A 143209-nucleotide genomic window follows, 5' to 3' on the forward strand; every position below is an offset into this window, starting at 1 on the left:
TTGGTTGGAATCACAAAAGACCACGGATAGCCAAAGCTATCCTGAAAAATAGAAATCAAGCTGGAGGAATCACAATTCCAGACCTCAGGACATAGTACAGAGCAGTGGTCATCAAAACAGTCTGGTACTGGTACAGAAACAGAGAAGACGATCAATGGAAAAAGAATAGAAACACCAGAAGGGAGTCCACACATGTATAGTCAACTCATCTTTGACAAGAAAACTGAAAACATTATGGCTGCCCAGATTCACCCTGAAGTAGGGGGAAAAAAAATAGACCTGTTTGTAGGAGGACCATGAGCTGGCTAGATACTCCAACAGGTTATCATTGATTAATCATTTGTGTCATGGTAGCATCTCTTGTGAGAGATAATAAGCTCTTAGGACAGAGGACTGTTGCTTGCTCATCTTTGTAAAGTCCCAGAAACCAGCACTGTTTGTTACATAAAGAAAATGCTGAACCTGTTGTGATGTTGACAATACTTGCCAATGTCTTTTTGGTCTCAAGAATTTCCCCTGAAAATTTCTCAAAATGAAATGTGGACATCTGAGAGTGGTGTTAGTGTATCTCAAATCTAGATTTACCCATATGCTAGCAGAAATTTTTGTGTAAAAAAGAGTCATTTTTCTCTTTTTTCTAGAAAAAGAGCCTCATTTGTAGAAAAAAAATTTTTTTTTCATTTTTGTCATTCCTAAAGGGTTTTGAAATCAGCAATAAATATAAATCCTGGAACCAGGACATGGCAAAGAGTGCATAAATGGATTCCTTTGCCGTTATGTTCAAAATACAGCTACAATGGAAGTACTTCTGTCTACAGTTTTTTCATTAAAGATATTTATTTTTATTGTAAAGTCAGATTTACAGAGTGGAACAGAGTGAAAATCTTCTGTCCACTGGTTCACTCCCCAAGTAGTCACTGATTCCAAAGCCAGGAGCCAGGACTTTCTTCTGAGTTTCCCATGTGGGTGCAGAGTCCTAAGGCTTTGGGTCATCCTCGACTGCTTTCCCAGGCCACAAGCAGGGAGCTGGATGGGAAGTGGATCAGCCAGGACACCAACCAGCCCCTATATGGGATCCCAGTACATGTAAGATGAGGGCTTTAGCCACTAGCTACTGTACCAGGCCCTGCACATTTTTTATCCTAACCCAAGCTACCTACTTCTTGATTGAATTCCATGATAATCTCTGAATTCACCTCCCAATGTATTGTTCACTGGCTACTATAGCACTCAGCTTTTGAACCTGACCAGCCAAGTTCCTATTTAATCTAGCACCTAGCCACTTGCCAGCATCAACTTTCAGCTTTCCATCCAGGTCCCTGCTTGTGGCCTGGGAAAGCAGTTGAGGATGGCCCAAATCTTTGGGACCCTGCACCTGCGTGGGAAACCCGGAAGAAGTTCCTGGCACCTGGTTTTGGATTGGCTTAGGTCTGGCCCTTGAGGGCACTTGGGGAGTAAATCATCATACAAAAGATGTTCTTCTCTGTCTCTTCTCCTCTCTGTGTATCTGATTTTGCAACAAAAATAAATAAATCTTTTTTTTGAAATAGGTATTACTTTGGAGGCACAAGAAAAAAAAGTCAGGATGGCCCTTTAGCTTAGTGGTTAGGATGCCCTGAACCACACTAGAGTGGCTGGATTTGGCGCTGGGCCCTGGCTGCTGCCTCCTGTTGCTGCTAGTACAGACCTGGAAGGCAGGGGCAATGGTTCAAGGAGCTAAGTTCCTGTTAGGAATGTGCAGACCTTGAATGAGTTCTTGAATCCTGTGTTTGGTCTGACCCAGGCTAGCTGTTACAAACATTTGAAAGGCCACTTTGTCTTTCTTAAAAAATAAATGTTACTTTGTATACTTATAAAATTTAAAGTGTTTATCTGTCAAAATTAATGATAAAAAAAAAAAAAAGAATTCACTCCAAAGCAAGGTCTTTATTCAGGAGCAGACTATCCTCAATGTTGGAAGAATATTATACATTACTTGTTTATTTACTCATTTTATGTCTAACCCACTAAAATGTTAATTCTGTGAGGACCATGGTGTTGTTTCAATTGTCTTAAATTACTTATTTATTTGGGGGTTTGTACTTTAACCCAACTGGCTAATCTTTCATCTCCAAGTGCCAGCATCCCATATGGGCATTGGTTGAATCCTGGCTGCCCCTCTTCCCATTCAGCTCCCTGCTTGTGGCTTGGAAAAGCAGTTGAGCACAGCCCAAAGCCTTGGGACCCTGCACCTGCATGGGAGAACTGGAGGAGGTTCCTGGCTCCTGGCTTTGGATATGCTCAGCTCTGGCTGTTGCAGCTGTTTGGGGAGTGAACCAGCTTACAGTAGAGCTTTCTCTCTGTTTCTCCCTCTCTCTATAAAACTGCTTTTCCAATGAAAAAAAAAACTAAAAAAAAAAAAAAAAAAGATTTGTTTATTTGAAAGGCCAAGTTACATAGAGAGAAGGGGACAGAGAGAAAGATCTTCCCTCCACTAGTTCTTTCCCCAAATGAACACAGCAGCAGGGCTGAGCCAGGCTAACCTGGAATTCCAATCAGCTCTCCTATGTGCGTATAGGAACCCAAGCATGTGGGCCATCTTTTGCTGCCTTTCCATATACATTAGCAGGGAGCTGGACCATAAATGGAGCAATAGAACACAAATTAGTATCTACATGTAGTGCTGGCATTGCACTACATTGGAGAACAATACCTGGTATACACAGACATATTAAGTAAATATGAGTGAACATAAAAATTTTAAATAGTAAAAAATAACACTGTGTTTTATTTGGAAAAACAAAAGCATTATTAATTGCTAGTTATGTTTAACATATGACAATAAACATAAGGAAAAATAGAAAAATAGTATGGTAATTATTGGAAGGTTGTAATTGTAGGTAGAGTTTCTAATAAAATTTTCAATTTTTGCAAATGTTCCATTATTTTAATTTAGAAAATAACTTCATCAAGGACAGCATAATGGCCTGGAAGTCCAAGGTCTGGATTCTAGTCCTGCTTGCTGAGCTGTTATTCAATAAGACTCTATCCCTGTGTCTGTTTCTCCCTTGGTAAATAGATGGTCAAAGGATTTAACAGCTTCAGAATTAGGATTCTACTTCCTGCCAATATTGCCCAGTCCTTCTCTCTGTGATTTCAATTCTTATATTCTGCACCAAAGCGTAAATACTTCTAGAATGTCAGTAGCTCAATAGAGATAGGTGGAATTGTCATATCCCTTTATGACAATCATGTTCTATAGAGATTCTTCTGCCCTTGCAGTGACTGCTTTGTTTCCTGGCATAGGTAGTGGGCCCCATGTCTCTGATTTCCTGTGCTCTGGGTTCCAGGAACACAGCAGAATGCCATGAGTCGAGCTGGTGGGAAGAAGAGACGCAACACATTCCACGGCATGAGGTCCCTGCTCTTCTGGTTTGGGTGGGGTGATGGGCTGGCCCTTTGCTTTCTCTTCTGTATGGCTTTTGTTTCCTTGGATACACAAGAGAGAACCTCTGACAGGCTAGGTAGCTTACACTGCCCACTTGATGGGAAACTTTACAAGTCTAGAAGGTCAACATTGAAAAAACCTTGTGTTACTGGCTGTTTTTTATTTTAAATAAAGCCATCTCAGGAGCATGTGTGATCGCTTTGCGCTTTTCAAGCTGTGCATGAGCTAAGCGAGGTGGTGTCTGTGGATTTCCCACACAGTGGGAGAGTTTGTTTCATGACACACTGCAAGTGATGCAGGACCAGGACACTCACAAGTTTCAAAATCTCTAACTGTAAGAAGTAATTTCCTTAGTTCATGTAAACCTCTACTATGATACATACAAATCTGAATTTCACGATAAAGGTACCACACCTATGTGCCAAGATAATAGCCAGTCCCTTATAGCTATTCAAATGGATGTACAACTGTGACTGCTGCCTGGTGACCTAAATCCTAGAGCAAATATGTCAACTTGCCTTGTAAAATCAGGAAATGACCCAGATTTTGACAACAGGATGACTTTCTCAAGATAATGTTGAGATGTCTGCAATTACGGGAGTCACTTAAGGATTAGATGAGCTAAGACGTGCCAAGCACTGAAGCAGTCCCTGTCATAGGGTGAGTGCTCAATAAAGTTAGCCTTTGCTCTTGTATAAATCATTATTTGAATGTACCTATGCCCTCATCATCTTATGGGAGGGAAAAGTGGTGTTTAAGGCAAGGATTCTAGCCTACCCCAAACCTAAAACATGTAGATAAACAAAAAGAGAAAGACCCTACCCAGGATTTTATGATGAATATTTCTCAGTATTTTTGGGCATCTGTGCATGTCATCATTGTACACAACTTGTGCTGAATGTCTGCTATGAGTAAGATCTGGAATCAAGACTAAGCTTTTTTTTTTTTTTGCCATCTATTTTTAAGGTTTGTTATTGATTTTTAACTGAAAAGACAGATTTTTAAAAAGGTTTATTTATTTTAGTCAGAAACATAGATTTACAGAGAGAAGGAGGGAAAGAAAGATCTTCTATTTACTGGTTCACTCCTCAAGGGCCATAATGGCCAGTACTGAGCCAATGTGAAGCCAGGAGCAAGGAGCCAGGAGCCAGGAGCTTCTTCTGGGTCTTTCACACAGTTACAGGGTCCCAAGGTCTTGGGCCATCCTCTGCTGCTCTCCTAGGCCACAAACAGAGAATTGGATGGAGAGTGGTGCAGCCAGGACACAAACTGGTACCCATATAGATGCTGGTGGGTACAAGGTGAAGATTTAGCCACTGAGCTATCACACTGGGGCTGGAAAGGCAGATTTGTAGAGAGAGCAAGATCTTCTCCCAAATCTCCCACATGAGTACAGGGTCTCAAGGTTTTGTGCCATGCTCCAGTGCTTTCCCAGGGCAAAAGGAGGTAGCTGGATGGGAAACATGAAACAGCACCCATATGGAATGCGAATACTTGCAGATGGAAAATTAGCCAAATGAGCTATCATGCCAGCTCCAGGGCTAAAGACTAAATAAGAATCATGTGACGGTATTCTTATGATATTCTATTGTAGTTGTGAAGATGGAATTTGAGAGAAAGGAAAAAAAATCTGCAATAGCAGAAAATCATCCACAAGAACAACTGAGGCTTCGTATATTTTGAGTTAATACATACATGGAGCTCTAGCATGGCTGTTTCTCATATTATATAACCAAAAATAGATGTAGAATAGTTGAAATTGTTTACCAATCTAATACCCTAGTCTTATGGAGAATTCCTTTGTGAAGATGCCTATCTTAAAGCAGATACTCATTCTTCAACTCATGTGTCACTGTCACTAGATTTCTGTATTTCTGGTTTAAGATGGAAAAGTAACTTTTGTCTTTCCAAAACAAAACTAGGTGGGCATTTGGTGCAGTGGGTAAGCCGACACTTGGGATACTAACAGCCCACGTTGCATTTGGAGAGTAAATACGCAGACAGAAGATTTTTTGTGCCTCTATTTCTCTGTATCTCCCTGCATGCAAATTCATTAAAATCAAAATGAAATAGAAACAGACGAAAGCACAAAGGAAAATGAGTCGATGGAAACTCCTGTTGAGTGTAGAGGGCATATCGCATCAAGAAACACTGTATAGGAAGCATTATTATAGTACCTGAAAGGGGAAGAATACCTGGCCGCGTGCGTCACAGCCTCAGCCCTCTCCATTCCAATGTGCTGGCCATACTTTATTTTGTTGTGTGATAACATATTGCTGCTCCTAGATAATGGTTAAACACCAAGGTCATGAGGAACTGGGGTCCTCCCTTGGGCGTTATCCTGCTCCCCAATGAAGTCAGAGGAAATTAACACCAGGAACTTGGTGCTTTTAGCATTCTTTTGGGGAATTTCCCTGCCCACTTGCTGTTATGGTATGTCAACTTTCTGTTTTTTTATTATTTGTTCCTTATGATATTTGAATAAAACCAGTTCATCTGGCTCCTGTTGAATAGCTATGGACTGCTTTTCAGAAGGTTATGAAGTTCTATTTAGTTGCAAACTTACAAGATGGGTCTAGAGGTAGTAAAGAACTAATGAACACTAATAAATTCATGCACTTTTTACATTTCTTACCTGCGAATGTGTGCTTCCCTTGGCCATAGGTTAGTCTGACAATAAAATACTGTAACTTTATTGTGAAGAAAGAATCTCATAATCTAGACGTGTAGACGAGAGCTCTTTCCTTCAGGGTATTTGCCTTGCTCGGCTGTATTTTTGTCTAGTACGTAAAGTAACTTCAAGAACTTTCCCAGGATTAGCTTTACCACCTGGATGGAGTTGCCAGAACAAAATAGGGTTGCTCAGCTAAATCACAGTTTAGTATATAAGCATAAGACATATTTATGGTAAAAAAAAATGATGAGTTTGTTTTCTGAAATTCAAATTTAACTGGATTTCCAGCATTTTTTGTTCGATTGAGGTTTGTTTGTTTTGTTTTGTTAAGGCTGGCAATATAGGGCCTGAACATTTCTGTGTAAACAACTTTACTGATCCAAGCCTTCCTTGGAAAGCGGCTAGAATTGTGGACACAGTCTCAAGTCTTTCAAAATGATGTCTGATGCCAAGAAGAGTAAACCACTTCAGCAGACACGTTTTCTAGTAGTTCTTCTATAACGGCTTTCACAAAAGAGCTCAAAGAGTGGGCACTAAGAAAAAACAGAGCCATGCGTTTGAGCATAGTATGAAATACTGTGCCACATCGAAGATTTTAGTTAAAATACTGAACCTTTCATGCGTTTGACTCTGTGGGTCCGGGCTTGGATTGAGCATTGCATGTGACCTTATAAAACCTTCTGTAGCTCAACCCTGTTGCTTAACATCTTGCGGCAGACTGAGGTTGGGAGGGGTTCGGGACTTGGGGTTGGGGCAAAAGTAGCTCCCTGCAGTGTGGCGGCTGTGAGGAGTCCCCAGCCAGGCCAGACCCAATGCTGGGGACTCAGGCCAAAGTCATTGCCAAAAGGAGATCTCGTCCCTCAGGGTAAGTACACCATGAGGGAAACATGGAACTGGATTAAGGCGGGGGCAAGTCTGGTGAGGGTTATGGGGAGTTGCCCCAAATAGGCTGCAGCTCCCACTGGTTTGCATGAGGGCCAAGTATGAAGTGGGAAGAATCGGGCTGGACTACAACACCCACTGGTTCACATGAAAGACAGGGCTGGAAACTGAATTGACCCAGCAATTGCAATGACCAGCATGTGCACAAGCTGATTGGTGCAATGGATGGTGCTGGACCCTATCAGTATAGCAAGCACACACAAGAATCAGGTCTGGGATCACCTCAGACAAAGTTTCTTTGGAGATCCCTCCAACTGAACTGCTAATCTCGGAACCCCAACCATGAAGAGACTATGTATGCTGGTGGGTACCAGCCTCTGACCTGGTCTGGGCTGCTCCCTATCATGGTTCTTGGGCTCATCTGCAAGGTGTGTGTCCTGCAAAGGAGTTCCCCAGGCTCCTTCATCAGAACCTCTCCCAATGGCAGACCTCTCTCCCATCAGTAGGTCCATATTGCTATTGTTTTCATAGCACAGCATCATAGCATCTGGGCAGAAATTCTCCAGCTTCTGAAGATGTTACTTGATTTGGAAAATGTGAATGATTTGCAGACTAAAGCATATCGTACTAAATGGATCCCTTTTTTCCCCTTGTTCCAATTTTCATTTTATTTATTTATTTGAAGATTTATTTTTATTACAAAGTCAGATATACAGAGATGAGGAGAGACAGAATTTCATTTGTTTTATTATTAAAAGTTTTTTCTGGCAATTACTGCACATATTTATTGGATGCAATTCAATATTTCAACACAAGTATATTGATCAAATCAAATTGTGAGGTTGAAGCAAAGTATCTTGGGAAAAAAACAAGCTGTGGAGAGAACAATTAAGTTTCCTTTTGAAATTGGGGTTAAGAGATGACTCCAAAAAATAAGTAAGATGAAAGCAGAATTTTACTGAATTGTGGTGGCACCCCAGGACATATTTGTTGGCTACCAAGATCTAGCAAAAATTCTACAAAGTAAGGCTTTTTCAAAAGTGAATGAAATATCAACCTGATTTTAGAGCTTTTACTGATAATTCAATGAACATATGGTACCTAAAATATACCTGAGATATGATTAAAAAAAATAACATTGAAAATATTTCTTTTTCTTTATTTTTTTGAAAAAGGTTTCTTAATACACACACAACCCACTAAGCATGAGAGGAAAATTGATTTTTACTGAATTGTGTTAATTTTAGACTTCTGCTCATCCACAAACATCACCAACAGTGAAAAAGCAGACAGAATGTTGGGAATGATATTTGTAAGAATCATATTAGACGAATAATTTATATCCATAATACATACACACAGAAATAATTTCTACAACGGTAAGAATTCAATGGAGAAGACAGCATTGTGGCACAGCATGTCAGTAACTCCTTGTAATACTGGTATCCCTGGTTCGAGTCGCAGTTGCTCCACTTTCCATCCAGTTCCCTATTAAGTTCCTGAAAAGGTAATGGAATATGGCTTAAAGTAACTGGATCCGTGCCTCCTGGTTTTGACCTGGCCCGCCCTGTGCCATTTTCTTGTGCTTTGTAAACATTTGAGTTTTTCTTGGATAGCTATTCCCCGGAGTGCTCAGTTCACACAGTGTAGAAGCAGGTAGGCCAAGCACAAGCGAGTGAGGCTGGACAGACAAGTGGTACAGGTCTAACAAACCAGAGTCAAGGCAACTCTGCGGGTAGGCAGGACACGGAATCTGGAACAATGAGAAACAGCCCTGGATTTGGGCAAGCAAAAATCAAAGGAAGTATTCATTTCCGGACTTGCAAAGATGGTTGAGTCTGCCTGAGAGCCAAGCTTTTCTGGGCAAAGTTGAAACATTTGAGTGACAAATTCTAATGTTGGATCAAATGCGTGTCAACTTTTGTCATTTTGATACAAGCCCGTCTTACTGAGGAGACACTGCTCTGTGGTTTTGATTTGTGTTTCCCCAATGATGAGTGATACTGGGTATTTTTTCGTGCACTTTTTAGCCACTTGTATGTCTTCCTTTAAAAATTTCTGCTGGAAGTTACTCCCTAATTGAAACCAGGCTGTTTTAATTATGGTGTCTTCAGACTGTATTTTTAAGTCAATCAATAAAATGTCTTCTGCTCTCTTCGTGCTTAAGATTGCTTTGGGCCCTGCACCGTGGCCTAGAGGTTAAAATCCTCACCTTGAATTATCCAGGATCCCATATGGGCACTGGTTCTAATCCCAGCTGCTCCGCTTCGCATCCAGCTCCCTGCTTGTGACCTGGGAAAGCAGTCAAGGACGGCTCAAAGCCTTGGGATCCTGCACCCATGTGGGAGACCTGGAGGAGGTTCCTGGCTCCTGGCTTCAGATTAGCGCAGTACCGGCCGTTGTGGTCACTTGGGGAGTGAATCATTGGATGGAAGATTGCTTTTGACTATTCGGGATCTTTTATGGTTTTACACTCATTTCAGTACTTTTCCCCCTAATTCTGTGAGAAATGGTATCAGTATTCACATGTGTATTTTATTGAATCTGTAAATTGCACTGGGTAGTGTGCACTTTTAAGACTACTGGTTCTTTCAATCCATAAAAATGGGATATCTTTTTGCTTCTTCATTCTTCTTTAATGCTTTTCAGCAGTGTTTCATGGTTTTCATTGTAAAGGTGTTTTATGCCCTTGTATTATCTTTCTAGAGCATAGGCCATGGTCCCAAAAACCATGTCCAACTACTAATCACTGTTTGCCTTAGTTTGAATACAAAGGGATAAACTTGTTTCTGATTTTGGTAAAACTGTCACAAAAAAGAGGAGATTTGAAGATGTTACCTATTCTTATTGCTTTTCTCCTGGAAAGGGGCAACAATGAGAGCCCAGTGCGATAGCCTAGCAGCTAAAATGCTCATCTTGAACACACGGAAATCCCATATGGGTGCCAGTTCTAATCCCAGTGGCTCTGTTTCCCATCCAGCTTCCTGCTTGTGGCCTGGGAAAGCCTTGGGACCCTGCACCCGTGTGGGAGACCTGGAAGGGGCTCCCGGTTCCTGGCTTTGGATTGGTTTTGCTCCAACCATTGTGGCCGCTTGGGGAGTGAAGCATCAGATGGAAAATCTTCCTCTCTGTCTCTCTTTCTCTCTGTGTATCTGCCTTTCCAATAAAAATAAATAAATCTTTAAGAAAAATAAGAACAATGAAGAATTATTTTTGATGTGTCCATCTTAACTACTTCCCATGACAAGGACGATTGTTACTAGATTTTATCATTTAACAGGTTTTTTTCCCAAGGTTTCCCCATAATAATATTGTACTATATTTTTTTCTTAGGTTATAAAACCATGTGACATATATTTATATTTTAATAGCATGTATAGGCATAAAAATGTTCTGGAATGATATCTCCAAGATTTCTAACAGAAGTTATAACTACATATTTGAATTAGGCATAATTTTAACAAATTTTTCTTTTACTTAAATCAGCATTACAATTCTTGTTGATAAAGATCATACTGATTTTGGAGTAAGAATAGTTCAACTGCTAAAATTAGGCATGATTCAGAATTAGTTTGTGAGCGTAACAAAGGTGCACTCCTAACACTTACCTAGACAAGGTTAGGAAAGTTGACATCTATTAGGTAGTTGCTAGGGTTCAGAAACTATGCCTTTTTTCTTTTTATTTAATTCTCACTGTGATCCTGTAAGGTAAGAGGTATTATTCCTGTTTTATAGACAAGGCAACAATATTTAGGAAGGTCGTGTAAACAGTCCAAAGCATGTATCCAGTACAGAACTGATCCTGGTTAACCTAGATTCATCTTACCCAAAGGTTACAGTCTCTTCACAACAACAACCAACACAGCACAATAGAAAGCATGGGTTCATGTTTTTATCCATCCTATGAATTGCTCCTGTGCACAATAGGCTTTAAGTAATGACAGTGTCCGAGTGAATCTAATTCAAGTTCCTGAGACAAGGCACACAGACACTCCACTCAGCCCTTGGACTCGTCCTCAGTCCAGACAAAGGGCCCTGCAATGCAGAGTGCTGTGTCTTTTCAGACTAAGTATGGGTTGTATTCTGTCTGCCTGTGGCCAAGGCCCATTATTAGGGCGACTTACAGCCCTTGGGTAATTCCGAGATACACATGCTCTTAAGGGAGACATCTCTACGTCATGGTCATTGACAATTGGCCTTTTATATTAACAACTGGCAAAACATCACAGCTTTACCTCAGTGGCCCTTGGTTTGCTGCCTTGCTGGATATTTTGCCAAGAATTAGCAGGATCTTGGGTCTCCAAGGAGCTTCAGACAATTTATTTACATGCTCTCTTTGCTGTCACATCATTTCTACGAAGAGCACACTCATTAGACATTATTTGCTCATCATTATGGGGGATGCAGTGAGGCATAGGACAAGAGCGGCAGAATGGCAAGCGGTGACAGATTGGTAAAGAGCCAAAACTATTAAAAAAAAAGAAGAAGAAGAAGAAGAAGAAGAAGAAAGAAAAAGCAAATTGTGAACTGATCTGGGCAAGCAGTAGGCACTGGCAGATGTGGAACGTTTATATGGAAGTGTGGTAATGGAGAGGAAGTGCCTTCACTAACTACAAGCACTGTTGATGAAACTCTCGCAATGAGCAGACCTGGGTCTAAGTGCTTTACACACACTTTCCTCGTTCATCCTCCCAAGCAGCCGTTCATTCAAGACTCCAATGACGACACAGTGGGCACTTGAGAGATCCTCTAGTACAAAGCTGTAAACACAACAGGCCTAGTTCCTTCTGTGAGGGGACAGTACAAGCAAGAGATGTTGACGTTAAGCTCCTTGAGCTTCATAACACACCTAGAAACGCTTTGAAAGATATATTACTCATTCTTCACACAAGAGAGCTCAATGAGGCTGTTTCTTGTTCAGTCAAAAAAGTGCTATCTGATGGAGCAAGGATTCTAAGCAGGCACCTAAAATTCAGCCAGTTCCCCAAACTCTTGGAAAGGCCAACATCTGCTGGTTAGGAGAGCAAACTGGAGACACAGAAACACAAACACCTTGATGTGGTTCTGTGAGTTTCCTGGCAGGACATCCCTGTCAGAACCTGCAAAGCCTATGGGCATGGAAGCGTGCCAAGAGTGCTGAAGCAACCCACATCACCGAGCGTCAAGAACCTATAAATCAAGCCACTGTTGAATGAGAGACACAGGAGAAAGTCAGGTTTCAATGACTCTACTCTTTGTGGGCACAACCCAAAAGCAGAGGAGAAAAACAAATTTAAGACACCGTGAAAGCAGAATCAAGATGGGTCAGTTTTGTCAAACCCCTACAATGAAAAAGTAAAGGCAGATTATAATGGAGGGGGCATCATGCACGTAGATCTGATTAAAAAAAAAAAAAAAAAGCTATCACAGACTCTGCCAGAACCGGAAGTTTGCACAAAGGAAAAGACTCCTGAAAAGACATCTGCCTCAAACTGTCTAACCCTGGTCTGATGGTACCCTGGTTAGTGATTTTTGTTGATCACGGTAACACAGCAAAATAATTAATGTAACCCTCTCATTTTGCCTTTAACAACTTTCCTCAGGCTTTTGAAATACACCCATGGCTTCCTCCAGCAGGCCTGCTCACCATGCAGTGCTACCTGCCTGTTCCCAGATAGATATTATCATTCTTTATAGTGTCTCTCTCTCTCTCTCTTTGTTGTTTAGATTGACAAGATGCCAGCCCTTTCACACTGGTATGTTTGCATATGTGAAAGTCTAAATATATATATTTTTTAGGCATCCAAATAAGTGGTAAGAGCAACCTCAGGGCAGAACACAATTCAGCGAGGCTGAGACAAGGTTATGTTGATTCATTCTTCTGGCAGGTGGGTGCTGCAGCAAGGGCTGGGGAGAAGGCAGGGTGAGGATGTGAGGCTGAACGTAAGAAGCATCTGCTTGAAGCCTATGCTGAAAGTCTTGACCCCTAAACTGACAGCAGTTCAGTATCAAGTGACCTTCTGGGACCCAGGACAGGGTAATTGTTAAGATTTTTATGCAAGCATCTGGAATGATGACTCAATGGCTAAATCCTCACCTTGCAGGAGCTGGGATCCCATGTGGGCACCAGTTAGTGTCCTGGTTGCTCCACTTCCCATCCAGCTCCCTGCTTGTGGCTTGAGAAAGCAGCAGAGGATGGCCCAAAGCTTTAGGACCCTACATTGCTGTGGGAGACCCAGAGGAAGCTCCTAGCTCCTGGCTTTGGATTGGCTCAATTCTGACCATTGAAATCACGTGGGGAGTGATTCAGTGGATGGAAGATCTTTCTCTCTGTGAATCTTACTTTCAAATAAAATTAAATAAGCTGAACCACACACACACACACAAATTCCACCAAGGTTTATGGCATTAAGGTTTAAGGTTATAGTCACAGACTATAAGCTATCCTTCACTAAAACCCATTTTCTCTTCTTTCTGTGCACACAGCTAGACTACATTCCCTAGCATTGCTTGAAATTAGGTCTAGTTGTGTGACTCGTCACCACCTGCATTTTCCAGGTGACTAATAGCTGGCACTGATGGCTCTTACCGTAAAGCAGATATTATTCTAAGTGCTTTGCATGTAATAGCTCATTTAGTCTTCTGCTGATACAAATTCTATCATCCCACTTAGTAGTAAGCAAGCTGAGGTATAAGAAGACCAAGTTACTTGCCCAAGGATGCATAGCATCATAAAGAAGACCAGCCTGGGACTCAAAGTCATGCATGCTCAAGAATCTGTGCTTCTGGCCATTACACAGTGCTATCTCTCCAACTAGGAGGATTTGGAAGTCCTTTTATGACTCATGTAGGTCATTGCAGTGACGAGTCTCTTGGGAGTAAGAAAGTCTGGCACCATTAAGCAAAGGTGCATGACTTTGAGTCATTGTCCCTGGGACTACTTGTTCCCTTCTCTATAATATGACGGAAATTGTATCTACCCTGCTTACCTCATAGGGTTGTCATGAAGATGAGAGATGTGGACATTTAGTCCTTTGAAAACTACAAATCTTTTCTAAATAAGGAGCCTTATTAATACAAATGATCTCCATTCAAATTATCTGATTTGCGTAAAACATCCCACACTATTGTAAGCAAAGAATTTTTAGGAAAGAAAATCTGCTGCTGATGTAAAATAATGGACTCCCAGCCAAATCTAGTTTAGAAGTCATGGCCTTGTTTTGTGATTTAAAATATCCACTGATGCTTATGCATGTAGCGTGAATTAAGCTCAATTGTGATGAAAAGAATATTAATTTGGGAGTCAATAACCCAGATTCTAGTCCCAAGTTCTGCCATTCTTTTCCTGTGCCATTTTGGGGATGTTCCTCTGTTTCTCTGGATTTCCTAAGTCTGTAAAATGACATCATTATAGTTTTTGGCTCCTGTGGCAGAGATATATGAGCAGAAAAAGAACTGGTTGCTTTTTAATGGGCAATATTCATTGCCATGGTTAAATTTCCACAGAATCTGTGTAAATCACATACTCTCAGACAGCCTTTGAACATAATTATACCATTGGGTTACAAGGAGATGTTCAAAAGCAATTGGGGCCCGGCACGGTGGCGCAAGTGGTTAAGGTCCTCACCTTGCACGCCCAGGATCCCATATGGGCACCGGTTCTAATCCCGGCGGCCCCGCTTCCCATCCAGCTCCCTGCCTGTGGCCTGGGAAAGCAGTCGAGGACGGCCCAAAGCTTTGGGAACCTGCACCCGCGTGGGAGACCTGGAAGAGGCTCCTGGCTTTGGATTGGCATAGTATCGGCCGTTGTGCTCACTTGGGGAGTGAATCATCAGACGGAAGATCTTCCTCTCTGTCTCTCCTCTCTGTGTATCCGCCTTTCCAATAAAAAAATAATAATAAAAATAAATCTTAAAAAAAAAGCAATTGTTGCACTGCTAGTCCTTTCTCCACTACCATTGAAAACATTGAGTATATGTAAGAAGTTCTGGGAGCAATTTTAATAATTTTTTGATCTCCTATAAGGCAACATTTGAAGCATGTATGTGTGCTTTTCATATCTGGAAGGATTGATCTTATGTATTTCATAGGCTTGACTTTACAGAGCCACACAGTTGAGGGAGCATCCTATACAGAAGTCACATGCCCTGACTCCTTGTGTTAAATACTTTCCAATCCACCACATTGATGGTTATCATCAAAATTTTATAGGTCAGGGCCGGTGTTGTGGTACAATATGTTCAGCTGCCACTTGGGACACCTACATCCCATACAAGTATGCCAGTGGGTACTGTAACCTAGCTTGGTCTGGGCTGCTCCCAACCTTGATTATTGCACTCACCTGCAGAGGCTGCATCCTGACAGAGGAGTTCTCCAAGCTCCTCTCTTAAGTCACCTCCTAGTGGCAGATCTCATGCATATCAGTGGGTTCTTGACCCAGCCTGACTTGGCAGCAAATGGTGGCTCAAACAATTGAATCACCCACAGTGTATTACAGGCCATTGGGGACATTTCTGGGGGCGAATACGTCGGCTTTACATGCAATAGCATTCAGTGAACTTTAGGATGGAAATAGGTAAGAACTTTGCTAGGGCTTAGGATACGTATTTACGAGCAGTTAAGTACCAATGGTGACAGACACGTTTGATTTAAAAACGAAAACACACCCTTTGCTTCTCCCGCAGTCTTGAAAGGAAACCGGCGCAGACACACCCGCTCCACCCTACCGCTCCCAGCTGCCGGCTAATGGGCCGAGTGCGCCTGCTCCGTGCGCTTCTTCCGCCCACGTGACCCTCCGCTCCGGCTCCTCCTCCCATCAACATGGCGGCGTCCTAGGGTCCTATCCGCACGTGAGCCAAGTCTGGGCATCTGGGGATCCAAGAGGACGGCGTGTGAGCTGCTTGCCTGTTCCTGCTGTCGTTTACAACTCTTCCGCATTCCGAGGCTTCGCGGGCTGTTGCCGTTCCGCAGCCATGAAGCCAAAGCCTGTGTCCCACAAGACCGAGAACACTTACCGGGTAAGCGCGAGAGGCTGGGCCGGGGGCCACATGGGACACTGATTTCCAGGGCGACTCCCGGGGCTGCAGGGTGCTGCACCGAGCTGGAGCCGCTTGCCCGGGGCTCTGGCCGAAGTGAGAGTCCGGCTGTAGTGAACCCGGGTTGGGGCAGAAGTGCCAAGCGCAGGTTTCGCTGTAGCCTGTAGTGTCGGAGCCCTGCTAGGGGAAAAACCTGAGGTCCAGAGTTACTGTGAGTAACCCTGGACCTTGCTTAGGACCTATCTCTGCTATTTCATCTTCTAGCACCGATAGGGGAGGGGGCGGGGGAGGTGCGGTCTGGCGAGAGGGCGGGCGGAACTTGCAAGCTTCCCCAGCACTCTGCTCCTTGATAAGTTTCTTTTCAGATCTTCCTTAGGATACAGCCGCCGGTCTCTGTTTAAAAACACTTTGTTGGAGCGATTTAGCTGGATCTCTGCCTGCAGGATGAAAGCTAGTAGATCCAGAGAGGCCAATTGCTCCTGTTCACCTGGCCAATTGCTCCAGTCTCACATGATACAACTGAAAGTTTTTGCAAACACAGTACATTGCACACCTTAAGCTTTTAAAGCCCGTATTTGTGCCTTTTGTGATTCATCGGTGATACCTTCTTTTCATTTAAAAACTAAGTGGTGTATTTTGTGACTGAAAGAATACCCAAATTTAAAATGACAGAAAAACATCGCTTCTGTTGGGACTAATTGAAGATTTAAACTTAGGAAACTACCAGCGTGTGAGGATTACACCAGGCTCCAGGCAAACTGTTCCTTACGTTAATATGTCTTTCTATGCTTCCCTTCCAAGTTTCTAACCTTCGCGGAACGGCTGGGGAATGTGAATATCGATATAATCCACCGCATCGATAGAACTGCAAGCTATGAGGAGGTGAGAGTGTGCCGCTAGCCACTTTTCAGATATTTGTAGTTTATGGTTTCCAGTATTAGTAGAAGTGAATTACTTTTTCTTGTGAGCATGAAATGGTTTAGGTCTGTGCTGTTTGATACTGTAGCCACGCATTAAGTATCAGTTAAGTTCACAGTAAATTAAAAATTCAAGTACCTAATTGCCATGTGGGCCATCACTACCCCCCTGGACAGTGCAAATGTGAGTCCATGAGCATGGAAGGTCCTCTGATTTTCCTCTGTGAGCGAGTTCCCTTGTTCCTCAGGTGGCTTTGGGGTCACAGCCCTCCCTTGCCCATAGTGGTCTGTGCTGCTACGGATCTCACAGGTGCAGCTATCATTTAAACTGATTGGGAACACGTCTCCTTCCTGGGGAACCGTATCCTCCTCTGTAAAAAGAAATGGATGAAACTACGCATTTTTTTTTTTGTTCTAACCAAAATCTAGCTGTATCATTTGCTCTGCAGAAATACTTTGGGTTTTTAAATTTACATACACGTCTTTAATTATACAACAATATAATGTGATATAATGTAATATACTATTTCATAAAGTAAGGAATGTATGCTGTGTTAATGAACTAAACAGTATGGTAGTGAACTTAGAAAAAGCTGTTGTCTAACTCATCCCACACCTTGTTGTCAAGGAAACTGTGGTTGATGATTCAGTGTATCTGTGTTTTTATGTACTTTTTCTCTTGTGTCCATGCAGTTATGTGCAAATGCCAATGGAAACGTGTTCTAAATAAATTTGGATTCTACCATACCCTACACTATGTAACTTTTATCATCAGTATCCTTCTAGTTCAGTAGATACAAGTATAATACTACTTTTTAATGGCTACATAGTATACCATTATATGTCTAAACTTTTAGTGACTCTTGTCATTTTCCAACTGTATATTTGGGCTGTTTTGTATTTTTCCTGTTATGGTGTAGGAAAACTGAATAGACGTCATTGCATTGACACAATTACATACTTTTATAATATCTCCCAAAGGAGAACTGAGGATCAAAGGATAGAAACTTTAATTTTTAATAGAAGTGCTGATTTACGTCTCCATAAAGTTGTATGAATTTGTATTTATAAAGCAGAATAAAGAACTGCAAATTCTGTGCTTAAAATAATAAAAAAAGAAAAATAGGAAATTTCTGTAGCGTGACTAATGTATGGGCTTGAGATTGTCATTTGCTGCAGCCAGATTGACAGAAAATTGGTTTAATCATTTCTCGATGTAGTTCTGGTTGCTTTTTAGCTGTACTAGTTACTGTCTTTAAAAAAAATAGAAGTTTTCAAACTGTGTATCCTCTTTGCCTTAAGATACTAATGTATCATTATTGTTTACTTTGATCAAAATTTTCTTGGACTTGCCTGATTAATGGACTGCTTCATTTTTCTCAGGAGGTTGAAACCTACTTTTTTGAGGGTCTGCTGAAATGGAGAGAACTAAACCTTACCGAACACTTTGGTATTTTCAAATTTATTTATTTCATTCATAATTTTCGTGTTATATATTCCAAACAACTGCAGTTGTGGTATGCTGGAAAAGCAGCGCATGTTTGTTCTTTTGCCTAGGGAAATTTTACAAGGAGGTCATTGACAAATGCCAGTCGTTCAATCAGCTGGTGTATCATCAGCATGAGATCGTCCAAAGTCTAAAATCTCACCTACAAATCAAGAACAGTTTTGCCTACCAACCCCTATTGGAGTAAGTAGCACTGAAAGATTTCTTTATTGGGAAGGGAGATGTAGAAAAAAAAAAAGGAAAGACAAAGATCTTGCATCTGCTAGTTCACTCCCTAAGTGGCCAAAATGGCCAAAGCTGAGTTGATCCAGTCAGGAGCCCGAAGCTTCTTCTGGATCTCTCATGTGGATGCAGGGTCCCAAGGCTATCCTCTACTGCTTTCCCAGACCCAACAGAACAGTGCTCTGATGGAATCCTGGCAATTACAAGGGCAGGATTAGCTAATCGAGCCATTGTGCCAGGCCCCATAAACGTTACGTTGTTTGTGCCAGGCCCCATAAACGTTACGTTGTATATGTACGGATGCCTTGGTTTGGACTTCGTAATTTAGAATCAAGAAGTCACCTTTTTCTGTTAGAACAAGACAATAGGAAAAGCTACATCACCGTAAAGCAGGATGTTAGAGGTACAGTTTTACTCTGCTGATATTTTCCTCAAGGCTCCCTGTTTTTCTGGCACTGTGCGGACGGTTGACCACGACCCATGATGCAGTGCACTTTCTTCCTCAGTTTCTTTACTGAACTTTGAAGACTAGAAGAACTTGATATCTTTTGAAACGTGATAGTTTTTTAAGATGTTAGGTTATTTTTCTGTTGTTAAATGCATTTGTAGAGTCATTTGTGATCCCTAACCAGTCGCTTCCCGTGAAATCCAGTCTGGTTGTACAGTTGGCACGAGACCTGCAGACGGATTTCTACCCACACTTTGGAGATTTTTTCCTCACCATCACCTCAATCCTGGAGACTCAGGACACAGACCTGCTAGAATGGGCTTTCACCTCGCTGTCTTATCTTTACAAGTACCTGTGGCGCCTGATGGTGAAGGACATGTCCCGGATATACAGGTGACCCTTTCTCTTCCTAACCTTTAAAAAAAGCATCAATTTTATATATTTATTTCATTTTTGCTGATGTTTATATAGTTGTGAGGTATGCATGCCCATGTGGGTCACCGATTAGGGATGGGAAAGTGGATGAGACAATTACTTCAACTTCCTTCTTTTTCTTCCTATATCTGGGGCAGGAAGGGAGAATGTCACTCATAGAAACCTAACCGCATCAGTATCCTGGGATGGGGGGGATGGCCACTTAATCTCATCCTGAGACCCCCAGTGTGGAGGACTGGGTTATGGTTTTGATAGCTCTGAGATGCTTTGGTACTTTCTAATTTATTTATTTTATTTATAATCTGCATGTTATATATTCTAAACAATTACAGTAGTGGTATGCAACAAAAGCAGCCTAGCCTTGCCTGGTCTACCCTGCTAGTCAATCCACAAACCTTCTGACAAGTGAGTGGAGCAGCCCTTCCTGGTCTGTCTCACACCCAGCCCCAGCTCTCGTGCTTACCAGTGGTAGGTATAGCCTAGTAGGGAAGTTCTGCAAACTCCCCCACCATCCTGCAACCAGGCCCAGTTCTCACATGTGACAGCAGGTGCTTAGACCATGTCCCACGTAGTCCACCCCCGGTCTCCGCCTTTGTGAGTGCTGTTGGATGCTGCGTCCTGGACCTTCCCACACCTACCTCTAGGCTGTGCCTGGAGGTGCTGCAGTTTTGGCCAACATTGGATACTCAGAGCCCCAGTTCTTGTGAGTGTTGGTGAGTTCCATGGTCATGTCTAGCTTGGTGGTCACCACCCCTAACTGTCGTGCAAACCAGCATGAGCAGTGTAGTCCCAGGAGGATGAGTCTACAAATACCCCTCAGACCCAATTCTCTCACTTGCCAGTTAGTGTCATGGCCCACCCCTGTCCCGACATTAACTGATGGGTACTGTGGCCTCGTTCTGCCAGGCAGGGCTCACCCCTCCCCAGCCTCCCTTTCATGTGTGCCAGTGAGCTGTGGTCCAGGCCAGATAGCCCAGTCCAGGTTTCCCATGTGGGCACAGACATGTGCTCTGGCTTTCTCCCTTGGAAACACCTGGTCTCAGCCCCTTGTTTATTTACAGTTGTAGTGCCCTGGTCTGCGGACGCCCCCCAGAAGTCATTCCTCATCTGTAATGTACTTTCTCAGTAGTCTCCCCCACGTCCTGGGACAATTCACAGTCACCATGTCTGCTGCCAAGTCGGCAGTGGTCCCCCTCTCTAATTTTTTAAAATTGCTTTTTGCTCTGGCTTCTGTCTGACTTCAAAGTGCCTTTCCAGCCCAGTGCATAATTGTTTTCCTATAAGAAGTTGATTATCCATCCAAAGTGGTCCACAGTCTGACCCAGATCTGTTCTGACCTTATGGTTGTCATCACCAGCTTTTGGTATTGTATCCACCCACCAAAGTCCAATTCCCTAACTTCCCCCAGTCTGCCCAGGCAGCTTAGCTGAAGTGTAACTTTTGTATTCTGTTCTATTGCCTTTAACATCATATATCTCTGATGCTTCCTAATTTTCTCTCTCTTTTTTTTTTTTTTAACTTTCTGCCATTTATTTGTCAAAAATGCGCCATATTCTTGATCCTCTCAGTCAGAAGTTCTTTGAAAGAATGCCATCAGATTTAGCCAATTGGAGAGTATATCCCAACTTTGATTGTACTTGTATGTTTAGAAAGTAATTCTGTCTTCTATAAACCTGTCAACTTCTTGAGAATCTTATCTTCAACACTTGCATTTCCTAGCTGTTAATTTATTAGGTCAAAAGAGACGTTCAAAAGTTATAAAACTTCAAAGAAAGTAACAATAATCAGGTGTATATGAGTAAATGTAGACAAGGAAATAGAATGAATTCTGCAGTGGCTTGTCATTTAAAGTAGAAAACAGATTATTATCTGTTTATTATCTGTTTAAATTAGGGATTTGATGGAATTTTCCACTTTGTCCTCAGTGTATTGTAATTAGCCAACAAAAGAATAAATAAATGTTATTGTTTGTTTAGGGAGTAATGACAAGGAGTAAGTCAGTACATGTTGCATGCAGATTGAATCTGCCCCTGCCTCACCTCCGCCTGGCCCATATTTTCACTTTCGTTTGGTCGAATCCAAGGATGTGAAACCCTGCAGATACCAAGTTCTGCCAGTAGCTCAATTCATTTTGTGATTTAATCTGTTAAAAATGTTGTCATCTCTTAAGTCATGTTCTTACAATTCTACATTTGTTTGCTTTGAGCAGGACCGGCCTTGAATGACCTGGATAGTTTCACATTAGAGAAACCAAACTCAACGTATTGCTCTTCCAACACATTGCTCTTAGCTTTTCATTGACCTGGTGTTGAGTGAGTTTGTACTGAGCACCTGTTCTAGACCGGCCCTGTTTGGGTGCCAGAGTTCTATCAGTGGTAGCAGTGTTAGCGTACCTGTCAGGGTACCTTTGATTCTTTTGTCTCCCAGGATTCAGCTATCTTGATTCTGTCAGGCACGCATTCACTCCACACATTTGTTGAACACTGTGTCAGCCATGAATCACAAATCAGACAGAGAATTCCTTTGCCTCCAAAGTTGACAGCGTCTTGGGCACAGGCCTGGCAGGTTCAAGGACGAGCAGGAGTGTTGCAGAGGTGAAGCAGCATGTGTGAAGGTCAAGTGCAGATTCAGCGATGCAGAAATGGGAGTTGGCCAGCTGCTCAGGTTCCGGGGGACAGAAGCTCTCTAACTGTGTTGCAAGGACTGCATTGTGGAGTGTATCTCTGGTTCACCTTTTGTTAGCTCCCTTAACTACCATTCTTCTTCAGGCCTTGTTAGCCTAAGCTGTGCAGCTTGAGCTGTTTTATAATTGCATTACCAACTTCTTTTCTGAATTTCATCTTGTATATGTTCCCAGATGGATCTTTGTGATAATTTTCATTATCATCATGCACTGTTTTTTAATACCTGCTGTGAGGAAGGAGCAGTTAGGTACTAGGGATGTCGCAAAAATTGGAGGGGGTGTTTCGTATCCTGTCATTGAAGCCACATAATTCTACTGCCCTGAACAGTTTGTGCTGCTTTTCTGTGTCAGTTTTACAATAATGGAACGCATCCCCTAGAACTGTTGTGCTGAGTACCTGTGCACGTGTCGACTAGTTCCCAAGTTCTTCTGTTCAGAGCTACCCGTCTACCGGAACAGCTTTCTGCTCAGCCGCCCTCAGCTGCTGCATCATCGCTCTTTCTGATGAACTCACTCCTGGTCATCCATTGTCCGTGGTCATCTCAGTCTGCCCATCTTTTGTCTTGATATGCAGGGCAGTTCTGATCTGATTCATCCTGGCATTCAGAGCTCCCTGCACGATTGGCTGTACATGGAATCTTTCCTGTAGGATGGGTGTCAGCAGTCCTGGGACTCGGATTGCCTGTGGCCTTTAGCTTGCTAAGTGTCTCTGGCTTCAGCCTGCTTTCTCCCTGCTGCATATTTTTGCATACGCTGCATGTTGTTGGATGTATATTTGACATGTAGCCATATTCATTAAAATTACGTGTTTGATTAATTAAGTGGTTCTTAATTTTTTTTCTTTTGTAGCATGTACAGTACACTGCTGGCTCATAAAAAATTGCATATAAGAAACTTTGCGGCTGAAAGTTTTACTTTCTTGATGAGAAAGGTCAGTCTGATAGTTTGTATGCTTGCTACTAGTAATAATTGGAAATCTGACGAATAGAAACAAGTATCTTTTATTAAGGTGCTTAGCATGGGCTGATTTCATGTACATAGTAAACAGAAACGGGGAGTGTTGTGGTATAGTAGGTTAAGCTGCTTGGGATGTCAACATCCCACATTCCATGTCAGAGTGCCTGTTTGAGTCCTAGCTCATCCACCTTTTTTTTTTTTAAGATTTATTTTTGTTGAAAAGGCAGAGTTATAGAGTTATAGAGAGAAGGAGAGACAGAGATATCTTCCATTTGCTGGTTCATTCCTCAAATGACTGCAGTGGCTGGAGCTGAACCAATCAAATGCCAGGAGCCTCTTTCAGGTCTCCCATGCAGATGCAGAGTCCCAAGGCTTTGAGCTGGCCTCCACTGCTTTCCCAGGCCACAGCAGGGAGTGGATAGGAAGTGGAGCAGCTAGGACATGAACCACCACTCATGGGATGCTAGCTGTTAAAGGTGGAAGATGAACCAGTTGAGCCATTGAGCTGGCCCAATGACTCTTCACTTTGAATCCAGCTCCTGCTAGTGCATCCTGATAGGCAGCAGATGGTGGCTTGGGCCATGTCATCTCTTTCTGTCATTCAGCTTTTCAAATAGATGAAAATAAATTAATACGTAGTTAACAGAAAGACCAAATATCTGTCATTATTTTGAGTCATTCTCAACATAGGTTTTGCTGACCTCATTAATTTAGTGTAGTATAATTTGGGTTACATTTTGTTATTTAGGTTTTGGTGGCTTTCACTGTTTATTGAGTTTGAGATAATACGCACATAAACAGTGAGAGTAAAAGGAATTTTTGTAATAGTGTCCTGTGCTTGGCTTAAGTTCCCATTGTAAATTGTAGAGAATTTTTGTAGTAGAACAACAACAAAAAATTGCTGTTAAGTTTCTTTTAAGCTCAAAAAGTACAAATATGTAATTTCTTATAATAAAAAGAAGCATTATGTGGGTTTTCTTTCTTTCTTTTTTTTTTTTTTCTGTGATACCCATGAGTTTCTGACTGTTAAGTGAATTCTGTAAGAATATATACTATTTTAGTAGCTTAAGGTCACTGTTCCTTTAAGAATTCTTTCCCAAGTATATTTAAATTTGAATATGAAGAATAATATTTCTTCACTTGGATATGTTTCTGTTGTAACTCTTAATTTTTCATTTGACATTTTAGGTTGCTGATAAAAATGCACTTTTCAACTTAATGTTTGTTGATCTTGATGAACATCCAGAAAAGACAGAAGGAGTTGGGCAGTTGCTGTTTGAGATGTGCAAAGGAATTAGAAATATGTTTCATTCCTGTACAGGCCAGGTGAGGCATGGGGAGGGGTACATGGAGTTTGTGTGAAATGAAAGTAGAGAAGAATGAAGTGCAGAGAGGAGTGCCTGAAATAGACAGAAATCTCTTAGTGAGTGATGTTCAGGCTGAGTGCAGTGCTTACCTGGTGTGAGCCTCGGCAGTTAGTCATCGTAGGTAATGACTGCTGTCTTCATCCTGGATGTCAGAGGCTAACATAAATTGATGGATGGGCCAGGTGAGTGAGGAGACAGCTGTATGATAAATTCCCCATCCAACTTTAGAAATTATTTTTGAGGGGACACATAGTTAACCATAGAAGTTACTATAGTATTAATTATTCCAGAATAGCCTTTTTATTTTTTAAGATAATTGATTTTTTTTTTGAATGTCAGAGTTACACTGAAAGGAAGAAAGAAAAAGTGGGACTGAGCCAGGCCCAAACCAGATTTCCTGAGCTTCTCCTTCAGGTCCCCTTGGGTCAGAAGCACAAGCAGTTGGAGCGTCTTCTAGTGCTTTCCCAGACCATTAGCAGGGAGCTGTATTAGAAGTGGATCAGCAGGATCTCTAACCCAAAAAAGATGCCAACATCACAGACGGAGGCTTTACCAGCTATGGCACACTGCCCCGGAACAGATTTGTTTTCAAGGCGACTGTCATATAATGAGGGTGATCAGTATAATGCCCAAATGTGAGAGGCAGTGTGTAATTTCAATGGTTCTTGTTTCACAGTCAATGAAGCTGATTTTGCAGAAGTTGGGACCAGTTACAGAAACAGAAGCTCAACTACCATGGGTTTTAATTGGAGAAACGCTCAAAAGCATGGTCAGATCTACCGTGTCCTACGTCTACAAGGAACATTTTGGTACATTTTTTGACTGCTTACAGGTAAATTCTGATTTCCCAATGAGTGCTTCAGGAGGCTCGTTTATTGTTGTAGTTCTTAGTTTAGCAAAGCACCCTTCATGATTATATTTATAATCGTTTGCAGTTGGAGGCTGTTACGTATGATGACTTAGGCCAGTCCCCAAAAGACAAAGATTGTGCATTTTTCCTCATTTGTGATAATTAATATACAGAATATAAAAATTAATGTATATGAGAAAAAATGACAGTTTGAGATTCAGTTATTATTTATTGTCCTTGTCCATGCTCCTGAGGAACAATGATTTTCTTGCTTTAGAAGAAAAATTGTTTTCTTTGTACTTGCGTCTAAAGGCTTTTCTTCACTTCATACTTGCTATTTATTTATTTGAGTGGCAGAGAGAAGCTTAAAATTCCTCATCCATTGAGTCACTCCCCAAAGGCCTGTTATGGCTGGCCTGGAGCTAGAGACAAAGCCAGGAACTACATCCAGGTCTCCCTAGCGGATGGCCAGAGCTCTTGGGCCATCACTTGCTGCTTCCCGGGGTGTGCATTAGCAGGAAGCTTGACCTCGGGGAACAGATTGAGACTCGAAGCCAGGCGCTGTGAGGCAGTGTGTGGGTGTCCCAGCAAGTCTGACAGCCTGGGCCGGATGTCCTCACCCGAAGAGCATCTTGGGATGCAGTAGAGTATAATGGTTAAGAGAGGCTTGGAGCCTGTTGGAATCTTGGCTGTATGACTTGACCTGGTGTGACATGGGGAATTATTCAGAGTCTCTATTCCTCAGTCTTTCCATTGGTTACATGGAGTGGAAATATTTTCTTCCTCCAGAATGCTATGAACAGGGCAAGTACATCCAAAACACTTAGAGCCCTCAGTGTTGGTTGCCTGTCGTTGTTAGTGATGCCCTGGTAGGTACGTCTTTTTCTTCCACAGCAGAGTGATGAAAAGTTGAACTCTTCCATACAATGTTTTCATTATTGGGTTAGCAGATAAGTTTGCTATTTTATACTTAGACTTTATTAACTTCTTTGTCCACAGGAATCACTCCTGGATCTACATACCAAAGTAACAAAAGTTAACTGCTGTGAAAGTTCTGAACAGATTACAAGGCTGTTAGAAATATATCTGATACTTATAAAACATGGAAATGGAGCAAAGATAACCATGCCTGATGTTGTTTGTAAGGTGAGTTCCCAATTTATTCTGTTTGACTCTGTTTATTAAAAAGTAGGTTGCTGGGCTTGACATAATGGCTCAATGGCTAAATCCTCACCTTGCAAGTGCTGGGATCCAAATGGGTACTGGTTGGTGTCTTGGTTGCTCCACTTCCATCCAGCTCCCTACTTGTGGCCAGAGAAAGTAGTGGTCCCCAAAGCCATGGGACCCTGCACCTGCAAGGGAGAATCGGAGGAAGTTCCTGGCTTCGGATTAACTCAGCTCTGACTATTACGACATTTGGGGAGTGAACCAGCATGTAGAAGATCTCTCTCTATCTCTCCTTCTCTCTGCCTCTCTCTAAATCTGATCTGCCTTTGCAGCAACAGTTAATATATATATATATATATATTTTAAGTAGCTTGCTAAAAGTTATTGGTTTACTTTTTTTTTTTAGGTGTTAAGTCAAACATTACATATAGCCAATCTCTCCACATCTTGCCGGAAGACCCTCTTGAATGTAATTTCTGCTTTGATCCTTGGTGAAAATGTTTCCTTGGCGGAGACCCTCATCAGTGAAACCATAGAAAAAGTAATTTACTTCAACAACTATTGAGCAGTTAGTAATGTCTTTAGCATTGAGTAAGCCTGCTAGGGAATACAAATGGAGTGTGACAAAGTCTTTGCCGTCAGGAAGTTACTCTTGTTAAGGAGTAGTGAATTGCCTGCTCTCGTGGAAATAAGCACAGTAAAGTGTAGTAAAAGTTTAATTGATACAGTAAATATTCAACAAGCCTGTGCAGCTTAGTCTGTCCTGAGTGTGAACTACAGATTCCAGGTTGAATGCTGTACTACCAATGGTTTTTGAATATTGATGTGAAAAGAGTCACATGAGCAGTTTGTAAGCTAGTTAGCTAATCAATTGCACATCTGTTGAATTAGGACTCTGAATTCTTTGTAGGGTTGAAGAATAGAAAAAAAATTTTCAAAGTACATGGTTTAGGGATGGCCAAGGGTTCTATAGCAAGTCAGAGAAGAGATTACAACCATTGGGAGGGGGAAAAACAAAGATATATGTTAATATAATTGTGCAGCCAAGACTCATGAGGTGTGGTGCAGGATCCAGCAAAAGTGCCTGTTCTCAAGAAGTTGGATTGAGTTTCTTCCACCAAGTAGTTGAGGTTCCTGTAAATATTCATTCTAAGCCAGGCTGTGACTTGATAAGCTTTGCTTTCGGGTAGTTTGGAGGATGGATTGAAAGAAGGTAGGATTGGAAATAGGTCCTTTCCATCCTTCTGCTTCATGTAGTTCAGCCATACACCTGGGAAGGTGTAGAGATTGCACTGCTTGTCCTTTCATAGTTCCTTGTAGTTGGAAGAGGACTGACCAACATCTAGACTGAGCCATATGTAGATTCATAAGTGTGTGCCCATCATAACTTGTTGTTTGGGAAAAAACAGAGTATTGGGAAAAAACAGAGTACTGGTGGGAGTGCCTGCCCTTCCCTGTCATCCCAGATCCTGGGGGGGTGGAATGCACACTAATATGTTAATTAATATGTTAATGTGCTCCGCAGGTTTTTGAGAGTGGATTTGAAAGATGTTTAATATTGGATTTTTCAGAAGTCTTATTTGCCATGAAGCAATTTGAGCAGGTAAGTGAGCTAATAAGCTTGAGGTTTTTTTTGTTTTGTTTTTAGCTTATCGTGAGATTTAATATTTGAAATTCTGTGATTTTGTTTTTAAATTTCTCTTTTGAAAAGAGTAAAACAAATGCTTGATATTTTAGTGAGTTTTAAGACATTGTATTCCTACTAGGTCACAGTTGAAATCTAATTCCATATGCCGAGGTATTTAAAATGAAATCTGGTGGCCAACTTAGTTTTTCATAAGATTTAAATAGTTATGGAACAAGATGATGAAACTAAACAGTTGAATAGACAGTTATTTGAGGCAAAGAAAATACTCTCGGAAAAAGCTACAGTGCAAAGTTTGAGAAATTATTTTATTGCTACAAAGTATGTACTTAAAAGAAATCTTCTCAAATGCTGAGTTTATCATCTCCATAAAATATTTGGCACTGTCCCTAACCAGTAATCCTGTAACATTTCATGAAAGCCTCCCTCTCCGACTTCCCATCCTAGTGGTTAGTTTCAGTGATGTCTCAGAGAAAAGCTGCTTCTCTGTGTGTCCTGGATCCTGTTTCTTTGTGCTCCCTGAGGTTCCTTCATCTTACTCTGGTTTTCTTAGCAACTGCATCTTTTCTTTACACCTTATTTCCCCCGCTGTTTGAATCTTACTTTTGTCTTACTTTGGTCAGATCTGAAGGTAATGGTTTGTCCTTCATTTCTGTTCTGGTCACCAGCAGAAGCCGCATCTAATGATTTGTAACTTTTTTTGTTAGTGTGGATACTTTTTAATTACCTTATTACCACTGTTTTTTCTTGATTTGTTCATCTCAGTGCTGGTTAATAGAAAACTGATAGATGAATTCCCGTGCTTTCATACCTTCATGCTCTCACAAAGTCACAGCACAAACATTTTGGTTGAAGCCATGCTTACTGTATACATATTCCTTGTGAACAAGAAGTATTTTTATGATTACATGATATTTTTTCTTACTATCATCTTTTTTTTTCCCTAGACTTGATAAATTGGGTCATTGTTTATAAATGAGAGATTGTTTCCTTTGAAGAGCTCACTGGCCCGTGAGTCCATCTTCCAATAGCAGTAGACTTGCTTCTCACATGGCAAAGCGCACTTCCGGTCTGAATGGGTTGCTTTCTCAGCCAGTGCCTGGAAGGGCCTGGAAGAGTTTCCTTCTGCTTCTCTGCCATTTCCTGGGTCCCAGGTTTCCTTTTGTTAGAATTTATTGCCCCATTTTGATGGTCTCGATGTCCTGGAGATTCCTGAGAAGGAGTGTGTGAGACAAATCCCTGAGTTTCAGCTTATCTGAAAATGTCCGTGTGCGTGTGTGTGTGTGTGTGTGTGTGTGTACGCACATGTGTGCTGTTAGTAGGCTGTTAGGGTTCTGGATTCCAAATCTTTCCCTCCCGGTTTTTAAGACTGGAATTCACTCTCTCTGGCTTACATCGTTCCTGTGGAGATGTCTGATGCCACTGGTTCCTGAGTCTTTTTATTTTATTTTATTATTTCTGTTTTGTTTTTTTTTCTTTAAGTTAGAGTCTTTTCATTGCTAGGTGTTCTGAGATTTCAGTCTGTTAATACATTCCGTTTCTTATTTTCAGCTCTTCCTACCAAGCTTTCTCTTGTACATTGAGCAGTGTTTTTTGATGGAGGACGCAGAGGTCAAAGATGAAGCTCTGGCCATCTTGGCAAAGCTCGTTCTGAACAAAGCAGCCCCTCCCGCGGCCGGCTCAATGGCCATTGAGAAGTACCCCCTGGTTTTCTCAGCTCAAACCGTGGGGTAAGTTCTCGGTCTTTGTTGTAACAGTTAGAAACACTAAAAAATGAAAACCTACATTTATTAGTTGGAAAGGTGCCTGTGATAACGTAACTGAAAAAGACAGGTGGTGAACTTTATACTAATTGTATGTGATGTGATCGTTTCTGTGAAATTGTTTAAAAAGTAAGGAAGGGCTTGTGGTGTTGCAGCAATTACGTTGAAGCTTAGAATGCCTGTTTCCCATACCAGAAATGACTAATTTCAGTCTTGTCTACTGTATTTTTTAATCAGCTTCTCGATAACACACACCCTGGGAGGCAACAGGTCATGGCCCAAGCTCTTGGGTCCCTGCTGTCCTTGGGAGATACCTGGCTTGGGTTCTAGTTTCTTGCCTTCAACCTGCCTCAGCTCTGGCTATGGGGGCATTTGGAGACTAACCAGTAGATAGAGGATCTCTATTTTTGTCTCTCATTTTTCTCTTTTTCCCTCTTTCAAATAAAAATGAAAGTTAAAAATATATATATATTCATTGTTTGTAAGCATAGAAAAACACCAAAGGTTGTACTACCTGTTAATTTTGTTACTAGAAGGATGGTTAGGAAAAGAAAGATGTCATTGTTAAATTTTTTGAGTTTTGAAAATAATGACAATTGCACTTGTAGCTCCAATATAATGGAAATAGTTCCATATCTGATTTATCCAATTTCGCCCATTAGCAGCATCTTCGAAACTTGTACTAGAACATTGGCCTTAGTACAATCCACTACCGTTGCTCATATTTCATCAGTAGTCTGTGCTTTTATCTAAATATGTGTCCAGTTGGGGGTATATGACCTTCTGCAGTTTTAGCCCTGGTCGAGGTGTGTGGGACCAACAGGGTGGAGACGTAAAACTCTTCCATGCCTGAAAGAGTTACTCATGCTACCTGTTAGTAGCCATGTCACCCTGCCCCTCCCATTCCATCCCTAAACTGTGGGCTCACTGATCTGTTCCATGTTTTATCATTTTGCCATTTTAAGAATAATAGGGTATTTCAAAAAATTTGTGGAAATAATATTCAAAACATCAGCTTGTTTTAGTTAAAAAAATTTGGAAATTATGCATAGATTTTTCATAATATGCATTTCTCATTTTTTAAAAATGTAAGTGGAATTATAGTTTATATCTTAACATAGGCTGTTTTTGTTCAGCTAATTGCTTTAGATTCCTCCTCGTTGTTGTGCATCCCAGTATCCACTGATTTCTATCACTAAGCAGTGTCTCATGGTTTGCATGTAGCATAACTTATTTATTCATTCATTTATGAAGAACAGTTAGATCCAGCTTGGAGCTTTTATGTCGTGAACATTCAGTTTTTCATTTTCATTTCAGTACCCCAAAATAGAATTTTTGAGTTGTGTGGTATTTGCTTTGTTCTGTAAGAAGTGTTGGTTTTACATAATATCTGTGCTATTTTATACCAGCAGTATCTGAGTGATCTATTTTCTCTTCCATCACCAACTTTTGATATTTATCATTATTTTTTATCATTGCCAGTTTGATACAAGTATATTTCTTTTCTCCAGTTTTGAGAATGCGTTATGTGTTTTAAATGTAAATCCTTTTGTCAGATAATGTGATTTGCCAATATTTTCTTCTGGTCTGCAGAGGATAGTTTTAGATTATTCTGTTGTGGCTCATGCAATGCTTTGCTCTGCCCTGGATCCCAAAGATTTTCTTTTATTACTATATTTGTTTAAAAATTTTTATCATTTTATCTTTTACATTTTGTCCCATCATCCATTTTGAGTTACTATTTATGTGAGATTTGAGATGTAGATCAAGTTTCTTTCTCTAGGTGTCCACTTGCCCTGGCAGCATTTGATGAGAAAGGGATATTCTTCTCCCTGATTGAGCTGTCCTTTGTACCTTCGTCAGAGATCGGTTAGGCACATCTGTATGTGTGTCTGCCTCTGGATTCTCTGTCCTGTTCCCTTGATCTCCATGTTTATCCTCACCCAGCACCTTGCTGGCTGAGTGTCACTGTAAAAGATCTTTAAATACAGAAACTGTCACTTTGTCCCCCCCTCTTTTCCCCCCAAAATGATTTTAACTATTCCTGATCTCTTTCCTTTCTGTATGAATTTTGGAATAATTTTTCTGTGTCTACACAGACTTCTTAAAGGAACTGCATTGAGTCTGCTGATAACCTTTCAGGAGACGTGACATCTCTCCAAGGATACTCCAAGCTAGTATCTTTGCTTATGTCAGGAGAGTGGCACAGGGCAAAAGAAGTGACTTTTTATTATTAACTTCATGGCAGCCTCATGCCCTAGCCAGAAATCTCACTGAGTGAATTGCTGTTCCAGTTGTTAGAAACTTGCAAAACTGTGAAGGGAACACATGGAACTTGAAATCTCTGTTAAGAGAACAACAAGGAAAGCTTAGAAACAGACAGGAAATGGTCAGCAGGGATGCACTTATAATTCACTGGGTGGGACACAAAGATTAGTTACTCCTCACTAGGGTATTGAAGATTTCTCTGCACACCCCTCCTAAAACTGTTCACCTAAACTGTTGACATATGTCTTGTTATACAGTTAGACTACCCGAAAAACAGCCAGGTTCAGCAAAATCATGATTCAACACTATAAACTGCTAAATACTAAAATTAAAATAGACATGAGACAGCTGAATAGTAATCTATAGCTATTTTAAGGTGATAGAAACCAGTTGTATATAAACTAATAATTGAAATGTCAATGTAGAAGTCACAGGATGTGGTTCAGAACTTGCATTCTCTTTTTTTTCTCTTTTAACATATTGGTTACTCAATACCATGTCAATAGTTTCATAACGTTATAAATAGTTACTGATGTAATGTCAGGGCTTTTAATTGATTGGGATGATACACTGCCGGTTCTACCTTCAGACCAGAGATGGTCTCCCCAAGAAACCATTGAACTTCTTTGGACAATAAGATGCTGGACTTTATACTTGGTAGATGCTTGCAATGAAAGAATCTCAACTGAATGTGAACTGTGGCAATGCAACAAGGTGGAGGAATTCACCATGGGAGGAGGTTTGGAGGTTGGGGGCAATCCCAGTGCCTATAAAACTGTGTTCACATAATGCAATGTAATCAATTTAAAAAAATGAAATCTGTTGAAGTTAGGAGGCAGATTGAAATAGAATGGAAAGCAGGTAGAGCCAGTTGAGCTGACACACCTGTGACTGAAAATTTGTTCACTTTTTGAAATTCAATCACAATATGACCAGCTTCGTGCTCCCCTGCCTGGCCCCCCCCGTAGGAAGAGGCCAGTTTTATATCAGACTTTCTAGGTCAAGAGCCAGTACATTCTTGCGCTTTGAATATCTGTTGATCTTTTTGTCCCTTAGGTCCTATTTAAGGCAGAAGAAGAGCAGATCCAAAGGAGGAAAGGAACAGTTTCCAGTACTGAGCCAGCTGTTATCCATAGTTCAGTCACCCCCGGATAATGAGAGCACTTACCTTTCGCAGTGTTGGGCAGCCCTGGTTGTGCTGCCTCATGTTAGGTAAGGGAATAAACTGCACTCTGTGTGGAAAGAGATAATTAGTGTGCTGATTAAAATACGTTCGCTACTCCTTGCCTTTCTTTGGGAACAATCATTGTGTGGCTGTCTCCCCCTTTGTTGGCCAGACCTCTGGAGAAGGAGAAGGTGACAGCCGTGGTCACGAGCTGCATAGAGTCACTCTTCAGGACTGTTGACCGAGGCTGCTATGGAAAAGGTCAGTCACAATCACTGCCTGTTCTCTTTCCTTCCTTCTCTGACACACCCCAACTAACTAAACATACGGGATTCCAGAGAATAATACTAACATTGTGTCCTGCTGGGACACCCCCTGCTCTCTCCTCCTCCGTGTAGTAAGTGCAGAAGGATGGTAAGATGCTCCTGGTTGACTTGTTCCCCATCAACTGGTAACTGGGTCAAGGTGGCTTGAACATCTGGAAGGGGAAACATCAAAAGGATGTCAGGGTGTAGAAGACAGTTCATGGCTAAGCCCTGGCCTGTGTCTTACTCCCCATCCCTCACACCTGCCCATGCTGCAGGCATTGCCATCACTACAAGTTAGACACATTCTAACCATCTGAGTGCCCTTAAACAAATGATCCCGCTGCCCAGAGACCTTTCTTGGTTTTTGTCATTCAGTAGCTTCTTTTCTTTTTATCTTATTTATTTATTTTTAATGAATTCGTTCTATGATACCGTTCCAAGGATCTGGGATTTCCCCCTACTCCCCTCCCTAGATACACTTTCCCCCACCAATTTCCCCTATTTTATCACAATAGTATTGTTCTTCAAAAATGGTTGTAAGTCCATCATTCTGCTATTTAAGTGTATCCTAATATTGTAGATATGGAGAATGTCAGAGTCCAGCATCCTCTTGTCAAATATATTTAACAGTTTCGTTGGGAGTCCATCTTTGATTTGGAAGTGGAGATGAATACTGCATTGTATCTTCACATCTTGCTATGATATTTCTATTATACACTTCCTCTAGGTGAATGTATGTATATACATATTCTTATTCTCAAAACTCAGTTCAAGTGATAGGTATTGAAGCATAGTAGGTTAAGTTTCCACGTGCAATGCCAGCATCCCATATAGGTGCCAGTTCAAGTCCTGGCTGCTCAGTTGTCATACCTGGTCTCTGCTAATGCAGCTGGGAAGGCAGTGGAGATTGAAGCTGAAGCCTGAAGAAGCTCCGGGCTTCTGCCTGTGGCCTGGCCTAGTTCAGCCTGGTCTTTTGGGGAGTGAACTAGTGGATGGATGAACTCTATTTATTTTTGTCTTTCCTTCTTGTTCTGTAACCTTCAAATAAAAGATTGTTATTTGCTTAAAAAGAAATCAATTCAAGAACAACATCTGTTGGAAGATCTTCATGGCTCTTTGTCCAGTCAGAGTTAGACTATCCTGCCCCAAACAGCATTGCCTGTCATATGCTGCTACACCTGCAGTCTGAGAGCAGCGGTTGAGAAACAGGCATTTTACTTAACTTCAGTATTTTTTTCCAACACAGCTGCATAATGCACTTAAATGCAGCACTTAAATGTGCTGCATTTCCCATCAGGTACGAAGCAGATTTGTCAGGCGGCAGTGTGGATTCTCTGCAGGCTCAAGTCCCCAGTGGCTACCTGTGACTTAGTGTGGTCCCCCAGTGGATCGGGGCTGTATATCAGCCCAGGATTTCAACCATTGCACAAGAGTCTGTTAGCCAGCTGTAGCCACTGGCTGTGAGGCTTCTGACACATTAGAGAAGTGAAATCAGCATAAGTTTTATAGAAAACTTCTTAAGTGTTTGAGAAGTTCAAGTCTGTTGCACACGGAGATCTAGTTTTAGGAATGGAGTAGGTGAAACCATTATGCTCCATCCATGTTATAATTAGTGGAACATATGTTACTGTTCTGTTTCTGAAAATGCTTTTGGGTATCTTAACGCAAATAAATAGAAGACTTGTAAAGTTCTCTTTCCTGTACGTTTCTGTTACATTTGGACATTTGACTTGTAATTCTTCAGAATATGATTTAGTTTAACAACTTCCTGTAGCAAGTGCTAGATAATTGGGTGTTTGATAGTTATTATGTTAAGGAATTAAGTAACTGGGTTTTTTTTTTTCACCTTGTTTTTCTGACCTTAGGAAGCTTATTTGTTCTTTGCCAAGCCGTAAGCACCCTGATAAGTTTGGAAGAGTCTTCTGAGCTTCTTCGTTTGGTTCCTGTGGAACGTGTGAAAAATTTAGTGCTGTAAGTAAGCATGTCTTCCATCTGGCTTAATAGTGAGTACGCTGTGAGTGCTCTGCTTTTGTATGATCTGTTGTCAATCTCCATACCACAGATGCAAGTGTGGAGTTGCATTCACATGGTGAGATTTAATCTAGCTGTCGTAAATATGAGTTTTGACAGTCTTTAAGTGCAGATTCGTCTTTGTAACGTTGCATTTTATGGTATATATAAATGAGTGTTGCAAAGCCCAGTTTCTCCAGCCACAGTAATGCTCAAGAGTTGCCCGTAACTTCTCAGTGATTCCAACGCACCCAGCCTAACTGCTGTCACAGTCTGCCTCAATTTGATTTAAGCTGCATTCCAAAAAATATGCCTGCAGTCCTTTCGCCGTACGCTGAAACAACCCCGTTGTTGGTTTGTTTCATACTTAAATTGAAGTCAGCCCTTGATTTTGGCACAAGACCATTATTGAGGTACTAATAATTCATCTTTTTCTAAATATAAGACCTTTTGGAAATTTGTTAAAATTGTTTCAGTTTTTCTGGAGCCTAGCTCATTTTTATTTCCCATGCTTTTTAAGGAAGATTTATTAATTCACATTAAAAGAATTATTTAATTTGTTTACCTTTTCAGTAAACATTTAGTTGGCTTTTCTCATGTAGTGCATCCTGTTTCAGGTACTGGGGAAACATAGTAGATGAAACTGACAGAATTCCCTGCCTTCATGTTCCAGCAAGAGACACTAAACAATAATAAGTAAAATATGCATTCTATTAGAAGGTGCCAAGTATGGAGCAGGGCCAGGTGAAGGGAGAGTCCAGAGGTCAGGACGTGGGGGTGGTTTTAAGGAGGGACTGCCCTACCAAGAAGATTTCAGCCGAAACCTGAAGGCGGTGATTGGGGGAATAATCAGTGAGCTCTGGTCTGGGTACTGCTGGGCAGCAGGGAGGCCATTGTTGCCAGAGGAGTCAGGAGGTAGAGTGGGAGGCGAGGATCAGGTGGCTGACCGAGTGACCTTCAGGTTGCTGGAGAGCCCTTGCCTCTATGTGATTGAAAGAGGAGGCCCTGGGGAATTTTTAGCAGGGGGAATAACCTGGGAATAAACTGGATCCCTCCAACTGCTGAGAAGAGACTGAAGAGAAATAAAGGAGACCAATATTTGCAGCTCTGCATGAAGCTGACGTTTCCCCAGGGTTAATTGAATTGGCTTGAACTAACTCATTTTCAGGAGGGTTATTTACTGTATTTTGTGTCCCCTTTATGTTGACCTTTCTGTTTGAATTTTCCACACTTCTGACTGTGGTATGGGAGATTGACACTTACTGTAGAGGTTTGAAACAAAATGTACACATAGCATGTCCCCTGGGGGTGGCCAAGTGACGCTTGGCCTCGAGGGGTTGAAGATCTCTGCTAGTGGCTCAGCTTTTGAGCGTGGGGCTGTAGCGCTCCAGTGTAGATGCAGGACTCTTCATGGTGTTGTCCTTGTGTACTGCTTAAGCATCTCTCACGGCTAGACACCTGGATTCAAGTCGTTACTGCTTTTTAACTCCATAATCTTGCACTCTTGGATAAATTAGTTAGCCCCAACTTATCTCTCTGAAGGATATAGGTGTTTTTTTCTTAAGTGGTTAATTGGCGCAATACATGCAGTAATGATGAAATAATGAATCATGTTTATTGTGTCTTATCCTATCCTGGTCCCTGTTCTGAGTCCTTTATAAATGTTATTTAATTTTACCCTCACAACAATGCCCTGAGGGGTTGGCAGTGTTACTGCAGGTGAAGGAGGTCAGCTGCAGAACAAAGGCCCTGACACAAGGTGCCACGTCTACCCGGGTTATTGTGCCAGTCTCCCAGTGGATTTTGTTGCTGCTACCCTTGCCCTGCTGTACCTAGCAGCCGGAGTGATTCTTTATTGCATCAATGCCAACCATGTCACTCCATCACCAGCACAGTGGGTGATTATTGGCTGAGGTTATTGGTTGAGAACATGGTGGGCACAGCTGGGAAGAACAGAGGACCGACCATTTGTGACTTTAAGGGGTCAGGCGGGGGATGTCACCAGTAGCCTGCAGCGCACAGGGAGCCACCTTCAAAGAGTTCTCCAGCACCACTGTTGGGAAGCCTTGCTGTAGTGGTATCCCATCCCACTGGGGAGGAAACTGGAGTGTCCTGCCTGTTGGGGTTCTGTGGGACCTTGTGTGGCTCCTCCCACCTTTTCAGCCTGTTCTTCCTTGTTAATGCAGCTCCAGCCAGGCTGAGCACTTGGTGTTAACCAAGAATTGAGTGACTTTACAGCTGGGACTCGGCTTCACCTGTCCCTTTGCCCAAGTATCTTGTTCTGCATATTCTTTCAGCTCGCATCTTCCCTGCTCAGTCTCTGCTTTCCAAACCCTGTGTCAAACAGCCTCTGGTTTTCTGTGTCTCTCATCACTGTCCCACCTACTGACTGATTTATTGGCCGACTCGGGAATAGAAGTTCAGAGGAGAGAGAGACTATTTTTGTTTGTTGCTCTGTCCAGTGTCTAGAACTCAGTGACACATACTAGGTGCTCAGTGAAATGAGGATATTTCAAAATGTTTTTGCAAAAATAAAAAGATAAGCTGATTTTGCTGCACAACATTTTTTAAATCCATTTATTCTTTGTCCATAATATTCATTTTTTTTTCATTATCATTTTGAAGACCCTGCAGTATAAATAGTTAAAATATTTTTGCACCACAAGCATCTTCCAGCTCCACTTCCTGCGAGCTGCTGGAAGTGCCCTTGTCCTTGTTGTGGGAAGATGGTGCACGGAAGGTAGGTGGCTTGCTTGTGGTGATGCCACTGATGAGTGATGGGATTGGCTCTCATGGAGTGTGGGTCCCAGACCACTCTTCTGTGTTACTTCTCTCATCAGCTCAGTGTGCAGTCTGTGGCAAACCCTTAATAAACATATGTATCTCTTTTTCTGTGACTGCTGCCTGCAACTGTGTGGACTGAAGAGGCAGCGTTGGACTTAAGCCTCGGACTAGCGTATCCTCATCCCTCCAGTGGCTGTACTCACCTGTGTCCCTGAGCACAATGCTAACTGTTGCTGGGCCTTCAGTTCCTCATCTCTCAAATGATGTCTGTGTGAAACTTTGGTGTGTTGTCTTTCAAGTCATTTATTTGAATGTCCCAGCCTGGGCTGGGCGAGGCCGGAGCCTGGAACTGAGGACTCCAGCCAGGTCTTTGTAGGTGATGCATGAGCCATCACCCGTTCTCTTCCAGGTTGTGCATCAGTGGAAGTTGGACTAGCAGAGTAGCTGAGACCCAAGTTAGGCATTCTCACGTGGGATTTGGGCATGTCCGGCATCCCTGGTTGTTGTCTTTTATGCTTCCTTCATCAATGGTCATTTCCCAGAGGTTCTGTTACCTACATGTTTTTGATGTGTGATGCAGTTTGAGTCTCACAGACAGGAATCTTATTGCAGACTGTTTCCTGCGGAGCCATCTGTGTTGCTGCTGGCTGATCTCTATTATCAGAGACTCTCCTTGTGCAGCTGCAAGGAGCCACTCTCCGAGGAAGCTTTAATGGAATTGTTTCCCAAGTTACAAGCGAACATTTCGACAGGTGTATCCAAGGTACGCTGTTCTGCGGTGTGCACTCAGTCTCTTGCTTCTGTGTGTACTGCCATGTGTTAGAAAACACCCCTGTGGGATGATTTCTGTTCCAAACAGTGATTCCTGAACACTGCCTGCAAACTCATGGCAGCAGGATTGGTCAGAGAGGTAAATAAAAATATAAATTCCAAATCCCTGTCCACAAATGTGCTGAATCAGTAGGAGTGAGTGAAACTGGAAAGTCTGCATCACTTTTGAAAAGTCCTCCAGGTGATCCTGCTCCTCTCAGGTGGATAGACATACCTGAACACAGTATTTAATAATGAAAATGACCGATTTTCGTTCAGTCGGCTTACTTTTTCCTAATACAGAGGTACACGAAGTGCCGTACGGCTTAACTATTCCTGAAGTGAAATCTGAAATGCCCCAAAATCCCAAATTCTTGGAACACTGACTCTCCAAAGTTTCTGAGTTTGAAGCATTTGATTTAAAGTTTTCTGATTCAGGATGTTCAACCAATAAAGTCTGCACAAATATTGCAAAGTCCAGAAAACTATAGGATCCAAAACCTTTTGAACCCAAACATCTCAGACTAGGATCACGCAGCCTGTAGCTCAGACACACTGCATGCTGTTACGGGCAAGCTTATGTTCTCAGCCTGAGGTGGTCATGCACTATTGGAATTAGGAATTAGTTGGTGTTAAATATGAAATAAGATATAGTATGGGCATGTACAGCAGGGTACTTTGAAAATAGAAAATGAAATTAAAAAGAATTTATTACCTAAATCAATTTGAAATCCATGCATACAGAAAATCTTCAAAAAATTCATGAAAATGTGTATTTGATATGGGGGCTGTTGCTGTGGCAACAGTAGGTTAAGCCTCTGCTTGTATTGCTAGTGTCTGATATGGGCACCTGTTCAAGTCCTCGTTGCTCCGCTTCTGATCCAGCTTCCCGCTAATGGCCTGGGGAAGTGGCAGGTATGGCCCCTGGCATAGGACCCTGCAAGCACTTGGGAGACCTGGAAATGGCCCCTGGCTTCAGGCCTGCCCAGCTCCAGCCCTTGTCACCACTCAGGGAGGGAACCGCCGGAACGAAGGGAGCTCTCTCTCTCTCTCTTTGTTTAAAGTTTTCCTCTGCGATATAAATCTGCCTTTCAAATAAGAGTAATTAAAAATATATGAATTTCAAGATTTTTATTTTTTGGCATCAAAATGAACTTTTCTTTTAATTCTATTTTCAATGAACTTTTTGAGATACCTGATATTTACTTTGGTCAGTAAGATTTATTTATTTATTATTTGATAAGTATGGTTACGGAGAAATAGAGATCTTTCCCAAATGCCCACAATGGCTGGATCTGGGCCAGGTCAAAGCCAGGCACCAGGAACTTCCTCCAGCTCTCCAACACGGATGGCAGGGCCCCCTAATGTGTTCCTGGACACACTAGGAGGGAGCTGGACCGGAAGTGGAGCAGCCGGGACTCCAGCCAGTGCCTGCATGGGGTGTTAACACCAAAGACACTGGCTGCACCTGCAGTGCCATGGCACTGGCCCCTGTTTTTCTTAATTCTCTAAAATTTTAAGCTAATTGATGGTGAATCAGTTTCTCCATGTGGCCCAACTTTGGAATTTGAAACATCATCTTTTCCCTTTTTTAGATTCGGCTTTTGACGATAAGGATCCTAAACCATTTTGATGTTCGGCTTCCAGAAATCAAAGAGGTATTTTAAATGTTTGGATAGTTCTTAAGAAAACATAATTCTGCAGTATGTTTTGAATGTCCAAAATGGTATCTGCAGAAGATTAATTTTATGCATAATTTTAAAAACTGATATATTGTGTAATGTTTATTCCCACCTGTTAACAAGACCACCAGTGAAAATCCAATTCAGAATATTCTTACATAATTTTTCTATATACAAATGTAATTTGAACAGATAGTGTTATAAGTTTTCCACATAATTACTTCTAGTTCAACCTCATTTCGTTTGAAGTTGGACTAATGCTACACAGTTCAAAATATCTTCGTTAACTGGTTCTCTGTTAATGGGTCGTTATCTGAGTTTTTATAGTTGTCATTTGTATGTCCATTTTATTCCTAAATCGTGTTCTAAAAACTGTGTGGTGTGAAGAAAATCACCCAAAAAAGGGGGGTGTTGCTTCTTCAATTTAAAACATGGCCATATTCTGACTTTGTGCTGTTTTTTAACGTTTGGTTCCATTGAGTGTTCTCTCTGGACAGTGACGAGCGTGCCGTGTGCTGTGGGTGTTCTTTGTGCAGGAGGACGGGCTCTCAGAGCAGCAGTCGGCCTTTGCTGTGCTGCGCCAGGCTGAGCTGGTGCCGGCAACTGTGGGTGATTACCGGGAGAAGCTTCTGCATCTGAGAAAACTGAGACATGACGTGGTGCAAACAGCGGTCCCTCCCGGACCACTGCAGGAGGTAAAACAGGAGCGCTGTGTGTGTGTGTGTGTGTGTGTGTGTGTGTGTGAGCGTGTGTGCGTGTGCGCATGCACTTTGATCTGAATTTAGGCTTTGAACGCCATTTGGAGAAGCATTTTTGAGTTGTCACCAAAAAAATGTAGGGCCCAATTCTCTTAGATGCTTTGACGTAAATAGCTCTGCCAGCCTTTTAAATAATGGAGTAGCTTCTGCGATGTGTGCAGCTGGGAGGCAGTTCCAGCCAGCCCTCACTCAGTGTAGCTCCCACTTTGGCTGCACCTCAGGGAGGTGGCTGCTTGAACCTTTGGCTTGGACAGGCCTTCCCAGTGTCTCCTGCTCAGCTGTGCTGTGTTGCGTCTGAGCATTTTAAAATGTGATCTTCACTTTCATTGGTTCTCTAGCCTTTACCATCAGCCTCTTATATTCTAATGAATTAGGTAAGTTTACAGATTATTCCTCATCGGAAAAAAGGCATTTTTAACTGATTTTCAGAGACTCAGTGTTGCCATAATGTGGATTCCATATTTTAAAAGGCAAGAAGAAAAAAGGTGTTTAACCTGGTGGTTAAGATGCTCACACCTCACTTGGGAGTGCCTGGATTTGCTTTCCGGTTCCAGCTCTTGGCCCTAGCTTCCTGGCCACACAGACCCTGGGAGCAGCTGAGTCTGCCACCTCCAGGGCAGCTGGTGGGTGGGGTTCTCAGCTCCAGGCTCGCGCCCTGGCTCAGCTCAGGCCATCACAGGCACTGCGGGGAGTGACTTGGTGGATGGTGGGACTCTTGTGCTCTCAGCTTCTCTTGGTCTCTATGTTTCTCTCTGCCTGTCAGAGAGAAAATTAGGAAAGGGAAAAGCTTTGAAGCTTTTGGAGTGTAAATGATTATAGCCTGGGGTAGGCTGTGGAAATACATTGCATAGAGCAGGACTAATGCTTTGGTCTCTGGTGTCATCACAGAGACCAAGTGTTGCCAAGGTCAAGGCCTGAATTTGCCACTAGCTGAGCCTGGGACTGCTCAGGGATTCGGTTTCTATATCTGCAAAATAGGGAAAATAGTAGTTCCCATCCCACTGGGTTGCTGTGGGCATTACATAAGATAAATATAAAATGCTAAAACAACTTGACACCTACAGAGCACTCAATTGATGATAGCTAAACATAAATATCAGCCATCTCTGAATGCTTTAAAACAAAATCCCGGCTCCTACTTGCAAAGAGATCAAAGTCGCAGATCCAGAAAGAACTAAAAAATATAGCACTATGTGAGAGTATTGAACGAGCACTTTGGAAGGGATGCTGTTCGGTTGTACCTTCAGAACGGGACAGCACCTCATTCAGGGGGAAGAGAATGTGGCGGTGAGGCTAGGCAGAGAGCCCGGCCTGTTAGGGGAAACTGCAAATCAAGAGACCCTGGGCAGTTAAGGAAGCCACGATTGTCCTGTTTGGTGTAATGGATGCTCTCTTGCCCGTCCTAGTTCAGCCATTCTACTGTTTTTAGTTTACACTGATTGTCCTGCTTATTGATTGGCAGTCAATGAAGATCCTTTTCTTAATAAATTCATTATATCATTTATTCCTTGAGGGCCTTGGGTCTTGCATTAATCCTCACAGCCTGATACCCTGTTTCACAATAAAATTCTCAATAAAAATTTCTTTATAGAATTCTTGTGCTTTTTTTTTCTTAAAGAATTACTTTAGTTTTACTGAAAAGGCAGATTCAACAGAGGGAAAAGTTTTCCATTCACTGGCTCACTCCCCAGTGGCTGCAGTGAGCAGAGCTGAATTTATCTGAGGCCAGCAGCCAGGAGCCTCTTCTGGGTCTCCCACATGGGCGCAAGGTCCCAAGAACTTAGGCAATTGGACTGCTTTCTTAGGCCATAAGCAGGGAACTGGATGAGGAGTGGAGCAGCCGGGACACAAAGTGGTGTCCATATGGGGTCCTGGCACTTGCAGGTGGAGGATAAACTATTTGAGCCATTGTGCCAGGCAATGTTCATAGATTTGTAAATAAATGATGACAAATACGTTTTATCCCTGTTTTACTCTCTGGGACAAAATATATCATTTCCCAAAATATGTTTAAAAATTACAAATTCAATATGTTTTTATGGCTTAGTAACTTAGAAATACATAGGAATGATTAAAAAAAAATAGACTACCCCTTAAAAACACAAATTTTTGTTAAATCCATCAGAAGTGGAAGGATTAAGCAAATATGGTCATACCGATATCCATCTCAAGTTGGGTCCCAGTCGTCATCAGTTTTAAAAACTGGTGGGGACAGGGTTTGTGGGTTTATACAATGATCATTCAGAGTATTTCTACCATGGCCCCAGCCTCAGCTAAGAGTGAATTCTGTATTCAATATTCTGTGTTCCGAATGTGTCCATTAGTAAGCATTTGACGTTGTGGGTATCGGATTGGGCTCCAGGGTGAGGAAGATACTGAGAATATAAACCTAGCGTAAAGAAACCTAAAGTCTTGTAGGGAGACACAGATATGTGAGCCAGGAAGCACAGCGGGCACAGTCCAGAGTCTTCATGGAGAAAGTCACCCTGGAGCCTCATCCCATCAATGGATAACGCATCCAGAAGCACAAGTAGACGGGCTTTTCAGCCAGATGGAACAAGTTGGGTGGAAGTGGTATCAGGCGAGCGGATTTACTCGGAGATGCAGGCAGTACTCCTATTGGAGCCCTGGAAGCCAGGCAGGTGGAGGCAGCAGGGAGATAACCAGGGCTCAGGGCTGCCAAAGTCCCGTCCTAGAGTCTGGATTTTTTTTTTTAAGATTTATTTATTTTTATTGAAAAGTCATATACAGAGAGCAAGAGCTTCTGTCCATTGATTAACTCCCCAAAAGTGGCCACAACAACTGCAGCTGAGCCAATCTGAAGCCAGGAGCCAGGAACCTCTTCCGGGCCTCCCATTCGGGTGCAGGGTCCCAAGGCTTTGGGCCATCCTTGACTGCTTTCCCAGGCCACAAGCAGGGAGCTGGATGGGAAGTGGAGCAGCTGGGATTAGAACCAGCACCCATATGGGATCTTGGCACATGCAAGGCGAGGACTTTAGCATCTAGGTTACTGTGCCAGTCAGCCACACAATTCTTTCTTGAGTATCTGTGCTTCTGCCTAGATGCAATCCCATTTATTCATTCAGTTATTTATTGTATCTTATTTATAGTACTGCCCAGGCAGCAGGACTGGTGCAAAGTGCTGGTTTCACAAAAAGCGGCAAAACTGACACTGGCACTGTCTGGTGGCTTCTGCTGCCAGCTTCTAGCTCAGTAAAGAAAGATGGTGAGATAAGTCGTGGATGAGAGGAAGAGTGGAACAAATGTTCAATCCTTGCCACCCTTTCCCCTCTCTTGTTGTTTGAAGTACTGTCACGCCAACGCATCAGAGACACTTTGAGTTGCAAGGACAAGCGTTCAAAGGCTACGGGAGGTAAACTAGGCTGAGATTCCTTGGCTAAGCCGTTGCAGGCATTCCTAACAGAAAATCTGTTGAGACGTAACTTCGTTTTAACTTCTTTGTTTAATGACCAACCTACTGCTTGGCCTAATGTTTGGGCTGGGAAAAATGGAGCCCGCTGAAAGGAAGTATCCAGAAATGTGGTTGTTTTGTTTTTCCTTCTCCTTGTTAGAGATTGAGGAGGTATGGGAAAAAAATCACTATTCTCTGAAAATTAATTTCTGTTGTGTTGAAGAACGGTACCGTGAGGGAACCGTGTCCTTGACAATCACCGATGGCTGTCGCCGTAGCACCCGGTCACAGCTCAGTGTAGGGGTTCAGTTGTCGGCCACTGCTTTCCCAGACACGTTAGTAGCAGGGAGCTAGATTGCAAGGTGGAACAAGCAGGGCGTGAGCTGGCACCCATATTGAGTGGTGGCACCACAGGGGAAGACTTAGCTTGCTCCCCCTTGAAGCCTTCCCCAATACCTGTTTTCTTGAAGTCCAAGCTGCTCTCCAAACTTCATATTCTTCCAGTAGGGATGTTTGAATTTCAGTGCATCTTACTTTTTGATGGAGCTCATATAACCCCTCTCCTATGATTGCAGGTGCCACTCCGTTACTTGTTAGGCATGTTGTATGTTAACTTCAGTGCTCTGTGGGATCCTGTTATCGAACTCATAAGGTGAGCATGGGTTAAATGGATGATGTTTTTATCTGCTAATACCTGTGCAATGATGGGGCCAGGGTTGCACTCATGGTTAGGCGTGACTTAAATGGGTAGGTGTTAGCTGTATTTACAACTACCTTTCCTTTGTGTAGGACAAGGCAAAGAAAGGTAAATGTTAATTATTCTCTCTGAAGCCATTTTTTTAACAGTTCAGATGTATTTATATTTCTATATGCATTGAAAAAACTGGATTACTTTCTGTCTTTCAATTTATATGAAACTTGTGCATTGAAAGTTTTTTGCAGTTGAAAAATTTTTTTATACTACAAATGTAAATTGAGTCACTGAACCAAATTTCCAATTAAAAATACGTTTCTAAACTAGTGCTGTCTAATATCCAAAATTCTTCAGCTCTCAAGAGAGCTGAACCTGAAATTCCTAGAGAAGAGACATGCATTGGAACAGGCTTTTGGTGTAACGGGTAGGGAGTGACCTGGGACGCCTACGTTCATTGTCCTCCGTGATTGCCAGGGTTGCCTTCGTTAAGTTCTAGAAAGTATTTCACATACATAGTGAATGCTTGCCTTGCTTCTGTACTTTTGACGGAGGAAAAATGAACACTTAAGTTAGCTTTGAACCAGAGTTTTTTCCTCAGGCAGAGTCTGTCTTTTGCTTTAGTACCCATTTCCAGTCCCATGCCTTTAAAAATATTCTTTTCGTAAGGAGCTATAATTAACATTTTTATGTTCATAAAAAAAAATTGCAGTGCAGGCATTTTGGAAAATAGAGATAAGTGTTAAAGTTGTTTAAAATCTCAAATTGAGGGATAAGCTAATTAACATTTGCATTATGGCCATTCGCTTTTTTTTCCTGTTGGCGGTCTCAAAATAAAAAACATATTATGTACTTTGTTTGTGATCTTTTCTCTTAGTTCTCATGCACATGAAATGGAAAACAAGCAGTTTTGGAAAGTCTACTATGAACATCTGGAAAGAGCAGCTACACAAGCTGGTATGGACGGGGCCTAAGAGGGCCGAGAAGAAACTTGATCCTAAGTATCTAATTTCTGCTGTGTAATCACACGTAGAATTGAAGCCAGAAATGAGGAATGTATTAATTTTATAACCTTTGGGTTGGCATTACTGTTTATATTACACTGCCTGAACGGGAATGACTTCTCTGTAAGGAAACAGGGCTCAGATGTTAGTATTTTTGTAGTAGCTATGACTTTGACTTTCGTGTCTTGTAGAGAAAGAGCTGCAGAATGATCTGAGGGCTGAAGAGAAGTCTACTGGAGAGGAAGGTTGGGAGCGGCCCCAGGACGGGGATGTTGGAGCTCTTTATCACAGCCAGTTAGCATCGGCAACTGACTGTCGGGAAAGACTGGACCACACCAACTTCCGGTTTTTACTCTGGCGAGCACTAGCAAAATTCCCAGAGAGAGTAGAGCCACGATCCAGGGAACTCTCTCCGCTTTTCTTGAGATTCATCAAGTAAGTGTTCTCCTGTAGGATTATGTCCCTCATGGGATGTGAGAGAGAAAAAAAAAATGTAAACTGTCTGAATTTGTTGAGTTCTTTATATATCTGTCACATTTTCTTTAAAACACACACACACACACACACACACACACACACAGATTCACCTTAGTTATTTTAAAGGCAAGAGAAGAGCTGTCTGCTGATTGATTTCCCAAATGACTACAATGATTGGGGCTGGACCAAGCCAAAGCCAGCAGCTCCACCCAGGTGTCCTGCAAGGTTCTACACACCTGGACCATCCTTCGCTGCCTTCCAAGGGTGTTATATGGCACTGCCTTAGAAGTGGAACAGCCAGGACTTAACTGAGCACTCCTGTGTGGGATGCTGCCATCTTAAGTAATGGCTTAACCCAGAGAACTACATTTCTGGTACTTGCCATTTTAAAAAATTCATTGCATAGCTAATAAGCATTGTCTTTATCCATAACCAACCAGATTTTGTCATTACATAATTTTATGTGAATCTTAAGTTGATTTTCCCATACTTGGTATTAATAAGAAATGATGGTTTGTAAGGTAAACAGGGTCCGTATTGAGGCTGATCATCAAACAAAGGCCTTGCTGTCTCCTGTCTTGTTTGTTGTCTTGCCTGTTAGGGCCTGGAAGGTATTTCCCTGTGAACAAACCCACTGTGTTCAGCTCTTGACATCGCTCCTGCTGAGGAGCGAACCCTTTTTGGAGCATCCGTTTGTTTCTGAATGGTTTTGCTGTGTGAAAGGCTGATCCCTTTAAACAACCTGTTGTGCAGACCCGTACAAAGCAAGTAGAAAGTGTGCCTTGACAGGATCATTTCATTATCGGGAAAAGTGCTATAGGGGTTAGGTTGGAGGTCATGAACCACAATATGCTTGGCTTGTTGAAGGAACATCAGAGTGGCTAAAGTAGACCGAACCAAGGAGTAAGTGATTGGAGCTGGGCATAAGTTAGCAGGAGACCAAATTATGGCTGTTAGTATTAGCAAGAACTTTGGCCTCTACTTTTGGTGAAATGGGAAGCCATTGGGGAGTTTAAACAAAAGGAGACCAAGACCTGAGTCTTTTTCAGGATGCTTCTGGCTGCTGTGCTGAGAATCAAGTGAGAATGGCCGTAGTGAGTGCAGAGACAAGTCAACTGAGATTGTAAGACGAAACATCAAGAAACGATGTAACTAGACCAGAGTGAAAGCAATGAAAATGGATATTTTTTTGGAAGATTTCAATTCAGTATTTTTGTTGTTGTTGGGGTTTTTTTTTTTTTTTTTTGCAGGATTGCTACTGTAGCAGCCTGTAGAATTTGTTCACTGGTCAGATGCAGGAAATGTGTGGGGTGGTAAGAACAAGGGAGGGAACATTAGGTAGGGGAAGAATTGAGGCTGTTTGTAGTGAGCATACTGAGTTAGCATATACTGACATTAGAAGAAATGCACAAAGGGAAGGTTTGTGGAGAGAATCAGTAGTTTGTTGTTTTAGTTTTATAAAGATTTATTTATGTATTTGTAAGTTGAAAGGGAGAGAGGGAGGGCGATCCTCCATCTGTTGCTTCATTCCTCAGATGGCTGAAATGGCCCAGGTGGGCCAGGTCAAGGCCAGGAGTCAAGAGCTTCTTTTGGGTCTTCCATATTGGTTGCAGGGGGCCAAGAACTTGGACTATTTTCCATTGCCTTACCCTGGCCTTTAGTAGGGAGCTGGATCAGAAGTGGAGCAGCCAAATCTGTTGCCATATGAGGTACCAGCTTTGTAGCTGGCAACTTTACTTACCAAGCTACAACACTGGCCCCAGGAATTTATTTTTAGGTGTGTTAAGATTTAGCATACAAAATAGATACATAACTAAAGGTGTCGCGTATCCATTGCATTTCTGAAGTTTATAATTAGAAGGAAAGATTTGATCTGGAGGGAACAAAACAGCAGTCATCAGTAGAGAGAAGGCGTTTAAAGTTGTCAAGCCGGGAATGACATCATTCCGGGTATTAGTGTAGAGACAAGATTTCCCAGTACTGACACTGACAACAAGATGTCATCAGAGAAGGGCTCAGCCATGGAATCGAAAGAAAAGTTCAGAAGGGATTAATGCGGTAAATCAGACATGTCTGAAAAGCCAGTGAGATGAGGAGTAGGAATTGACCATTGGCCTCAGGGATGACTTCAACCACGGGGACCCACATAGAGGTGATCTTAAGAAAGGTTTCAGTCAAAGTAGTAGAGGCAAATGCTTTGTTAGAATCAGCTCCGTGGGAAATAAAGAGTGAAAAAGCTTAAATGTGAACACTTATAAATACAGTAAGCAGAAGTAGAGTAATGGATGGAAGGAAATGTGGGGACAGAGAGGGAACTTTTGTAGTTGGACTGTTAATTTGAGATTTAAACAGCATGTGATGTTGATGCCAAAGATCCAAAGTAAAAGGGAAATTTGATGATATAAGAGAGGACAAAGTTACTAGGCCCATGCTTTTGGACAGATAAGAGGAATTAGTATCGAGTGCATTAAGTAAAATGGTTTTGTGGGGCTGGCACTGTTGTATTGTGGGTTAGGCTGCTACCTCCAACATAGGCATACCGTATGAGCGCTGGTTCAAGTCGTAGATGCTCCACTTGCAGTCCATTTCCCTGTGACACACGTGGGGAAGCATTGAAGAATGGCCCACGTCCTGATAGCACTGCCACCCATGTGGGATAGTGAGATGGACTTCCAGGCTCCTGGTTGTGGCCTAACCCAGCCAGGCTTTGTGGCCATTTGGGGAGTGAGCCAGTGAAGAGATCTCTCTTTGTCTTGCTCTCCGTGTAACTTTGCCTTTCAAATATATAGATAAATAGGTGTCTCTCTCTCCCTCCTCTTTCCAGAGGCACCCCACCTCCCGGCTTCTTTTCCGGAGGTGCTTCCCCTTCCTTCCCTTCCCTGCTCCCTGCTCCCTGCTCCCTGGTCCCTTTTGCAAATAAACTTTTCTGTTTGTAAAAAAAAAAAAAAAAAAAAACACACAAATATATAGATAAATAAATCCTTTTTTTTAAAGGGAAAAGGTTTTGCATGAATAATTCATTCTAGCAAAGGTTATAAGCAAAGATGTAAAAGATCAGTAGACGTAAGAGCGGAAGTGTAATGATTTTCTCGTTTTCAGAAGATTGTTTAGGTATCAATTTGTTTCTGGAATGAAAGCAGTGGTATTTGGCTTCTTCTGCCTTGTTTTGAAGGTCACATAAAAAGTTTGCCAATTGTTCTATGAAACTGTAAAGGGCTAGGCATATGCAATCTGGTACTAAAGATGTTTATAGGGTTTAAACTTTGTACCATGATAATGGTGCAAGATTTTTCTGAAAAGAAAGGTTACCCTTTAGCTTAAGGATGAAAGATCATATAGTATAAGGTGCTATGCGGGTAAAGATGGAAAGAGGAACTTTAATAGGAAGTGGGTCTTTTTGAATTTAGGAAGCTTAGGAAGTATAGCTACAACAATTATTATTATTTAAGATTTATTTTATTTTATTTGAACAGCAAAATTGCACAGAGAGCAGGAGAGACAGAGAGCTCTTCCATCTGCTGGCTCACTCCCCAGATGGCTGTAACTGCTGAAGTTGTGCAATCTGAGGCCAGCACACGTGAGCTTCTTCTGGGGTTCCCACATGGGTGCAGGGGCCCGGGGTCCTGAGGCATTGATTGCTGCTTTCTCAGGCCGCAGCACAAGCAGGGAACTAGATGGAAAGTGGATCATCTGGGACACAAACCGGCATCCATGTGGAATGGCAGCATTACGGAGGCTTAGCCTACTGTAGCATGGTGCCAGCCCCAAGATACAGGAATTTTTTTTTTTTTTGCTTAAACATTTATTTATGGGGCTCATTGCAATAGCCTAGTGGGTAATGTCCTTGCCTTACATGCACCAGGATCCCATATGTGTGCTGGTTCATATTCCGGCTGTTCCTCTTCCCTCCCAGCTCTTTGCTTGTGGCTTGGCAAAGCAGTCAGGGATGGCCCAAGGCCTTGGGACCCTGAACACGTAAGTATGAGCCCCAGAGGAGGCTTCTGGCTCCTGGCTTCAGATCAGCTCAATTCTGGCTGTTATGGCCATTTGGGCAGTGAACCAGCAGATGGAAGATCTTTCTGTATCTCCTCTCTGTAAATCTGACTTTGCAATAAAAATAATCTTAAAAAAAATAATAATTAAAAAAAGAAAAAAATAAAGATTTTGTTTTTTTAAAGATTTGTTTTTAGTTTTTATTTTTTATTGGAAAGGCAGATTCACAAGGAGGAGAGAAAGATCTTCCATCTGCTGGTTCACTTCCTAATTGACTGCATTTATCAGAGCTTCACTGATCCAGAGCTAGGAGCCAGGAGCCTCTTCCATGCCTCCTACATTGGTGCAAGGTTCCAGGGCTTTGGAGCTTCCTATACCGCTCTGCCAGGCCTCAGGCAGAAAGTGGATAGAAAGTGGAGCAGCCAGAACATGAACCAAAGCCCATCTAGGATACCTGTGCTTGAAGTTGGAGGATTAGCCAGTTGAGCTCTTGTGCCAGCCCCCAAGATACAAACATTTTAAAGAATGTTTAGTGAAGACTGATTGGCACTGACTTCCTGTAACTAACCCTTACACAAGATTCTCTAATGTAACGGAGAACCCAGTGCCACCTTCAATGCTGACTCTGAAATACATCACATGCTTTCTATTTTTATTTACTTAATTGTTTTAGAGAGTGATATTTTCCAGATTATTTGATAATAGGACTAGTTTGAATCCCTATAAACATTGTCAGAGAAGAACTAAGCCAGGAGCAGGAATGGATAATGACGACAAGAACAGCCTGTTAACCGGTGACGCTTCATGAGAGCTTGTGTGTGCTAAGTACTGTTAAGTGCTTCGTGTGAATGATAGCATTTAATTAGTGAGTGAACTTGCTGTGCTTGGAGGGAGAGATTGAAAATACGCAGTATATCTACCGTTAGTCGACTGTTGAAATGGTATTGAGTGGGTGATGGTACAGTTTGTAACTGACAAGCAGCTTTGCTTATCTCACATATTTGTTGATTTTTACTTTGAAGAGCCTGAGTTTGCTGAATGAAAATATGAAGCACAATGGTGTTTCAGGCCTCAAGTTGTACTTTAGTGTGTTAATCTGGAGGTTAATATGAGTTCACCTGGCATTTGTTTTAGAAGTACTGGTAGGGTAATGAATGTCAGACAGGTTATTTCAGCAGTGTAGTTTTGAGTGAGGATTTAAAAGCCAATCTGATGATTTTCCTAACCTTCCCAGCCCAGTGCATTGCACACGAGCGCAGCAAAAATATCATTTTGAGAAATGAATGGGTAGAAGTGACATTGACTCACTGAATGACAAACTTGTAGATGATAACCGTTAACTACAGCAGAGCGTAGGACTAGTAAGAACAAATCCAAGAGCTGGAATTTAATTTGAACAGGTGTGAATAAACACCAGCTTAATCAGAGGGAGATAACGCCGTGAAGGTTTTCTTTGCCTTCACATTTGAATCTACTGTGTTACGATTGCCCCCAACACCCATAGCATTCCATTTGTTTATCATTCCATTGGTCTTCATCAGATTATATCTGGAGGACTGAATTTTGTGGTGACACTGATTTTGAATGGATGCTGACAGTGTAGAATGTACCTGATAGAAGGTGACAGTATGATACTTAATGCTATCCTTGAACTATGCAATGTAAATCACCTTGAAGTCATTTTACCTGGAATTGTGGTTCAAATCACAGGAAGGTTAGTCTCAGCTCAGCCCGAAGTAGACATGTGAAATACTTGTAACATTTGAAGTGGGCTGTCTTTAATAGTTGACTGGTCGGATAGGTACCTGAGAGGGACTGAATAAAAACACTAATGTTGCAGTAGGTCAGCCGGGGTGCTTCTAATGTCTCTTGGGTGAGGGATTCCGTGAGCCGTCAGCATCACACGGCTGCGGTGGGACCTTGCCGGCCAGTGTGCACAGCTCATCTGGCTCCTGTTGCTGTCTTTACCCCAGCAACGAGTACTACCCCGCGGATCTGCAGGTGGCTCCCACTCAGGATTTGCGGAGAAAAGGCAAAGGGCTAGCTGCAGAAGAAGTGGAAGAGGAACCTGCCCCTGGAGATGAGGAAGAGTTGGAGGAAGAGGTGTCGCCCCAAGATGAACCCTCGCAGAAGAAGAAGACAAGAAGGGCGGCGGCCAAGTGAGTTCGGTGTTGCCGAAAGGCCACCATCGGCAGTGCTGGGGGAGTTCTCTGACTTGCTGTACATAAGATGAACCATTCAGATCGGCTTGTACCCAAGTGCCACGTCTTCATGGGGTTTTCTTTTATAGCTCAAAGGAAATTGTCTGCTAAATGTTTTGCTTACGTGCCTTTCTCATTTTTTCCCCCTCTTTTTTTCTAGTTGAGCTGTAGAATGTTAGGAGGACTTTGGCAGTCACCCAGTCATATCCTCCTTGTATAGGTGAAAGCGTGGGGCTTGCAGCGTTTAATCCCATCTGACCTTTGCTTCTCATTTTCATTGCACCAGGGCATTGTTTGTGTTTTGGTGTGAAAAGAACATATAATGGAACATCTTTTCTGTTTTAAATGAGCAGGTCAGCAGTTTGACTCTGCCTTCCTAGTTACATTTTTTCTCATGATTTGTCCTATTCCCTTGGTAATTCATTTACCTAAATTATTGGAAACCTTAAAAAAAAAAAAACAAAGTAGAAATGCTCAGGCTTTCACATGTTGTTTCCGCATACTTGAAAGTTGTCTGAAATAGTCTAAGGCCCACTGGCTTTGTGCTTTTGTGTCACCACTTTGTATCTCAGCCACACGTGTCTGCTTTGGGTGTTTCCTGTAATCCAGTTGATGTGTCCCTGCAGCCACCAAATCGAGTGCCTCTTGCTAAGTGCTGGGCTGCAGAGGCCTCGGCTGCACAGGCATCACAGTTGAGTGCCTGGTGAAAGATTTCTGTGGGAGGGATATTTTAAAGTTGTTGTTGGAACAGAGGCAACTGTAAGCTAACTTTACCCTCCCATGAAGACATGGTTCCTCCAGAGAAAACACCTCTGATGATGAAAGATGAAAGTTTGCCAGGCAGCTCCTACAATAAAGAATGTGCCAGCCAATGGGAATAGTGCATAAAGCCAGAGGGGTGGGACAGTCCTGGTCCATGTTCATGTGTCTCTCACTCACCTTCCGTTTAAAACTGAATGTTGCTGGCTGCTATTTCTTCTCCCAAGATTAAGACTCTTCTCTTCCCGAGCCTTCGTTGCTCACCCAGGCCCTTTGCGTGGCGCTCCTGCCCCATTGCTGCCAGTGACTTGTGCTTGCTTCAGAGCGCACTTCCGGTGCTGTTTCCTTTGCTAACACTTTCCTCCAGCCTTGTTCATCGCAGGTTATCTTACTAAAAGCTCAAGCTTCTTAGCAGCCTGCATCCCTCTGTCCTGGCCCTGCTCCTTGCCTGGGTTATTGAAACAATAAATTCTAGAACCAGGTCCTTTTGGCCAAACCTAGAGTATTGCAACCAAACATTATCATTTAAAATGTGAATTAATTGATAACTATATACTTGATGCCATCTAAATATGTTTATAGCCCAAGGGTTTTTGTGGTTTTTTTTTTAATGTTTTGACACATTTATCTATTTTCATAGTAAAACTGTTAAGGCTCATTGCTAAGGTAAGGGCGAGGATCGCACCTCTGGTAGGGATGGAGAAAGTCTGAGAAGCAAAGATTAGTAACATTTTTAAATTTATTTGTTAAAACTATAGCACATTTCTCAGCAATATCTGAAGAGGTCATGATTTCTAGCCTTTTCTATTAGTTTATTAGTCCATTTCTCATCACTGGAACAGAATACTGGACATAGTCTACATATTGAGAGAAAAGGAAGTTTGTTCAGTTCTCAGTGTTGGAGGCTCAAGCGTATGAGGCCTGCTTCAGCCTGGTTCTGGTAGCAATGGCAGGGGCCAAGCACTTGGAGTGTCTGCACTGCTTCCCAGGCGCATTAACAGGGAGCTGGATGGGAAGCGGAGCAGCCGGGAGTCTAACTGGCACACAAATAAGGGATTTTGCCAGGGAGCAGAGACACACATGATTTGCAGAACATGTAAGAATAATAGCACCACAACTCTGTTTCCTTTAATCCTTCCCAGGAAGTTTCATGGTTATCAAAAATAAGGAAACTAAGACTGAAGCATGAATTAATGTTCCCTGAAGTCAGACCCTGAGGATGGCAGAGGCCCACCTACAGCTTGAATTTTTTACCTGCCTTCTTCTGCTGAAGTTCTCCATTAGGGAAATGGCATTCTTCACGTCTTAGGCTTACTCATCTGGAATCCTTTTCAAGTTCTCATACATCTTAGGAAGTATACCCTGTGATAAAGCAGTTTTCTCCAAATGTTTTTGAAGTCTTATGGAGTGTAAGGCAGGCAGATGAATGCAGGAGAAGCCTTCCTTTTAAGTCTGTTTTAGTGAATGATGTGATTTACATCTTTAGATTTGACTGTGAAACCCAGAGAAACCACTGTTAGTCCTGCCTCCTTGGTTGGTAAGAGCTGTGGATAGCTCGGTTAGATCCTGTTTGCCTGACGTAAGTCTGTCACCTGCAGGGGCGGAGGAATGTAGTCAGCCACGTGGAACCTAGATAAAGAATAATTCCAAAAAGTCCACCTGTGTTCAGCTTAGGAATATAATACTATTTTGATGGCTTTATTTCTAACTCTGACTTAATTTCAGCCATCTTAAGCACGTTTAGAAGAATTTTCTGGGTTAGGGAGTCTAGATTTGGGAACTATAAGAATTCAGAATATTTAGACATTCTATAGCAAATGTCCAAAATGCAAATAATTGGAGCTTGATTGTGTAATTAGTGAAACTGTAGGAGGTACTTGGAGTCAGAGTATGAAACGATGAGGATTAGTGTAACAAAGTTGTCTTCGTTTTCTAATTGTGTATTGCTCTTTTTTGTTTTGTTTAGGCAATTAATTGCCCACTTGCAAGTTTTTTCCAAATTTTCAAATCCTCGAGCCTTGTATCTAGAATCCAAATTATACGAGTTATATCTTCAGGTAAGTAAGTTAAATTCTCAACACTGTAATTCTTTGTGAACTTTTTCCTGTCATTTTCTTCATTGAGCTTTTTTTTTTTTTTAACTGGGTTTTTTACCTTATTTGTGAATTTTCAGTATTTTTTAAATAGGGTCATTGTCTATATTTTAAATACTGGCTTTTTTAAAAAATTAGAGTTTTTTTTTATCTTCAGAAACAATTTAGAAAGCACTGACATACTGGGTTTTAAAGGAGTTTTGTGTAAGTAGAGCTCGATAGGTTACATTAAGAATGAGAATAACAAACATGAATAGTATTTTAGAAGGAAATGGGGGTACATCTCTACTTCCAGATCAAAGATGGACTCCCCAGTGGAACTGTGAAATGTATCTTGACAGTTGGATGCCGTACTCTCTGCCATTGTCCATGCCTGCAATATCAGGATACCCTTAAATAGCGGCACGATGGATTTGTGACTGTTTATGCAGGATTACTGTATTGCAATAACATAGGGGAAATCAGTGTGTGATGCGGAGGAGGTGTGAAGAAGGGGTAAGGGAAATCCCAAAGCCTATGGAACTGTATCATAAATAATAGTAAGATGAAAAATGGGGGAAAAAGAAGGGAATGGGGGTTATACCCAAAACAATTGATTGCATTTTCTGTGTAGTTGAGTTAGTCTTCAAGAACGATTAGAATTTCAGGGTCTGAGAAGTGCGTGAAAGAAGATGGTTAAGATCATAGTCTCTGAGAGTCACAATGTTATGCCCTTGAGTTCCAGAAAAGACTAGTGAAAAAATTTAATGTCAGAAGTGGAATACATATTGGATGTCATACTAAACCATCTAAAGAAATAAAAATTTTTTGTTCCTTGAATTTTCTTGAATGAAACGGAATTGCCGCGGAATTTATGTTGTGGTCATAATTCTAATGGGCATTGTTTTAAATACATTGCTCGTTTGTTGTCCACAAAAGCAAAATTCTAAACTCATTTTATTCAGAGAGGCCTCAGAGACGTGTCTCCATGTCTCTTTTCTTGGTATCACTCTCTCCTTTTTTTAAGGTGTATTTTTGTGTGAGAGGCAGATTGACATAGAAGGAGAAATAAAATAGAGATCTTCCATCTACTGGTTTACTCTGTAAATGACTAAAACAGCCTGAGCAGAGAGGATCTGAAGCCAGGAGCCTTTTCCAAGTTTCCCACCTGGGCACAGAGTCCCAAGGACTTGGGCCACGCTCCACTGCTTTCCCAGACAAAAGGCAGGGAACTGAATGAGAAGTGGTGCAGCTAGGACTCGATCCGGCACCCATATTAGATGCCAGAGCCACAGGCAGAGGTTTAGCATGGTAAGCTATCATGGCAGCCCGTCTTCGCATGTTTCCATCGCCTGCCTTCATAGTATGAGCGATGATTACCACCACTGACCCTCCCACTTGACAATTCCAGATTCATACAGGAGTTGGCTTCAGCCAAAAAACTCCTGTGGGCCTGCTGTGTCATGCAAGAGCCACAGTTTTATTTCCATTTGTTCTTCTACACTTATTCTATTCATTTGGATCTCTGAAAAATGTAAGGCTGTCAGGAATCAACTCTAAACCTTGCCTAAAAATGTAGATTTTAAGAAATGTCATTTAACAAAATAGCACAAGTAAGTTATTCTCCAATAGTATGTATGCATGTATGTCAGTTCATTAATTTGCTCTTTAAAATATCATTCCTAGTTATTGCTACACCAAGATCAAACGGTACAAAAAATAACCCTGGATTGCATAATGACATATAAACATCCTCATGTCCTCCCTTACAGGTAAGTCACATGTGAAGCTGAAGAAATGCTATTTCTGTGATGACTTACCTCTCTGCATAAGGAACCCCTTACAAAGAGGCTTCCTGAAGGCCTGGGAAATGTCCTTTAAGACCTGCTCTCCTCAAGGAGTAAAGGGGAAAGGAAAATAGCAGTACTGTGGAGGTTGTTGGATTCTTCCTCTCTGCTAATGTAATGCCATAAGATCTTGGTGGTAATTGCTTAGGGAAGCGTAATCATTTGGAAAGCTTTTGCATCTTACCCGTTTAAGCAGCTGAACCATTGATTACATCTAATCCCTTCTTATCCATTTACCTTGTGAAATCTGAAAGCCGGTCATGTTAGAGGATGTTGTTGTGGAATCTTTTCATGTTATCAGACATGACATGAACTACACAGTATTTTATCTGTACTTCTCACTCTGTGTGCCTACTATTTTACTACCATATTTTTTAAGGTAGTACTCATTAATCGATAATTTGTATTGTTTGATATTTTTAAAGGGAAAATTTACAAAGGTTGCTTGAAGACAAAAGCTTTAAAGAAGAGATCGTCCATTTTAACCTTGCGGAAGATAATACTATAGTGAAAACAACCCACCGAGCAGATCTGTTTCCTATTCTCATGAGGTATTTGTACTGTTTTAAAACTGCTTTCTTAAGAAGTTGTGGGCATAGTATTAATCTGGTTCTTTTAGCACCTGTAATGTTTTTTGTTTGTTTGTTTGTTTGTGTTCTTTTTTTGATTGCTTTTTTTCTTACTTTTAGTCGAATTGGACTTTTGGGGGAGTCAGGCTGTTAGAGACTCATTTAGAATGTTTTGTTGCTAATATGTGTTAAGAAAGCCTTCCATGGTAATATATATAAAGAAACCCTTGAATGTTAGTGTTTTTCTCAGTTGTACTGTAGAGGTACAGTAGAAATAATTCATTCCAGTGTCTCAATATTTCCTGATGATGGTCTTACTCTATTAATTAATAATGGTAGAATACAAAAATGGCTCATACGCAATGCAGAGAATCAGATATGCTGGGTATAAAGAAAAGTAAAACTTGGAAGTTTCATGCTCACCAGCTCTGCAGTGAAAGGAGTTGGAGCGATCACAGCATCTGGATTTAACGAACCTTTCCTTGCTGTCCAGCTCTGGGACTGCGTTGTTGTGTAACCTGGGACAAGTTTGCTGGATTCCTTGGGCTTCAGCTCCCTTAGTACAGGAGCGATAGTATGTGTGTTCTTAGTCCTCAATCAGCTACAATACAGGTGTTCTGTTTGATTCCATTCACATCCAGCATTGACAATTTTGCTATAATGGACCTTATATAAATCATTTGATTGAAGGAACATAAAAAGCTAAAATTATTGTTGGATTGCAGAGCAATGAAAATACAAAGTAGAAATCTCTTCATCCAAACATTCAGAAATAGGCACTGTTAATTTTTAATCACTCAAATAAAAAGTGAATAATAACCTCACTTAATGTCATTGGTGAATCTTGGCCTTTGAGTATCTATCTTTTTACTCTGCTGTATGACAAAGTGGGAGGTACTCATAATGCATAAAACAACTTCTGCACATGCGTTGTCTCAAGGAATAACACCTATATAAGTTTTTGAGTTGCAAGCTAAACTAGGCACTTTCTCACAGGACTTTTTTTGTTTGAAAGCCCATTGATGGACTGTGATCCTTTCTAAAATTGGGTACTTCACAGTGAATGTAGTGAGTTTGCCACTGCAAGGGAATCCACAGATAGCCTTTGTTTTCAGTAACTAAATTCCAGCACTCAAGTGAAAATGGGAGAATTTATCTGTTACTGTGAACTTGACAGGTTCACCGTATGTAAAAGACTTGAGAGGACTAGAGTTTGTTGTAATAGGTAAAGCTTACTACCTGTGACAGCGGCATCCTGTGTGGATACCAGTTTCTCAGTTACTCCACTTCCAGTCTTGTTCCCTGCTGAAGACCAGGGAAAAGCAGCAGAAGATGGTCCAACCGTTTGGGGTCCTGGAGACCCATTTGGGAAACCAGATGAAGCTCCTAACCCTAGGCTTTAGTCTGGCCAGGCCTGGCCTTTGTGGTCATTTGGGGAGTGAACCACCAGATTAGATACATAGATCTCTCTCTCTCTTTCTCCGTACATGTGTGTCTACTTTTCTCTCTAATTCTTTCAAATAGCTAAAACAAAAATCTTTAAAAAAAGACTTTTTTGATGAGATGACTAGTGATATTAGCAAATGTTAATAAACATTTATTTTTGCTTACAGTGACATGTGTCAGCATTTGACATTTCTATAACTTAGTGAACCAATGTTTTCCAAGTAAATGATTGACTTTCCAGACTCATATATAAATAAAACATCTGTTCAAAGTGCAAGGCAAACAGACTACTGTAGAAGAATTCTTGATGTTTGTTATAAGCCCTCAGATTCCACATTGCTAATAGCAACAGTTATTGAGATTTGGAGTACTGTAAAAATGGAATAGCTACAATTGTCTGGCATGGTAGCCTAGCGGCTAAAGTCCATAGGCGCCAGATCATATCCCAGCTGTTCCACTTCCCTTCTTGTGGCTTGGGAAAGCAGTAAAGGACAACCCAAAGCCTAGGGACCTGTACCCATGTGGGAGATCTGGAAGAAACTCCTGGCTCCTGGCTTTGGATTGGCTCAGCTCCAGCTATTACGGCCACTAGGGGAATGAACCAGCAGATAGAGCATCTTTCTTTCTGTCTTTCCTTCTCTCTGTAAATCTGACTTCCCAATAAATTAATAAATCTTTTATTTTTTTCCTCTTTGGCTTGGGGAATAGTCATTTTTTCATTAAATATTTTATTTATATTAAAGTATAACAACATTATTTATTGTTAAACATTTTTTCATTCCTTGAGTCTGGTTTCAAATATAGTAACTATTAATGGATAAAAAACACATATATAAAAGATCTTTGAGGACTTCAGTAATTTCCAGAAAGGATGAAAACCACAATCTGAATTTTCAGTATGGTCAGTTTTTTGTTATTGTGGTTGTTTTTAAATATGTGTTCATTTATGTGAAAGAATTACAGAGAAAAGGGAGAACCAGAAAAAGAGATCATCCATCCAACTGATTTACTCCCCAAGTGGCCAAAACTTGGGTCTCTTCCAGGTGCTTCATCTAAGTCCTCCACATGGGTAGCAGGGGCTGAAGCACTTGTCCTTACCCTGTTGCCTTCCTTAGGCACATCAGCAGGGAGCTGGATTGTAAGTGGAGTAGCCAAGCCTTGAACTTACACTGATGTGATGTGTCAATGTCACAAACCAGTAGCAGTTTGACCTACTGCACCACATGACTAGACCCAAATCAGTTAAGTTTTGTCACATAAAAAAGGTAACCTTTGTTAGGTTATTTCTAAATTTTTCAAGAATGAATGTTGAAATTTACTAGAATACTTGTTAAAGCACAAATTGAAATGAGTATATGAACATTTCCAGGGATAACCCTTACTGGATTTTGATATAGCACTGAAACTATATTTAACAAAGTTGTGTTTTATATATATATATATAATCGTGTGGCTTTGTTTTAGGTCATTAACCTATGTTAGTAATAAAAATTTACCGTTTTGCAATGAGAAAGCTTTAATATGAAAATATTTTTTTCCTTGAAAGTTTTTAAAAAATTTACCAGTTAAACTGTGTTTAGTGCTTTCCAGTGGTTATTGATCTCTTAGTGTACCTTTTTCTTTTGTTTCTTATGTTTTGAAGATTGATAATTTAATTGATTTTTTTTTTTAGCTTCCTTATTTGCTTTTGATTATAACCTATTGCTTCCTTTGAATGTGTATATTCTTGTTTCCATTTCTGCTTGATTACTTACCTTGGACTTGCTTATTTTATTGCTTTTTCTCACACAAAGAATCACACCCTGGTCTTTGCTACTTTCCTTTTTCTGATTCCTTTGGTTTTATTTTATTGCTCTGCCCCCGCCCCCCCACCTCCCACCTTTGTTTTATAATGCACTGATTCAGAATTGTTGAGTCCCTCTGCTAGGCTTCTGCAAAATAAAGACCAACTAGTCTTGTGTTTCCAAACTAATGTGCAAGCCAACGATGTTCTTTTGCCTTTGCAGAATTCTGTATGGGCGCATGAAGAACAAGACTGGGAGTAAAACACAGGGCAAGTCGGCTTCAGGCACGCGCATGGCCATCGTGCTGCGCTTCCTCGCCGGGACTCAGCCCGAGGAGATCCAGATATTCCTGGACCTGCTGCTGGAGCCTGTGAAGCACTTCCTGAACGGTAGCTCCCGTGAGGCTGGTGGGGTGTCTCCGGCTCGATGACTCTCTCCCAGGCCTCTTTGTAACGGAGCTGTGCCCATCCCACGTTCCCCGACCCAGGGCTGGCCTTTCCGCTGATAAACAACTCGTCCCAAACTTTGGTTGAATTAAATAAAGCTCATGCTTGGCCCTGGGGATTACCAGCACCCTTGTGATAATAAGAACTTCAGAGCAGGCTGCAAAATTAATCTTAACTGCTTTGGCATTTGTTGATTGAGTCATTTAGCCTTTAAGTATGATTTGTTGAGTAACCTGCACCAGAGACACTGCTAGGTTAAAAATAAAGAAGTATGTGTTTATAATCTGCCTTCAGCCTCACAGATGAGATGCAGTGATGTATGAGGGTAGACCCTGAGCTATGATGCTGTGTGATACGTTCTCTGCTATAAAATGTTAACAATTGGTGATAACAGTAATGACGAGCATTTCCCAAGTGTGAATAACCAACTGTTATTATAACCACAATAACCATAATAACCAACTGTTATTATGGCCTCTCTATAGAGTTTCGATCTTTATAACAGCTATGTGAGCTGTCATTTCTTTGGTTATCCTATTTTACAAATGACAAGACTGTGGCTTAGAAAGGATGTATTCTATTAAAAAAAAAGAGAGAGAGAAAAAAAAGAAAGGAGGTATTCTGCTTATGGACTGCTGGCTACAAAGTGCTAGAGTTGGGAGTAGAACCTAGAGCACTGTGGCTCCAAAACCTGCGCGCGGTCCCAGTCACGTTACTGTAGGCACGTGGGGTATGTATTTCTAGTGGAGTATGCATCTGCTTTGCATTTTTGCTATGCCCGAGGTCCATCTGTTCCATAGGCTTCCATTCAGCATGGGAACCTATGAAGGAGCTTGGCTGTAATGAACTCAAAAGCTTCCATTTAGTGTGGAGTCCCTGTTAAAGGAGGGGAGCTGGAACTGATGCTGCTCATGGCAGACCATGTTAGTGTACGAATCAACAAGCTTGAAGTCAAGCTCAGACTATAAGAATTCGGATATTTTCGATAAATTCTGAAATCAGTATCATGTCAACTGTTGATAAAAAGCTTTTTTTTTTTAAACCAGGGGCATCAAGAGAAGTAAAACACTTAATTCTCAGCTATCAGGAAGCTTATATTGCAGCTAAACATCTTCTATGAATCTACCAGCCCAATGAAAGCTGAAAATAAGAAAAACATGTGGAATGTTGTTGACAGATAAAGACTATTAGTAACATAACTATTCAGGAATAATTTAAAAATTGACTGAGAATGGCTGTAGAGTCATAGTTCTGTCATGGTTTGTTACTCTATTTTATTCCTCAGTTTCCTCATCTACAATGGAAATAGTTAAACCTAACTTAACCAGCTCACTGGATGTTTTTATAAAAGTCAAAAGGACATTAATACATAAGAAAAATAGATTGCCATCGATAAGTCACTCTATGGCAATAGATAGCACTGCATCCTGGCAGAAATTGGATGGAAATTATGACTGTACATAGCAACAAACTAATACTTCACTTTTTACACAATTTCTTCCTTGTTTCAACAGGAGAGTGCCAGCATGCAGTTGTGCAAGCAGTAGAAGATTTGGATTTGTCCAGAGTTCTTCCTTTGGGCCGTCAGCATGGTGTCTTAAACAGCCTTGAAATCGTGTTGAAGAACATCAGCCATCTGATCGGCACATACTTACCGAAGATTTTGCAGATACTGCTCTGTATGACAGCGACTGTCTCACACATCCTTGACCAGCGGGAGAAGGTGACGGATGTGCTGTGGATGCTTGCTTTTTGGGCTGATGAAGTCTATTTTACTTGAGAATTGGGTTGAGACCTGAATTACTAACATCCTTAGTCCCTTAGGGGTGACTAAAAAAATGCAAGTTGTATCAAACATGTATTAGAAATAAGTTACTTCTATATATAAGGGATCTGAAACTTCACGGGAATTTCGTATTATGGAGAAACAGTAGAGGGTGGGTTTGAGGCATAGCAGTAAAGAGACTGCGTGGGGTTCCCACAGCCCATAGCGGAGTGCCTGCTCCAAGTCCTGGCTTTCGCTCTTCCAATACAGCCCACTAAGGAGGCAGCAGATGATAGCTGAAGTTCTTGGGTCTCTGCTACTCACGTGAGAGGTAGAGGCTGAGCCCTGGGGCCCTGGCCTTGACCGAGTCAGGCCCCAGCTGTTTCTTGTATTTTTGGAAACTGAGCCATCAGATGGGATCTCTCTGTGTGAGAATAAGGACTCTTTTAGCAGAACAAGGAGGAGGTAAGTAAAATTAAAAAAAAAAAAAAAAATTAGAAGATCCTCAACCACTATGCCAAAGACAAAGCCGATGCCCAGGATTGGAGTGAATAAGTGCTGCCTTTACTAGGGTCCCCTCTAAGGATGTGATATTTGAACTTGGGCCTGACTGGCCATGGGCCACTATTTCAGGTAACGAGGGCAGGCAGTGCAAAGTCCCTGGAGCATGAGCAATCTTGGCATGGCTGTTCCTGTCGGGGGAGACCAAGAGTGGAAACAAGACTCAAAAGAGCCTTTGTTAGATAAATGCTTAAGGGCCATGGACAAAAAGTATAAAAGAAGTTTGCTTTATGCCTTGTACTGGCTGTGTCTGGGTATGGAAATAGTTAATTGTGAAAGATGAGACGTTCTGTAAAGCTTCTTTAAATTCTTGAATTTTTTGTAAACCGAGAAGTTACTCAGTAATATCGGCTTACCCCCAAGTCAGCAGTCAGTAACAGAAAGGATCATTTGTGCAATTTCACAGTTCATTAGTTAGTGAGGTGTTAAGCTTGCTCACAGATATGAGCTTGCTTTTTTTTTTTTTAACAAGTTCAATGAATTCTTTAAACTTCAATCATAAATTATTTCACAGTAATTTTGCCTAAGTGAGTTAAAATTCTACATTTATTTGTTTGAGCTCAGTTAGACATTTACTTTTTTATGTCTTTTTGTATGCTTCAGGGCATTGAGTGACATTGAAACAGCGTCTTGTGAAGGTTGCTGGTTTTGCTGTACATTTTGGCAGTATGTTAACCAGTAAACCTATAAAATCCGGCTAGGACTATTTCTCTAGCAATCAAACCTCTACACAATTTCTCATTTTCAGAAATCTCCTTCAGTTTATTCAGCAATTCTTGAGTGCTACTAGGCAGCTGAGCTGCTCAAGAGAGGAGGAGAGACTGAGAGAAAGATCTTCTATCTGCTGATTCACTCCCCAAGTGACTACAATGGCCAGAGCTGAGCTAGTCCAAAGTCAGGTGCCAGGAGCTTCCTCCAGGTCTCCCACATGGGTGCAGGGTCCCAAGGCTTTGGGTCGTTGTCCACTGCTTTCCCCGGCCACAAGCAGAGAGCTGGATGGGAAGCAGAGCCACCGGGATTAGAACCGACACCCATAAGGGATCCCGGCGCATTCAAGGCGATAACTTAAGCTACTAGGTTACCGTACTGGACCCAGCATACTTTCATTTAACTTCACAAACACAGGTTTAACACTGCTAGTAAATATATCAACGCATAACGAATAACAAATAATAATTAAAACAATACATCTCTGGTATCCCTCAGGAATGTAAGCAAGGACTGTGCACAGTATTAAATCCCAGAATGTCACTTTCACGCCTGTAGATTGCATGTTTGCATACTATATATTGGTTATCACAGTACATGGAAAGCGTATATTTGTTTCTTGGGAACTAGCTTATTTCACTAAGCATCATGGTGTCTAGTTCTCTCAAACTATTGAAAACAGTTGAAAGGGAGAGAATCTTCCCAGGCTGTCTCAGTGAGGTTACCATCACTTAATCTTTAAAACAGGTTGATTGTCATGACGCCTAGCTCCTCTATAAATTCACCGCATGAGAAGTTGGCCAGAAGACCTAATCTTTCCGTTCAGGGTGACTTTTAGATTCTTGTACTGATAATAAAGGTTATGTGCTAAAAAAAAAAAAAAAAAAAAAAAAAAGTTGCTACTTTTCTGTCTGGAAGCCAGAATGTGTTTAATCAAGTGATAAAACAGCTAGGAGTTGAATCTCAAGCATTTGTCTCTCTCTTCTCTTTTTAATGGAGTCTACCTCGTTTGTAGTTGACCTTGTTATAAATCCTCCCAACTGCGTATCTTTGCTTTTCACTCTCCCACATAGTTTCATAAATTTGCCTTCAGCATGATTTTAAGTTGAAGTCAGGAGTATGGCTATAATGCCAGTAGTGGGGACTGGAGTTGTTTTTCCATGAACCTGAATGAACAGGCTGCATGTCTGTGATTTTGTAGCCTGTGGGAAAGGAGAGAGCAAAAAGTAGTGATATCTGTTACAGAGAAAGTTTGATCTGAATTCTGACCCACTCCAGCCTGTGAACCTGCCTCCAAACACAATCTCTTCAAAATTGCATTTTTCGGTTGAAATCTTCACATTCCTTGTTTCAGTCTCCTCATTCTCTTAAAACACAAAGGTATTCTTTCTGAGAAGACCAGAAGTTCCTTGTTTAAAAATGTGCTTATTAGTGCTGCCATCTAGTGGTTCATTCACACAATAGCTGGGACTGAGTCAGCTGCAACTGGGATCCCAGAACTCAATATGCCTTTCCCATGGAGTGAGAGGCACGCAAATGCTTGAACCATCTGCTGCTCGCTCCACAGGTGCACATTAGCAAGGAAGCCAGGGTCAGGAGCAGCAGCAGGATGCTAACCCAGGCCCTCAGATACAGAGGTTAAGTGCTGTTCCATGTTTTCAAAAAGCCGTTCAACAAACAGAGAGAGACAGGCAGAAAGAAAACAAATTCCTTCTATTTTTTAAGATTCGTTTTTATTTGAAAGGTAGATTTCTACAGAGAGATGGAGAAACAAAGAGAGAGGTCTTTCATCTGCTAGTTTGCTCCCCAAATGACCAAAATGGCCAGAGCTGAATTGATCTGGATCTGTGAGCCAGTAGCTTCTTCCAGGTCTACCACGTGGGTGCAAGGTCCAAAGGCTTCAGGCCGTCCTCTGCTGCTTTCCCAGGCCACAAGCAGGGAGTTGGATCAAAAGTGGAGCAGCTGGAATATGAACCGGTGCCCTTATGGAATGCTGTTACTTGACCATGCCAGCTCCAAAAACATAAATTCTTTAACTTGTCCCCTAGACTACTTTTAGTACGGATTTCATCTTTAAATATGTATATATACATACATATATTTTAAAATGAGTATATATATGAGTAAATATATTTTAAAAGTGAGTAATTGTAATGTGAAACTGAAAATCATGTTACTTTGGTTTGAAATGCAGAGAGAGTTCTTTTTTGCTGGTCTAAAGCACTGTTCAAAACGTTCTGAAACAACGTAGAATACAAAACAGATATGATTATGTTTTTCCCCAAGGATATCAGCATGATTTTACTGGGCAGTAATAATGAAGTGCTTCTCGCCATCTAATTTAAAAAAAAAAATCTACTTTCCCTTCTTGCTCAATGAGGAAAGCAATATGAATCTGCCTATTTAATGTTCCCATGCAAATCAGAGATTTCCAGGTTGATTACTCAGCCCTCCTGAGTAAGTGCACCTCTGAAGAGCCGGGGACAAATGTGCTGGTCATGAGTGTACAGAATGTGTGGGCTTGTTTTTTAAACACGAAGTCTTCGTTTTTCAGATACAGCTGAGGTTTGTTAACCCGCTGAAGAACCTGCGACGTCTTGGAATCAAGATGGTGACTGACATCTTTCTGGACTGGGAGTCCCATCAGTTCCGAGCGGAAGAAATCGATGCTGTGTTTCACGGGGTCGTCTGGCCCCAGGTAAGCCCTGCTGCTCCTGCTTCTGCCCACCTGTGGGTACCAGCCTTGTCGGCTGCCCAGAGGGCAGTGCTTGTCTGTGTCTTTGTTTTCTTTCACAGTAAGCCTTTCTTCATTTCTGGAAGTTTTTCACTCTGATTTGCTTCCACAAGCACGCTTGAAGACCAGGCATTCATTTCGGTAATACTCTGGCACTTATAGCTAAAGCCTGTGGGAATGCCGTTCTGTCACTTGAATCGCTTAGTGCAATGTAACTTCCTCAGCACCTCATGTAACACGGCCCGTGGCTGTTGACAGAAGAGGAGAAATGTGCAGGTGTTTTTCTTACGTGTTCCCGTGTTTAGTTTCCCTGGTTGTAACCGATCCTAAAGATCCTAGTGACAGCTAGGAAGCCTGCAGGAGAGCCTGGCTTCCTGGTTGCATGAACTTTTAGCCATTTCTGACCACGGGACACCTCCTCTTCCGAGTCTAGCGTTTCCCAGCACTCTCTACCATTTTTATCATAAATATTGTGTTGGGGCCCTTTATTTCTCCTTTAATCTTTGTTTTAAATGTTCATCTCTAGGCTCTGCCACCCCTGTTCTGGCATCTCTGTTCTCCTTGTCACTTCTTTTTGTTATTGTATCTGTGTCATATAATTTCATGTGTGTCTCCATTTTAGTGTTTTTGTTTTGTCCCTAGATCTGCAGGCTTGGGTCAGAGAGTCCGTATTCTCCTACGCCTCTGCTGAAACTAATTAGTGTCTGGGGCAGAAATGCAAGGTATGACCTTTTTATGTCCCCCTTCCCCTTTCAATTTACTTAATAAAAACTAGTCCAGGGAACTAATCATGTAATTAATGGCATTCTCATACATTAAGTTTTTGTAGGTGTAGTTAAAGAGAATGGACAGCTGGATAAAAATGTAGTGATAGCTTGAAATCTATTTTCTAAGGAAAAATACAAGTTGCTAAACAGTGTAGACTTCAGGATGTAGCTTTTGTAATATTTTAATTATTAAATTTAGTTTATCAAAGAAATGGGTTAAATAGCATTTTACTATATAATATACATTTAAATTGTGGGTTGTATATAATAGATTGTTATAATCCTATAGTTTGATTAAAACTTGAAACTTGGAACTACTAGAATTGATAAAAGTGGTCTTTCATTGTGTAATAAGCCAACAGTTTGATATAGTCTGGCAAAGAGAGAAGCAATATTAAACATACAAGAATCATACCATAAATAGGAATATTATCATGTTTTATATTATTGCTCAAAAATAAAAACTGATTTGTAATTGGCATTCTGTGTTTTTCCCAGTTCCCACTAAAAATTAGAAAAATTTGACAGACTTACTAAACAGACTTTACAGTTAGTAAAACTGTAAATACACAGCTCTTGTGGCTAGAAAGGCTTTTTATTCATTTATTCGAAAGGCACAGTTAGCGGTTAAGAGGGATGGAGGAGCAAGGAAGAGAGAGAGAATATTTCAGAACCACATCACTGAGCTGTTAGTATTCAGTAAGAAGTCAATTTTGATTTTGAAGTGTGGCTTCCATAATTTCGGCAACTGCAACATGTATTCCATCTGTAGGGAAGTCTAACATTTTACTTTAGTCTTGTATAAATGAAGGTAGGGCTGCACTTCAAGCCAGCGTTTTAAAACTTACAAATAAACTTAAATCATCTCAAAAAATAAGGCCAACTCATGACAATAAAAATGTACTAATAAGGGTGATAATATAATGCATTATGCAGAGTGAAACATTCATGAAACAGAATGAGATTCTATAAATAATTAAGCTGGGGCTGCTGTTGATCACTCTTTGATCAGCCCTGATGCAGCTGACCCTAGGGGACCCTGGGTGATTCACCTGTGCCTCCTGAGCCTGTTCACTCCTGCACGGCCCCGCAGTCCTTGCCTTGGATGTGCACGGGGTCTTCGTAGCTTACCTGCTCCTTGAGGGCATAGAACGTACCCCCCCGTGTTGCTGCGCAGGCTCAGTGTCACTTACCCACAATGCTGTGGGCAGAAGTAGTTAAGATTTCCATGTTGTTCACATTTTGGGATATTTGTACATACTCTGCTGCTTCAGGACTCCTCAGGCAAAAATCCAAAATGCTCCAAAATCTGAAACTTACCAAGTCTTCGGATTGTTGAACAAAGGATGCTCAGGAACGCCGTCCTCCGCGAAGGGTTATAGTCCAGGCTTCATTATCGTTCGTTGAGTGTTGAATGAGTATTTGAAATTTTTCACTGAGCCTTACATTGTCGTATGAAGGTGGTATCTCCAAGCCTCAGTTTTGCCACCTGCAAAAGGGAAATAATAACAATTCTACTTCTGTGGTAACATATCAAGTATCTTGCTTGCTATCTACCCGTACTTTGCACAATCTCTGTCGGGCAGAGAGGTGTATGCATTCAACCATTTAGTACTCTTTTATCCGTTTGTCACGGCTAAGGGTGTTGGTGCTTGACCTCTTTCCAGGGATGAAATAACAGCCAGCCAGCCTAGCTTCAGTGTGTTAGTGTTGTGTCTCCACCTGAAAGGCAGCTGCCGGCATGCCCGTGGCCTTCAGGCAGCCCCTGTGCGCTCCGCGCTGCTTGGGAGCTGCCAGCAGGAGGGGTGTTTGTGTGGGTCCTTGAAGATGGATCCATTCCTGCCACAAGCATTCCTCCTCCCAAGAAAGCATCTCTCAACAGATTAGTTTTGGTCTCTACACACCCTTAAGTTTTTATATCAATGTACAAATGTTCACATTCTAGAATCCTGCCTCTAACTGAAGAGATAAGCAATCTTTAAGAAGTTTCTTTTAGAAAGCCCGAGAATTTGGAGTTGCACTGCCTTGAGTCTCAGCTCTGCTGGCGCAGTGGCTTTGCACGAGTTTCAGTTTCTTCCTCTGTAATGTGTAGACAATGCGATTGCCCAGCAGAGCTGTTAAAGCGTATTAAATGAAAATCTTACATAAAACATTTCAGTCATAGGGGGTTTGTAAGGTGCTTTGAATTAGGACCCATCGAGTTTTAGATTTAAGTTTCACACATACACATGTGTTAAATGTGCAGATCCACTTGCGTATGTATTTTTGTAAATAAGCATTATTCCAATGTTGCTTTCGTTTGTTTTTTTCCTCACAGATACTTTCCTTTTCTGGCTAAACAGAAGCCTGGGCATCCAGAGTATGATATCTTAACCAATGTCTTTGCAATTCTGTCAGCCAAGAATCTCTCTGATGCCACCGCTGGTGTTGTGATGGATATTGTCAGTGACCTGCTTAACATTCCGGACTTCGAGCCCACAGAAACAGTGTTGAGCTTGCCAGTAACTGGATGCGTATATGCAGATGTGTCCGAAGATATGGACGGTGTGTATTTATACAAAGGAAATGGTCGTGAGACATCTGAGGAACATTTGCCTTTGAAAAGAAAGGACCATCAGTATGGTTCTCATAATAACTTGCCTGTAGTTTCTCTGGCAATTAATGCTGATTTACATAAGCTGAATTTTCCTTGCAGTTGTAAAAATTCAGATCAGTTATTCTTCGGAAGTTTCCACTGTCCTCTAGGAAATGACGGGTGATTTCCAGTGTTGACATCTCTGAGATCATGCACTGTTGCAGCCCAGCAGCTCTTCTCGGCTACCCAAGTGGAGTCTCTTTCATTTTTAAACTAGCTAAAGAGACAGCTCTTGAGTAGGAAGAAAGTTATTTAATTTTGTTTTGGGTGACATGTGTTTACTGGAAAGGCAAGTCACAGCAAGAGAGGGAGAGACAGAGATTTTTCGTCCTCTGGTTCACTCTCCCAATACCCCAGTAACTTCCTGAAGCTGGGCCGGGCCAAAGCCTGGAGCCAGTAGGTTCCTCCTGCACTCCCATGTGGATGGCAAGTACTTACGCCATTTCCTGGTGCTTTCTGGGTACATCAGTGGCGAGCTGGCTCAGCAGTGAACTGCCCAAAACTTGAACCAGCCCCTCCTATAGGATACCTACATCACATGAGGCAGCTGAACTGGCTCCATTCGTTGATTGATGTTTAAAGTTGAAATTTATTAAAATGTCCACAGTAGTTGAGTGCTTTCCTTATCCAAATGTAAATATGTTCTATAGTTGGAAATTTGCTCAGAGTTTCTGAAATGAAAACGCTAGTCACCGTCTGTTTCAGAGTCCATCACTGTGGGAGGGAGGTTGATCCTGCCCCACGTACCTGCAGTTCTGCAGTATCTCAGCAGAACCACAATAAGTGCAGAGAAAGTGAAAAAGAAGAAGAACCGCGCACAAGTCAGCAAAGAACTAGGCATTCTTTCCAGGTAAGTGACTGCAAAGATGACATCATCATCCGTGGTCTTAGTTTTTTCTTGTTTTATCTTGTTAATGCCAGTGAGAAGCAAAAGATGCTTTCGGTGTTCTAAGTGCTGTCTTCTCTAACTCAGTGCAGAATGTTGATATAATCTTTAGAAGCCTTTTATACTATTTGCCTCTGTTTGATTGTATTAAAGGGAGCAGACTTCAGAATCCTCGTGCGGACTGGAGGTTGGACTGTTTGACCCTTTAAAGCTTTGAGTTTTGTGGCTTTTTTGAGGGGGGGGTTGTTTTTAAGTTTAGTTAATAAAAATAAAAGAGCAGAAAACATCATATGAGCTTTTTGAAGACTTTGATATCTAATATTAATGATTGAAGTTAGTAAACCTGAATGGAGAAGTTATTTTTATATAGACTGTCACAAGGCTTAATCATTTTTTTTAAATTCTGTTAATTTCAACATGAACAAAATGTGGTAGAGTCTTCTGCCTACTTGCTTTACACTGCTCTCTTTATATTGTTACATTTCTGTTACACAGATTGAGGAAACATGGTCAGTGCACTCAGGACTGTCATCCAGGCTATCTAGTATTTGAAAGAAGAGCAGAGCTTAGACACAGAAGGACTCACAGGACAGTCTGAGACACGTGCCGTGTGACATCAGCCTCTTTGAGACTCAGTGATTGCGTGTGAAATCTGAGGCAAATAAGGCCTTAATTGCTTTCTGTTGTGGAAATTTAAATTCACACACTACACATATAACTATGGCGCTGAAGTTCACTAAAATTCATCTACACAATTACATATTGCAGAGGAAATGGAGTTGTAGCCATAAGCCCAATAAGACTAAGCAATGCTACATACACACATAATTCAAAACCCCCTTTATTTTCTGTCCAAACTTTTTGGTCGTAAAGATTTTCTACCCAAAGTTTGACTTGCTAGAGTAGTGCTGGCAAACTCATGTGTCTTTCTGCATATCTCCTTTCCGTAGGATCAGCAAGTTTATGAAAGACAAAGAACAAAGTTCGCTGCTTGTTACACTTCTGCTTCCTTTCCTCCATCGTGGCAATATTGCTCAGGTACAGATGTACAGAACGTTTACTTTGTGTGGGCAATGCCAGTGTATCACCGGATTTGTTTGTCAGCAGCGGTTTTATTTGTTACTTTATTTGATGCATTTTGCCTTAAAAAAAAAAGTTTAAAAAAAGTTTTGGGCCTGGCGCAATGGTGCAAGTGGTTAAGGTCCTCACCTTGCACGCCGGGATCCAATATGGGCGCCGGTTCTATCCCGGCAGCCCCGCTTCCCTTCCAGCTCCCTGCCTGTGGCCTGGGAAAGCAGTCAAGGACAACCCAAGGCTTTGGGACCCTGCACCCCTGTGGGAGACCCGGAAGAGGCTCCTGGCTTCGGATCGGCCGTTGCGCTCACTTGGGGAGTGACTCATCAGACGGAAGATCTTCCTCTCTGTCTCTGCTCTCTGTATATCTGCCTTTCCAATAAAAAAATAATAAAATAAATCTTAAAAAAAAAGTTTTATGCCGTAATAAAAGGTTAGAAATAAAAGGAAAAAAGTTGGTACAGAAACGGGAATGGGGCAGACCCGCTGGTGAAGACACCACCATGGGCCTTCGTGGGAAGCAGAGGCCCCTTGCTTTTCCTTCATTTCCCTTCTGATTCATTGTAAGCTTGCCTTTTCTCTTTGACTTTGATCAGTAACAGATCTGAAACCCATGACGTGTGTTGTATAATATGAAATATGCATCTTGGTGAGAAACCTAAGCAAAGGCCAGGCTTCATGTCCAGCAAAAAGTAGAGTTTTTGATACAGTTTTTAACTCTTAGTTTAATCCTAATGTAAAAAACCCTCCAAGGCCCAAGGTGACCTGTAAGACCTAGTGGTGATGTGGAATCTCGCCATCTGGGAGTTCAGTTTGAGATACAACAAATCTGCAGAAAAAGGATTTTAACTTTTTAACAAGCTCATTTTTTCTTGACTGTATTTGAACTAGGTGGTGTAAGAAATTGGCTTTCAAAACCATGTATATTCTCTGTTAGAATTGAAGTAAGATATGGAGCATTGTTATGAGTTTTATGTTTAGTCAAAGTGCTGAAAATGTCAAAAAAAAAAATGAAGTTATTTTTCCAATGACTTTTTTTTTTTAATCTAGGAGTGATTATTTTCTGTACTGTAATATATTGAAGTTCAGGCTCATCAGTTTTACAGAGATGTGACTTTTTTCTCTTTTTCCTGAAGGATACGGAGATGGATATTCTGGTGACAGTGCAGAACTTGTTAAACCACTGTGTGGAGCCCACAGACTTCCTCAAGCCACTGGCGGCGCTCTTCTCCATTATTAAGAATAAACTATCAAGACAATTGCTTTGCACAGTTTTCCAGGTGCGTGTAATTTCCATTGGTTATTCCAAGTCCCTTTTTTCTTTTAAAAGACGTGTAAAGCATTTGAGCAGGGTGTGTGTGCATAAATCATAATTTATAGGAATTTGGGGAATGAAGCTGAGGGGAGGAAGGCAGAAAAATTCAGGTTTTATTTACTGGTAACTACGCTGTTTTTCCTCCCAGACTCTTTCTGATTTTGACAGTGATCTACAGTACATCACTGATGTTGTCAAGGTAAGAAAGAAATCTGATTTCTCCGCCTCGAAAAGGGATGGTCATTTTTGCTTATTGAAGATTTATGTGCCTTCATTTACATTGTTCCAATGGCGTTTTCTTGCAGCTTAATGCATTCGATCACAGACATCTTGATGATATCAACTTTGATGTCCGCTTTGCGGCCTTCCAGACCATCGCCTCCCACGTTAAAGACATGCAGGCGGTGGATGCTAACTACCTAATTCCGGTCATGCATAATTGTTTCTATAATATGGAGGTAGGTGTTTGTAAGCAACATGTATTAATTTTTTGTTGCCATGGTAATACAGCTACTATAATATGATCTCATCTGGAAATTGGTTCTTGAGAGGTATTAGGGTTTTCAGAATAAAAATTTTTTTAGATGCAGAATTTTTTGTTTCGCGCAGAACCTGAAAGGCAAACATTTTGAAAGTAAATAATAAATGTGGAAGCACTTTGAAAAAGTAGGTGTTTATGTGTCAGAGTAGTCGCCGTGTTTCTGAGCTGAGTTTAATCCTAAAATGGGAGAAATCAAAGCCTTTATTTGTGTTAAGCTTGTACTGGCATTAACAGTCTCTGTGACTTTTAGCAACTGCTCATCTGTTAGTTCAGAATTATGCCCCTTTTAAAAAATAGTCATTTACTTGTTTATTTTGAAAGAATTTACAGAGAAAGAGGAAAAAAAGACATCTTCCATCTGCTGATGCATTCGCGTGATGGTTGCAAGGGCCAGCCCTGGGCTGGGCCAGAGCCAGGAGCCAGGAGCTTCATCTGGGTCTCCCGTGTGGGTGCCATCTTGCACTACTTTTCAGGGCATTAGCAGAGGCCTGGATTGAAAGTAGAGTAGCTCTGGCACTTGCCTCGTACCCGCACGGGGTTCTGGTATTACAGGTAATGACATTAACAGCTACATTACAGAGCTAGCCTGTCAGTACAAGAAATTCTAAGTCAGTGCCTGGTTGGCTGACTTGGAAATACCCTGTGTATACTATCTGTGTTCCTCAAGCAAGGAACTTCGTAGGAACCAACTGCAATCACTAGCCAGTTATCTCTCAGTGCTGACCTCATACGGTGGGGCTTTCAAAGAGCGGGCAGGTCACGTTGCTTGGGAGTTGAATGTTCCATACGGTATGTGGTTGTTACACAGAATGCTTTGTTTTCTCATTTCCAGCTAGGAGATATGTCTCTAAGTGATAATGCCAGCATGTGCTTGATGAGTATCATTAAAAAGCTGGCAGCCTTGAATGTTGCTGAGAAAGAATACAAAGAACTCATTCATCGGTCGCTACTGGAGAAGTTGAGGAAAGGGTTGAAGAGCCAGACAGAGGTACTTGTTGTAACCCCATCTCTGTAGGTCTGCTGAGGTCTGCTGCAGTCGTGTTCTCCTACTTCCTTTCTGGATGTGTAGGAAAAAAGTGGTCAGGCCTAGGACACTGAAGTCAACACTGGATTGGGTAACAAGGGAATGGGAACAGAAATGAGAGCCATGTTTGCTTTTATGTGTGTGTTTGATATTTTGTAAAACAGTAGAAATGTAGAGAGTTTTTTTAATATATATATATTTAATGGTGTTTGTGTGTGTGTGTGTGTTCCCTGATATTACATAGGCAACAGAATCATGAAAAATAATTTGCCTCCGTTTGATATTTGCAGAGTATCCAACAGGATTATACTACCATACTTTCTTGTTTAATTCAAACCTTTCCGAATCAACCAGAATTTAAAGACTTGGTACAGCTCACTCATCGCCAGGATCCGGAAATGGACTTCTTTGAGAACATGAAGCACATTCAGGTAGATGATGGCTGTCCTTTTTGGGAACTGCAGAATAAGCAGTTTGAACACTTCTGCCTTGTTGAGAGACATGTGTTCTAACTTCCCCCGGAAGGTTTGTTTCTCATTCTTGGTCATAAGTCAAATTTGCCTCGGAGATAATCATTTCCTGGGGCTGGGTTTCTTTGGTTGTGTTACAGACCACGGCTGATACCCGTGTCACCTTTCTGTGCTTTCTCCTAAGAAACTTTACGTGTGTTGGGATCCATTGCTACCCAGAAGTTGTAGATTACGTCTGTGGAAGCAAATCCGAGCACAGCTGTTTGGGTCATGTAACACAGGGACTGTGCTCCACTCTGATCTTTTCATGAAAGGAACACGTGATTCTAGAAGCAAGCTAGTTGTAGGAGAGATTGTTCAGTAACTGATTTGTCATGCATCTGACTCGTAGATCCACCGGCGAGCCAGGGCCCTGAAGAAGCTGGCTAAGCAGCTGCTGGAAGGCAAGGTTGCGCTGTCCTCTAAATCCCTTCAGAATTACATCATGCCCTATGCCATGACGCCAGTCTTTGATGAGAAGATGCTCAAGGTAGGGCATCAGCTCTAGAACCCATGAACCTCTGCCCCTGCCTGGACAGAATGTAGAAAGAGCTGGTGGCATGCATTGCCATGCCATCGCCACGATGAGAGGCTTCAGAGTGAGCTGGAGCCCTTCAGCTGCTCCTGGCAGCATAGTGAGTCTGGCATAAATGGTGTCTGTTCTTTGTAGTTTTCACTGTTGGGAATTCACAAAGGCTAACCACGAAAGGTTGATCTTCCTAGAAATTGTCGCATATCATTTTGTTTTTGTATCATAGGACTTAGTTTTTGGCAGCTTCCATTGGTCAACAGAGTATGTTATTTTCCCAAATAGCTCATTAGAAATTAAATAAAACAAAACTGTTTGTACTGATACATCAGCCACTAGGGACTTGAATGCATAGTCTGGCCCTGTCTGAATCCAGCACTGCGTCGGCTCTCGGGCGGTGTCCCGAGCGCTTCCCCTCACCCCTGCCCGCGCCCCGTGCAGAGTCAGCCACTGTTTTAGAGGACCACACACTGAGACGTGAGGTGACTGTTCCAAATCGGGTTTTGAACTTGAGCTGTTTTGACTATTATGCCAGCACTGGAACAGAATAAATATTTTTTAATTGAATAGATTAATAAGTGATGGCATTTCTGATCACAAAAATTCAAGTCTAAGTGCAGCAATGTCTAAATTTGTGGCTTGAATTTATACTTTTGATTATATGACCTCCAACAATAGTTCATTTCCTTTGTTGTTTCAAAAACGCTTGAAAGAATTCTCTGAGGATATAAATAATCTGTAGGGAAATAGTTCAAGATTTTTCATTTAAATTTCAGTTTGAACATCCAGCGAGCACAACCAATTCAAAATTTTGGGCACCGAAATACACTTTCTAGATTTTTAACCTACTTGTGAATTTACATTTCTTTCTGGCCTGAGTCTTATAGGTGACACTTTTTCAGCAATCCAACGGTGTCTTTTTAACATACTTATTCTATTTAATTATGTTAAGGATATATGTATGTTAATAATATACTAATGTTGGGCTTAAGCTTAATTTTTTCTTTGTGTTTCATTAACCGTATGTTTTTTTTTCCCTTTTGCTTCCCTCTGTTGGATCACTTGGGTCATTTTTGTAATTTTTTTATTTGGTTTGTTGGCTGATTAGCTATTTATTGGGGTTTACAGTCATTTCTTTCCCTTTCGTCTTTGCTGATCATCCTCCGTTTGCCTTTTTAGCCTCATGCCTTATTCATAAATGCTTGTCCCACGCTGACACTCTTGATTTACTTTACAGCATGAAAACATAACCGCAGCGGCCACGGAGGCCATTGGGGCCGTGTGCAAACATCTCTCTTGGCCAGCATACATCTATTACTTGAAGCATTTCATTCATGTCTTACAGACAGGACAGATCAACCAAAAGTTGGGGGTCAGGTATAAGCAAACATTTTTATTTCTTTTTTAAAATGTAATTTTAAAATGACTTCCTGAATTAGTCTTTATGATCTCCATTGCTTTTTGCCTTATTTTAAGGAGGTCATGCTAATGCTTATTAATGTTAAGACTGCTGATGAAATTGTGTACAATTCTTTAAACTTTCTCTCCTTTAAGTAGTCAAACATTTCTGTGTATTTTTTTTTCCAACAGTTTGCTAGTAATCGTGTTAGACGCATTCCACTTTGACCACAAAACACTTGAGGAGCAAATGGCAAAAATTCAGAATGAAGAAAGTAAGTTTTTTGAAACTTTCTAAAACTATATTGCCACCTTATTCTTGGATAATTTGGGATTGTGAACTGAAGATGGCAAAATCCCAGTTACTCTCTTTTGCTATTCTTGTAGCAGAGTGTGTCATGAGGGAGTTAAAACAGTTTACATATTCTGGCAAAACTTGATTTATCTGGAGTGAAAAGTTACATAGTTTATTAGTGAAGAATCCTGAGCTGCAGATTTACACAGGAATAAGCAACCAACATAAATGTGTTATTTTCTATGATATCTGGTAGATTCCGTGTATTAAATGCATTTTTTACTTAATATATTTCAAACTTAATAGTGAATTTCTGGAATTATAACCAGATCATAATTTATGGAGCATCTTATTATCTTTAAATGAATCTATATTTTACAATACTTTTTGAAACATGCTTTAAAAAATTAAAAAAAAAAATAGAAAGCGAGAGGGATTCCATGTGCTAGTTCACCCCTCAAATAGCTGCAGTGGGGGCTGGGCCAGCCCAAAGTCAGGGTACAGGGATCCAGTCACTTGAGCCATTCCCAGCCATAGTGGCTGGTAGTTAGGGAAGAAGTGAGCAGCCAGGATTTGAACCAGTGCCCATGTGCAGTTCCGACCTAACCTGTGGTGCCACGCTGGCAGCCCTGCCCCATATCTTTGATGTGAGAAACTGAGGTGCTGGAATTGTAAAGTGACTTCTCCAAAGCTACATAGTCAGTAAATACAAATTAATTTTCTGAAACTGGAAAGAACCAGACCTGTGTTTGAGTTTAATTTGTTTACCTACACAGTACCCTTGCCAGGCAGGCAGTTAAGATGAAGCCAAAACCCAGTGGCTGGACATTGATTTGTCAGCCTTCAAATCTAGTGCACCTGCCCCGAATACCACTGCCTCAATTTGTTTAAGGAGCTGAGTGTGGGAATCAGGGAAATTTCTGCATAAAAACCTTTGGCTCCCATTGGTTTTCACACTCGTGAGTGTAGATTGTTGCTCTCGGAAACTCAAGCGCAGGGCTTCAGAAGCTTTTGCAAAGGTTTTTTGTTTTGTTTTTTGATTCTAGAGGATTTTCATTGTGATGTAAACATGGACACAACGGAATTGACCGAGTTACCGGAGCAGGAGGCCATGGAGCTGGGAAACCCAGATGAGGAAGAGAAGGCAATTCCACACACGAGTCTGGCAGGCCACGACGGAGAGCCAGGAAGTCACGAGCCTGGCGACCCAGAAGGGGCAGCACCTAAGGAACCCGAGTGCACCGCGGGGTCTGTCTCCTCCCTCCCGCGGAATAAGGAAGAGTTGGAGAGAACAATTCAAAATATCCAAACAGCCATCACCGGGGATATCCTACCCAGGCTCCATAAATGCCTCGCATCCACGGTAATCCTGCTGCTGGGGCCCGTCAGACCAGGACTCCTGTTGGTCCCTAATGGACTTCAGCTTCTGCGTGTCACACTGCCTCAGCCCTTCATGGGTCATCTCCTCTCTCAGCAGCTTCTGGCTCGTTGCCTGCTGTGGCTGGGCAGGACTACGCCTTGGCTGTGGTTTCCATGTGACTGATCCGTGCCCATGCCTCTCTGAAGTGCATGATCAGATGACTTACATTGCCAAAAACCGTACTAAAAAATCAGCCTAATTCTCTTTGCCGCTTTTTGGGACATGAGCTGGTGCCCACAAGGGATCCCAGTGACTGAAGGGGGAAGATTAGCCAATCAAGCCATTGTGTCAGGCCCTTATGGATGTTTTGCATATTTCATTATAGTCTCAACATAAGACATAAAAATTGGCCTTTTTTTTTTTCTTCCATGTGTTTCTTGGAATGACAGAACATTCTGAGTCCTATTCCTTTTATAATTTTTAAAGGTTTATTCCCAAATTATCATTAATTTCTTTAGAAAATACTAAACATGGAAGTGGGCTTATAGTATACAATAAGAGCTTGTCTTCCTATGTAATCTTTCTGTGCAAGGTTACAGTGTTTGTTAAGTCCTAATGCTTTATTGTACTTTAACCTAAATTTTTCTTACAGACTAAAAGAGAAGAAGAGCATAAGCTCATCAAGTCAAAGATTGTGAATGATGAGGAAGTGGTCAGAGTTCCTTTAGCGTTTGCCATGGTGAAGCTAATGCACTCCCTTCCAAAAGACGTCATGGAGGCCAACCTGCCGAGGTATGTTGGTTAGCGAAATCTGAGAGTTTAGTGAGCCTTCAAAATTGGTTCTTCCTTGAATCCCGAATCCTTTGGTTGGGAAGAGTAATCCTGTTTGCCGTGGTTCACAGTCCAAACTGGGAATTTTGGGAGATGAGTGATTAGGAGACAGAAAGAATGTTATTTCTCATTGCTGCCATGGATTTGAATGGTCGTCTTCCCTGCTCACTTCCTAGCATTTTGCTGAAAGTGTGTGCCCTCCTCAAGAACAGAGCACAGGAAATCCGAGACATTGCCCGCAGCACGCTGGCAAAAATCATAGAGGATCTGGGGGTGCACTTCCTGCAGTACGTCCTGAAGGAGCTGCAGACCACCCTTGTCCGCGGCTATCAGGTAAAGGCGTCACGTGCTTCCGGGCGAGTCAGGTTGCAGTGGGATACCTGCAGGTGAACAGTGCGCATCAAGGGGCTTTTGGCCTGTCCTCAGTGAAGAACCAAAGGTAACAGGCAGCCGTATTCAAAAGGTGCCAGTTTACATTAAAGACTTTAGTTTTAAGGAAAGTTCCTATTTCTGATTTTTTTTTTTAAGATCTTATGAATCTGTTACATGACTGAAATTCTTTAATTTCATGTTTTCTATTCTCTGAATCCTTGGTAATAATTTTTATTTATACTAAGCCTAGTTCCACAGATATTAAGGATAAAAACACTCATCTGTAAACATCCACGTGATGAAAACAGTAGGAGCTCCAGGCAGAACACAAAACCCTCTGAGTGTCTCTGGCTATCAGGCCCTCACTGCAGCACGCGAGGCACTGAACCAACAGTGCCCGGAGTTGTTAGCGATCAGGGACCTGATGGACATTGCATTGTAGTGCGACTCTAGTGCAGCTGGCCCCTGGGGGAGTGCTGTAGCTTGCAGGCCCAGTGAGCAGAGAAAGGGGTGGCCCTCTCAGGTGGAACGTCGGACATTTCCTGTGGCCAGGATGCTCGTCGGCGCTCCTCAGGGTGTTCTAATGTTCATGTCGTTACCCTGCTTATCATTTCAGGTGCACGTGCTGACTTTCACCGTTTACATGTTGCTGCAAAACCTCAGCAGCAAGCTCCAGGTCGGAGACTTGGACTCTTGTTTAGATATAATGATTGAGGTAAGATTGAAAGAAAGGAATCCCAGTTTTTTCTCAAGTAGGCAAAAGATGCAAAAAAAAAAGTTTGCAAAATAAGAAATCCTAGCAGCTCTAAGAATAAAAATAACATTTAAGAGGTAAAACCCAAATACAGTAAGTACTCTGCCACTGTTCACAGATTATAAATTGGTACAGTCTCTCTGGAAACAAAGTTCATATTCTGTACCAAGAGCTTTTGAAATGAGCAAAAAACTCTCTTCCAACAATCAGTATGAATGGAATAATTAGAGATCTGATTATAGGATTTATATGAAAATGTGTTTCCCTAAGCTCTGTTAATAATAGTAAAGAAATTAAAGATCAACTTTTTTTTTGAAAGATTTATTTTATTTTTATTGGAAAGGCAGATATACAGAGAGGAAAGACAGAGAGGAAGATCTTCTGTCTGATGATTCATTCCCCAGGCAGCCGCAACGGCTGGAGCTGAGCCAATCCGAAGCCAGGAGCCTCTTCCGGGTCTCCCACGCGGGTGCAGGGACCCAAAGCTTTGGGCCGTCCTCTGCTGCTTTCCCAGGCCACAGTCAGGGAGCTGGAAGGGAAGCGGGGCTGCCGGGATTAGAACTGGCGCCCATATGGGATCCCGGTGCGTTCAAGGCAAGGACCTTAACCACTGCGCCACCACGCCGGGCCCTAAAGATCAACTTTTAAAATTAGACGATGTGATAGCTTGGCCGATTGATTAGGAATAGAATAATTTTGCTATAGAACCTTTTGTTGCATTTATTTTTTAAAAAGTGGACATTAACATTTTGCATCTCAATTTAAATATTTATATTGCTTTGTATAATTAAGTTGTAAATGTTTTATCTAAAAAGAAAAATCTGCCGATACACAATTATGTATGTATGATGAGACTTGCGAAGGTTCCTGCCAAGTGCATATCATGACACAGCAGTGTATGCCGCTGCCACTTGGGGCGCACGTGTTCCTGTTGCTGCACCTGCTTTGGGGCACAGCTGCCTCATTTCTGATTCAGGGTCGTGCTGATGCGCAGCCTTGAAGGCACAAGACATAGCACAAGTAGTTAGGTCTTGTCTCTAACAAAAAGACCCGAAAGGAATTCCTGGCTCCTGGCTTCAGTCCGTCCCAGTCTTGGGCTGTGTCACTCAGCCTCTCAAGTATATAAAAACAAACTAAGGTTTTGAACGGTCATGGCATGTGGAATCAATACGTCAATTCTGCTACGAGGCAAGTTTGATATCTGTATGTTTGGGTTTTTTTTGTTTTTTTTTTTTCATAAAACACATTTTCATTGAACTTTTTTGTGGACTGTTCTTCAGATGGATATATTTAAGAATTTTCTTGCATGAAAATAAATTTACCTTTTAGTTCTATTTCCCATGAGCTTTTTGAAGTGTTCTCCTGTGTCTGCGAGGTGTTTTGCCTTTGCTTCCCGTTAGGGTCAGCCTTTGTTTCTGTCTGGATTTCTCTCGTAGTAGTTAGACCCAGGCTGCAGTGAAGTGCGCCAAGTCGTGCCCTTGGCTTGCAGTGCAGCCCACCTTGCCCTCCTTCCCCTCCTTGGATCTGCGCGGTCTGACATTGCATGTTCTCCCGTACGTGACGGGTGTTTGTCTGCTCTTTCCCCCACCAAGATTTTTAACCGCGAGTTGTTTGGTGCCGTTGCCGAAGAGAAGGAAGTAAAACAGATCCTCTCCAAAGTCATGGAGGCACGGAGGAGCAAGAGTTATGATTCCTACGAAATCCTGGGCAAGTTTATAGGAAAAGATCAAGTAACAAAACTTATCCTTCCATTAAAAGAGGTAAGGAATTCGATGTAGGGAATCCCCACATTCCCAGTCCCAGGAGCTTCTGAAAGGAGCCTTGCCGCCAGCCCTCCGAGCACCCAGGGCTTCCACGTCTGTGTGTTCTATCAACTGCAGATTAAAAATACGTCAGAAAAGAAATTGTATCTGTATTGAGCATGTACAGGGTTTTTTTTTTTTCCTTATTATTTCCTAAGCAACATAATATAGCAAATATTTATGAAGCATTTCCGTTGCATTGATGTCATGAATAATTTAGAGATGATTTCAAGTGTTTGAGAGTAGGTTATATAAGGGAAATTGAAAAAAAAAAAAATTGGAGGCCTGGGGCTTGTGTGGTGGCATAGGAGACTAAATGCCTGCAAGCACTGGTATCCCATATGGGCACTGGTTTAAGTTCTGGCTGCTCCACTTCCAATCCAGCTCTTTACTAATGGCCTGGGAAGGCAGTGGGTCATGGTCTGAGACCTTGGGTTCCTGCACCTACATGGGAGGCCCGGGAGCAGCCCCTGGCTCCTGACTTTGGATCAACTCAGCTCCCACTGTTGAGGCCACTTGGAGAATCAAGCAGTAGATGGGAGACCTCTCTCTGAATCTGCTGCTCTCTATAAAAATCTCCCTTTCAAAAAAAACGTCGTGGAGAAATGGAATGAAAATTCAGGATGAATTTTCATGAACTTTTTGGTACCTACTCGTATGAAAATCCTGCACCATGACAGACTGAAGCAGCTGTGGTTTTGCATGTCCACAAGGTGTTTAAATCCGGATCCAGACAGGTCCCAAGGGACTGATGTACAGCTCGCCCTGGTTCTTTTGTTTTGCTTTTAAAGTCACCAAATTAGGTGCTTTAATGTAAGGAGCATAGTTCCTAATGACAACCAAAAAATGTGAAAGGAAAGTCAGTGAAAACCTCGGTACTGGTGGAAGCTGCAGCTGGTCGAGTCAGTACCTAAAAATAATAACTGGGTCTCCTGCTGGCGTTGGTGAGCCTGAGCTTCTGCCAGGTTGTTCTGATTTACCCGGAGCTGATAGCAAGCCCTGAGGCTTGGAGATTGCAGCTCTCATTCGTCATTGCCTTTGCTTGGTGCCGTGGCAGTGTCTCTCTCATCTGATCTGGACTGTGTGTCCCCAGGTGTCAGCGACAGAGCGCAGAGGCAGGCAGCCCTCACAGGGGCCTGTGTCGGGTCTGGGGTTATAGGTAACTTTTGCTGTATATGTTGTATCTCCATTTGAAATTTTATGAAGAATGTATTTTCCAATTAGGGGGAAAAAATGTTTTGGGAAACACATTGCGTTCTGTGTTACATCTCCGTGGTGTTTATGTTTGCCTTTAGATCTTACAAAATACCACGAGTCTGAAAGTGGCCCGGAAGGTGCATGAAGCCTTACGGCGAATCATAGCAGGCCTGATCGTCAATCAGGACATGACGGCGGAGGCCATCCTGTTGCTCAGTTACGGCTTGGTCAGCGAAAATCTCCCCCTGTTAACAGAGAAAGAAAAGTAAGTTTTGGAGAAAAAAAGAAAGCCTTTAGGTGCTTATTTCTGATTTGCTTATTTATTTGACTTTCTCATTAACTCTTCAGTGGGTCATTTTATAACAATTTGCTTTAGTGAAAAAAAAATATGTTCACCTGAGCTATAGGATGGTGCTGTTCTGTGACATGATACAATTTCTCAGACTGCTTCTCTTATGAATGAGGTAGCCATGAAAGCAGTCCATTATTTTTGTATTTTTCTGTTGCCATTTTCACTTTTCGTTCAGAGTGACTGTAAGTATATACCTCTTACTGTAATTAAACAGAGATTTAAACAGAGACTTTCAACTACGCTGAGTGTTGGTAAGGTATGGGGATTTGCCTCCCTTTCTCAAAGATTCCTTGACATTTGTTTTCAGAGCAGACGACAAAGGGAATGTTGTCACTGTAGTTGCAGGGCTGCCCTTCTGCCCTGTGTTCCTGGGTGCTACGCTCGTGACCTTGATTAGGAATCTGATCATCTCTGGGTTTCTTGTGGTCGTGGGGGCCGGAGGGAGCAGCTGGCGGCGTGTGAGGCTCTGCTGAGCTGCCATCCCCGTGCAGACCCCAGGGCAGCTTCTTGGAATTCAGCTAACGCGCCTGCGCCTGCTGTTTCCATTCCATCATGATTGACAGAAACCCAGCACCCCCTGCACCAGATCCACGCCTGCCACCCCCGAGCTGCCTTCTGCTTCCGCCGACTCCCACTCGGACCGGACCGAAAGCTGCTGTGAGCAGGAAGACCAACATGCACATATTTATTGAATCTGGACTTCGGGTAAGAATTAGCATTAAAAGGGATAGGTTGCTTTCAGAGACCACAAACCTTTTGTAAGTCTTCCGCAGAATTAGCCAGGAATGCACACTTCTGCTGGAAATGCCCAATTGTGCATAAGGTGGCTTGGTCCATTTCTTGTATATCTCTTCCAGTAGTTAATAATTGTCATAGGATTAATGGTTCTGATGCAGCGCTTATTAGGATTTCTCAACTGCCTTGCTCAGACGCCTTTTAAATGATTATTTTTAGATAGAATTTTTTTTTTAAAGATCTATTATTTTTTTTATTGGAAAGTCAAATTTCAGAGACAAAAATCTTGTATCCACAGCTTCACTTTTCCAGTGGCTACAACGGCCGGAACTGAGCTGATGCGGAGCCAAGAACCTCCCTTGCGTCTCCCGTGTGTGTGTGCAGGGTCCCAAGGCTTTGGGCCGTCCTCTACTGCTTTCCCAGGCCACAAGCAGGGAGCTGCGTGGGAAGTAAAACAGCTGGGATATGAACTGGCAGCCATGTGGGATTTTGTCACATGCAAGACAAGAACTTTAGTCACCAGGCTACCGCGCTGGGCCCGTGGGAAGGTTTTTGAAACGCAGGTCCGATCATTTGATGTGTCTGTAGAGAGGACCCAGTCCTTCATTTGGGCAGCAGAGTCTAACTTCATGTTGTGCTCCTACAACACACCGGGCAGTTTGCTGACTGCCCCTCAGCTCTGCTCCGTCATCGTGCCCATGCTAGCGTGGGACCTCACCAGCCACTCACCCCTCAAAGGCCCAGCGTTTGCATTTAATTTTTCGTTAGAGTCTTTGTTCCTGGCTAACATCCCTCAAGAGAGGAACCGCATGTGTTGGTCCTGCCTAAGTCCTACTTCTGAGCTCGTGCCTGGAGTCACAGGACAGGCCGCGCAAACACTGGGTAACGGACTTAGCGGCTCAGCTGCCTGCAAGCTCCTTCTTGGCTCACCAGCGTGATCTCTGGCAGCTTCTTATTTTTTTTTTTTTAAAAAATGACTTAAACAGAAACGTTTTAACCTTTCTTACCTCTTAAAATCACTTCCCATTTCTACCACATCTGGTCTTGGGGGCAGATGGGTCAAAGTGTGCTTTTGAAACCTTTTAGCTGTTACATCTGAGCCTGAAGACTTCCAAGATCAAGTCTTCGTGTGAACATGCCCTGGAGATGCTGGACCCTTTCGTGCCTCTGCTCATAGACTGCCTGGCGTCCCGGGACGTGAAGGTGAGTGCTGCCGCTTGGGAGAGCGTGTCCTGCACAGTGCTGGAGCGGCTAGAGGACTGAAAGGGGTTTTGGACATGCTCCAGCACCCCTGTTTTCTGCATTACTTGCAGTCCTGTCTGGCTTGCCAGCGATCGTTGCCAAAGCCTTTCTAGATGTATTGATTGTCTCATTTGGTTCTCATGACTTGAGTGTGAGGGGTGCCGTGGTGTGTCTTTATGTCGGGCAGCGCCACCGTCACCGCGGTCACTGCCACTGCTCCAAGCTACGAAACTAGACATTCTTTCTGATCGTCTCGGCCTCTAAGTATGCATTCATATACTTGCATGCTTTTCGTTCTTTTTTGTTTTGAAAGGTGGATTTGTACAGAGAGAGGAAAGATAGTGACAGCATCTGCTCAATCTGCTCATTTACTCCCCAAATGACTGCACAGGCCAGAGCTGAGCTAATCCAAAGCTGGGAGCCAGGGGCTTCTTTCTGATCTCCCCCATGGGGGCAGAGCCCTAAGGTCTTGATCCATTCTCTGCTTCCTTCTCAGGCTGTAAGCAGAGAGCTGGGTTGGAATTAGAGCAAGCAAGACATGAAACAGTGCCCATTTGGGATACTAGCACTGGTAGGCAGAGGATTAGCTAACTATGCCACCACACTGGCCCCAGTATCTTTTTATTCTTTAATAATTTCTTATTTGAAAGAGAGGGAGAAACATAGATACTGGACGTTTCCCATCTGCTGACTCACTGTGGATGGCCATAGCTCGGGGCAGGCTGAAACCAGGAGCCAGGAACTTCATCCTGGTCTCGCACACTCTGCTGCTTTTCCTAGGCTGTTAGTTAGCATGAAGCTAGACGGGAAGTGAAGCAGCTGGGGCCCAACCTGGAGGCCATCTGTAATGTCAGCACCCCTGGGCAGCTTTCCCTGTTACGCCAGAACACCAGAGCCAAGACAGACATGTTTCTGTCTTGTAGGTGAAAAAGCTAGAGCTAAGGCCAAGTCATAGGTGTAGAATATAAACCTAGATCCCTCATGTCCAGAGGCCTGTACTACTTGCACTTCTTCCATCGCGTGCCTTACAGATGAAGGTACCGAGAGGTCAGCTGCATCCCCACAGGCAGTAGGAAATCGGCGACGGAGCTAGGGTGTAAACTCTGGTCTTTCTGGCCCCCCTGCTTCGTCTGATCCAGCCCACAGAGGCCCCCAGAACAGCCAGTGCAGGTTATATTGTGCAGAGCTAAGCTAGCTGATCCGTTCTAGAAGGCTTGGCCTCAGAGGTTTGGTGATTCTTTGCAATCCCACAGCCCCAGCTTGTTCTTTGCATAGCATTTCACTCTGTTAAGTAATAGTTCATCTTTCCCACGCTTAATTTCTGTTGCAGAAGTGGTGTCCTTCTTGTCACTGAATTATACAGTGGAGTGCCTTGTATACAAAACACTAGCTTAGTAAGCATGGCTCACTTGAAGTGCCAGTCTAGGAAGCAGAGAAGGCATACATGTGCAGTGTCCTTGCTTCTTGTGATCTGCTCTCACTGGTTTATAGACAGGCAGTAATGTCATCGGCATCAGGGAGTGGGAAGCTTCCTGTGCCCCAGGCCACAGTCCTGCCCGAGTGAGCTGTGCACAGCTTCGTTTACTCAGCTTAGCTGCCTGCGGTGTCTGCAGCCTCAGCTGCCGCATCGTCAGTGTGGCCACGTTGACTGGCATTGTCCTTGCAGGTGACCACAGGTGCTTTACAGTGCCTCATCTGGGTGCTGAGGTTCCCTCTGCCTGCCATCGACACCAAGGCAGAAAAGCTCACGAAACACCTCTTCCTTTTGCTCAAGAACTACGCAAAACTTGGGGCAGCAAGGGGTCAGAATTTCCACCTGGTGGTCAACTGTTTCAAGGTGAGCTGTCTTCACTTTGCATTTTGACAAAACCAGGACAGACAGCATCAAGGTTGCCCCGTGTTGCCTTGGTCCAAGTGTTTTCCAGGATCGTTTTCTCAGGCAGTTGCTATTTTGTGTAGAAAAATGTTGAGGTATTATGTCTTACTTCTCTGTACCTAAAGTGTGGAATGTGCTGAGTGCTGACTTCACTGTCATAAATTACAGTGTGTGACTATCCTTGTCAAGAAAGTCAAGTCGTACCAAATAACTGAAAAACAGCTTCAAGTCCTCCTGGCGTACGCTGAGGAAGACATTTACGACACTTCGAGACAAGCTACTGCGTTTGGTCTTCTCAAGGTACCGTGTCACCGCAGCACTGGCTTTTACACTGTGGACAGCAGGTTATGGCAGAGAGCTTCCCTAAATGGCTGGAGCTGGACCAGGGCCAGACCCAGGAACCGGGAGCTCAGTAGCCGAGGGACCCGCTGCTTGAGCCATGCTGATGCCCCTAGGGTCAGAGTCAGGCGGGGACCTTTAATGTGCGACACGCGTGTCCTAACCAGTGCTGCAACCGCTTGTGCAAATTTCTCACCCCAGGTTTAAAAATGATTTGTATTTGTTTATTTTAGAAATACACAGAGAGACATCTGTTTTTCACTTTATATTTTGTTTTGTTGTGTATTTGTTTCAGAGATAGAGGAGAGGCTAATGATTTTTTTTTTAAGATTGATTTATTTTTATTGGAAAGTCAGAGGAGATACAGGAAGATCTTCCACCTGCTGGGTTACTCCCCAAGCGGCTGCAACAGCCAGAGCTGAGCCAGTCTGAAGCCAGGAGCCCGGAGCTTCTTCTTGATCTCCCACACATGTGCAGGGTCCCAAGGCTTTGGGCCATCCTCGATTGCTTTCTCAGGCCACAAGCAGGTAGCTGGATGGGAAGTGGAGCTGCCAGAGAATGTACCAGTGCCCATAATGGGATCCCGGCACATGCAAGGCAGAGACTTTACCCGCTAAGCTACCACACCGAGCCTCCAGAATGATCTTTGATCTGCTGGTTTAGTCCCTAAATGACCCTGACAGGTGAGGCTTGGCCAGGAAAAAAAAACCGGCATCCTGGAACTCCATCCTTGACTCCCTTATGGCTACTGCCTTCTTAGATACATTCGCAGAGAGAACTGGGATTTGAACTGCTGCTCTGTGGTGGCTTCAAGCTGCTACACCACAGCATGTCAGCCCGTGCATCAAATGTCTAGAAAGTGTTGGAATATAGCACTTTAATTAGTAGACAATTCCTGAAAATAAGTAGTGAAATGGCATCAAAGCTTCTTCCTTCTGTCTGCACTAAAACACACTGGAATGAGTCTATCTTTTCCTTTTGTATTTTAGGCTATTTTATCAAGAAAGTTGTTGGTTCCAGAAATTGATGATGTCATGCGGAAAGTATCCAAGTTGGCTATTTCTGCACAAAACGAGCCTGCCAGAGTCCAGTGCAGACAGGTGGGTATTGAGAGATGGCCCCACGGCAGGACCTGGGTCTTGCCTTGTCTACTCAGCTTCTAGTTAGAGGTGTCCACATGGCTGAATTGTGAAGAGCACTGGGGATGTGGTTGCCTTGTGCTGAGACTCGGGTGCCTTCGTGCAGGAGATCAGAGATTTGCTCAACCGAAATGTGAGGAAGGAAGAATGCCCAGCAGTGACTTCTGCAGAAGGTGGAGTGAGGGAGCGGGAGGAGGCGCCTGGGCAGGCCCTGATGTTTTGTTAAAGATGCAGGGAGTTCTTCCAGGACCAGTAAGGAGATATTGAAATCTGTGGGCATTGGAGTGACCCGTGATTGATTTGTGTTTGTGCATTTGTCCTGCCAAGATGGTGTGAGTGCAGGTGATGACCCAGAATGAGGATTTCTGAACTTGGGGGTTGAAGGTATAATTGAGTTGCTGAGGAGGCCAGAGTGGAAGGGAGAAAAAAATGTATTCCACACATCATGGCTTTGTATAACTATATTGCAAAAAAACAGAGTCCTCATTTATGCCTAAAGGGGATGGAGGAAGCAAGTCAGACCTTAGAAAGTTTAATAATTTGCCTTACTTCTCATAGTTTATTACTAAAGAGGAAGATAATCATGGCTTGGAAAATAAGCCTTTGGACCCAGATTAGACACCAAATTCTAGCCTTGTCACATAGACAAGATATTTAACCTCTGTGCCAGTTTCATTCTCTTCAACCATTTAAGAAGATACTCCTATCACTGCTCCCTAAGAGAGCAGTAAGAATTAAGAAAAATTAACGCCATGTTTGGTGCACAGAAGGGATTTAGCAAATGCCTTAGCTGTTGTCATTGGTGTTAGTATTGTCACCCATTGTTACAGTCACACAAGGGGAGGAAATGGGACCGAAGCACAGCCCATACTAGTCCATCCCCTCACCTCTCAAAGAGAAATCTGCCTGCAACGTGCAAGGGAGGGAGCCGTGATTGACAGGCCCGAGGGGGACCGGGACTGGTTTATGTCCTCCGTGTGGGACCAGGACCTGGATTACAGTGTTGGCCTTCCAGGCAGGTTGAGCTTGTGACCTTTGGAAAGGCTGGCGGGTGACTCTTTTAAAGGATTTTTAAAACCTACCAGTATGTCCTAGGAAGCAGCTCAGAACATAGAAATCCTGGAGACTGGAGATGCAAATAATCATCTTGATGGCTTTCGTTCCTAGGTGTTTCTGAAATACCTTCTTGACTATCCCCTGGGCGACAAATTGAGACCAAACTTGGACTTCTTGCTGGCTCAGCTGAAGTAAGCAAGCTCCAAGGCAGGGGCATTGTCCTTTCTTCGCATTAATGAGGCAGCTGTCTGAATGTAGAGACGTGGTCGCTTAGACACCGTGGATGACTCGGGCTTGGTTATCATTGTGCTGAGTCCTATGACTTGTGTGTTTGTGTGAGTGTACGAGTGGCTTGTTAACCCATCTGGTTCTTGGATGTCATTAGAATCCACTTAGGAGAACGTTGGAGATTTATCAAAGTGGCATTTTAAAACTGGGTAGCTTGGTAGAAATATACAACTATTAATATTGAAGAAATGAATGCAGCTTCCTTTTTCTTGAAGAAATAGACTGACACATTGACATATTATTTTAATTTTTTTTAAATGATTATTGGTAAATGCACGGGCTGCTAACCCATCCGCTAATGCTCTTGCCCTAGTTACGAACATGAGACCGGAAGAGAGTCCACCTTGGAGATGATCGCCTATCTCTTTGAGACATTCCCTCAGGTACTGCGGGGCACCCCGACAGACCCTTTGCCCTCTGCCTCCCTGGCTGGCGGAAAACCCTCGGCCCCCCTCCTGTCACAGCAGCCGGGGGAGTCCTCCTGGAGTCTGGGCGTCAATGGCTCTTTTCTTCCAGGGACTTCTCCACGAGAACTGTGGCATGTTCTTTGTTCCTCTTTGTCTCATGGTGGTGAATGATGACTCTGCCATGTGCAAAAAAATGGCGTCCATGACAATCAAATCCTTGCTCAGTAAAATCAGTCTGGAGAAGAAGGACTGGCTGTTTGAAATGGTCACCTCCTGGCTTGGAGCAAAGAAAGTAAGGACTGTTTTCTTAATACTTCATCATCAAGGCTTTGCTTTTTGGCATACATGCTTCGAATATGAATATTATATCATATATTGTTAAGTTAATTTGTCCCAGGTAGCTTTATTATTATCTGGTCACACAAAGAATCTGTTCTTTTTTTGTGTGGGGGGTTGTTTTGTTTTTCGTTTTTTAATTTTTTCTATAACAAATATATTCTTAAAGTTTTAAGAAGTGTCAGAAGTTATAAAAAGTAGCATAAAAAATCAGCTGTGTCCTTATTATTTCAGTAAAGTTGGCAAAGTACTGCATAAATGTAGCATAGCGTACTTAACCTGCCTCTGTTGATAAATAACTTCCTTTCCAGTTTTGCTCCTTTGGTTTCTGGGGTGTACTCTGTGTCATTCTGTCACCTTGTTCTTTACTCTGTCCCCATCGTCAGGGGCCCGCCTTTGCGGATGAGAGACCGTGTACGGCTACGCCATCTGCTGCGATGTTTTTGTGGCAGACCCCCAAAATTTAGGAGGAAGAATGAGACTTGTTGCTATTCCTTTTTCTTTCTAACTGAAAATGTGAAAAAAATATGTACATATAAATACTCAGTGGATAACAATACATGTCACTTACAAAGGAACACTGCTCTGTTGGGGGCGGCGCGAAGGTTTGTGTACAGTATGTTTTTATGTTGCTGATTTCAGACATGAAGAATGTTTCTGGTATTTCTGAAAGTTGATATAACGTGCACTTTGTTTTACACTTTGGGGACCGTGTGAACCTGTGTGAACACTGTGTGATGGTTCACTGCTTTCTGGCAGAGCCTGAACAGACAGCTTGCTGCCCTCATCTGTGGCTTGTTTGTGGAAAACGAAGGCCTCGATTTTGAGAGAAGGCTTAGCACTGTTCTTCCTGTGCTGGAAAGGACGATTGACCCTGACAACTTTCAAGATGTAAGTGCTTTTCTGGAAAATGGAGCTGCCGCCGAGCTTTATACTTTCTCACCTTATGATGGTATGGCTGATAGCGTATCACTTGCATTCAGAAATTAATTTTTTTAGTGGTAAAAACAAGAATCCATTGTAGTTGGAGGTTCTAAAGACCTGCTTCCCATGCAGAATGTTGCAGTTCACGTGCTGGTTCTACTTCTGATCCAGCTTCCTGCTACAGGTGCGAGCTCAGGCACCTGGTTCCCACCACCCGTGTGGAAGACCAGGTGGCATTTTATACTCCTGGCTGCTGCAGCGTAAATAATGGGTAGAAGATCTCTTTGTATAGCTCAGTCATTCCATTTCTCAAAGAAATAAGAACACATTTAAAATAAATAAATACATAAAATAAGAGCTAAAGTAAATTGTCTCTTACAGTATATGAGAAAGTTCTTACTTGGGCAGTGTTGTTCCTTTGGCAATACCTGATTTTTTTTTTTTAGTTGTTCCACTGAGTTTTTTAGAAATTTTTATTTGTCTGCTTATTAAAGGGGGCAAAAGCAGGCAGGAAGAGGGCTTCCATACACTGGTTTATTGCTCAAATGCCTGCAAAAGCAAGCAGCAGAAAGGCAAGCTGGGTCTCCCACAGGGATGGCACGCACCCCATCACTGAAGTGGCCACTGCTGCATCCCAGGGTGTTCCAGCAAAAGCTGGAGTCATGAGCAGGATTGGGACTCTGCACTCAATAAGGTGTGCAGGGATGCCAGCTGGTGTAACTGCCAGGCCAAATGCCTGCCACTCTACAGGGTAGGTGCGCCGCTGGTGCCTGGTGGGCGGAGAGGCAGGGGTACAGCTGAGCATCCCCCCGTGGGTAGGGCAGCCCTCCGCTGCCCAGCAAGGCCCTCTCTGACCTAGAGTGCCAGGAGTGCTGAGCTTGGGACACCCAGGTGTGACTGCAGGCTGCCGTGGAAACATCTACCTGTGTAACCTAACAGAGGTAAGCGTCCTGTCTTAGGTCGTGGAAGAGGCGGAGGAGAAGGCTGCAGACCGCCTGCTCTTCAGCTTTCTCACGCTGATGACTAAGCTCATCAAGGAATGCAACGTTATCCAGCACACCAAGCCTGCAGAGACATGGAGCAAAATCTGGAGTAAGTGTTTCCTTTTTATTTAAAGCTGAAAACAAACATATTACTTACAGTAGAACTGCTGGAAATTGACTTGGGAACTTAGAATAAGAACACTTGAGAATTGAAAGATTCTTTCAGGCTAATTATGGTGAAAATGTCTTTTTCTGGAAAAAAAATATTATGACCAAGAAATAAGACTGCTCGATTTCATTGTATAAGAGGGCATTAATAATTATATAATAAAAGGGAAAAAATTCTCAGTGCTGTTTGCTATTTGATGATACTGTAATGTGCGTGTTTTTTCCTTGCTTGTATTTGTGTATTCCGCATCCTTGCAGTTTTACCCCAGCATGCAGCAGGATGCTGTGACGGACCTACATGTCGTCTGATTCCAGCCAGGGGTTTAGAGAGGCTTGTTGGTTCCATATAGACTTTCCTGTCCTCTTCTGTTGTGCTTGAGTAAGCCTAATATTGTGCTGTAACATATTAGGTATCTAAGTTATTATGTATGTAACCCATGGTATAAATATGTCTAATCTATTTAAACTTTGTGGGATTCGCTAAAGGAAACAAAATATGAATTCAAGATGTTTAATTTGACATGTCCAACTCTGGTTCACCAGAAAAAGAGACACTGGCATGGATGCTCACAGTCCCCTCGTGACGAGCCCAGCGACCGTGAGAAGCAGGGCAGTCACTGTGACCTGCTGTGTGGTGGCTCCACTGAGACCTCTCAAAACACTTGTTCCTATGGGTAGCACATAGAAAGCCCTCAATAAATAATACTTTTCCAGAGAGCTACTTGAAGCTACCAGTGTCACTATCAGACACAAATATATCCAACTACAAATGTGCATTAGTCATTTCAGAAAGTATGAAAATATTGAGTGTGGATACCGATGGAATCCAAAACCAGGCCTTCTGGAACTGGTCCAATTTTAGGGGTACTCGTGTCTCTTCGTGGCCATCTGTTGCCCTGGGCTTGACTCTCCAGTTATCCCAGCATCTCCACCCCTCTTGAGTTCCTTCATCTTCGGTTCCTCACTCAGGCACATAACGGGGCCTGCGTCATCTAGTCATGTTCCCGCTGAAGTCGCAGATCTCTGGGGCATCTGAAGTTGTCTTTTGGTTTCCTAGGTCACGTGCATGCCCACCTGAGACACCCACACAGCTGGGTGTGGCTCACAGCAGCCCAGATCTTTGGATTGCTGTTTTCCTCCTGTCAGCCAGAGGAGCTCGTTCAAAAATGGCATGCCAAAAAAGCTAAAAAGAAGCTCTCGGAACCGGTAGCGGTCCAGTTCCTAACAAGCGACCTTGACCAGAAGGTAACGCAAAATCTTTTCCTTCTCTGGTGACCCTCAGGAGACTTCCTTGTGACTCAGCCCTCTCGTGGAGCGGTCTCCTGGGAAAGTCTTGCAACCAGCAACTCTTGAACAGGTGCATCAGTAGGGGACCGTCAGCAGTTGCACAGGTCACCCCAGACCGTAGGTTTTCCAAAGATAACTATTAGATTTGTGAGTCTATTCAGGCCTCTAATTTGCTCATTCAGCATGGCCATCTTGTTTCTTTCATACTGCTGGAAATGAATACCGTCCTCCCTCCTTCCGAGCTTTGTGAGTCACCGAGCGAGAACATGGCCTTGAAATGTTAGGGCGAGGCCAGTTACGTCTGTCTCTGATTTCCTAGGGCCTGACACAATGTCTGTCTTATAAATGGAACTCTAAATATTGAATAGGCATAGAAAGGAAAAGAGGAAGCAGGGAAAAAAAAGCATCAAAGTGCTCTACCTAGAATTTAAGAATTGTTGCAAGTACCTGACTGGGGTGTGAAAACATCCTGTGAGCTGAAATGCTGAGGGAAGCTAAGAGGAGGCAACTGCGTCGTTGCTGACTGAGAATCTTTGGTTCTTTGGGTTGCTGAGATGGTCATTGGGAGCAAAACCTGGTGCCTCCGGTGTATGATTAGTTATTATGGTTAAGGTTTTTTGTTTTGTTTTTTACTAAATAGTTGATTTCAAAGACAGATAGGAAATAAAAAGAGAAAAATGGATAAATCTTTCGTTTACTAATTTGTTTCTCAAATGGTCATGAAAGCCAGGGCTAGTCCAGACTGAAGTCAGGAGCTAAGAACTCCAGCCAGGTCCCCTGCTCAGGTGACAGGGTCTCCGTTCCTGCGGCCGTCGGCCGCTGCCTTCTCAGGCACGTCGGAAGAAAGCTGGATTGGGAGTGGAGCAACTGGAACTTCAACCAGGCACTCCAGTGTGAGATGTTAGCTTTGGAAATGGCAGCTTACCCTGTGCCACGATGCCAGCCCCTGGGGTTAGTGTTTTGTAAATAATCCATATGTTATTCTTTGCTGTTTTCTTCACAGATGAAAAGCATCGCTCTAGCCTCTTGCCATCAGTTGCATTCCAAGTTCTTAGATCAGTCTCTGGGGGAGCAGGTAAGAATTACAGTCTTCCTGGCTTCATAGGAGAGACCTACTGTGCTCCTGTTTGGCAATCTAGGACTAGGCCAGCGTTTGCTATTTGCTTTGTTTCAACCTGTTTCTGGAAAGTTGGACAACATACAGACATACATCCACATACATGTTTAGCTATGCAGGTGTATCTGGTCAACTCTTGAGTCTACGGTTGGGATAACTCTTGGCTCCATTTGCAAATCCCCAGACAGAACATGCAGGGGCAGCTGACGAAGCTCATTTCATCTTTGCTCTTCGTGTATCTGTTCCACATTGTGACCAAAATTTTGAAGAGAGTTGATTGGCTGATTTTTTTTTCCCATTCCTGTAATGCTGAATTTCCTCAAAGCTTTATCTAAAGACTGCTTTTAGGTGTCATGTCACGAACACTGAACCTGTGGTGCCTGGGCACTGTGGCGGGCTCAGGAAAGAGCAGGGAGGCTTTCAGTGAGTGGCAGAGGGGACACAAGAAACCCTGCCAGGGTAGACAGGGGTGAGGCGGTGCCAAGTTGAACTAGTATTAACTCAGCAGGAGAGAAACTGGGACCTTTCCTTGATCATGGGTCTTTGGGTAAGAGACTGATGTGTGTTGGTGACCACAAGGTTCAGAAAAGGCCTCCAGACCTCATATGTATTCATGGAGGCCAAGTGTCAAGAAAGCAAGGAAAAGCCTGGCGTTGACTTTTTGTGGCCAGACTAGTCTTGGAGAGAGTATAGGCTTCTGACCACTGTGTCTGGGAAAACTTTTGACACACATGACATCTAGCAGGGTAGCCAAACGAGGAAAAAACTCAAAATAGGCTTGGTTTCCTCATTCAGGTAATGAATGCGATGCCTCCATCTGAGGCTGGCAGGTGTCACAGAGATGCTCTCAGTACATGAGTCGGTCATTGTAAAATCAAAATTGATCCACGGGGCCATTTCACCAGCTGGATCAGACGGAACTCAGGAACGGAAGCGCTTCCCGAGCAGTTAAGAACTTAGACTTGCGTTCTGAAGACCTTTGAATTGAGACCAGCCACTTTCGTTTTCTTTTCTTTTCATGTTGAGTCATTTAATAACTCTGAGCCTTTGTTCTTTCCTGTTGTTCGTACCTGACAGGAATGTGTTAAAATAGAATTGAAATGCTACAGTAAATCAACTCATCAGCACTCAAGTAAAAACTATTTTTCTGTAGGATTGTCGAATGAATTTAATAGAAATGGGGATAAAAGTTTACTTTTAAGATGCAAACAAATACTTATTTTATGTGACCTTAAAGGACAGAACTAGACCGAGTACAAGGAAGTTACACACCATTAGGGAAGATCTTCAGATAATTATCAAAAAATTCAGGCATCTGTTTAATAGCAGTTTTTATTTTCTAATTGTAGAATATCTAGTTTACCTTATACTTTAATGAGCACATTTGTTTCAAAATCACAGACTGTCTTCCTTTTTTTTTTTTTTAAGGTTGTTAAGAATTTGTTATTTGTAGCTAAAGTCTTGTATTTGCTGGAACCTGATTGTGGAGACAGAGAAGGTAAAGTCGGAGAAGATGCGGTGGAGCAGGCAGAGGGGGACCCCGAAGAGGTGAAGGACGGGTCTCCCAAGCCAGCCACACTGCTGTGGCTCATCCAGAAATTATCCCGCATGGCGAAGCTGGAGGCCGCATATTCGCCCCGAAACCCCTTAAAGGTAGGACGAAGACTCAGGAAGACCGGAATCAGTCATTTCTTTAAAATATATGTTGCAATGGTTTTGGTGACATGTGAAGTCCTAAGAATTTTACCACCTGAAACTGGTACTGCAGCTGCAAGTACTGGTACTGACAAAATGGGTCCGAGGCAGAATCCTGCTTTCCAAATCAGTGCTGTGTAGTTGAAAGCCTGCATGTTAGCGATGCCTCCTCAGTGAACGCCGTCTGTCCTTACAGAGAACGTGCATCTTCAAGTTCCTCGGCGCCGTGGCCATGGACCTTGGTGTAGACAAGGTGCAGCCCTATCTCCCCGTGATCATCGCGCCTCTGTTTCGAGAACTGAACAGCACCTATTCCGAGCAAGGTAAGCCTCCTGCCCGTCCCGCTGGGCACCTGCTCCTCCGAGTGCCTCCCTCTTCCCGCCGTCCCCCTCCCTGCCAGAGCTCGGGAAGGAGAACGTGTGAGGTTTCAGGATGATGTGGTGAGCCACCCCACAGGCTTGTTTCTGCTGTGTCTGCCGGCCCTCTTCATAAGCCTCCTCGTGTCTGAGACTGAATGTTGCACTCTTGATTTTTTTTAATGTTTCACTCGTAAACAGATTATTCAAAGGAATTGTTCTTTGAAGTGACTCAGCCTCAGAGAACTATGAACAATAGTGAATCATAAAATACTGCATTCTTAATGATCATAGGGGCTGGCATTGGGGCACGGTGATGCTGATGTTCTAAATGAGCCCTGGTTCCAGTCTTGCTGCTTGCCTTCTGATCCAGCTCCCTGCTAGTGCACCTGAGTAAGCAGTGGAAGATTGCCCAGCTGCTTGGCCTCTGTCCCCCGTGTGAGAGACCAAGATGGAGCTCCTGGCCCCTAGTATTGGCCTGGACCTCGACCTGAGCCTTGAGGCCATTTCAGGAGTGTACCAGCACATGGGAGATTTCTGTTGCCTGTGTAATTCCACCTTGCAAATGTCAGTACTTAACAAGAATCATAAGGCAAAAACATAGGCATTATCTTTATTTGCAATATTTCCTAACTATCATTTCAATATTTCCTGTTTTTCTTCTTTATCCTTCCAGATTTATTTACTTATTTGAAAGAGTTATAGAGAGAGGGGGAGAGACAGATTTTGTATTCTCTGGTTCTCTCCCCAAGTGACTATAACAGCCAGGGATAGGCCAGGCTTCATCCAGATCTGTCATGCAGATGGAAAGGGCCTAAACACTTGGGCCATCTTCCCCATTAGCAGGTCATTAGCAGGGAGCTGGATCCAAAGTAGAGCAGCTGAGTCTCAAACCCACGCCCATATGGGATGCTAAGACTGTGAGCAGCAGCTTACAGATTAGCCTTGTGTGGCAAAGCGCTGGCTCCAAAAGCCTATAAACTAACACAGATGTCTTAAGGTACCCTGAAACTGCAGACAAACATCCGTGGGCTGCTTGCATCTGAGGACAGGACGCAGAGAAGTGCTGGGGGGGTTAGCGTTTCATCTTTCTTGAAGGAGTCATTCTTTGATCTTACAAAAAAAGTTACTGAGTCACTGTGGCAGAGCTGAGTCTGTGATTCATAGGTTAGAGAGGGACTGGAGAAGCCATCTTACATCTGCCTGCAGCTGCCCAAGGCTGAGCAAATAGACCAGGGTAACCGAAAACATTGCGCCCTTGTCTAGGAAGCTGGCCTGTGGCCTCGTGTTACCGTCCTCAGCAAGCTGGTGGCTGGCAGGGTTGTGTCCAACACTTGTGCTGTGTCTCCCATTGCCAAAGCCAGTGTTCGGTGTTGAGCAGTAACAGGTTGCCAGTGGAGCTTCAGTGCGGTCCGACGCTGGCTTTTGATGATGTTTGGTATGTCCCACCTAACTGTGCTCTTTGCTCTGTGTGAGTAGATCCTCTGCTGAAGAATCTGTCCCAGGAAATCATAGACTTACTCAAAAAACTCGTTGGCCTTGAGAACTTCTCATTAGCCTTTGCCTCTGTGCAAAAGCAGGCGAATGAGAAAAGAGCGCTGCGGAAAAAGAGGAAGGCTCTGGAGGTAAGTCGGCTGGGTGACACCGCGCCATGTCCGCTGGCTCGAGAGCCGTCCTCCCCGGGAGTGTGCGCGGTGTGTGTGTCACCGCAAGGAGGGCTTGGGACGTGGGACTCGACTGCGGGCGTTACTGCATTCAGGATGTTTAAAGGAGAACACAGTGCTGTGTGTTCTTCATTTGTTCTTTTGTCCATTTAACCTTTCCTTAACATTGAAAAGTAATATGAACTTCCTATTTTCTTTTCAAGTTCGTAACCAATCCTGATATTGCTGCCAAGAAAAAGCTGAAGAAACACAAGAATAAAAGTGAAGCCAAGAAGAGAAAGATAGAGTTTCTACGTCCAGGCTATAAGGCCAAGAGACAGAAAACTCAGAGCCTGAAGCAGTTAGCAATGGTGGAATAGCTGACTTACTCTAACTCCGGAGTGTGAACTTTCTGGTCTGCTGGTTTAAGTGTGTACCAGGTTTGATTATTTAAATTATATTTTTGGCATAGATTGTATATATCTATGTGTAATATAACATGAGCATATATTTTTTAATTAAAATGCTGCATACTGTACCATATCTTCATTATCTAAAATATCTGACACTGGTGAAAGAATTTGACATAAATTTTTATCAAAAAATACACATAAAAATTGCAAGAAAAAAAAATACAGCTGTTAGGGATAGACCAGGTAAGCGATTTGCCAGTTTTATGGAGACTGCCAGAGCATTAGGAAAAATCTGCACAAATATGACCTGGTTCATGAATAAGAACATGTGGTCATAAGATGCTGGATCTTCCCAAGTTCATCCCCCTGGGTAAATGCATTTCTGAGCAGCAAAAGCACTGGTAGGCTACCAGAATGATCCTAAACTCTATATAGAAGATAATAAGCCAAGAATAGTAGTGACCCTCTTGTAGAGTTTTGCCCCAGAGGATATCAAAAGATACAAAAAGTGTTACTTGTAAAGGAAAAGGGTAAATTATACTTCATTAAAATTAAGCACTTCTGTTTTGAAGACACAACTTGGATTTGGCACATATCACAAAGATGGTCTCTGAGTTAGCATGGTTTGACTCCACCTTCGGATGCATCCAGTGGGAACCATACCTCTGATTTTCAATTCTGTCCCTTTCCTGGGCTCACAGTTTGACATCCTCTCCCAGATGTCAGGCCACGGCAGCAGGGGCAGTGTCCAGGCAGCCACACGAGCACAGAGGCAAACGGACCACAGCACACTGCAGCTCCAGGCTGTGATGGTCTGATAAGCGTTGAGTGTATTCTCGATTTAAAATGATCAGGGCTTATCCCCATTCTAAGTTGAAAAGAATTAGTAGTGCCCAAGCCATATAAAAATGTTTCAGTACCAAAAGTAGTAAAAAAGATGAGCATTGCATAAAAAAAGAAACGTAGAGGACCCTTAAGCATCGGTGCCGAGTTGCTGCTGCTCTGCTGGTTCTTACAGTGCTGTTGGCTAGTTAGCGCCAGCCTGGCTTTGTAAGCCCCTGAACTTCGTGTGTCCCCTCACCCTGGAACTTACGAACTTAATGCCTGGATTTTGAGTGCCTCCCAGCAGAATCAGAGTGCATCCATCAGACTGACAAGGCTGAAAGCACAATACAAAGTTCTGACAACTAGGAACTTGTAAAAGCCATTTTGGAAAACAGTTTGGCATGCTTTATAATGTGAATGTGGGAAACTCCTTACCAGTGTAATACTCAGGAGAACTTGGGGATCTGGCTATGAATGTATGTTAGACTCTATACAGAAAAAAAAAAGGCGATTTCAGTTACTTCTGAGAAAGGACAAGAGGGGAACTTGAGACGTTCTCGTGTCTTAGATGTGGTATTCAGTTCCCGAGCTCTCACCCGTTGGGTCATGCCTCAGATGTCCACCGTGGGCACGCTGGCCCAGGCCACGGCCACGAGCCAGGAACTCCAAGCAGCCATCCCACGTGAATGGCGGGAAGAGAACTGCAAGAGCCAGGTGCTCTGAGCACAGGTGGTGGCACCCTCAGCACCGACTCGCCCATCAGGCCAGATACCCCCTTCCCTCTGGGAGATTATATTCTGAGTACCAAATGTTTTATTTTACAAGATTTTCATTATTTTTATAGCAAAGGTAGATTTATGGAAAGAAGAGACAAAGAGTGAGGTCTTCCATCTACTGGTTCACTTCCCATCTGGCCGCAGTGGCCAGAGCTGAGCTGATCTGAAGCCAGGAGCCTCCTCCTCCCGGTCTCCCGTGTGGGTACAGGGTCCCAAGGCTTTGGGCCGTCCTCTGCTGCTTTCCCAGGCCACAAGCAGGGAGCTGGATGGGAAGTGGAGCAGCTGGGATTAGAACCGGCACCCATATGGAATGCCAGCACCTTATTTTTTTCTGGGCCTGGCGGCGTGGCCTAGCAGCTAAAGTCTTCGCCTTGAACGCGCCAGGAAGAGGTTTTGGTTTTTATTGAAGATTTATTTTTATTGCAGTCAGATATACAGAGAGAAGGAAAGAGGAATAGCTTCCATCCGTGGACTCACTCCCAAAGTGACCACAACCAATCTGAAGCCAGGAGCCTCTTCCAGGTCTCCCACGCAGGTGCAGGGTCCCAAGGCTTTGGGCCATCCTTGACTGCTTTCCCAGGCCACAAGCAGGGAGCTAGATGGAAGCAGGGCTGCCAGGATTAGAACCAGTGCCCATAAGGGATCCTGGTGTGTTTAAGGACTTAAGCTGCTAGGCTATTGTGCCGGGCCCGGAAGAGTGTATTTTATATTTACACATATAAAGATTATATTTAAGTGTACTATTAAGATGTATTCATTTAAAAGGAAGAGTTAGAGGAGAGACGGAGATCTTTATTCCCCAAATGGCCACGATAGTCAGCTAGGCCAGGCCTGAAGACAGGACCCCAGAGCTCCATCCAGGTCTTCCAGCATGTGGGCCATCTCCCATTGCCTTCCCAGGAACACTGGCCAGGAGCCGGATGGGAAGCTCCCTGGCGCTTCAGTGTGCGACACTAGCATTGCAAGCAGTGACTTAACCTGCACTGCTGTCCCCAGAGGGCTGATGTTCAAACTGACTTGGAATAAGTGCGTGTAATGCTGCCACAACAACTTCTAAAAACAAAGATCTGAAAGAACAAATACATCAAAGATACTGAGCACATTTTTTGTTCTGAATCAGTATTTATTGAGTGCCTATTTTGTGCCAGGTACACCACATCAGATGCAAGGAACACTAACAGTAAGATGGTCCCTGCCCTTGGAGTTCACATTTCCACAGTTAAAGTGCATCTCAGGTATTCAGATTAACAGTTCTTCTACTTCCATCTGTTCCCCGCCCTCCTGTTTTTGGCATAATCATCATGACAATACAGCTAAAATGTCAGAGCTCGAGAAAACCTTTGGTATCATTGGGTTGTTTCATAGAAAAGCTGAAGGCTTGGACGTTTGAATCTAGAATTCATGTCTAAGTTGGTTATCAGGCTTCTCATAGTCTTTCTTTTGTAAAGTATTTCTCAACTTTCAGGTCCTGGCTGCTAGATAAAGACCTTGTAATTTAAACCCTAGTCAAGTAATTGTGCCCAGATGGGGGAGGATCCCCCAGGTGCCAAGCTCGGGACAGCTGTGTGCCCAGTCAGGAGCTCCAGTGCCATGTGTCTGTGGGGACACCTGCCTCAGCGTCTTCATTCCCCGTACTGTGAATAAAACCCAGCTCCTTGGGGGCAAGGGAGCTTGTTCTTGATTTGGAACCTCCCAGCCTGTGCTGCTGTCACCTCAGTGGAGCCTTCTGGCCGACAAAAATATGGATCCTGAAATGCTCTCGTGTAGCAGGCACTGCACTATCCTGCGTACAGATGACATCACGTGGAAAGCACAGCCTGCCATCAGGAGTGGCTGCTGGGGACTGGGAAGCTGTTTTCACGTGAGCTGAAACAGTGGCCACATCTGCCAGGACAGTGAGGGCCAGGAGAGGAACCACCAGTGTCCTGAGACGTGAGGGGCACAGTGCTATGGCATCCTCTACCAGCAGCTGACTTCTGAAGTGCTGGCTGTCCAAAGCGGAAAAAACAAACAAAACTTCTAATCATTCTGGACTGTAGCTGAACCTGGGAAATTTGGAAAGTTCCCTGATACATAAATCTAAACCTGGCAGAAGCCTAATTAGATTTGTTTGTTTAATATTTTGGCTTGAAAGCCAGAAGCAGAGAGCCTCCGTCCACTGGGGTGCCCCCCGCAGATGGCCACCAGAACCTGGGCTGGGCCAGGCTGAAGCCAGGAGCAGGTGCTGCTGTCCCAGGTGTGCAGCAGGGAGCTGGACCACAGTCTGCGCTCTGGGATGCCAGAAACCCTAAGCTTTAACACCAAAAATGCCTGTAGAACTAGGGATATTTTTACTTTTAATCAAATTTACATAGCTAATTATAGGTAAAAGGAATGAAAGACATCTTTCAAAACACTTTTTGAAATAAGGTTTCTCAAAAATGTCCTTTAATAGGAATTGTCTTAATAAGCTATTAAATCCATTCAACACTAAATGCTCAGGGTTGTTTTTACAATGTCATTAATCACTTCTACTAGAATGGACAACCCGTGAGTCCCACTTAAAGCCCTTTTATTTCCACCCCACTGGCAGGCGGCCTTGAGCAGCCCACCTGCCGCTCACCTGGGTGCACTTCCTACAGTGCAGACAACGTGGCCCAGCCCACCTGCCTCCCACTACCCTGGACAAATCCACAAGGTCAATGTGGGTGAAACTTTTTGGCAGCTATAAAGCACTATAAAATTACAGTCACAGGAAGGTCCACCACCAAGGTAATATTCATGCCTATAACCAAATAAAGACCGTAACACACTACGTCCCTTTGGGTAGACTTAATTCATTTTAAAGGGGAAAAAAAAATCTGAGTTTATTTGTTAGTGTTTATATAAACAAGCTACAACTACTATTTCAAAAATAGGATACTGCCCTCCAACTACAGTGTATTTAATAGGACTGTATCTGAATAAGAATTCCATACAAATAGAATATATATCTGAACACATGAAAGCAAGAAAGGAATATTTTACATTATATAGAACTTCAGGTGATTCAGCTGAGTTACCCCTCCAACCAAATACTTATTCTTTGTTTATTACAAACATTGCAGTCAGTTCAGGGTGTGCCAACAATCACACAGGTGCAGCATCAGGTAGCGAGAGGCACACTGGGCTGCTTGCAGAGGTGACACAGCCTTCACTTCAGAGGACCTGCAGCCAGAGTTACTGTCTGCTCTTCAGTGTTTCAACTAACCTGTGAAAAGAAAATGAAGGGTTTACTTTGTTATAAAGCCATAATTATATATGATGTAAATTGCATGCTGGGGGTGGATTCAAAAGCACTTAAAATGGTGAAAGCTAACACAGAATGAGATGATGAGGCCTGCTATGGTCAACACACCAGTTCAATGCGTACCCCTCAAAGGCCCATATGGTAAAGGCTTGGTCCCCATAGTTTTATCCTAATGTCCAAAGAGGGTGAAAACTTAATCCAAGGGGTCTGAAGGCTTTGGGAAGGGGCTGGACTCAGCTGGTAGAGTGGAATCCCTTTATTTAATCCTGCTGGTTCTATAAGAGGCCACCTGTACAGAGATGCACCGTCCCTCTGGCATGTGGCACTGTGCCACATCAGCACTCTGCTGGCAGGGATGGTCCCCAGGATGGCCACACCTAGGGCCGGTACCCTCCAAAACCCTAATCCAAAAAAAAATCAGAAAAGGAACTTAATTCCTAATAGATAGAAAATTGAAATGTATGCTGAGGCAAGGCAAGGGCTAAAACAGCAAAACCAACTTCCCTAAGGAAATAAGTGTGTAGCTAAAATAAAGGCAAGTGGGCACTAGGTGGGTCAAAGGCTGCAGGGACGCGGGAGATAAACACTGCCAAGTAATCTAAACCCCATCAGCAGGACCACACGTGTGCCTAGGGCAGACACACCAGATGCACACACATCTGCATGTCTACACATGACGCACACACATCTGCACGTCTACACGTGACACTCGCCATTCCATGGCCTCATCCAGGCCGGTGCCTTTGGTTGCTGAGGTCTTGAAGATCTGCCACTTTCGATCCTTCAAGGCAGGAAGCCCAAGGGAATTGGCCATCTCTGAGGGAGTCATGGCCTGCTCCATGTCTTGTTTATTTGCAAATACCACTAAAATGGCTTTTCTCAGTTCTTCTTCCTAAAAAAAAAAAAAAAAAAAAAAAGTCTTTTTCTCCAATCAATTTAGTGGCTCTCCTGAATTTAATAAAACATGTCAAAAATGAAGTTTTTAAAAAGATTTATTTATTTTTATTGGAAAGTCAGATTTACAGAGAGAAGAGACAGTAAGAAAGATCTTCCATCTGCTGGTTCACTGCCCAAGTGGCCACAATGGCTGGAGCTGAGCTGATCCAAAGCCAGGAGCCTCTTCTGGTTCTCCCACATGGGTGCAGGGTCCAAAGGCTTTGGGCTATCCTCTAATCTCCCAGACCACAAGCAGAGAGCTGGGTGGGAAGTGGAGCAGCTGGGATACGATACAGCGCCCATATGGAACCCCGGCACATGCAAGGTGAGAACTTCAGCAATGAGGCTACTGCACCTTGGACCTGAAATTTTGATGTATATTTTCTAACAACTAAAGTACTATGTTTACTATAAATTAGTTGAAATTAATGAACCAACAGATGGAAGAAATCTCTCTCCTTTTCTCTGTTGCTCGGCTTTTCAAATACATAATAAAGTCTTTCTTAATAAAGCAAATATGTCATTTTAAAAATTGCCTACTAAATATCAGGGCTGGTGCAATGACTTAATTAGTTAATCTTCTTCCTGCAAAATGCCTTTTGCAAAGTTTTGTTGATTTGGAAAAGGTGTTGATGATTTAAAATGCCAATCCCTAACTCAGTGGGTTTTGGTTAGGCCTGGCTGGTTGTCACTTTTTTCCACATAGCACATCTGAACTTTTGAGGTTTTTGTTCTTGAAATCTATCCTTTCTAACTCCTTTTAATTCTTTGACTTAAAAAAAGCTTTTCCTGTCCAAAAGTTTTAGGTACATTCACCTGTATATTCTAATGATGATTTCCATTATTTATATTTAACTCTATTCCCCTTGAAATTTTTGTTAAATCCTGATACCACAGACAACCAAACAACAGGCCAGCAAAACTCAAGAATTATAATAATCCACATCTTTTAAGCAAAACCTTGTAAGAGTACGTTTCAAGTAAAGCTGTTATTTTAAAAATCCACTACACCCAAGGTAATGAAATAGTCCCTTAAAATTTCTTACAATTGACTAAATTCAAGAAGTTATTAAAGAAAATCTGACTCTGTGCCATCAAGTATACAGTTTATAACATGCAGGTCATTAGGAAAGGCTCTGACCCAGGCAGGCCCAAGTGGCCTGAGCGCAAACTGAAACATTTAATGACCGGATAGCTCAGAATAATACTTCTGGTGGGAAAACTTTTCCTGTACTTATTTAGAATAAAAGCTACTTCTTTATTCATTAATCACATATGATTATTTCAAAAATGTTTAGGGGCTGCTGTTTTGGCCTCTCGAGTAAAGCCAACGCCTGCACTCCCAGCTTGCCATGTCGCTGCCCATTTGTATCCCAGCTATTCCACTTCCAATTCTCCTCCCTCATGGCGCAAAGCAGCAGAAGATGGTCCAAGTGGCTGGGACCCTGCAGCCAGGAGGGAGACCCCAATGAGGCTGCTGGCTCTGGTGCAGCCCACCCCGGCAGTTCAGCATCTGGGGAGTGAGCCCAGTGCATGGGAGGTCTCTCTCATGGCTCTCTCTGAGACTCTTGACTCTCCAAAAAATAAATCTTGGGAAGTGGGGGGAACCCACTCCTCTTAAAAAGTAAAAAAATTTCTAAAATTTCAAAAATCATTCAATGATTCTTCTAAATGTGGTTAAAAAGCCCCAGTGAGTGAAGGGTACTGAAAATCTTAAAATCAAGTGCTATTCATCGAGACTATTGGGTTAATCCAAGGACTTTCATTGGAGGGAGAGAGGAAGCCAGTACATTCCAAAACAGTGTCCCCACATTTTGGCAGCTCTCTCACCTCCAACATAGCAACTAGCTCTGATTTGGAAATCCCAATTCGGTCTCGGTCACAGCTGTCCACGACGTAGATGACTGCATCTGTGTTTGAGTAGTAACACCTCCAGTACGGCCTGAGAAGATGCAAAATGGGAAAACGTATTATTATTATTATTGTTATTCACCTCAGCTCACATGCCAGGAGCCAGGACGGTGACGGGGGCGAGGACTGGGTCAGTCCCGACCCACCGTGATTCACTCACTCCTTCTGATGGATGTACACAGATTCTTCACGTGTGAACCATTTTAAAAGGAGCTCACACAATTTTATGCCAGAGACTATCTAAAATCCCTAAGTGTAATGTTAGAAAAATTGTTCATAGATCTGACTGTTACAGCTTACAAATCTTCAAAAGTCCCTGAAGAGGAGTGGATTTGGCGAAACTGTGATTCAACGCAGTCGTCATGAGATTGAGTCACACCCTGGGGATCCTGAGAAACAGCAATGGTTACAATGCAAGAATTAACAGGAGACAGGATGCTTGGGCAGGACAGCAGGCCAGGTGACTGTCCACAGTGGCCCTTCAGAAGTCACAGGGGTCCCTCCTAGGTGCACTAACAGCCTGTTTCAAAAAGGAAGAAGGCAAGAATGACACAGAGGGTCCCTTTTAGTTAAAAGCTACTGAAGGAACTAGGTCTTGAAATTTTCTTGAAAAAAATTTTTTCTCTCAGTTGTTTCTGGAAAACTGGCTCCGGCAGAACTGAAGTCTAACACAGGCTGTGAGGAAACAGGTGATTTCGAATACTGGCTCCCTTTTAAACCAGGTGTTTCCCGTTGAAATTACAACGTAATTACATGTTGGTTCACTGCTGTTTCCCTTAAGGAGACCAATAAAGGTTACTACGTGCCACAAAATAATCTACTTCGTACCTGATACTTGTCTGTCCTCCTAAATCCCAGACTTGGAACTTCAGGTTTTTGTACGTCACCGTCTCTACATTAAATCCGATGGCTGCAAGACAAACACAGTGCTGTGTGAGCGTGGTGCTGTGTGAGCGTGGTGCTCCGTGAGCGTGGTGCTGTGTGAGCGTGGTGCTGTGTGAGTGTGGTGCTCCGTGAGCGCGGTGCTGTGTGAGTGCGGTGCTGTGTGAGTGTGGTGCTCCGTGAGCGCGGTGCTGTGTGAGCGCGGTGCTGTGTGAGCGCGGTGCTGTGTGAGCGTGGTGCTGTGTGAGCGTGGTGCTGTGTGAGCACGGTGCTGTGTGAGCGTGGTGCTGTGTGAGCGTGGTGCTGTGTGAGCGTGGTGCTGTGTGAGCTCCGTGAGCGTGGTGCTGTGTGAGCGTGGTGCTCCGTGAGCGTGGTGCTGTGTGAGCGTGGTGCTGTGTGAGTGTGGTGCTGTGTGAGCGCGGTGCTGTGTGAGTGTGGTGCTGTGTGAGCGTGGTGCTCCGTGAGCGTGGTGCTGTGTGAGCGCGGTGCTGTGTGAGCGTGGTGCTCCGTGAGCGTGGTGCTGTGTGAGCGCGGTGCTGTGTGAGCGCGGTGCTCCGTTGTGTGAGCGTGGTGCTCCGTGAGCGTGGTGCTGTGTGAGCGCGGTGCTCCGTTGTGTGAGCGTGGTGCTCCGTGAGCGTGGTGCTGTGTGAGCGTGGTGCTGTGTGAGTGTGTGAGCGCGGTGCTGTGTGAGCGCGGTGCTCCGTTGTGTGAGCGTGGTGCTGTGTGAGCGTGGTGCTGTGTGAGTGCGGTGCTCCGTGAGCGTGGTGCTGTGTGAGCGTGGTGCTGTGTGAGCATGGTGCTGTGTGAGCTCCGTGAGCGTGGTGCTGTGTGAGCGTGGTGCTCCGTGAGCGTGGTGCTCCGTTGTGTGAGCGCGGTGCTGTGTGAGCATGGTGCTGTGTGAGTGTGTTGCTCCGTGAGCGTGGTGCTGTGTGAGCGTGGTGCTGTGTGAGTGTGGTGCTCCGTGAGCGTGGTGCTGTGTGAGCATGGTGCTGTGTGAGTGTGGTGCTCCGTGAGCGTGGTGCTCTGTGAGCGTGGTGCTGTGTGAGTGTGGTGCTCCGTGAGCGTGGTGCTCTGTGAGCGTGGTGCTGTGTGAGTGTGGTGCTCCGTGAGTGTGGTGCTGTGTGAGTATGGTGCTCCGTGAGTGTGGTGCTGTGTGAGCGTGGTGCTGTGTGAGTGCGGTGCTCCGTGAGTGTGGTGCTGTGTGAGCGTGGTGCTGTGTGAGTGCGGTGCTGTGTGAGCGTGGTGCTGTGTGAGCGTGGTGCTGTGTGAGCGTGGTGCTGTGTGAGCTCCGTGAGTATGGTGCTCCGTGAGCGTGGTGCTGTGTGAATGTGTGAGTGCGGTGCTGTGTGAGCGTGGTGCTGTGTGAGTGTGGTGCTGTGTGAGCGTGGTGCTCCGTGAGCGTGGTGCTCCGTGAGCGTGGTGCCTGCTAAGCATTCAGTACTCAGCTTTACTGAGTTTCAGCAATAAAGGGAATTATTACATCACACCACTGTTTGGGATCTACTCAAGACAAGCTAATACGCTGTGCTATGTAAGTGCACTGCACACAGTACCAAGACCAGCACCACTGCAGCTCCTAAGAATCTGGATACATATGAAAATATGTCATTTTTTTTTTACAATTTATTTTTACTGCAAAGTCAGATATATAGAGAGGAAAATCTTTCATCTGACGGTTCACTCCCCCAGCAACAATGGCTGGAGCGACACCAATCAGAAGCCAGGAGCCAGGAGCCTCCTCCAGGCCTCCCACACAGATGCATGGTCCCAAGGCTTTGGGCCGTCCTCAACTGCTTTTCCAGGCCACAAGCAGGGAGCTGGATGGGAAACAGGGCTGCCAGGACTAGAACTAGCACCCATATGGGACCCTGGAGCGTGCAAGGTGAACAGCCACTAGGATATCGCGCTGGGCTCAAAATACGTAATTCTTATGCAATGGAAATCCCAATTCAGTTCAGCACTGGCACACAGCAGTAATGTAAAGGGTTACATTCAGGAAGCATGGCTGCCATCGTATAACAGACATTACACACCTATAGGCAGGCAGCAAGTTAACAGACCAAAACCAAGAACCGTTAGGTCCTAAACTTGAGAAGGGACACATGAACAACTCAGGGAGCTGGGCTCTCGGACTCCCCAGAGCTCCATGTGACACGGTCATGGCGGGTGGACACAGGGCAGGCACCCAGCCTTTCCTCCACCGCCTTTCGAATGTGGAGCTCTGGTGCCACCAGGCTCAGGCTCGATGCCCGTGTTCTCGCTGCAAAGAACCTGAGGGTGGAAGGAAGGCTGCAAGAGCTCAGAGGGTCGCTGACACACTACAAACTCAAAGTAAAATCTGACTCTTGTAACTGGACAGTCCTTTTATATATATATTTAAAAGTGTGCATCGTGAGTATTTGGCTAGATTGTAGATTCCAATTAGACAATTACACAGCAAACCGGAGAAAGCAGCCCAGCGCTCAGGTGCCCCCGGAAGGGCCGGAGCGCCAGCACCACGGGCCCTATGACAAGCATTTATGTGCGAGGCACCAGGGCGCCAGGCACAGAGCCTCGCTGCGCCCCAACCCTCCCAGGGGCTGCGCTGCGCACTGCAGGGGGCAACCCTGAGAGGCCAAAGCCAACAGAAATAAAGGTACTGAAGGCAGGAAAAAGAAGTAATAGGTGCTGCAGGCTCAGAAGTTGTTTCAGAAATGCCAGGTTTTTAAAATTGGTACATTTCAGCAGCAACATAAAAATCCTGACTTACATAGTAACTCAACCGGAACAAACTAAACAAACTCTTTGAGTTTAAATAATCCCTTTGATTTAGTTAATGTATTAATCTCTATCTAGACTGAGGTCAACAAACAGATGGTGCTGGCTCGTGACCCCCGTGTTCCGCATGGGCACAGGTTCGTGTCTCGGCTCCCCTATTCCCAATCCAGCACCCTGGCCCATCAGCTTGGGCCCCTGCACCCATGTGGGACATCTAGATGAAGCCCCCAGCTCGGGCATGAACTGGGAAGTGAACCAAAGGATAAAGATGAGTCTTTCCCCCAAACTCTTTTATACAATAAGTAAATCTTAATTTAAAAAAAAAAAAAGAAAGGCAGGGCCCAGTGCAGTAGCCTAGTGGCTAAAGTCCTCCTCTTGTACACACCAGAATCCCCACTTGGGCGATGGTTCTAATCCCGTTTGTTCCACTTTCCATCCAGCACCCTGGGAAAGCAGTCAAAGACGGCCCAAAGCCTTGGGACCCTGCACCCGCATGGGAGACCAGAGGAAGCTCCTGACTCCTGGCTTCAGAATGGCTCAGCTCAGACTGTTGCAGCTAGTTGGGGAATGAACTAATGGATGGAAGATCTTTCTCTTTCCTCTCTGTAGATCTGACATTCCAATAAAAATTTTTTAAAAGGTCATGAGTGAATGGAAAATTTATGAAAAAGAGTTATCAATATTATGTGCACACTGCAGTTGCTAAGCCTTAACAATCTGTGAGTTGTGTGTTCCGACAGTTTAACAGCGAGAGACCAGAAAGTGCCTGTGATGTCACTGCAGCCACACTTACTAGGAATGGTGGTAACGACTTCTCCAACCTGCAGTCTGTACAAAATGGTGGTTTTTCCTGCTCCGTCGAGTCCCAGAATCAGTATCCTCATTTCCCGAGTTCCAAAGAGACTGGAAAAAATACTTGAAAAAAAGCCACCTAAAAAAATGAGAGCAAAGCTGTGTTCAATACCATTTTGTGAACCAGGTCCTCACACTTCATGTGGCCCTTCTTAAAATGCATCACATGCCAAGCAGTGTTCCACTTTCCTAAATGCAAAGATGTGCGTTTCTGCTCCCATAAAACACAGTATGCAGCATTAGACAGTGTGTGTGAAACAGCCCGGCAGGCAGGGCACAGCACACGCAAGAAGCGAGGCTGCAGTCCTGGGGACCCCTTCTCCCTGCAGAGCAGGGCTGCCCCGACACCATCTCGGGCCTGGCAGAACAGCAGGGGCACAAGGAGGGCCTCCCGCGTGCAACGCTGGCAGCAGGTCCAGGGTCACAGCACTACCTTCCACCAAGACATCAAGGCAGCCAAGCAGAGGAGGCAGGCAGCAGCTGGCGGCCACGCCGCCCCGACACGCCGCTCCTCTAACACACCAGGAAGCAGTTCCAGCAAGCTAAGGTGTCACGGAAGATAACAGCACCGTGCCACACTCCCTTTTCCTAACACAAGATGCAAAGCTACAGGCACCATAGCAAGGTTGCCATGCTTTGCTACTGGACCAAGGGACGGCACAGTGAAAACGTCTGGAGAAATGAATGCGACGTGGCTACTGGTTCGGGAAAGTTCGCCAGAATGGGCGTGACTTAAGCCAAGTCTTCCCTACCCTGGAGCACTGCAGAGACGGAAGCACAAACTTATCAGGGTCCCAGGAGACACGGACACACACACACACACACACACACACACACTCTCGCCGGTGACGTTGGGGGGCCCCGGAAGGACACTCCCCCAGGAAGCCCAGCTGGGATTAACACAAGCTGAAGAAGTTGCATCTACACTGGGGAGCGCGGAGACCAAGTCGGGGGAGGGCGCGCACCTGCACTGGAGGGGCTGGGGGGCAGCTGGGGGCAAGGCGGTCCTCTCCACAGACGGGCAGCCCAGTCCCTGCCCACCTCCTCGCTCTGCCCCTCGGCAAGTAGGGCTGCCGTGGAAAAGAGGACAGAGAGAGGCCCAAAGAGGCGAAAAATAAAAACACCCCGAGCACCAGGTCCCCCGCCATAGTGCCCACTGGCGCAACCCCAGCGCCCTAAAGACAGTCCAGCCGCCACCCGCGATGGGGATGGGAGGGTCACCGCTGGTCTTCCTCGGCCCACCGATGACCCACAGGCTACCAGGCTGCGCCAAAACCCAGCCCGGCCGAGCCAGGCGAGCGGGGCACAGGGGGAAAGTTCGGTACTCAGGAGCCCCGAGGGGATGGGGGCACAGGTGTGGGGTTCAGGGGGTCGTAGGACCGGGGCTGGGAACTGCGAACCCCGGGCTCTCCTCTGACCCCACAGGGAAGAGCTAGGTACCAGCACGAGGGCAGAGGCGCCCCTCCTTGGGGGTCCCCGCACCCCGAGAAGCTGGCTCCCGCGGTCCCCAGGCCGGCAGCGCGCCCCAACAGCGGCTGCTCTCACCCATGGTGAGCCGGTCGTCGGAGCCGGGCCCCAGGCCTCAGCAGCAGCAGCAGCAGCAGCAGGTGCTCGTCCCGGCTCGGCGCCGCCGCCTCCGCTCGCCTCAGCCCCGGCTGGCCGCTCCACGCAAGCCCGGGGCGCCGGCAACTTCCACGTCGGACTCCCGGAGGGGGCGGGCGCCGCGGCGCCTGCGTCTGCGCGTTCGCGTCGTCGCTTTCGACGCAGAGTGCCGAGACTGTGAACGCCCCAACGGAAGAGAAAAAAAAAAAAAACAACTTTGTTTTCTCAAAATTGAATTCTCTCTCCTGCTTCTGTGTCTCTCTCCAAGAATGCTCGCGGAGATTCTAGAAATCGCATTTTCGTGGTTGACACGGCGCCGTGACGAATCGGCCGAGGAGAGAGCAAGCGAGGCGGGGCTGGCGGCTGGGGCGCCTCGCGCACCCGCGGTGCGGTGGGAGGATGCGGGGCTCGGGGCTCCCCTGTCCACCTCTCGGCAGCTGCTTTCTCCTCACGGGCCGCAGCGCTATGTAATAATAACACAAGGTGCCCGCGCGGAGCCGGCGGGCCGGAGAGGCCGCTGCCCGGGCGCTGCTGGCCGCGACGGTGGCCCACAGGGCTCAGGCTTGGTCCTCTGGCCTCGCCGGCGCCGGGCACCTGCGGCAGGACCGAGCCCTGCACACCCGGAGCTGTTTCTCCCTGGAGAGGACGGGGTTTTTTTTTTTTAACGTGTAAAACTACCGTGGCGAGAAGAAATAACCAGCATATTATATTTGTAGTCAGGAGAAAATTTAATTCCACGCAACTTTATGGGCTCCCACCGTATTTTTGTTTTGAAAAAAAAAAATTCTAGTTTAATGACGTGTGGTTGACACATTGTACTTTTAGGGCATAAAATGTATGGGAAAATACTGTGAAGTGAAGATCGCAAACAAACTTAGGAGCATGTGCCCTGGAGAGAGAGAGAGAGAGAGAGAGGTAATACTTACGATTTCCCTTCCTTAACAGTATTCACTTGTACCAGGGTGCTTCAAAAGCTCATGCCAAATGGAGTTTAAAAATTACACGTTGATTTCATTTTCGGACAAGATGACTTTGAGCGGTTTTGCTTTTGCTTTCGTAATAGCATTCCCCAGAATTTTCTGATGACGTCTTGCGCCGTCCATTTTTGTCAGCTGTAGTTGTCAGGCTGTGCCTCGCAACTCCAGGATCTCCAATACAGCGTTGTGTGCCTCTGCCCCCATCACCGCATCCGCACACAGCACAGGGACACGCAAACGCCTGGCCCGGCCGCCCACCCCTCTGCTCTCTGCTTCTGGAATTCCACTGCTTAGACTGCACGTATAAAGGAACTCCTAAAGTGTTTGGGTTTTTGAGCCAGCCTTGTTTGGCTTAGCATGTGTCTTCCGGGTGTACATTGTGGAAATGTTTGTATTTTCTTGTTGAGAATGAACAGCGTTTCATAGCGGCTGTGTGTTGTGTTGTGTGCGTTGCGCATTTTCCTTACCTTTTTTAAAGATTTTTTTTTTTTTATCGGAAAGGCAGATGTACATAGAGAATGAGAGACAGAAAAATCTTCCATCTGCTGGTTCACTTCCCATATGGCTGCAATGGCCAGAGCTGAGCCATTCTGAAGCCAGGAGCCCGGCGCTTTATCCAGGTCTCCCACATGGATGCAGGGTCCCAAGAATCTGAGCCGTTCGTTGCAGCTCTCCCAGGCCACAGGCAGAGAGCTGGATGAGATGCACAGCAGCCAGGACACAAACCAAGGCTTCAATGTCACTCTGTTTGGGAGCACAATGGTGGTGCCGTGGGTCAGGCTGCCGCCTGCCTCGCCAGCATCCCATATTCCTGCTGCTTTGAGTTCTGGCTGCTCCACTTCTGGTCCAGCTTCTGGCAATGGCCTGGACAAAGCAGTGGGAGATGACCCGAGTCCTTGGGAGCCGCTGGGAACAGCACAAAGCTTCCGGAGCCTCTGAGATGTCACGGACAATAATGCCACTGTGCCTCGAGGCCCAGGCTACTGGCTTTGGCCGGGCCTAGTGCCAGCTGGGCAGCTGTCTGGGAAGGGAACAAACTAATGGAAGACTTCTCACTCTTCTCTGAAACTCTGACTTTCCAAGAATAGTTTTTTTTTTTTTTTCATCCTATTTAAAATGATAACCTACTGGGCCCAGCACAGTAACCTAGTAGCTAAAGGCCTCGCCTTGCACGCACCGGGATTCCACATGGGCACCAGTTCGTGTTCTGGAGGCCCTGCTACCCATCCACCTCTCTGCTTGTGGCCTGGGAAAGCAGTCAAGGACGGCCCAAAGCCTTGGGACCCTGCACCTGCATGGGAGACTTAGAAGAGCTCCTGGCTCCTGGCTTCAGATTGGTGCAGCTTCAGCCATTGCGACCACTTGGTGAGTAAACCATCAGATGGAAGATCTTCCTCTCTGTCTCTCCTCCTCTCTGAATATCTGACTTTGCAATAAAAATAAAATTAAATCTTTAAAAAATAATTATAACCTACTTCATGTCCCCCATCTTGTTTTCTGTAAGACTTTCACCAAAGATTTAGTATAGTCATTTATTATGCTTATTACTTATTCTCTTATATTCACTGTAAGATATAATAGGTACAAATAATAGGTAAATGTATAAATGAAAATATTTTGTTTTCACTGTTTTGTTCTTGTACATGGGCTTTCATAGAATGTTGTATTATAAATTTTTGAGGTCAATACTGTACATATTATTTTAACTCTTAAGTATGTTTTGGTTGAATTATTAAACTTGTTCCTAAAATAGTCATAACTGAAGCCAATTTTTCTAATATAGATGAGGTTTAGTTTCAAGAAAGGTGTCATATTTAACTTTAGCCACCAGGTGGTGGTGTTGCTTCAAAATAATTCTTGGACTACGTTGCACAATTTAAGTGGATGATTTAATCCTTTACAGACCTTACAGTCCTGTGATTTCCTAAATGTTTAAAATGTGAATTTTAGGGTCCAGCGCAGTAGCCTGGCAGCTGGAGTCCTCATTTTGCATGTGCCAGGATCCCATGTGGGCGCTGGTTCTAATCTCAGCTGCTCCACTTTTCCAGCACCCTCCTTGTTCCCTGGGAAATCAGTGTAGATTAGAACCGGTGCCCACATCGGGCCACCACACTGGGCCCACCACGTGAGTTTTAGGACCAGCTTGCTCATTTCTACAAAAAAAAAATGCAGTTGTAATTTTAACAGGTATTATATTGAGTATAAAGTACCTTGCTATTGCTATAACATGAGATATAGATAAGTTATAGAAGATAACTTTATCTCTTACAGTTCTGGAAGCTGAGGAATCCAAGATGAAGGCATCAGTGGATAAAGGATGCGGTGAGTGCTGCTCTGTCCTTGTAAGGTGATGGCCGGGTGGGCGAGGGCGCCAGACCACTTACATGCACTCTTTTGTAAGAGCCCTCGTGTGTGACGTCATGGTCAGGCCCCTCTCCATAAGACTATCGCGTTGTTAGGGTCTAGCCTAGGAATTTTGAGGAACACATATGCTTAGCCATAGCAGAAAGAGATCTTCTTTGGAAGTTCCAGGATGATGAAATAATCTCAGAGCCCCCTTATATCTCTGATGGGATCTGACAGCCACAACCTCAGTCCACCCTGAGATCTTCAAGGAGTCTTACATAATACTGACTTTATCATGACACTGAAACCATTTCTTGAGACTCTTGCAAAATGGAAAAATTTGTTAAATTGTGTTATTTTATGACTTTCCCTCTCCCTTTAAAAAACAAAACAAAACAAAATAGACGTATTTATTTGGTAAAAAGAGTGAGGGAAAGCCACAGGGACCTTCCATCTGCTGCTTCACTCCCCACTTGGCCACAGTGGCCAGGGCTGGGCCAGGCCAACGCCAGGAGCCTCAAGTCCATCTGGATCTCCCACGTGGGTGGCAGGAGCCCACGCACTTGGGCCAGCTCTGCTTCTTTCCCAGGAGCATTAGCAGAGAGCTAGAACTGAAGTAGAGAAGCCAGGACTTGAACCAGCGCTCACATGGAGTGCTGGTTTCACAGGCAGTAGCTTACCTTGACAAACCGTAATGCCAGCCCCCAACTAGTTTTCGTTTTAAAAAGATTTTTTATTTACTTTGAAAGAGCAACAGAGAAGAGGAAGAGAGATCTTTCATCTGCTGATTTACTTACTACTGTTGTGAGTTGACCAAATCCAGGGAAAAGCCAGGCTAGGTTGACTGTTCCTATTAGTGCAAGTACAAGCTAGAGTGGGATTGGGAGCGTTGGGCTTTGCTGCAGCAGCAGCTGGCAGAGGCTGGCAGGTGGGGAGTGAATTCTGTCAAGTTAAACTGCAGAACCACCTGGAGAGTGCAAGATCTGGGAGTGGGAGTGGGCCCAGTAGGGAAACAGTGGGTACCTCCCTCTTGGGTTGCCACTCCAACTGGTGAACATGAGAAACAGGACTGGTGTTGGCATGGCTAGAGAGAGAGAGTGGCACCTGCTGGCAGGTGTGTGGGCCGAATAGTGGGGCTGCTTCGGTTAAACTGGGCTTCAGTGCCCATTGACATCTATGAAAGCTGCATGTGACGTGGGACAGACCGGATCAGTCTGTTGTACATAGTGGCAAGCACTGCAGCCATGGTCGGGGGCAGATGTAGGGGAGTGATTGCAGATCGCTGTGACTGGGCTGCAGCTCTCACTGGTTTGCGTGAAGGCTGAGTGTATGGCGGGCAGGGTCAGGTTGGACTCCAGTAACTATTGGTTTGTGTAGAAGATGTGGTTGTAGGCAGAACTGACCCAGCAATTGCAACCACCAGTCCACAACACACCAGCCCACAACACACCAGCCCACAACACACCAGCCCACAACACACCAGCCCACAACACACCAGCATATGCATAAGCTGACTGGGGCAGCAGACTGTGCCAGACCCTGTATTGGCAAGCACAGACAAAAGTCAGATCTGGGATCACCTCAGAAGAAGTTTCTTTCGGGAACTACCCAGATAAGTTGTTGGGCTCAAAACCCCAACCTTGGAGAGTATAGCAGGGGTCCAAGTTCTGACCATGGAGTGCATGTGTCAAAGCTGGGCCTCCTCGGTGGTTTAGATGGAGCAGTGGACAGCATGTCCAGGTGCACATGAAGGATATGGCAATACGTTGGAGTCTGCAGAGGACACCTGGTACCATGAGAGAGGATGGAGGATTGAACAAATTGATCAGCTACCCCAGCCAAGTGTTGGTGGTGAATATCTGGACAAACGGAGACTCTAAGGTGGACCATGTCAGACGGTGGATTCTGGAGAGATTTTATCATGCTAAAAGTGGTGAGATTGGCAATAATTCAGAACTGTTGAAGTATCAACACCTCTTGAGCAGGACCCTCGGAGCATTCCCCACACTGGGGACTCTGGAATGGTTTGGAGGCTGGGTGTGGCTTCCACCTAATCTCCCTTTTTCCCCAGATACAGGAAGGAAAAAAGAGAGAGAGAGAGAATGTGGAAATGATAATCTCACCCCAATCCTGTAGCGTGGGAGACCTGGAAGAAGCTCCTGGCTCCTGGCTTCAGATTGGCTCAGGCCATCCGTTGTGCTTACTTGGAGAGTAAACAATCAGATGGAAGATCTTCCTCTCTGTCTCTCCTCCTCTCTGTATATCTGCCTTTCCAATAAAGTAAATGATTTTTTTTTAAAAAAAGGTAGAAGAATTTATAACTTTCTTTTTTTTTTTTTTGAAAGATTTATTTATTTATTGGAAAGGCGGATATACAGAGAGGAGAGACAGAGAGGAAGAACTTCCGTCTGATGATTCACTCCCCAAGTGAGCACAACGGTTGATGCTATGCCTATCCGAAGCCAGGATCCAGGAACCTCTTCCGGATCTTCCACATGGGTGCAGGGTCCCAAAGCATTGGGCCGTCCTCGACTGCTTTCCCAAGTCACAAGCAGGGAGCTGGATGGGAAGTGGAGCTGCCGGGATTAGAATCGGTGCCCATATGGGATCCCGGGCACGTTCAAGGCGAGGGCTTTAGCCACTAAGCCACGCCGCCGGGCCCAGAATTTATAACTTTCAACATCCATGTCTTCATGAGTAAATAAACAGAATAGCCACGAGTTCCAGTAAAGGCTGCATCAGTAGAGCAATGTGATAAAGTAACGAAGGGAGGTTATGTCGGTGGGAGAGTCAAGGACAGTCTCGGAGAAAGTGGCATTCCATCAGAAACCCAAAGGGTGAAAGACAGGAAGAAATCGGTCCTGGGAAGACGGGGACCGGGTGTCCAGGCCGAGTGCACACCAGGCCCTCGATCTTCCGGTGTGCCTCAGCATCGCACGGCAGCGACCTCGCCTCTCTGCTGAGGAGGGATTCACGCTGGTTTGTCAAGTGCTGAGACTGGTTTTAAAACCAACCATTTACTAGCCTGGTCTGGAATTTTTTTTTTTAATGCAGCTGAAATGGTTTTCATGATCACATCACTTATTTTCACAAATATTCCAGTTTCTGTAACAAATGATGATCTCTATTTGATCTGAATGGAGTCAGCATACATACTCCTTCCGTGCGTGTCAGTTGAGTCTCTGCTGTCTTCAGGATCCTGTGCGAGATTATGTTGACAACACGGTGAAGAAAGTTTGAAAAAAGTTTTTTCTTTAAGTTTCAGAATTGAAGTGAGTACTGGAGGGCAGGTGTTGGCTAAGACACTGCTCGGATACTCCTTGACTGAGTCCCACCTTCATTTCGATCCAGCTTTCTGCTACGGTGTGTCCTGATGTGCACCCGGGAAGCCCTCCCACTAGGGAGACTCTGCTGTGTCCTGTCAGTCTGTTGACACTCCAAATGGCAGTCTGTTATAGAAGATATTTGCCAGGGACAGTGTGGTAGTACAGCAAGTTAATCCTCTGGTGCCTGTGTTGCCAGCTTCCCATTTGGGCGTAGCAGCTGCCCTACTTCTCATCAAGCTCCCTGCTTGTGGCCTGGGAAAGCAGTACAGGATAGGCCAGGACCTTGGGCTCCTGAACCCCATAGGAGACCTGGAACAACCTCCTGGCTTTAGATCAGCTCAGTTCTGGCCATTGCAACCATTTGGGGAATGAGCCAGTAGCTAGAAGATCTCTCTGTCTCTCCCTCTGTAAATTCGCCTTTCAAATAAAAATAAATAAATTTTGGGCCCAGCATGGTAGCCTAGCAGCTGAAGTTCTGGGCCTTGCATGTGCCAGGATCCCATATGGGCGGCTCATATCCTGGCAGCCCCATTTCCCATCCAGCTCCCTGCTTGCGGCCTGGGAAAGTAGTTGAGGACAGCCCAAAGCCTTGGGACCCTGCACCTGCCTGGGAAAGTTCATGGCTCCAGGCTTTGGATTGGCTGATCATTGCAGCCACTTAGGGAGTAAATCAGCAGAAAAAAGGTCTTTGTCTCTATCTGATTTTCAAACAAAAACAAAATAAATCTTTAAATTTTTTTTCAACAACAACAACAACAAAAGCAAAGCAAATTAGAAACTATTTTTCCTGCTACAAAAGAATAAGATTTGAAAACCACTGGGGCCTAGATTCAGATATTAGTTTGCAGAATTTTTTTTTTCTTTTTTTCTAAAATTCCTTACGAAATTCATGTGTACATCACAATTTGGGCAAATCAAGAAGAATATAAAGTAATTCTTTCATTTTGAATTAATAAATAAAATATTTCTTCCTTTAACACAAAAATAATATTTTTCCTCTGTGACACAGAGCATTAACTAAGTGTTTTCGCTCCCCCCCCCCCAATTAATGATTGTTTTTGATGGGTTTTAACTTCTCTTAATTCGATCAGCTTTTTAAACAGTCTATAGAATGTCCCACAGTATCTTTTAACTGTTTAAGCAAGAAGGAAGGAAATACTAAATTGGCAAATGTGGGATGTGAAAATGGTGTTATGGGCATGGGAAAACTGCTCCTATCATGTTAGCAAGTTTCGAGTCCTTTACAGAAAGAAGAACTGGCCTCTCGGTACCAGCTTTGCTTAGTCATGTCACTTTTTTCAAACTTACTTTGCACTTCTGTGTTGGTTTTTTCGCTGGCATCAACGTGGGAATTGGTCACATGAATTCGAGTTAGTGCTGCTTGTCTTCCTGCTCTTCTCCACGTTGACACCTCTCCAGGCTAGATGGGTGTTACGAAACGGGCCACAGAGACACCAGGAAAAAATGGGATACTCCTTCTTTTGCTTAAAGCGGTTCAACTCTGCATTTCTTTTTTTCCAAGTCAGGGAAAAACGCTCTCCTACATTTGCATGGCGTTTGGCATTAGGCGCTCAACTTGTTTGGTAAGGAACAGGTCAGGTATTCATCACCGTCCCTTGGCAACACACTGAGATGTTGACGCTCTGTTCTTTCATCTTGACTGGGCGCAACCTAACAGGCAGAGCCAGCCCAGCGCCAAACCCACCTCTGGCCACAGCCCGAGTCTGCGTTTTCTAGTTAAGTCCTTCAAGCACCAGATCCAAGTCCTCTTTTTTTCTTTCTCTCTTTCTTTCTTTTCTTTTATTTTCTTTTCTTCCTAAAGACTTATTTATTTCTATTGCAAAGTCAGATATACAGAGAGGAGGAGAGACAGAGAGGAAGATCTTCCGTCCAGTGATTCACCCCCTAAGTAGCAGCAACGGCCGGTGCTGCGCCAGTCTGAAGCCAGGAACTTCTCCCAGGCAGGTGGAGGGTCCCAAGGCTTTGGGCTGTCCTCGACTGCCTTCCCAGGCCACAAGCAGGGAGCTGGATGGGAAGTGAAGCTGCCGGGATTAGAACCGGCGCCCATATGGGATCCTGGTACATTCAGGGCAAAGACTTTAGCCACTAGGCCACGCCGCCCGGCCCCAAATCCTTTTTCTTGGTTAGCCCTTGGCGACTTCTTGTTAACACGAGACATTCACATTGAAATAACAAACCTGGGGGTGGGAGTGCGGGGAGGGATGTGATGGGTCCCCACCCAGCTAAATACTTCCATTGTCATTTAGTAATTCTCCAAGGATTATAATTTTTGGCAGATAGATAGGGAGATGATTCTTTCAGCTCAACTTTCTTCAGGTTATTTTCAAATTCTGCACGAGACAGGGCCATCTTTTCTAACTGGATGTAAGTTGCCTCTCTTATTCAATAAACTTGCTTAGTCATGGCTCACAAAGTCCCCTGAAATGATTAGTCAGCAATATTGCAAGACTTCAGCAATAGTACTGCCCGAGACCTCAGGATCTAACTTAGCAATACGAAAAAGAGTCACATTGCCCTTTGTGCTAGCCTTGTTTTTGCTAAATTGGTTTTTTTTTTTCCTATTTAACAAATTGCTTACACAAAGAAAAAGAGGAATTACAAAAAGAACTGTAAGATATTCAAGATGGAAGAGAACTTTGGGACCATTTAAGCTAATGTGCTCATTTTACAGAGAAGGAAACCAAGATGATCAAAATTCCTCAGCTAGTGGCAAAGCTCACAGTTCATTTAAAGTCTCTCATGGCAGCATGACCCTCTGTCCATAACAAGATGCCAATAACTATTTTGCCTTTCTTTGTTGATATTTAATTAGTCACTATCTTCCTCATTACATGATTACCTTTCTGATTGTAGAAAGTTTATTTTTGCTTGCCTCCTAAAGGAACAGTATAGATACAATCAGTGCTCTGGGCCGGCACAGTAGCCTAGTGGCTAAATCCTTGCCTTGCATGAGCCAGGATCCCATATGGCTGCCAGTGTGTGTCCCAGCTGCTCCACTTCCCTTTCAGCTTCCTGCTTGTGGCCTGGGAAAGCAGTGGAGGACAGCCCAAAGCTTTGGGACCCTGCACCTGCGTGGGAAACCCAGCAGAAGCTCCTGGCTCCTGGCTTCAAATCGGCTCAGCTCCAGCTGTTGCAGCCACTTAATGAGTGAACTAGCAGATGGAAGATCTTCCTCTCCTTCTCTTTGTCAATCTGCCTTTCCAATAAAAATAAATAAATCTTTTTAAAAATTACGCAGCGCCCCAACCCTTCACTACGTTTTTGCCTGACTCCCTAGGATTTTGTTAGAAATCTCAGTGGAAGTGATACGGTCCTAGGCAGTTAGTTCACCTCCCCCAAACCTAGACTGTAATTCTTTCTGCCCTTCTGTGAGTCCAATGATGCTCACCCATTATCCCCTGGAAACTGGGTGTGGGAAGGAGCAGTGTCGTGTTGTTCCATAAAACAACTAAAGTCCCACTAAAGTCCATCTGGGGAGGGGCTTGCTCCTTGGTCGCGTGTCTCCACGTGAGCTCTGTCCCTCACTTTGGCTCTTGGCCCATTGCGCACCTGCTTACTCTCTTGCTTCCTGCGGACTTAACTCCCAAAACAGAAGGTAGCAATCTCTCCCTTATCCTTTGGCTGTGTGTGCTTCTCACCCTTTGAATAAATGTTACCACTTGCTTCGGCCTAGGTAAAGACCTAGGAAATAAATATTTGGCCCCAAACGCAGACCACAGCAGAAGGGGCTGTTCCTCTCACGTTCTGTGTCACATAGATCGTGCCGAAGTCCCCAGGCAGCAGAGCCCCACCGAGGCCTCAGAGTGCAGGGAGATGGATTTTGAGGCAGTGTTGGCCCATCTTTGGGGAATTCCCTGGAATCTCATGGAAAGGCTCTGCCCCTCTGCGTCTCTGGGCCTTGCGGATTTCAGTGATGTCCTGGAGACTTTGCTGGTAATTCACAGTTCCTTTCCGTGTGTGTGAAGGTCCCTGGGGTGGTTTCTCTTCTACACCCTCATGTTGTGAGTTTCCTTTGCCCTCACTTTTTTTTTTCCCTTTCTGACCAGCAAGTAGTGTTTTTGTGCAGTGTTTGCATTTTGCTTCTTTTTAAATCATACATTCTGCCTGTAGATCATGCCTGATTTCTGAATTATATAGTATGGAGTTCAAAGTAATCAAGCAGAAGGCTCAATGTTCTGTTCTTCTCTGTAAGATACCCCAGTTCATCACTTTCTAACTCAGCCTTCTGTACAACTGTAGGCATGGACGTGGGTCAGCCAAGTTGTTTCCAGAGGGGTGGCAAGGGTGGCCCTTCACTTCTGTTTCCAGAAGCATCCTCAGTTGCATCAATATTTCAGGCAGATCACTTATCCAAATTCTAAGACATTCTAGATCTTCCTTAGTCTTTTTTTTTTTTTTTTTTCTTTCTTCTGGATCTTCACCAGAATTGCCTATAACATTCTGCTTATAGCATTCTAGGATTTTTCTGGTCTGCCTCTACGAATTCTTCCAACCTCTGCTAGAGTTCCAAACCTGTCTTCACAATTTTAGGTGTAGTTATGACATCAATCCAGTCTTTGTTGCCATTTTCAGCATGAGCTTTGCACTGCTTTATAGAAGTACCTGAGGCAGGCTAACATTATTTAAGAAAAAAAAAAAGTTCCCTTTTGGCTCATGGTCCTGAGGATTCACAGTCCAACATAGGGCCAGCGCGAATGGTTCAGCCTCTGGCAGTGGCCTTCTTGCTGGCAATGTCCTGGAGCGGCATAGAGCATCACATGGTAAGAAGTGGGCGGAGCATTGATAAATCTCTGTACCTCTCCTGCAATCACGGGGCACTACCCTAATGACTGAGTCCAATCTAACCACTTTCCAAGGCCCTCATATCTCAGCACTACAAAGATTAGGTTCTACTATAGTAGAATAAACGTCCCAAAGGTTTTCTCTTTGTTTAAATTTTCTAAGAGCAGGCAGCCTGGTTCCGTCTTGTAGCTGCTTCTTCCAGGTGGCAATGACAGAGGAAGGTCCAGAAGGAGGCAGAAGGAGGCAGCACATGGCACTTCCACCTATCATCCTTGGGCTTCAGAAACTTGGACCCATAATCTTTTTTTTTTTTTCATTTTTTTTTATTATATTTTGACAATCTTTACATAGTTAATTAGGGTAAAAAGGTTCAAGGGCTACAGGAAAGTGGGTAACACTATTATTTTTTCCATATTGTTTCCTTCATGTTTAAAGTGGGGTATTAAGGGAGAAGGCCCACCCAATTTCCCACCCTTCCCAGGTCCCGGATGTAGGGTATGCTCTAAGGTTCTTGCTCAAGTGGTTTGATATTTCAATAGTTATAAATCGCTGCCAATCTTGCCACTCCAAGCACTATGAGGTCTTTGAAGAATCCACTGGTTGACATAGTCCATCATAGAGTCTCTGTTTGCCCCATATTTTGCTAAGATATAGCTGAGATGGTTGGTTGACCTGTTCTTTCTTCTCTCTTTTCATGGTCAGGGTTCTGAGTCCAGTATTTTGATTGGGGAGATCTCCAAAGAAACTGTCTGAGGTGTTCTCAAACCAGATTCTTGTATGTGCTAGCAAGTACAGGGCCTGGCACAGTCCATCACCCTGATCAGCTGGTGGTTGCAATTGCTGGGTTGGTTCTATTTTCACTCCTGACTTCCACTGGAATCAATGGGTGTTGCAGTCCAGCCTGGTTCTCCCAGCACATACTCGGCCCTTGCATAAACCAGTGGGAGCTGCAGCCTAGTTGGAGCGACCCACAATAACCCCCACTAGGCCCGCCCCCTACCCTGGTTAGCCAGTATGTGTAGCAGTAGTCCAGTCTGTCCCACACCCCATTCCACCCCAGCTGCTGTCCTAGTTTTATGCCCTTCCATGGAAGTGGTAACCCAAGAGGGAGGAGCCCACTATTTCCCTCCCAGGCCTCTCCCACTCCCAGATTATGCACTCTCCAGGTGGTTCTGAGGTTTGACTTGACAGAACTAGCCCCCAGTGCCAGCTTCTTGCTGCAGATGCTGTGGCTAAGCCCAAACAACCCTCACCCACTCTAATTTTGTTTGCACCAGTAGGAATAATCAGTGCAGCCTGGTTTTTCCCTGACCTGGTCTACATGAGGCATACAGGTGTTGTAGCCATGCCTAGTCTGGTCTGCCCCCATCCCAGCCCAACACTCTCCAGCGGGAGTAGCTGTCCAGCAAAGGAACCACCCCTCACTCCCCTGCCAGCACTGCCCCCTTGTTCTCATGCTTGCTGGTTGGGCGCTGTGGTCACTTCCAGTACAGACAACCTCACCTTGGCATTCCATATTGTGCACTAGTCTTTGTTGCGACCAAACCTGGCTCGGCCCACACTGGTGCTTGGATATGTCAGTGGATGATGTGGACAGATTCAGCCTGGTCTTCCCCCGACCCATGCCAAATGTATGCCAGTGGGTAACTTTCCATGGCCTGTTCTGGGCTGTTTCCTATCATGTTTCTTGCGCTTACCTGCCGGGACCTGAAATCTTGAAGACGCCTGAAAGCATCACATTTACTTAGAATCAGTATCCAATTAACAAAATGACAGGCAATAGTTCTTATCTGTCAGTTCTCTCCTTCACTTGTAAATGGATTAAATTCATCAGCCAAAAGACTTAGATTGGCTGAATAGATAAATTAAGACCCCTCTAACATGTTGCCTACCAGATACTTACTTCATAGATAACGCTACTTGTCATCTCAGACCATAAATAAACAAAACTATGAACTGGGATAGCAGCATAATGAGTTAAAATGCTTCCTATCTACATGAATGTGGGCATCTACGTAACAGTAGGTATCTGTGTGACATTGGCTATCTACATGACAATGGGAATCCACATGACAGTATCTACATGACTATAGATATCTACATGACAGTGGTATCCATGTGACAGTGGATATCCATGTAACCTTGTGTATCCACGTTACTGTGGGTATCCACGTGACAGTCGGTATTTACATGATAATGTATATGCATGTGACAGTGGGTATCGATGTGACCATGGGTATCCACGTGACAGTTGTTACCCATGTGACAGTGGGTATCCACGTTACTATGGGAATCCACATTACAGTTGATATCCACTTGACAGTGGGTATTCATGTAACAGTTTGTATCCATGTGGAAGTGGATATCTGTATGACAGTGGGTATCAGTTGACTGTGGGTATCCATGTGACATGACAGTGAGTATTTAAATGACAGTGAGTACCTATGTGACAGTGTGTATCTGTGTTGACTGTGGGAATCCATGTGATAGTCGGTAACCACTTGACAGTGGATATCCACTTGATAGTGGGTATCTACATGATAGTGGGTATCCACGAGACAGTGGGTAGTCATGTAACAGTATCCACCTGACAGTGGGTAGCTAAATGACCATTGGTATCTACATGACAGTGAGTATGTACTTGACAGTGGATATCTATGTGACAGTGGTAGTTGTTATCTACGTGACACAGAGAGGAGATAGTGAAGAGTAACAATGTGTAAGCATTGGTTTCTGACTTTATCCTTTCAATGCAAACAATAGTATACATAAAGCCTCAAATCACCTGTCTGTCCTGTAAATTTTTAACATTCCAAGGAGCTACCTATGTCCTATTTGTTTCTTGTTGTTTCTAGAAACAGTGTTCTCATATGTGGTGCAGGCGTGGTGCAGGCCTCAGGTGAGCCTCCAGAGGGTCCAGGCTTCTGGGCATACGTCACCTTGACAGTTAACCCTTTTACTCTACCCACGGTGCCCTTAGCCATCCTGATTCAATGCTACCTCTGTGTTTCAGCAACAGAAATTTGTGTTTGTTTGTTTGTTTGTTTGTTTGTTTAAAGAGTCATCTGTTTATATTTGAAAGGCTGATTTACAGAGAGAAGGAGAGATAGAGGGATAGAGAAAGATATTTGGGCTGCAACTGGGCTGATGTGAACCCGGAGTCAGGAACATCTTCCAGTTGCCCACGTGGCTGAAAGGGCCCAAGGTTCTGGGCCAACATGTGCTGCCCTCCCAGGCCACCAGCATGAAAGCGAAATGGTAGTGTAGAAGTAGAACCACTGGAGGGAGGCCCACATCGCTCCCTACTTTAAAAAAGATTTATCTTAATTCAAAAGGCAGAGTTATATAGGGAGTGAGAGAGAGGGAGCGTCCATCTGCTGGTTTACTCACCAAGTGGCTACAGCAAGTAGAGCTGGACCAGGCCTAAGTCAGGATCCAGAACCTTATTCCACAGCTCAACATGGATGCAGGGGCCCAGGCACTTGGACCACTTTCTGCAGCTTTTCCAGTCATGGTATCAAGCAGCTGGATCAGAAGTAATCTACTTCACCACAATGTCACCCCAGAAGAAGGTTTTGAAGAAAACCATATTGTTTTTTAATAGCACAAATAGAGGTAGGAAACAATTCTACATTCTGTGTGATTACATAGAACCTCAATTTGACCATCTGTACTTACTACCAAGAACAGGGCAAACAGATGAAAATTGTATACCTCCTAACACAGCACACTGCAGACACCACAGTGTGTATATCATTAATGGCCAAAATTCATGACCAACATTTCATTGTGAGGAATAGTCAAGAAAACAACTGTCCTTCGGTTTTTAAAAATATCACACAGAGAGGTGTTGCAGTGTAGCAGGGAAAGCTGTTGCCTGTCACTCCAGCATCCTCTACAGATACTGGGTCAAGTCCAGGCTTCTCCACTGCCAATCCAGCTCCTTAGTAATGGCCTGGGAGACAGCAGCAGATGATGGCCTAAGTTCTTGGTCCCTGGACCTGTGTTAGAATCTGGGGTAAAGCTCTTAAACGTTGACCTTGACCTGACTCAGCGCTGGCTGTTACAGCCTTCTGGGGCAGCAAGTAGTGCACGAAAGATCTCTCTTTCTGTATCTTCCTCTATTGTTCCGACTCTTAAACAAATAAATCTTGTTTTAAAAAGTCACATAAGTGGACTTCCAGAACTGTAAGAAATAAATTTATCAGGCCAGGTGTGGCAGCCTAGCTGCTGCAGCCCTCACCTTGCACGTACCAGGATACCATATGGGTGCCAGTTTGTATCCTGTTGGCCCCGCTCCCTGCCTGTGGCCTGGGAAAGCAGTCAAGGACAACGCAAAGCCTTGGGATTCTGCCGCAGTGTGGGAGACCTGGAGGAGGCTCCTGGCTTCAGATTGGTTCGGCTCCAGTTGTTTTGGCCACATGGGGGACGGGTGGTGAATCAGCATATGGAAGATCTTCCTCTCTGTCTCCTCCTTGAATATCTGACTTTCCAATAAAAGTAAAATAAATCTTAAAAAAACAAAAAAGCAGAAGCATTTGTGAGCATTTGGCTGGTTCCAGGCACCACGCTAGGAATAAGGAAGCGTATTGATGGCAAGGATGTACACAGCATGTTCTGAGTTCACTGTGGCTGATAGAACTGACTGGCAGAATCCAAGGTGTGACTGCCTTGACTTTCAAACAAAAGTTATGGCTCTTCCCTTCTGGACGTCTTGACCATGGAAGAAAGCATGAAGTTTCGGAATGGAGTGGCTAGTCAGGATCAGGAATCATTGAGACCAGAGTAATATAAAAATTGAGGCTATGAGGTGGTTGTTTGACACTGCGGTAGATGACACTGTTCCCGCTGACAGTGCCTGGGTGACTGTTCTGTTTCTGGTCCAACCGCCTGCTCATGTGCTTCCTGGGAGGTGGTCGGCGATGACTCTAGTAAGTCGGTCCCTGCTACTCACCTTGGAGGACCAGCGTGCTCCGGCTTCACCGGGCCCAGCCCTCACTGCTGCAGACAACCGGGGAATGAATCAGCTAATGGGAGATCTCTGTCTCTCCACTGCCATATAAAATCAAAATTAACCAATAAAAATCCTTGTTCACAGCTGAGGAAAGGGGCTTGAGAGCTTCGCCACCCATAGTGGAGAGGTGGTTTTTGCTTACTTTTGATTTTTAATTTTTTAAAAAATATTTATCTTTATTGGAAAATTAGATTTACAGAAAGAAGGAGAGAGAGAAACATCTGCTTGCTGATTCATTCCCCAAGTGGCTGCAATGTCCAGAGCTGCACCAATCTGAAGCCAGGAGCCAGGAGCCTCCTCCGGGTCTCCTGTACAGGTGCAGGGTCCCAAGGCCTTTGGCCGTCCTCTACTGGTTTTCCCAGGCTACAAGCAGGGAGTTGGCAGGGAAGTGGAGCAACTGGGATATGAACTGGCATCCATGTGGGATCCCAGCATCTGCAAGGGGAGGATTTTAGCCACTAGGCTATCATGCTTGGCACTGGAGTGCTAGTTTGAGTCCCAGCTATTTGGCTGCTGATCCAGTTCGCTGTTAGTGTGCCTGGGAAGCAGCAGGTGATGGCCCCAGTACTTCATGTGGGAGACCTTGGCAGAGTTCCTGCCTCCTAGCTCCACTTCCCAGCTAGTACTGCCATTTGGGAAGTGGAGCCATGGATGAAGGATAGATCTGTGTGTGTGTGAGACCCTACTTCCCTTCTTTTCAAATAAAAAAAAAATCTCTTAGGAATGAAGAGAAGTGGAAACATCCTTTGAAAACAATGGCTCTCTGGTCACAGCAGCCCATGGGTCTGTCGGCAGGGTTAGGATTAAAAGAACTGCTTGTTCCCTTCACACTCATTCTCCCCCGAGCGTGCTGTCTGTGCTTGAGCAAAGCTACAAACACTGTTAGCTCCCCTCTGCCGGGCGTGTGAGCCTGGCTGCAGACCTGGACCAACAAGCAAACAAGCTTCATTTCCCCCAGGTCACAGTTTCTGAATTACTGAGCATTAATTCCCTGGGAATCCTGAGACTGGGAGAGTAAAACTGTGTGTTTAACAGAGCTGCCAGTAAGCTGTAAATCAGAACATTGCCTAAACAGAGATTAGCACTGAGGAAGTAAAACCATTTATGGACCGTGAGAAAGACTAACGGAAGCCTAGTTATAATATCTACTTCACATGGATTCATTTAATCTAACCAGCCATCATCACTTCCAGCTGATCATCACTCTAAATTATGTTTTACATTTATTTTTTATTACTTATTTTTTACTTTGATAGAGAAAGAGGAAGTGGCAGAGAGATGTACCATCTGCTGGTTTATTTTCCAAATGGTCACCATCGCCAGAGCCGGGAACCAGGGACCCAAGGTCTTAGGCCATCCTCTACTGCTTTCCCAGGCCATTAGCAGGGAGCTGGATTGGAAGGGCAGCATCCAGGACTTGAATTGGTGCCCACGTGGGATGCCAATACCACAGGCAGAGCATCAGCCTACTGTGCCACCACACTGGCCCTGTGGATACTAGTTCTTTATCAGACATGATAAAGAGGATTGCAAACGTTTTCTACTATTCTGTTAGTTGTCTGTTAACTGTTTGTGATGCCAAAGTTTCAAGCTTAGTATAATCCCATTTGTCTGTTGTTGCTTTTTAAAAAGAGTTATGTATTTATTTATTTTTAACTGCAAAGGCAGATTCACAGAGAGACAGAAAGACCTTGTACCTGCTGGTTCACTCCCTAGATGGCCACAATGACCAGAGCTGAGCCTAACTGAAGCCAGGAGCCAGGAGCTTCTTTCAGGTCTCCCCCACATGGGTGCAAGGTCCCAGGGCTTTGAGCTATCCTCTGCTGCTTGTCCAGGCCACAAGCAGGGAGCTGGAAGTGGAGCAGCCGAACAGGAACCAGTGCCCTTATGGGATGTGGCACTTGGAGGTGGAGGTTTAGCTAATTGAGCTATTACGCTGGGCCCTATCATTGCTTTTAAAAATAAAAAGTTATGGGCCCGGCGCGGTGGCGCAAGTGGTTAAGGTCCTCACCTTGCACGCCCGGGATCCCATATGGGCGCCGGTTCTAATCCCGGCAGCCCCACTTCCCTTCCAGCTCCCTGCTTGTGGCCCGGGAAGGCAGTCGAGGACGGCCCAGGGCTTTGGGAACCTGCACCCGCGTGGGAGACCCGGAAGAGGCTCCTGGCTTCGGATCGGCATAGTATCGGCCCGTTGCGCTCACTTGGGGAGTGAATCATCGGACGGAAGATCTTCCTCTCTGTCTCTCCTCTCTGTATATCCGCCTTTCCAATGAAAAAATAATAAAAAAAAAAAAATAAATAAAAAAAATAAAATAAAAAGTTATTTACTCGAAAGGCACAGTTACGGAAAGAAACAAAGAGATCTTCCAGTTGTTTGTTCATTGCCCAAATGACTCCGACAGCTGGGGCTAACCTAAGACAGGAGCCAAGAACTCCATCCTGGTCTCCTATGTGGATAAAGGGGCCCAAACAGTTGGGCCCTACTCTGCTGCTTTTCCAGGCACATCAGCAGGGGGCTGGTTCAGTTATGGAGCAACTGGGTCTCAAACCAGCACCCATATGGGGTGCTGGTGCTGCAAGCGGAGGATCAGCCTGCTATGCTACTGCACTGGCTCCCAAATAAATACATCTTTAAAAGATGCAGTAAAATTGGGCCCGGCACTATAGCGTAGCAGCTAAAGTCCTCCTCTTGAATGCGTCGGGATCCCATATGCCCAAGTGGGCGCCGGTTCTAATCCCGGCAGCTCCACTTCCCATCCAGCTCCCTGCCTGTGACTTGGGAAAGCAGTTGAGGATGGCCCAATGTTTTGGGACTCTGCACCCATGTGGGAGACCTGGAGTAAGTTCCTGGCTCCTGGCTTCGGATCGGCACAAGTTTAGCCGTTGCACTCACTTGGGGATTGAATCATCGGACGGAAGATCTTCCTCTCTGTCTCTCCTCCTCTCTGTACGTCTGCCTTTGTCATAAAAATTAAAATAAAGCTTTTTAAAAATAAAATAAAAATAAAAGATACAGTACAATTGAACACTCCCATAACACCTTCTGCTCTAGTTTTATAGAGATAGTTGATCATTCTAAGCACTCCTAGACTAGTTCTTAATTTTAAAAAAGAACATTTATTTACTTATTTATTTGAAAATTAGAGTGATAACCTGAGAGGGAGAGACAGAAAGAACAAGATCTTCCATCTACTATCTTGCTCTTCAAATGGCTGTAAGCCAGGGCTGGGCCAGGCTATGTTGGGGGACAGGGGCTCGCAGCCGTGTCTCCTTCATGATGGGCTCAAGCTCTTGATCTGTTCCCTGCTGCCTTCTTAGGTAATAGATGGCTTCGGGAATAAGGCGCTGAGGGAAAGCAGAACAGCCAGGACTCACATAACTGCTGTGTCACAGCACTGGCCCTCAGGTCAGCTTTTCAGAGATCAGCCAGTCATACCACCCTGGATGCGACGATCTCATCGGAGCTAAGCCGGGTTGGGTGGAAGATGCAGTTTTAAGACAACAGGTTTATTTATTTGAAATCCAAGTTACACAGAGTGCAAAAGAGATCTCCTGTTGTTTCATGCCTCAAATAGCCACAATGGCCAAAGCTGGGTTAGCCGAAAGCCAGGAGCGTCTTTGGGGTCTCCCACATGAGTTCAGGGGCACAAGTGCGTGGACCATCTGCTGCTGCTTTCCCAGGTGCGTGAGCAGGGAGCTGCGTCAGAAGGGGAGAAGCTGCATGCCCTTATGAGACACTGGCACCGCAGACAGTGGCTTAACTCACTGCTCCTCAGTGCTGGCCTCTAGAGACACAGCTTCCATCCTCTGGTTCACGTCCCAACAGTTGGGGCTGGGCCAGGCCAGAGCCAAGGACTCATCAAGGTCTCCTGCCCACGTGGGTGTTGTTGTAGGGTGCGAGATCACACCAGACAAGTCTAGGGTTTATTAAGGAGTCTTTATTAACGAAGCTTGGTAATAACAGGGTCCACTAGAAATAACAAATCACAAGTTCATATATCAATCCAATCAATCGAAACCCCAAGAGGAACAAATGGTCATTACCCTGAAGTCCATCCATTAAACTGAAGACCTATGTCCCAGCTTCCCCAGCAACATAAGTTATCCTAAGAGACATACAGCGAACAATCAGGGCACATCTACAAAGCTGCAGACATTTACCTTTCCCTGGCTTCTCTGCCCACTTTCCACTACTGCTAGGTCTCACCTCTGCTGGAACTCCCAATAGTACACACATTCAAAATACAGAGCATCTTAGCATTGCTAGCTTCACTGTCCCACCCAGGCAATGAACAGAGGGTAGGAATACAGAGACACAGGGGCCATGCACACGGGATACCTGTCCTCAGAGTCTGTGGGAAGCAAGAGATCAAACAGGTACTGGGGAGGCCAAGAGTTAGAGTGCCAGAATGACGGGAGCACACGCGACCAGGAGAGCAATGACAATCCCGCCCATCTCTCAGGTTCCAGGTGATGAAAGGTGAGCATCACAGGTGGGCAGGATGGGGTGTGACTTCCAAACTCGTGACCCTGAACTAGCTGCCTACCGTACCACAGTGTCAGAAACCCACATCCTGTGGCTGTCATCTGCTGCCCACACCCCCGCCCCCTTGCATTAGCAGGAAAATGGATTATAACCTCAGAGTAGCCAGAACAGGAATCAGGGTATCCCAAGCGACAGCTTGATCCTCTGCACCACACAGCCACCCTACACCCTACCAGTTTGAGGCTCACTTGGGAAGGACTACTGCAAGACTATGTCCCTGTTCACAGAGTCCATTAGTTTGAGAGGAGTCTGAAGGCTGTGTTTGCTTTCTCAAACAGCCTTTCCTACATCCTTCCTATCTGTGGCTTTTCCTGATCTGCTCCCACCCTCACCCACACATCACTGAGCCCCCTAAAACTCCTTTCCCATATCTGTCTCTCAGGCTGAGTTTCTGGGGCATTTGCTTACCCACTTTCCCTACATTGCCCACGGGGTGGAAACCCTCTCCTGTTTGCCTTTGTACATAGCTGTGGGTTGAGCTGGATTTTACTTTCCTGATTATGAATGGAAGGCTCAGGAGTAATCTGCCTCTGCATAGTATTTCCATAAAGGCGGGGCTTTTCATTGAGGAAGGAGTGCCGTGTGACCTTAGGCAAGCCCCCTGACCCTCCCATCGCCTCTAGTGAATAATGACCTTAGTGCTGTCATGGCACCCGCTACTCATTTTAGGCCTGAGAAAAGTTGCCTTTGGTCAGTGAATTAACTGGGAGTTCAATATCTCCTAAGCCTGGGTCACTGATCATTTTTTTTCATGATTTTTATAAAGGTTTCTTTTTTATTTTTACTTAAAATGCAAATTTACGGAGAGAGAAGGAGAGACAGAAAAAGATCTTCCATCTGCTAATTCACTCCCCAAATGGCTGCAACAGCTGGAGCTGAGCCGATCTGAAGCTGGGAACCCTTGCGTGCAGGTCCCAAGGACTTCAGCTACCATCTGCTGCAGTCCCAGGCTGTAAGCAGGGAGATGGATTGGAAGTGGGGCAGCCAGGGCACAAACTGGCACCTATATAGGACACCAACACTGCAGGTGGGGGCTTATCTTACTGTGCCACAGCACCAGCACCATCAAAATGTTTTTTAGTTGAGAAAAGAAAGAACAAAGATATGAGAAGAAATACGCAAATAAATGTACCTCAAAATGTGAGTATAGTGTATCACAAAAGCAAGGCCAGCAATTCACACATCTTTTACATTTTATTGCATTCGTTTCTGCCAAATCTTCACTTTTGTTTTCACTGTTGAAATGGGTGAGGTACAATTTAATAGCTCCCTTTTAAAGGGGAAGCAAAAATTTAGTTCAGAAACCTGACTTCCTCTCTTGCTCCCTACAGATGTTCATAAAGACATATTAAGTAATATGATTTCTCACATATGCCAAACCGGAAATTCCAAGGACAGAACAGGATATAAAGCCCCAAAACGCAAACAAACAAACAAAAAGTCATTCCCTGAGATTGTTCAATCTACATTTTTCTTTTGTGTTTAAAAATCTATTTATTTTAAAAGCAAGATTACAGAGTGGGAGAGACAGAGAGAAAGGTCTTTCATGACTGTTTCATTCCCCAAATGGCTGCAAAGGCTGGGGCTGCGCCAGACTGAAACCAGGAGTTTCTTCTGGGTCTCCCACATGGGTGCAGGATCCCCAAAAACTAGGCCCAGCCTTTGCTGAATTTCCTGGCACTTGAGCAGGGAGCTGGATCTGATGTGGGGCAGCCAGCACTTGAACTAGAGCCCATATTGAATGCCGGTGCTCCTGGTGGTGGCTTCATTTGCTATGCCACAGCATTGACCCTATCTACATTTTTCTGTATTCTGAGTATACACTTATTTTCCTTTTGAGTTATATATGTCTTTACTAATCATTTATTTTCCTTTCGTGGCTTTTACACTTAATTTTAATAACCTGCCTCTCTAAGCATCTGGTAAACACAGTTGAATCTTTCATCAAAGTACTCATTGATAAAGCCTGCGAAAGAAGGTGGAGGGATGGAGGCTGGCGTTATGATGTGACGGGTTCATCTACCTGCATGTCAAGTTGCCTCTTGAGATGCTGGCATCCCAAGTTAGAGCACCAGGGGAACTCTCAGCTGCTTTGCTTCCATGCGGTTCTTGCTAATATACCCAAGAAGATGATGAAAGATGGCCCAAGTGCTTGAGCTCTTGGCCAAGTCCTTGGACCGCTGAACTCATATGGGAGACTTGGAAGAAGTTCCTGGCTCCTAGCTTTGGTCCAACCCACGACTGGCATTTGGGACCATTGAGGGAATAAACCAGGAGACAGAAGCTCTGGCTCCATCTCTCTGTGTAAGTCTGCCTTTCCAATAAAAATACAAAAAAAAGGTTTTGTATTTGAGCCAATCCAAAGCCAGGAGCCAGGAGCTTCTTCCGGGTCTCCCACATGGATACAAGGTCCCAAGGCTTTGGGCTGTCCTCAACTGCTTTCCCAGGTCACAAGCAAGCTGCTGGATGGGAAGTGGGGCAGCCGGGACACAAATCAGTGCCCATATGGGATCCTGGAGCACATGAAGTGAGAATTTAGCCGCTGAGCCATTGCTCTGGGCCCTACAGATAAATTTTTATATATATATAATGAATCCTTATATGTGCATATAATTTTAATATTATAAATTTACATACAAATCTTTATATATAATATATAAATCTTATATAAACATATTTTTAAATATAAATCTTATATAACTATATAATATATTAAAATCTTTCTGTAAAAATTTTATATATACATATAAAATTCCCAATTTAATTATCTTCACACCATTTTTAAAAATGCTTCATCCATTCTGAGCTATATCCTGTTTCATTGTTTCATTACATTTCATTGTTTAATTACAGAGAGAGAGGGAGAGACAGAGAGAATTTCCTTTCTGTTGACTCACCCCCAAATGGTCACAACAGCCAGAGCAGGGCTGGTCAGAACTGGGAGCCAGGAGTCATTTTCCACCGTTTACCCAGGCCCTGGCAGAGTGCTATCCCACACAGGGTTAACTGGTCCCTGTTTGTCCATCTGATATCACGCCATGAAATGATGACTTAGCTCATAGTAATGTCTCCTCCATCTTGTTCCTTGGAAACATTGTTTTGGCTGTTGTGGATTCTTTGGGCTTCCATTGATACCTTTCTGGATTTTTTTTCCTTCTTTTTTTTTCTTTCAAATGAAGTCCTCATATACTGGGCTCTTGTTCTTTCTCTCCCATCCTAACAGTCTTATCGTTTTCCCAATGAGTATGTATCTTGCCGGGTGTGTGTTATCTTGTTTTACTTTGTTTTTGTCACGTTTATTTTTCTTGGCCAATGGGTAATTTCCAAAGTTGTTTTCTGTTCTCGGCTGTGTTCAACTCCAAATTCTCTTCTGTACTTTAAGGTGAAGGCTCTGGGGCTTCTAACACCCCTTGCTGGCTCTTCTTCGGCCCCTCCACCCTGTTTTGCACCACTGTCCTGGAATACATTTGCTTCTGTTGTTCCTGCCAATCAAAATCTCTTGGAATTAAACCTTTTTTTTTTTCCCTTAAGATTTATTTATATTCTTTTGTAAGGCAGATCAGTTCAGATTTATAGAAAGAAGGAAAGACAGAACTTCCATCCACTGGTTTACTCCCCAAATGATCACAATGGCCTGAGGAAAGCAGATCTGAAGCCAGGAGCCAGGAGCTTCATCCAGGTCTTCTACTTGGATGCAGGGTCCCAAGGCTTTGGGCTGTCCTCTGCTGCTTTCCCAGGCCACGAGCAGGGAGCTGGAAGGAAAGTGGTGCTGCTGGGATTCAAACTGGTACTCATATGGGACACACAACAGGGGCCAGCATATAGAATGCCAACATCCCATTTGGGCCCATGTATGAATAAACGAACAAATGGTAAAAATTAATGATATGTATTCCAAATAAAGAATCAGAAAAGGAAGAAATCTCAAAGAGTTGAAGGAGGTAACAATGAGTAGAAGAAATCAGCTGAGATTTCTTTTAAAAATGAACACATGTTGGGGGTCTTACAAGTTGTCAGAGCCCCACCCCCGGCCCCCAGCGGGGAGAGGTGTGTCTGCACCCAGCCCTGATTGTGGTGCCTTGGTTTACCAGTTTCTGGGATCCCAAAGTTTGAGTCTGTGAACAGCTTCTTCCAGGCCCCTGGCCTTCTTGGCCATGTCCTGTACTGTGCTCGTGGCAGGCAGGTGCACACACATGGACATCTGTGTTTACTGAGGAACATGAGTAGTACTTGGTGTATTTTTATTTGCTGCTATCTGTGTGTAGGTAGGCACCATCACCCGTGCTATCGGTCCTCTGTCCTGGGGTCCTGTGTGTGTGTTCAATGACATTGGGACCCTGTCTTGTGTCTGCTTGCTTTGTGTCACGTAGGAAGAAGGGGCTTGTCCGTCCAGTTTGTTAGAGGGTTTGGAATATTTTTATATATAATTTTGGCATCAAAAAAAAAAAAAGGAAAAAAACTCGAAAAACATTGCTTGTTTGGATTGCAGTCCCAATGTGATTCCTGAAGGCCCTGGGCCAGCCTGAGCCCACTGCCACGAGTCACTGCCTTGGCTTGTGTGATTTTTTTTTTAAGCCAAATCATCCTTGTAGCACTGGAAAGCCATTGTCAATGGTGGCTGCCTGTGGCCTTGCCTCCCTTCAAGTGCAGCCTTGCCCCCATGCTTCTCACCAGCAGCTAGTTCAAGGAAAGCCCTTGCTATTGGGGGAGGCAGTGCCTACGGGAGTGGATGTCCCTCCCAGTCTAGAGCTTTTTGAGTATTTTTGGAAAACTAGCCCTAGCATAGGCAGCATGGTCTTTTCTAGAATGATGTTGATTCATTTTGCTGAAGAAAGACTTCTGCCCACAGTGTCACAAATCCACATCTTCTTGCTAACTCCTAGTAATATCAATATTTTTTTAACTTGCCAAAAAAAAAAAAAAACTGAACAATTTTTTTTTTTTGCTCCATAAAAGCAGACAAGAAACAAATGGATGTGCTGAGTTGTTATTGTTGTTGTTACTGCATTTTTCAATTCTAATATTTCCAGTTACCTTGGCAAGGACGGAAACAGTCGCATGAGGGCTTCTGGTCCTTTGTTATTGCCAGGATTCTTCTTCAGCGAAGAAGCCTGCCTGCTTCCTTGTCTTTTCCTGTGGTTGGAAAGGCTTTCAGAGGACAGGCACATGGCAGCTCTGTGGTGGATGGTGGGCTCCCTCTTTCTTGCAGGTCTCCTGAGCTGGGACAGTGTCAGCCTCATCAATCCTGTGCCAGATGCTGTCACAAGCTCTGTGCCCAGCCTGGCATGAACCATGAGCCTGGCTGAAACCTAGAACTGTTTCCAACGGGATCGAGCGATCTGAGGTGCTGGGACCCAGCCCAGATTGATTGAGGGGATGAAGGGGGTGGAAGAAGAATGTCAGACTTTGCAGATTTCAAGTAATGAGGCTTGGGGGGGGGCTGCCAAGACCCCTGGGGCACAGGGAGAGACCACAGGCAAGAGCCAGAGACAGTGAACAGCAGAGACAATATGGTGGCCTTTGAAGAAACTACCTGACTACTTGGTAAAATTATTTACTTATTGGAAAGGCAAGAACAAAGAGAGATCTTCCATCCACTGATTCACTTCCCAAATGGCTATAACAGCCAGGGCTGTGCCAGGCTGGAGCCAGGAGCCTGGGATTCCACTGGTTACCCAAGTACTCAGGTCATCCACTACCATTCTCCTAGACACATTAGCAGGGAGCTTGATAAGAAGTGAAGCAGCAGGAACCTGACCAGGCAGTTGAGGATGGCCAAGATCTTCTATCCACTGGTTCACTTCCCAAATAACTGCAATGGCCAGAGCTGAGCCCATCTGAAGCCAGGAGCCAGGGTCCCCAGGCTTTGGGCCATCCTCTGTTGCTTTCCCAGGCCATAAGCAGGGATACGAACCAATGCCGGTATGAGATGCCGGCACTTGCAAAGCATTGAGTTAGCCATTGAGCCATTATGCCAGGCCCATGATCTCCATTCTTGAAGCTGAAAAATATCCCACTGGGTACCATAATGCATCCATCCACTCAGCCCCAGGTGTGTGTCTGTTTGGGTGTTTATCTTGGCTACTGTAATACTGTATTGATTACAACAGCACAGGTAGCTATGCGATGGAGTGGATATCCAAAGTGAGTTTGCTGATCTGACGGTAATTCTGCTTTTTAATTTTTGAGGAATCTCCATACTATTTTCTTTAATGTTGCACCAATTTGCTTTCCCACAAAGTCAAGAGTCTTTTCTTCAGTCTATTTCACAGTACCAGAAGACATGGACATGATGACCATCCCAAGCAGGCTCCTAAGTGGATGCATTCTCAACTTACGCATCCCGCAAATGTCCACTGGATAGTAAAAGCACTGAAAGAGGAAGGCATTTGTCTTAGTGGTTAAGTCACTACTTGGAATCCTCACATCTCATACCAGAAAACTCATTTAAGTTCCGGCTGTTCGGTGTCCAGTTCAGCTTCCCGCAAATGCATATGTGGGCGGCAGCAAATGATCGCTCACGCCCTAGGG

General features: G+C 43.9%; 2 protein-coding genes across 3 annotated transcripts; one reads left to right on the forward strand and one right to left on the reverse strand.

Annotated features, from left to right (window-relative positions):
- The first annotated feature begins 15781 nt into the window (after positions 1 to 15781).
- On the forward strand, positions 15782 to 102303 carry UTP20 (UTP20 small subunit processome component). Of its 2 annotated transcripts, none has more exons than XM_040984217.1 (62): positions 15782 to 15979; positions 16799 to 16879; positions 18298 to 18364; positions 18472 to 18604; positions 19296 to 19484; positions 23059 to 23140; positions 24355 to 24492; positions 25210 to 25365; positions 26383 to 26529; positions 26957 to 27091; positions 28076 to 28153; positions 29747 to 29925; positions 33283 to 33438; positions 33564 to 33656; positions 35569 to 35670; positions 39106 to 39256; positions 40899 to 40961; positions 41522 to 41680; positions 45731 to 45807; positions 46724 to 46803; positions 47042 to 47285; positions 53294 to 53479; positions 56247 to 56337; positions 58039 to 58124; positions 58625 to 58750; positions 62221 to 62387; positions 63959 to 64167; positions 68033 to 68176; positions 68855 to 68934; positions 71297 to 71523; positions 72320 to 72464; positions 73451 to 73538; positions 74711 to 74854; positions 75038 to 75088; positions 75195 to 75351; positions 76267 to 76418; positions 76745 to 76885; positions 77316 to 77453; positions 78730 to 78869; positions 79083 to 79165; positions 80259 to 80548; positions 81198 to 81337; positions 81553 to 81709; positions 82365 to 82463; positions 84095 to 84262; positions 85600 to 85766; positions 86417 to 86558; positions 87675 to 87791; positions 89497 to 89667; positions 89875 to 90006; positions 91035 to 91145; positions 92352 to 92431; positions 92842 to 92911; positions 93045 to 93227; positions 94031 to 94162; positions 95155 to 95287; positions 96404 to 96591; positions 97637 to 97708; positions 99179 to 99403; positions 99642 to 99768; positions 101281 to 101426; positions 101669 to 102303. In XM_040984217.1, exons 1-62 carry the CDS (start codon positions 15935 to 15937, stop codon positions 101822 to 101824), a joined length of 8316 nt encoding a protein of 2771 aa, XP_040840151.1. In that variant the 5' UTR covers positions 15782 to 15934; the 3' UTR covers positions 101825 to 102303. The 2 variants fall into 2 exon arrangements, with proteins under 2 accessions (XP_040840151.1, XP_040840145.1); XM_040984211.1 differs by having other exon boundaries at positions 33564 to 33652; positions 35565 to 35670; positions 75195 to 75347; positions 76263 to 76418.
- A 2259-nt stretch (positions 102304 to 104562) lies between these two features.
- On the reverse strand, positions 104563 to 115715 carry ARL1 (ADP ribosylation factor like GTPase 1). Its single transcript, XM_040984229.1, has 6 exons — positions 115610 to 115715; positions 114006 to 114143; positions 110402 to 110483; positions 109493 to 109604; positions 107440 to 107618; positions 104563 to 106687 (listed from the first exon to the last, which is right to left on the reverse strand). The coding sequence occupies exons 1-6, from the start codon at positions 115611 to 115613 to the stop codon at positions 106657 to 106659; spliced, it is 546 nt and encodes a 181-aa protein (XP_040840163.1). The 5' UTR covers positions 115614 to 115715; the 3' UTR covers positions 104563 to 106656.
- Positions 115716 to 143209: the final 27494 nt, after the last annotated feature.

The sequence above is a fragment of the Ochotona curzoniae genome, unplaced genomic scaffold, assembly GCF_017591425.1.
Source record: "Ochotona curzoniae isolate NIBS_2020 unplaced genomic scaffold, NIBS_Ocur_1.0 contig_1014, whole genome shotgun sequence".
NCBI classification, from domain to species: domain Eukaryota; kingdom Metazoa; phylum Chordata; class Mammalia; order Lagomorpha; family Ochotonidae; genus Ochotona; species Ochotona curzoniae.

Excerpts from the sequence above, each read along its gene's own strand:
- UTP20 (XM_040984217.1), top strand. The coding sequence starts at position 15,935 with ATGAAGCCAAAGCCTGTGTCCCACAAGACCGAGAACACTTACCGG. Across the intron at positions 28,154-29,746 it reads CCATGAAGCAATTTGAGCAG|CTCTTCCTACCAAGCTTTCT; the intron begins GTAAGTGAGCTA and ends TCTTATTTTCAG. Across the intron at positions 99,769-101,280 it reads CAGCACCTATTCCGAGCAAG|ATCCTCTGCTGAAGAATCTG; the intron begins GTAAGCCTCCTG and ends CTGTGTGAGTAG.
- ARL1 (XM_040984229.1), bottom strand. Across the intron at positions 109,605-110,401 it reads GGAGGACAGACAAGTATCAG|GCCGTACTGGAGGTGTTACT; the intron begins GTACGAAGTAGA and ends GCATCTTCTCAG. Across the intron at positions 106,688-107,439 it reads CTGGATGAGGCCATGGAATG|GTTAGTTGAAACACTGAAGA; the intron begins GCGAGTGTCACG and ends TTCTTTTCACAG.